The 144,179-nt window shown below is 43.0% G+C and overlaps 2 protein-coding genes across 2 annotated transcripts in view; both read right to left on the minus strand.

Annotated features, from left to right (window-relative positions):
- Nars1 (asparaginyl-tRNA synthetase 1) overlaps positions 1-7,097 on the minus strand; it is an 18,118-nt gene extending 11,021 nt beyond the window's left edge. The window contains exons 1-6 of the mRNA XM_042675091.1: positions 6,978-7,097; positions 5,991-6,073; positions 1,706-1,771; positions 1,529-1,621; positions 1,349-1,438; positions 171-249 (exon numbers count right to left, since the gene is read on the minus strand). Coding sequence (XP_042531025.1) covers positions 171-249; positions 1,349-1,438; positions 1,529-1,621; positions 1,706-1,771; positions 5,991-6,073; positions 6,978-7,020 — 454 coding nt within the window. The 5' untranslated portion in view covers positions 7,021-7,097. The remainder of the gene's footprint in view (positions 1-170; positions 250-1,348; positions 1,439-1,528; positions 1,622-1,705; positions 1,772-5,990; positions 6,074-6,977) is intronic.
- A 7,420-nt stretch (positions 7,098-14,517) lies between these two features.
- Atp8b1 (ATPase phospholipid transporting 8B1) lies at positions 14,518-119,910 on the minus strand. The gene is made up of 28 exons (XM_042675255.1): positions 119,720-119,910; positions 72,617-72,819; positions 60,170-60,267; positions 58,751-58,864; positions 55,808-55,906; positions 55,634-55,695; positions 54,956-55,028; positions 54,776-54,846; positions 52,308-52,390; positions 52,039-52,197; positions 51,666-51,754; positions 48,516-48,706; positions 43,790-43,998; positions 42,375-42,418; positions 41,084-41,240; positions 38,028-38,216; positions 34,939-35,051; positions 32,202-32,366; positions 31,276-31,387; positions 28,995-29,070; positions 28,651-28,783; positions 27,743-28,031; positions 23,027-23,250; positions 20,576-20,659; positions 18,874-19,119; positions 18,425-18,563; positions 16,160-16,290; positions 14,518-15,481 (listed from the first exon to the last, which is right to left on the minus strand). Exons 2-28 carry the CDS (start codon positions 72,795-72,797, stop codon positions 15,260-15,262), a joined length of 3,753 nt encoding a protein of 1,250 aa, XP_042531189.1. The 5' UTR covers positions 72,798-72,819; positions 119,720-119,910; the 3' UTR covers positions 14,518-15,259.
- Positions 119,911-144,179: the final 24,269 nt, after the last annotated feature.

The raw sequence follows: 144,179 nt of genomic DNA on the forward strand, positions 1-144,179 counted from the left end.
GTAATTTTTAGGCTTTCAAAAGTCCTATTAGATAAGATTAAGTTTAGGACATAAATCACATCATAAAAAAGCATCTCCCAAACCAAGTCCAAGTAAGTGTTTTTAGGTTCATTTTTATCTATGACCAAGGTTATTTAAAATAAAGGGAGAAAGAAAAGTATACTCTTTACCTTGTCTTCGCAGCCTGTGAACCCAGCCAAACACCTTGACTCTCTGCCCTCTATAGGCTTCTAGTGCATTAATTTTCACCTGTCAAATCAAAGTAAGTAATACGTATAACCGCACCACTTTATCACATACCAGTATTTTCACTAATATTAGATGGACAATAGTGAAGTGTTCGGAAAAAAACACAAAATAGTGCAAAACTGGAGGCAGTCACTCTACTGCAGGTCAGCCAGAAATAATCAGCATAGTGGCTAAAAAGAAAATTCAAATTTTCGTTTTCACTTAGTGCACAAACTGGCAGCAAGACACACTCTGAAAATTTTCATATAGTCCTATACAAAATCATTTAATTAATTTGTCCCAAATGAAGCATCTGCTCCCCAAAGTAGCAAGAATCTTGCTCACAGAGCCTCTTTGAAGTTTGAAAGAAGGAGATACATAAAAATGAGTAGAAGGGAATGGTAACTATATATAGTCCAGAAAACAAACCCCATCACTAAGGAAGTGGGAAAAATATGACATTCATCAGCAAAAACTAGGGAACTCAAACCACATTATACAGTGGAGCAAAGTTTAGGTTCAAAGAAAAGAGGAAGGAAGGGAGAAAAGAATAGAGGAAAAGAGAGAAGGAGGGAAGGAAAGAGAAGAGAGGGAACCCAATTTTGCAGAATTTTACGATTTAAAAAATTAGAAAATCACCAAATGCTGGTGTGGCTGATGCCTCTAATCCTGGCAACGTAGGAGGCTGAAATCTAAGGATCAAGATCCAAAGCCAGCCAGTCAGGGCAAAAATCTAACTAGAAACATGGCTCAAGTGATAGAGCACCAGCTGTGAATGAAAAAGTCATGATAAGCCTTGAATTCAAAGCCTGGTACTAACACCAAAACAAACAAACAAACAAACAAACAACCTAAAGTGAAAATCATGGCATTTTCACCTTCATATTTTATGGCAGAGAAACTGATACTAGAGATTTTCACACAATGACACACAGCCTTCATCCTGTCAGTCATCATCTGCAGAAGAACCAGCCTCATAATTCTAAAACATTGTTTCTTTCTATCCCTTCCAAAAAGAAAAAGAAAAAAAGTAACAAACAATGCAGCATGAACCTCAAGCTCTAAAATAATAACTAGATGTACCTAAGGACCGGACACTGGGAAGTACAAACACACTTACACATTTTGGCTCTGGAAGACTCGGATCATTCTCTATGGTAATCTTCTTTGCTTCTTCCAGGTTCTTTTCTCTCCGTAAATTATCTTCAGCCTAATTTTAATAATAAAACAATTGGTAAGACTGGTTTCTAGAGTTGTAACTTTAAAACTGTACACAGCAACAGATTCATTCTTTCTTCACCTCTTTCTTGTCCCGGGATTCATTCTTCATTTGCTCTCTATGCCACATTTTTTTAATATTCTTCATCTGTGATTTAGAAATAACATCCCACCTCTAGAGAAAAAAATAAACAAGATACATAATTTTATGTAGTGATGAAAATTCCCCATACCTAATTCTGGAGTCTTTGGTACTTACCTCATTTTCTTTCTGTGAATCAACATAGATGGTAGGAAATGGTTCTTTTCCCACTGTCATCAAAGCCTTGGACAGGAAGGAAAAAAAAAAAAAATCAAAACTTTTTTTTTTAACATTATACAATACTTAAAAATCAAATAACACCCCAATTATAAGACAATTTTAATAATCAAGTACATGACCAAGAGCCTAGAAATAAAAGCATCAAGACCCCATAAGACAAAAGTGGATGTTGAAAGGGTCACTGGGACACAGGGTAGCTGATTGAGCGTCCTCAGAAGCAGTGTGCTCCAAACAGGTCCTATAACAATGCAGACGGGGCTGCAGTGTGCCATTTCCACACACAAGCAGAACAGAAGAGGTGGTTTTAAGTGTCTACAGGGATATAGGCGAACAACAGAGACAGCCAGCATCAAAAGCCAACCAGATGTCATCTAAAAAGTGTCTTGTATGAAATCAGGGAAATAAGCTAAGACAGTTTTGAAATTCTTTCAATAAAATATATTAGCCAAGTATACAAAAGACTAAGCCCCATTTCATTAAAAAAAAAAAAAATAATGAGCCCATGCTGAAACACATTAGGCATTGCTGAATACTATATACCACAGAATAGTTTATGGGTTTTGAATGCATGCTTAAATGGTTGAATATAAAACAGCATTACCTTACTGCTTCAAAGATTTTTTAAAAAAACTTCTCAATGTTATTAAGTCAAAAAAGAAAATGTAGCCAAGGGCCAGTGGCTCAGGCCTGTAATCCTAGCCTCTCACTCAGCAGGTTGAGATTTGACGCTAATGGCTCAAAGCTAGCCTGGGGCAGGAAAGTCCTGAGACTCTCATCTCCAATTAACCACCAAAAAGCCGGAAATGGAGCTGTTGGCTTAAGTGGTAGAGCACTCACTAGTTTTAAGGGTGAAAAAAAGAGAAAGGAAATGTAATGGATAATTCCTTCATTTGTATAGTATCTGAAGTACATCACGTGCTACCTTGGCTTTTGTCTTGTTGGGCTCCCTACCAGCTGCACAGCTTCTACCTTTGGGGTGACAGATCTTCAACTGCCTGGCTTCATTCCTAAGTAAAAGGCTGAAGGCCATAAAGTTATGAGAATCGTTCAGGGGGTAAAAACAACCAGGCCCATGAACAGGCAAGTTTTATACCAGCTAGTAAAAGTCTTAATCTCTGAATAAGCCTTAATGACACTCAAATTCAGATTTAAGTTCCACAAAGCAGAACTTTGCTTTTCAGTACCCCTCAAGAATAAGGAGTAAAACAAGACGGGAAGGAGCAATTTGGGATTTGTTACCCCTAGATAACCTAGCTGAATTTCTACTCTACCACACTCTTGTTTATCACTCTAAGATGGTGGACAGTGACTACCAGACAACCTCTAACTTTGATAACCCCATCTGCATGCTAAATGACATTCCTACAGTCTACACCAAGACAGTGGACAACAGCCTAGTGATGACTGGAAAGATACAGAAAAGGGCCGGGCGCTGGTGGCTCATGCCTGTAATCCTAGCTACTCAGGAGGCTGAGATATGAGGATCGCGGTTCAAAGCCAGCCCGGGCAGGAGAGACCGTGAGACTCCTATCTCGAATAAACCATCAGAAAACTGGAAGTGGCGCTGTAGCTCAAGTGGTAGAGCGCTCGCCTTGAGCTGAAGAGCTGAGGGACAGCGCCCAGGCCCAGAGTTCAAGCCCCACGACCGACAAAAAAAAAAAAAAAAAAAAAAAAAAAAAGATACAGAAAAGGAACTAAGAGTCAGCAACCAAATTCTGGGGCATCTCCACCCATTCCCCACTATCAGACTCCTCTCTCATTGTCTCTTCACACCAAAGGGTAGAGAAACTGATTTGTTGAGTTTATTTCCCATTTCTCTTCTTCATTAAAAATGAAAAAAAAAGAACTCTAGTGAATTGTTCCAATTATTTTCCTTCTTCATTCAGTTCTTGATGAAGTGTCCTTTGCTGTTCAAAAGAAAAGCTCAGGGACCATGCCCAGGACCCAAGGATGGGGGGGATGGGGTGGGAATAGCCAAGATTTTTGTTCTTTTGAACAGGCATGTACCACAACTCCAGAATGCTGCATGGCATTTCAGTCAAGGATGTACTGAACCTCCAGCCATGGTTCCCAAGAATTCTATCACTAAGTATCATCATGGCTGACTCATCTGACTACTCTTTATGTCAAATAATGTACAAATACACTTGGTCGTCATTCAGAATTCATTTACTATATGATATTGTTCATGTGGATCCTTGCTTTTGAATCATTGAAGTTTTTTTTTGTTTTTTTTGGGGGGAGGGTCCGGTCGTGGGGCCTGAACTCTGGGCCTGGGCGCTGTCCCTCAGCTCTTCAGCTCAAGGCTAGCGCTCTACCAGTTGAGCCACAGCACCACTTCTGGCTTTTTGCTTTTTGCTTATGTGGTGCTGGAGAATTGAACCCAGGGCCTCATGCATGCAAGGTAAGCGCTCTACCACTGAGCCACCTTCCCAGCCCCAAAATCATTGAAGTTGAAAGAACCAAACTATCAACCTTCAAATAAGATCATATCAACCTTTCAAACTACACATTTTTGCTAACAGTGACATACTTCAGAGGTTTCCCCAAAAGTCTTGTAAGTTGTAGAGCCATAGGAAGGCCCCTTACAACTCAGAAAGAAGAGACAGATTTCTCTCTCAAAGTTAAAAAGCAAGCAACATGTGTGACATAACAATGCTTAATCTCATGATTTGTCATATGGTACTGCTTTCAAATGTTGCAACACAACAAAAAAAGGAAAACTGGCTGGGCATGAATGCATAGAAAAAGAAGCATCATGGCTCTTCTTTCTCCCTCAGGCAACAGTTGTGGCTAATGGGTCCCAGAATTCCAGTTCAACTGGTATGTCCACTCCTACCACACCTAGACTGATGGTGCTCACGTTTGAGCAATAAGCTCTTGAAGAACCTCTGTATTTGGCTTTCCATGAAAGCCTGGTTCAAGCAATGTACTAGTCTCATTTGAGGATTCTAGGTCTGGAGTAATAACAGCTATCAACAACTGGTATTCTAGCTCCAAGACAGATGCTCACAAGTCTGCTCTAAGAAATAAGCACATTCTTAAGTGTGCTGATACAAATAAGTCTCAGAGCTCAGGATAACATCTATATAGTGGGGCAAGTTCACTAGAGATCTCTTAGAAATCACTTGTCCACAAACCAACACCGAGTGAGGAAAAGCAGTTTTTACTTTTACTAGTAAGGAAAAAAAAAAGAAAATCAAAAAGCCTAGCAACAGAACTCTTTGGAGAGAACAATTCTAATACTCAATGCCCTGACATCAACAAGAAAAGAAGACATTTGTTTTGAATGTTCAAAAAAGCTAGGTACCAGTGGCTCATTCCTGTAATCCTAGCTATGCAGGAGGCTAAAATCTGAGGATCACAGTTCAAAGCCAGCCCGGGCAGGAAAGTCCATGAGACTTATCTCCAGTAAACCACCAGAAAACTGGAAGGGGTGCTGTGGCTCAAGTGGTAGAGCACTAGCCTTAAGCTGAAGAGCTGAGGGACAGTCCTATCCAGGCCCAGAGTTCCAGCCCCATGACCAACAACAACAACAAAAAATTTAATTAAAAAAAAAAAGCTTACACATACAAATTACACAAGACAGTGTGATTGGCCAGATGACAAAAATACCAGTTCCCTATGCTTCTTAAGTAGTGAAATTCTGAGATTAAGCTGCAGAAGGTCTCAGAAGTGCAGAAGTCTAGTTGTCATATAAGCAGAGCTCTCTTAAATCTCTTATCAACTGCAAATCTCAGTACAAAATAGCAAAACTATGTGAAAGACAACAGAATTCTTAAATACTTTCCTAAAAATCAACTGAAGACTCGGTCATCTAACTCTTTTTTTTTTTTGTCAGTCGTGGGGCTTGAACTCTGGGCCTGGGCATTGTCCCTCAGCTCTTCAGCTCAAGGCAAGAGATCTACCACTTGAGCTACAGCGCCACTTCCGGTTTTCTGGTGGTTTATTGGAGATAGGCGTCTCAGGTCTCTCCTGCCCGGGCTGGCTTTGAACCGCGATCCTCAGATCTCAGCCTCCTGAGTAGCTAGGATTACAGGCGTGAGCCACCATCGCCCGGCTTTCGGTCATCTAAGTCTTAAGCAACAAATCTGTTAATGTTTCTTACTTTCCATTTTATGAAAATTCTCTTCAAAGCCAGGAAAAAAAAATTTCTGACAAGCTACACTGAATGCAAGTTCTTAATAAAAATAGCCATTTTTCTAAAGAGAAGATATACTACCTTTAGACCCGTTTTAAATGGCTTCTCCTTGGTTCCATCTCCGGTGGCATCACTGCCCTCTCGATCTGAGACATACAGTTCTGCTGTTTTTTTAAAAAAAGAAGTTATTAGTTAGCTCACCAGTAAGTGTGACCTTAAAATTCAAGCAAGCTTATCCTGTTCTGTATAAAGTACCACAATCCAAAAGAAGTTAACAATGTAACGATCTTCCAAATGCTCTATTCCGAGAATACCCATCTAAAAACAAGAGTTTACAAATTTAGCTTTTCCAAATGAACTTCCGGATTCCAATTTCAATTTGTAAGACTGCCTCTACCTACTTAGGGAGCCAACTTAGGAGGCCAGGACTCTGACCTCGGCCAAATCTAGGTTGAAGTCTTGGATGTTGGATGTGTGTGGGGGAGGGGCAGGAATTTATGAATGCTTTAGTGCTCACTTCTGGAACTGTAAGATGAGGAAAGCAGTATTTGTCTAGAAGGCCTGTGTATGGGTGAAATAAAACTGCACATACAGATCGGACATCCCAGTGCCAATGGCAGATGGCTAAGTTCAAAACAGTCCCCCCTTCGGTTTTGAAACCGCTGGGGTTACACTGCCGAAGTTGCATCAGCCGAGCCCTTACACCTTACCATCCACCCAGAACGTGCGAAAACGTGCGAAGGAGGACGGCTAGTTCCGCCCTGACGCCCGCGGGAGGCCGGGCACACGTGCAGCGCCCCCGGCTCAGCCGAGTCACCAGGTTTTCAAGGTGGGAGCAGGCCGGAGCGGCGGCGGCCGCCCGGGACACACGGGGTCCCCGCGGAGCTCGGCCCGGCCCCCCGAGTCCTGGGCCCCCAGCCTCCTCCCCGCCCACGGTCCCGTACACACATGGACATATGGGGGGGGGCGCCCCACGGTGCGCCAGGTGCGCAGGCAAGCTGGAATCCGGGTGGAGCCGGGGTTTTGCCCCAGGCAGGAACCTCGCGCCATAGACAGAGCCTCACTCACCCAGCACCATGCCCGCCGTGGCCCGCGTCACCTCCAAGGACATCTTCCCCCACACGCCGCAGCCGGTCCACCTCAAGCGCTAGGGCGTTGCGTCTCTTACCCCAGGGCCAGAGGTGGTTCCCGGAAACCTGACGAACTTCCGGGCTCCGTTAGTGACGGGAAATGGGCAAGCGTCGCCGGAGCCGCCATCTTGGTTGAGGGCAGAGACCATTTCCGGTGGGCAGACAGCCACGTGGGTGCACGCAGGGCTCCGAGGGCGCCGCCCCGCCTGCGTCTTCAGTTCTGGGACCTCCTTTCCCCGAAAGCTTCTCTCCTCTTGGTCATCACATCACAAACTTGCCTTTCTGAAACGGCCAATTCCATCTCATTGGGAAAGGAGCATATTCTCTTAAAAAAATTGTACTGAACACCTACACTTTTCCATGTCCTTGTTCCTTAAACCACACGATTACTTACACAGCTTCACTCTGCTTTACGTTTTGTAAGCAGTCTACAGATAGCGTATACGGGGCAGGTGCGTGAGTGAGGGGTAAACAACACGCTATTGTATGTAAGGGACCGAAGTAGAAAAAGTACCGCCCAGGTGAAGGCACTTTACGGCACCCAGTTACGGGGATGTGGGCTGGGGCCCCAACAGGTGGGGCCCTCCAAAAGGATAGTGGGAAGCCCACCAGGCATAATTTTAATTAATAATACAGAAGAGGGAGAAACGGAGTGTCCTGACTTTGGCCTGAGTAGGAAGGAATCGACCACTGACATGATCAGAAGTGGTTGTCATCCCACCTGACCTTTTGTATGTCGGATTAATGCCCATCTTGTGAGCAACCAGCTTGTATAAGACCCAGGATCTTCCTTCCCCGGGATCCGAACTTCTTTCTGGCACTAGCCCGACCGTAACCTCCTTTATCCTCTCTAAAAAGTGCTCTCGATCTTTGCTGGTCTGCGATGCCGCAACAGGATCTGAACACTCGCGGGTCTCGTTGGGAGGCGCAGCGAGGCCGACCTCGCTGTGGTCGGTGGCGTTTGGCTGCGGCCCTGGGTGCCACTGCCCGCACCGTAATGAGCGTGCCCCCGTCGCAGCACTTCAGAGAACTCAGCTTCCAGCTCAGTTTAATAACATTCTCCGGCGATTTAAATCATTGAGAGCGATCGTCCTCCAGAAGCTGAGGTTCCATCCCTCCCAGGATCATCCCTCGCCAGCTCGGATCAGCTTCCTTATCCAGTTTTGGCGTAGTTAGGAGCGCCCTCTTCCGGAGCCAACCTTCACACATCTGCGCCCTCAGGATTGCCGGGATCTCATTTGCTAAACCTAGTTGGGAGTATGCGAAGACTCGGTCCTTAGGCCATATGGCCCTCACCGTCCACCGTAGCCAGCCCCTGACCTTGGGAATCGAAACCTGCGCCGCCACGTTGAATCCGGGCTGCTTCCGCATGAGTCTCCGGTAATCCTGCCCACCGACTTCCGCTTCCGGAACTGCGCTTGAGCTCGTGTGGACGGAAGGAGGCAATGCTGCACTTCCGGCTGTGAGCCAGGAAGGTGGCGGTTGTGTTTCGCGGGTTGACGTGTGAGGGCTCCAGTATTGAAACCCTCTAAATGAACTTTGGAGCGAGAGAAGGCAAGGTCGCTGCGAGTGCCCCTCGGCCTCGGCCTCGGCCTGCAGCGGGGCGGGCGCTGTTCACTTCCTGCACGGAAATGTGATAGTTAACGTCTGTCACTGCACACACAAAGTGGGAATTCTCATTATGATGGAAGTGTCGGCTGGAGCCACTGCATGTTTAGCTTTCTTTTTTTTTCCTGGTGGAGTTAAATTTAAGCACAAGTTTGCTCGTTAACCTATACCCAGAGAACCTTTCATTTCGATCCTGATTATGCTTGTGACTTTTTTAAATCCTTCCTTAGATAATTTAAAAATAAAGCCATTTGAAAGCTCTATTGGATGCAGACTCTTGAAGGATAAGGAATAATTAAGGTTCCGAAGCCAGATACATCGGAAACAGAGAACTCTATTTCGTAATCAAGTCCCTTAAGCTCTGTCTGTTTCGGTCATACAATGATTAAAAACCCTTCGCTGGGAAAGTTACTGTGAGGATGAGAGCGATCAGGCACACAAAAATGCCTAGTCTTGTTGACGCCTAGCAAGTCTTCTAAATTATAATGCCGATGGTGTCGATGATCATTGGCTGTTCTTTTCGTGATCTTGCAGCAAACTACCTTCCCTCATCCCTCACTCACACAAATGCCCACCGCAGTCCCTCCCCCCCAGCATGAATGGGCTGACTCTCTGTACATCCTTCCACTGCCTTAGCTCTTAGTAAATGGTCTGTTTCTTGTTTAAAGCCATTACATGAGCGTTCTGAGGCCTCCCTTGAAATGTATAACCTTTCCTTCTAGTACAAATAGTATATTCCCTAATGTCTCTTCTGTCTTCTGGATTCCTCACACCTCTCTAGTCACGTCAGCCAGAGCAAATAACATGAATACAATCATGCTTGGAGTTGTTCTTACTTTCCTACTTACCCTTTGTTACCATATCTTTCTACTCACACTTGAAATTCCAATTATTTTATTCTTTTCCTTAGGTTGTCTTTGCTACTCTCTGTTCAAAGTCACCATCACTCCTGAATTTTATGATTCTGTTTGCTACCCTGACTATTCAACAGGAGAATCATACACAAGATACCTGTATTAATCTTTTTTTTTTTTTTTTTGGTGGGTCGTGAGCATCAGGAAATTTTAAAAAAGCAGGAGGTTCAAGTGAACTCTGGGCCTGGGCACTGTCCCTTAGCTCTTCAGCTCAAGGCTAGAGTTCTACCATTTGAGCTACAGGACCACTTCCAGCTTTTTCTGTTTATGTGGTGCTGAGGAATCGAACCCAGGGCCTACCCAGGGCCTCATGCATGCAAGGCAAGCACTCTACCACTAAGCCACCTTCCTAGCCCCTTGACTTCATTCAAGTGTTTTCATCCCAAACCAAAATGTCTTAAAAAATAGCCTAGTGTTGGACAAATTTTGTAAATTTTAAAGAGCCCTTGTGGGTTACTCAGAATATTTATAGTTATAAAATCTTGATGCAAAAAAAAACTTGAACCAAAGTTCTATTTGTAGAAATAGTTTTCTCTGTTACTGACCTTTTCAACAAAGTTTTTATGTTGGTCACACAAAATTTAAATAAGGAACTTGAAGATGGGGTGGGAATTCTCCAATGAGTGGTAACCAGAAACCTCTTACTGGATTTCCATAAACTGGGTTTATTTATTACACAGTTTGGCTCAGCAGAACTGTTTCATAATGAAACTGAAAGATGACTCCCAGTGGGCAAATTGACCTCTGTTCTACAGGTTGAGTTTTATCCCTTGGGAGAATTGATTGCTGACGAGAAATGTTAGACTAGAAAATCTCCTCCCCTGTTGACTCAATAAGCAGGATCCAGTATCTTAGGTCTTCCTGTGGAAACGAAACAAGTAGACATTCTAGAAGTAACGATAACTTTTGATACTATTGCTAATATTAAGAGCATCAGGAAATTTTTAGAAAGGAGGAGGTTCAAGGAACATTGGTATTCTTTCTAGCATAAACAGGTATTTTGAAGTTAGTATCCTACCCTAAATTTGGTGGGAATGCCTCTAGGTTTTCTAACCATCATGCTTTGTCTCTGTTAGAACGGCTAGTATAACTATTTACATTATAATTTTGGATTTTTGAGACAAAGTTCCTGATAATCTTAAAAGCATGAGAGTTGTTTCTCTTCCTGTGTGTCTTCTCAATCCGAATAAATGGCCTTGCAAAACACTGCTCAGGCAGGAAAGTTCCTCAGATGCTCACCTCCAATTAACCACTAGAAAACTGGAGTGGAGCTGTGGCTTGAAATTGTAAGAGTACTAGCCTTGAGCAAAAAGAGCTCAGGGACAGCACCCAGGTCCCGAGTTCAAGCCCCATGACCAACCAAAAAAAAAAACAAAACTGCTTTTTGTCTATAACTGTGAACAGGAAGTCACCATCTCATGGTTGAGCCATCAGAAGAGCAATTTAGATTGCTGTTCCAGTTCAAAATTTGTGGCTAAGGGCAAGTCTCAACTGGGAACAATTGGATTTGAGCAGGAATAATAGTAATGACCTTTATTTGAGGCTTTTTGCTTAAAATTATTTTATTTTGTATTTCTTAAATTTGGAAATAAATATATTTATATAGTTCAAAATCTTTTAATTTTGTAAGTATGAAAGAGAATTGCATTTAAAAAATATCACTCCCTAAAACCCCTTTTAATTCCTTTTGTATCTTCCTACGGATTCTCTTTTGTTTTTTTCTGCTGATGCTGGGGCTTGAACTTGGGGCTTGGGGACTGTCCCTGAGCCTTCTTGCTCATGGTTAACACTCCACGTGAGGCACAGCTCCACTTCCTCCATTTTTTGAAAGATAACTGAAGAGTCTCAGGGGCTTTCCTGACCTGGATGGCTTCAAACCAGGATCCTCAGATTCCCTTGAATAGCTAGGACTACAGGAGTGAACCACTGGTGCCTGGCATCTTTCTACAGATTCTTGATAAAACTATTAGTGTATTCCTTCCATGAGACCTTCATTTTTAATTGTCTTATTGTCAAGATGATGTACAAAGGGGTTACAGTTACATAAGTAAGGTAATAAGTACATTTCTTGTCAAACTTGTTACCCCTCCCTCATTTTTCTTTTACTTTCCCTCCCTACCCAACCATTATAACTTCTTTGAGCCAGGCTACCATATTCCTTTCTTTGAAACAACTACCTTTTTTTAAAAGGTACAAAAAATAAAATTAAAATTAAAAGGTACAAATAATATACCACAGAATATAAATATTTAACTGTGCAAATTGATATTTTAATGTATGTACTATCATATAGTGACCTTTTGAGCCTGGCCACTTTCAAATTCACCTCTATCACAGCATGTATTTCAAACAGTATTCCATTATCTGTATACCATCTTTTATTGATTTATCCACCTGTTTTTGAACATTTGGCCCATTTGTATTCTGGCCATGCGTATCCGTTGCCAAGCATTTGTTTGGACACCTGTTTCTAGTTCTTTGGGGTCTATACCTCAGAGTGGAATTGTTAGTTCAAAGGGTAATTTAACTTACTGAAGACCTGCCAGACTATTTTGTACAGTAGCTGTACCATTTTCCATCCTCATCAACAACATGAGGATCCTAATTTGTCTACATATCTTCTATAGTGGTTATCCTGATGTGTGAAGTAGAGCTCTGTGGTGTTGGCTGGTTCTTCCTTGATGACTAATGATGGACTTCTTTCCATGTACTTATTGACCACTCACGTATTTTTTAATTCCAGAAAATCATTTTTACATTGTTGATTTTTAATCATCCCTGAGATATACTTGATTGTTCTAAACCTTTTTTTTAAATGATACTGCAGCCAGAATGTTCTAGCAGATTCTGACAGTTTTAGAATGTGTTTTGCAATTCTCCTAAGTTTCATTCACATCACAGAAAGGCAGCATGTTCAAATAGATGTAGGTTCCATTAGGATACATTTTGCTATGGAACTGAAGTCACTTGTGAATCATTTCATACCCATCAGATGTCATTCCTGAGCAATTTCTGATCCAGGGCTTGACTAAGAACCTTTAGAAGGTGCTCTTTGGTTTAAAATATCACTCACACAATTTCAGTGGTGTAGCCTATGGCAGAGAATTGTCTTCAGTTTTTCAGGGGCCATTTCCTAGGTCTGCACAGAAATCCTCCCATAACATATCTGTTGCAGAGGCTAAGCACCTGCCCCATCTCCTCCCACCGAACCCCTCAGGCTGGTGCTTTCTCATCACTCCCTGCTAATCATGCCTCCCAGAGAAGTCCCACCTGTGGACAGACAACCTCCTTCTCCATGATAGAATCACTGATCCTTGAAGTTAAGGTGTCCCTTGTGGCCAGGTGCCAGTCACTTGTTCTGCCCTGAAGTCCTTACCTTTAACTTCCCATAGCCTCAAACCTCAGCTTCCACCTCCTCCTCCCTGTTCTTCTCCCCTTCCTCACTCCTCGTTGCCTATTTTCCTGACAACTGTTTATCATGTATTTCAACTTTATCTGCTCACTCCCCCCTTCCTCTTATTGTGACTCCAGAGAATTGAGGTGATTTGGAAAAGTTGTCAACTTGCTCTCATTGGACTAGCCTCTACAGTACCCTCTGCGTCTGATGCGAATAATCACATCTTTTTCAATCACATTGACCACTCTGTTCCTGATGTTATTTCTTACCAGTACTGGAGTTCTTTGAAAAATCCTTGGGACTAGATTGTTTTGTCATATACTCTACACTTAACGTTGGCAAAATGCCCGATTTACTATTTTAGGGATCGGAATATAGCTGAGTGGTAGAGGGCTTTCCTTGCACACTTGAATCCCTGTGTTCAATCCCTGGCACTGCAATATATAGAAATAAACAAAAATATGCAACATATAAAAATGTTAAAAGATTCTATTGCCAGAGATTTTACTAAAACATTTATTTTTTAAACAAAAATATACATTCAATCTTAGATTTACAGCATATAGAAATAATTTATCCAAAGCAATTTCATTTAAAATTGATAATATTGCACCCAACAGTTAAAGTCTTTGACACATATGCATTGCCAACCTTTCCCACAATTCAAAAAAAAGGGAAAAATCTGAAACTGATATAATTACACAAGAGACTTTTTTGTAAAAAAAAGAAACATACAATTCTCCTTATTTACAAGATGAAGTTGTAAACTTTCAGCAATTTACTTCCATCCAATAGCCATACATTCTTGTATCATATCTTCAAAATGCATTATAAAATTAGAATTGAATTTTCCTGTCCTGCATATATAAAGATGAAGTACACATCTTATGATTTCCTTACATATTCAAAGGGACTGATTTTGAACATTTGCAGCCTAAGGATGGAAATTACTCCCAGAACTGAAAAAATAAAAAATACAAAATGGAAGGGGGGAAGAAAGGCAGGCAAGAGAGAAGGAGAAAAAGGACCTGAGTTCAAGCCCAAGTAAAGTAACGCACGTGCACACACACACACACACACACACACACACACACAGGGAATCAGCTCAAAGGGAATCAGCTCAGTTTAAGCATTCTATAACTTTTAATTGACATACACATTTTTGGGATACCTTGTGTTTTTTTTCCTTTTTTTTTTTTTGCCAGTTGTGGGGCTTGAATTCAGGGGCTGGGCACAGTTCCTGAGCTTCTTTTGCTCAAGGCTAGCACTCTACCACTTGAGCCACAGTACCACCTCTGGCCTTTTCTGTTTATGTGGTAGTGAGGAACTGAACCCAGGATTTATGCATGCTATGCAAGCACTCTACCACTAAGCTACCTTCCCAGCCCCTCCTTTTCATTTATTTATTTTGTGCAGGGGTCCGGTCCTGGAGCCTGAACTCTGGGCCTAGGCCCTGTCCCTCAGCTCTTCAGCTCAAGGCTAGCGCTCTACCACTTGGGCCACAGCGACACCTCTGGCTTTTTTCTTTTTGCTTATGTGGTGCTGAGGAATCGAACCCAGGGCCTCAGGCATGCAAGGCAAGCACTCTACCACTGAGCCACCTTCCCAGCCCCTCCTTTTTATGCTGAGATTGAATTAAGGCCTGAACTCTACTATCCAGCTACATGGGCAGCCAGCCATGTAATAGCTTAATATGTGTAATAATTTGTAATCTCTATTTGTTCAAGCATTTGTCATGTCTTTGTAATGAAAGCATTCTAAATTCTTCTAGCATTTCCAAGATAGTATTTTACCATGAGTTTTGGTTACCCTACTGTGCCACAAATCACCAGAATTTATTTCTTCTGTTTAAATGTACCTTTTAGTGTCTATTAATATTCTCAGCCTTTAAAAAACGATTTTTTTGAAGCCCATAAATATCTGCTTTCAGGGTAAGGAGTCCAATCCCTTGTATTCCAGGAAGTTGCCAGAACATACCATGGTATGATAAGCTCAAACCAGCCTGTGCCACACACTTAACAAAATCTAGTGTGTTTTTTGAGTGTAAGAACCAGGCATCCAGTTTCGGGGTGGTGAGTGTTCAGGAAAGGTGGTGTTATCACTGTAAGCTGGGGCGGGGAGCTGAACCGCCCCAGGACAGGGAGATGTCAGGAATGTCACCAGACCTTGGAGGCCGTGGAGGCCGAGCAACCAAGCCGGCCTCCCCGGGCCCTGCGCCCGCGCGGCGGCCCAACCCGCGTACAGCCGGCGGCGGTCTGTTTCAAAAGAGAAGGAGCAGGAGCCGCGTCCGGGCCGGCGGCCTCAGCTGTCCCCCGTGCGCCGGTACTCGGCCGGGCCGTCGGCGATGCCGTCCAGCGGCGCGCGCTTCCGGCGCAGGCTGCGCCCGGACGAGATGAGGTCGGCGTAGCCGCGCTGGTGCGAGAAGGCGTAGGCCGAGCGCCGCGAGGACGCGCCCCGCCGGAACACGCGCTGCCGCTGCTTCCACTGCTCCTCCGCCTTCAACCGCTTGCGGTGCTTCTGGATCTGGGGGAAAGGAGGACGGAAGGGGAAGGCCTGAACACAGATGCCTAAAGAAATGGGGGGCACGCACACGCACCCCCGTGCGGGCGGGGACCAGAGGCTGGCGCGCGCGCCGTGGCACAAGCCAGGCTGGGCACAGGTTGGAGACCGCCGGTCTCCCCCCACCCCCACCCCGTGTCAGGGCTTTGGGGGCACCGAAGTCGCCCACCTGGCGCACACTTTCTTCTTGTCTTTATTCCTCCCCCCCCCCCCCACCACCTTTTTTTCCTGGTCGGATGTGAGGTTTGAACTCAGGGCCTGGGTGCTTTTTGGCCAAGGCTTTGACCACCGCTCCAGTTCCACCAGAAGCTCTATTTGTGACTTTTTGGAAGTTCATGGGAGATAGAAGAGTCTCACTACGTCCTAGCCAGGGCTGGCTTCAAACCACAGACCTTAGATCTCAGCTTCCTGAGTAGCTGGGATTACAGGTGTGAGTCACCAGCACTAGGCTAGGAGTTCAGTTTTAAACCCTGTTTGGTTTTTAGTTGTTGTTTTGGAAAGATGCCGTTAACCAGAAACAGCCAAAGCACTGTTAATCACACTTCCTGTAAGTCTATAGAGTCTGCATAGAAGGTGCTGTTGGGAAATGCTTTTATTTCTATGAGGGACTCTCAGGGTTAGGGCGGACCTATTTCTCTCTACCTTATCACTTTCTGATGGCCAGATGGTCATTGACAAGAAACGGATGGCAATCACGGGTAATAAGCACACTGCAACCGTTAAGATGATGGTCAGCCAAATATATGGCTGTCTCAGCGCATTGGAAGCCGTGCCTGGAAAGAAATGGGGATTGAATTACAGGGGTCCATTTATCCCAAGAGCAGAGTTCATGTTCTATCATCCATAAACGGGTTATCTGTCGAGAGTTTTACAACCATATTGGTCTCCCCAAAACATTCAAGGAATGAACATTTCAAATGTGAGTAAGCAAGGTCAAACAAGGAAGATCAGTTCTTTTCAACAAGCAAATGTACATAAAGAAACAAATCAGGGGGGAAATGTGCATTTGTTAACACTCTTTTGAGTCAAAAATGGAAATTAGAGATGGTGTAGCTCAGTAGCATGTGCCAGACCTTAGGTTCACCCCAACACAAACACACACACACACACACACACACACACACACACACACACACAGCAAAACTGAATACTGTTAGAACAGGTTTGACTAGCGTTTGGTAATTTGTCATATATTTCTTAGAGTTTAATTATTGGTCATGTGACTATTTGGTTTTCTATCAATTTGGTTATTGTTCTGCATACATTATTTCCAAAGATAAAGATATGGCTAACTTCTGAGTTTTAAGACTCCAAATCTTGATAGTTCATATGTTTAGCAAATTTAGCACTTCTATGTACTTGTTTTTTGTTTTTGTTTTTGTTTTTTTTGGTGCTCGTCCTGGGGCAGAAACTCAGGGTTTGGGTGCTGTCTCTGAGATTCTTTTGCTCAAGGTTAGTTTTCCACAGCTCCACTCTGGCTTTTTTGGTGATTATTGGAAATAAAGAGTCTCATGGACTTTCCTATTGGGGCTGGCTTTGAACCTCAATCCTTCGAAGTCAGCCTTCTAAATAGCTAGGATTACAAATGTTACTGGTGGAGACAGTAGCTGGAGCCATCAGCTCCCAGCCCCTTTTCCTTTTTCAGTAATTAGAAATGTAATGGTAGCATAGTGTTTGTCCAAGTCACCTTGCAAAAATTTGTTTGTTTTCTATAATTTGTAGGGCTTGAACTCAGGGCCTGGGCACTGTCCTTGAGCTCTTTGGCTCAAGGGTAGCACTCTACCACTTTATGCCACTGCTTAACTAGGTTTTTTTGTTTGTTTGTTTGTTTGTTTTCCTTTCTGCCAGTCCTGGGGCTTGAACAATGGGCCTGGGCACTGTCCCTGAGCTTCTTTTGCTCAAAGCTAGTATTTTACCACTTGAGCCACAGCACCACTTCTGGCTTTTTCTGTGCATGTGGTACTGAGGAATCAAACCTAAGGCTTCATGCATGCTAGGCAAGCACTCTACCACTAAGCCACACTCCCAGCCCCCTTCACTTCCCGTTTTTGAGTGGTTAATCGGACATAAGAGTCTCACAGACTTTCCTGCTTGAGCTGGCTTCAAACCGCAATCCTCAGATCTCAGCTACTCTTGAGTAGCTAGGATTACATGCATGAACCACTGATGCACAAACTTGTATTTTTTTTTAGTCTTAAGAGTATGTTATACAAGTGGAAAAACTTGATTAAACCATATGAAAAGTTTTATAATCCATTATGTATTTAGGATATGGTTTTGGAAAAATTTTGCCCATTATATATTTCAGATAGCATTTTGGAAATATTTAATTACATTATGGAACTACCAGAAATAGATATATAATCAATTTTCCAATAACCACAAACAGTAGATTTTATGGAAGGAAAAGGGGGAATGTTTCTCTTAGTCTTTTTATTTAATTGAATTTTTTAATGCTAGAACTGGGGTTGTATTAAAGGCCTCTTGATCTCTCTTGGCTTTTTTACTCAAAGCTTTTTGCTGATTAATTGGAGAGAAGAAGCTCATGGGCTTTTTTTCCTTGGCTGGAATGAGATCCTCAGATCTCATTCTTCTATCTAGGATTACAGGCATGAGTCACCAGCATCTGGCTTTTCTTGGCCTTATAATTTTTCAGCTATCCAATTTCACAGCTGCACAATTGTACTTTGATGTTATCTTAACTTGTTACCATCCTACCAACTCACCACCACCAGTTTCCAGTGAGAACATGAATTTTATGTAGCAATAATTTACCATATATATTTATTTACTATACACATCATTTATTTCATTCATTTTTAAAAATTTAGCCAGAACTTAAAGTTAACATCTAAGCTAGTGACATTTATCTATACCCTTATCTTTTGGAATTTCCACAATACCAACCTGTAAATTGAAATGAAGATGGAAAGAGAACATGTATTCCAGCACTATGAAAATCAAACATGATGCCAAAATAAAGTGCAATGCTTCCAAAAATGGAAAAAGCATTCACAAAAGTCCAGTAAGAAGTATCCAAGCCAATCTGTTGGGAAACCAGAGAAAAAACAGAGCACTCATTTTGGGGAGTTAGCAAGAAAGGAAGGATCTAGGAATTCAGAAAATGGAATCTGGCAATGTAGTCATGATTTGGTCTGAGTACAAAACAATCAGAAACCAAACCATCCTTGATTCAGGCAAGAAAAAGGAAGTATACATGGGGGCGGGGGAGGGTTGAAAATAGTATACTTATTTTTGTGAGGTGACAGAGGCTCAGTTGAAGAACAGCCCGTGTACTCAGCCTACATACATATAGGTACTGACATAACCAAATACAGTTGTGGAAGGCCACATACCTGGAAATTGACTGTTATTACAAGGGCCGAGGCAACAGTGACAGCAAAAGACTGGTAGTCTGAAGGTGCCTCTCCATCCTGTCCCACGGTTTGCAAATAAGCTCCAAGAGGTATGAAGAAGAGGACCAAAGACGTTAGGATCCCATGCAGCAAGCTGACAAAGAATCTCTTATAGTTGAATAGTAAGTCCTTTTGTCCCACCACGTACAACCGAGGAAAACGAAGGCTCAGTTTGTCACTCACATCCTTCAGGGGAAAATAAAGTTAGAGTGATACCTTATCCATGAGGTGAAAGACATCAGATACATTACCATGCAGTATCTCCTGTTAAGTTTCAGGAAGTAATCACGAAGCAAGATGACAAAAGATGTGACATTAGCTGTGCATGCACAGAGATCAGCCTCAGGGCTTTAGTCTACTGATACTTGATATTTCACTCAGAGAGCCTAGGCAAGATTTTATTACTTTGCTACTTATAAAAGAAAAAAAATGAATGTTTAAAATGTAGGAAAGGACAGGAGTCAGTGGTTCATGCCTGTAATTCTAGCTACTCAGAAGGCTGAGATCTGAGGACTGTGGTTCAAAGCCAGCCCTGGCAGGAAAGTCCATGAGACTCTTATCTCTAACAAACTACCAAAAAAGCTGGAAGTGGAGCTGTGGCTAGAGTGTGGTAGAGAGCTAGCATTACACAAAAGAACTCAGAGGCAGCACCCAGACCCTTGGACTGGTACATACACACACGCGCACACACACACACAGAGGAGACAATATATATTACTTCAAATTTAGGGAGAAAATGTTCACATATTCAATACATTAATAATAATAATGACAATGATAACTTTTTTGGGGAGGGAGATGCTGTACAGAGACTTGAACTCGTACCGCATGCTTTCACTTGGCTTTTTTTCTTGTCTTTTAGGTCTGAGATGGGACTCATTATCTGAATCTTGTGCTCATTGGCTAGCTCTATCAACTGGGTCATGCCTCCAACTCCTCACTTGGCTATTTTGTTCATAGGCTGGTACTCTGAAGATTCAGGCTTCTACCTCAAGCTTTTTGCTGATTACTTGGAGATAAGAGTCTTGTGGAATTTTCTACAAGGCTGGCTTTGTACCAAAATTCTCAGATCTCAACCTCCTGAGTAGGATTACAAACCTGAGCCAGTGGTGTCTAGTGACCAGTTAATTCTTATTATTGATTAAAACACTTTCTATAAGAATACCTTTTAGAGACAAAGTGTATATTGACTTGCCAATTAAACACATCAGCATTGGAAAGTGCTAAAATTTACATGCAATCTGCACAAGTTTTATGTGTGTGTGTGTGTGTCTGTCTGTCATGGGGCTTGAACTCTGGGCCTGGGCGTTGTCCCTGCACTCTTCAGCTCAAGGTGAGCGCTCTACCGCTTGAGCCACAGTGCCACTTCTGGTTTTCTAGTGGTTTATTGGTGATAAGAGTCTCACAGACTTTCCTGCCCAGGCTGGCTTTGAACCACGATCCTCAGATCTCAGCCTCCTGAGTAGCTAGGATTACAGGCGTGAGCCACTGGTGCCCAGCTTTCAGTTGGGACTCTTGTCTGAAAGCAACAGATGGATTCTTGCCAATGTAAAGGCAAAAGAAGGATGTGCTGAGGACTCTTTGGTGGACCACTCTCTGATGGCATTGGGTCCACCCAGAACCCCCAGCACAAAGCTCTTACCTGGTCGAGCAGCCCCATGAGGAGCACAGGCAGGCTGGAGTACAGCACGTTGTACAGTGTGATGAACCAGTCCTCATAGGCAGTCTGTGGAGACGGGGTGGGGGGGATTGACAAAGGCTTTGTTATGTACCAACACTCACAGGAACGTCCTCAGTCAAAGAGGACTCTTGAATAATTAGCCCTCATCTACCACTGAACAGGACAGGAGGTTGTTTCTGTGTAGTAGACAGAGCCACAGGCCTTCCACAGAAACACCACCTCCTCCCTCCCCTGCCATAAATGTGGGGGCAATAATGCTCCAAAATTTTTCAATAAAAGACTTTATTCTGGCTACATGCTGGTAGCTCATATCTATAATCCTAGTTTTCCAGGAAGCTGAGATCTGAGGATCGAGGTTCAACGCCAACCTGGGCAGGAAAATCTGTGAGACTCTTATCTCCAATTAACCACCAAAAAGCTGGAAGTGAGCTGTGGCTCAAGTGGTAGAATGCTAGCCTTGAGCACAAAAGCTCAGGGACAACACCCAGGCCTTGAGTTCAAGCCTCAGGACACACACACACACACACACACACACACACACACTTACACACACACACACACACACACACACTTACACACACACAGACTGTTCTGATCAGTAGTGCTAGAAGAGAAGTCAAAATTCACCATTTAGCTATCCTTTTTATTAATGAATTCAAATACTTGAAACTGAACCAGGATACTTTAAACTTTTTTGGTATTTAAATAAAAACAGTAAAACTATTTCAGAAGCACAAGAACTGTCAAGTTTTGTGTTTATTTTGCACAGCCAGCGTTTTCATGAAAATGTCTTATAAAAATGTCTGGCTGAACATAAACAAGATGTTTCTGGAAGGGATGAAGAACACTGTGTACACTTCATTCCTTGGCGTGGGATGGGAGGGGAATTAGCCTACAGGGGACTGAGTTATATGAGGTTCCACCCAGAGTGGGCAACCCAGCCCCACTCCAAGGCTGCCCTGGCCTTTGACCTGAGATTCCTTCAACCCCACAGCACATTAGTAGCAAAGAAGGTTTGAGAACCACAGGCACTGATGTTAGTTTATTATTATTATTTTTCCCAGTCTTGGGGCCTGAATTCTGGGCCTGGGCACTGTCCTTCAGCAGTTTAGCTGAAGGCTAGTGCTCTACCACTTGACACACAGTGCCACTTCCAGTTTTTTCTGCTTATGTGGTGCTGAGAAATTGAACCCAGGGCCTCATGCCTGCAAGAGAAGCACTTTACCACTGAGCCACCTTCCTGTTAGTTTATTTTTTACTAATGATATTTTTCTACTGAATCATTTTGGGTATATTCAGTATGTACCACCCCATTTCAACAACAACAAGAAAAACAATGAAACAACAAATGTGTTAATGATAATAGATTTGCCATCATCCATATTTCTTAAAAAAATTTTTTTGGCAGTACTTGGATTTGAATTGGGACCTTACTGCTTGCTATGCATACTACCACTTGATCCACACACACACACAGCTCTGTTTTGCTTTTTTTTTTTTTAAGGCCTTTTCTGTTTGTCCAGGGCCAGTCTCACTAATACTCACTAGCTATGCCTCCTACATATACAACCATGTTAGGCTTGTTGGTTAATATGGTGTCTTGCTAACTCTTGTACCCAAGCTGGACTCTAACCACCATTCTCCAGCTCCAACTTCCAAGTAGTTAGGATTACAGGTATGCACTACCATGCCTAGCCTCCATATATATATATTTTTGTTGTTGGTCGTTGGGCTTGATCTTTGGGCACTGTCCCTGAGCTCTTCAGTTCAAAGTGAACACTCTACCACTTGAGCCACAGCACCACTTCCAATTTTCTAGTGGTTAATGGCAGATAAGAGTCTCAGGGACTTTCCTACCCCGGCTGTCTTTGAACTGCGATCCTCAGATCTCAGCCTCCTGAGTAGCTAGGATTATAGGTGTGAGCCACTAGCGTCTGGCTCATTAGTCTTAATCAAATACAATTTTATTCTTTTACAGTTGAATAATTTGCCATTTGACTGTTTAGCAAAATAACATGGAAAAATAACCTAAAAATGAAAAAAATATATAAACAACTTCTAAAGTAAGCAAAATATTTTTAAAGTATCAGAAACATTCTAGAAATCTAAGCTATAGCCTTAATTATGTCCTTAACTATCAGGACTGATGGCTGACACTGAAATAAGGACACTGGGTACAACACTATTATTGCTCAAGGCACAACTCCACTTTCAGCTTTTTGCTAGTTAATTGCACACACTTTTGTGTCCTATCTGGGTTGGAACCTCAATCCTCAGATCTCAGCCTGCTGGATAACTAGGATTACAACAGTGAGCTATAAGCACCTGACTAATTTGGTCTTCAGAACAAGTGTTTTCTTAATGTAAGAACTCTACTCAATACAAAATGCTTTCATGATCCTGTTTTATTACCTGTGCTGAGTAGCCATTGAAGAAGGAGTACCAGAAATGAACCAAAGTAAATGCAAAGTTTTTGTAAAAGAAGTATCGTAGGAACTTGCACATCCTTATGTAAGACCACCGGCCATGCACCAGCAGCAACCTCTGCAGAAATCGGAACTGGGCAAAGGAATAGTCGCTGGACATGACAGCCTGCATCCCTTCTTGTCCACTTATCCCAACACCAATGTGCGCAGCTGCGGAGCAGAGAAGGAAGATACTGTGAATCATAAGCTGCTTTGAGGCAAAACATTAGATGCTAAAAATGTCTCCATAGCAAAAACCAAACACCATATGTGTGTATACATATATATATATATATATATATATATATATATATATGTACACATACATATTCATGGAACAATATATATAAAAGCTTTTGTTCACCTTCCTCACCCCCTACTCCTGGATCCAACTCCAAGTCATGTTATAGTTCGCTATACAATGCACATGGTAGAGCTTTCACAAATATATGTGAATACCTCTCAGGTGAGTGGTGAATTCCATTTAGATTATCTGCCCATCTCCCAAACCATTCCTTCTACCCACAGGGTGCACCTCCATGTGGCCTATTGGCCATAGCTCACTCAGCCATTTGAAATCTATGGTAGATACCGGAAAATGACTCTCTACTATAATTCCATACTTGTTCTAACTGGAGAGGTGGAAAAGGAAATATAAATCCTACATTTCCCAGACTGTTTTGCAGCTGGGTTCTCGTGGAGAATTAGGTTCACTGTTTATCACCATTGCGACTTGGAGGCAGAAGCGAATCAGAACCCTGCACCCCTGCACTTTGTGTATTTGTGCAGCAGAATTCATTATCCAGTTGCCCACGTACTGATAGAAAATTACAAAGATGTATTACTGAGAAGGTCTTTAGATGGACCTCAAAGGTAGAAGTTCCTCTAGAGACTCAGTCTAGAACCTGCATCTTCTGGCCATCCAGAGCTTTTGAAAGCACCAAAGGCCCCATGCTAAAGAATCTACAGAGGACTGTCTACTGTTCTAATTCTAACTTACAGAACTACCGCCCCTACATCCCCCCCCCCCCCCGCCTGCCTACTCAGCCAATCAGCATCTCTTTTGGGATTCAACCAATAATTACCTCTCTTAGGATTCCGGAATTGGCATTCAAGAGTGCTTATATCTAGAATTTTACCATGTAAATTCATGATGTAAGGTATAAGGTGTGAAGTATATTTCTGGAAGTTTCTGATAGAGAAATAAAGTAGAGAAAGAGAAGGGGCAGGCAAGCAGGCAGACAGAGAGACAGATACTGGGTTTCCAGTGCAACTCTAGGTCTTGAGTCTAGCATCTCCCGGAGGCCTGGCTTATTAGGCAGAATGAAGCACGTTCTTATCTTTATAAGTAAATTCATTCTACCACAACCCCTGCCCATGATAGGTCTGGTTGTCTTCCAATAGTTATAATTGAAAGAAGTTAACCAAGAACTTCTTTAACTTTCAGAGGTTTATTCACCCTCTGATGTGGTGGTGAGACATATGTATGTATATTTTTGGGGGTGGCAGAGTTAGGGGAGGGTTCCCGAATGTGCAAGAAGTTACCACTTTATTCCTCCTTCCACTAGTCACTAAATAACATTAAGTTAGAGAATAAGGAATGTTTCCCATGTCTTAAAAGTCACAAACATAAAGAGCAATAGTGAGATCATTTAGAGAAAATGTGTTGGAGAACACAATCTATTACTCAGACTCCGAGAAGTAACTGCCAACTCTAGTTTCCAACTAGAAAGAAACTTCAAACATCCTGTCCCAGTTGGGAACACAAGGTCTGTAAATTTCAAAGTATAATTGTAGCAGTGTGGCCAAACCTATTTTTTTAATTATACTTTGCAGTTCTAAAAAAGAAGAAGACATTGCATCTCATAGGCTATTTTATCATCTTTTTCAAAATATATAAATAGTCCTTATGACCAGCTTTGGTTACCAAATTTCCTTCCTACTAAACCATGTGTCCTTCTTTCCTTTCCTGAACAAGCCACAAAAGGAAATGAGAACTTCTCTGGGCTGTCAAGGCTGAGAAAAAGGAACCCCTGCTCCAGGCTCTGGTATCCAGGCCTTCATCCTTTGCATGGAGAGGGCCAAGTACAACAGTTGAAATGAGTATTGACATTGCCTACAAGGTAAGTGGAGGCAACGGAAGAGCTGCACTATAATGCAGTACTGTGTTATTCCCCAAACTCTCAGCACAGGCCCTTAAACTGCCTTGAATTTTTTCATGCAGACTGATGGCTCACTGGTAGACACATCTTCATAGTTTCCTCAGCAACTGGTTATTTTCACAAGGCTTTATGTCTTTTTTTTTTGGTGGGTGGGGGTATGTGGTAGGGCCTGGTCACTGTCCTTGAGCTGTCTTTGCTAGTGTTCTACCACTCTGAGCCACAGCTCTACTTCCAGTTTTCTGGTGGTACATTGGAGGTAAGAGTCTCATGGACTTTCCTATCCAGATTGGCTTTGAACAGCTATCCTTAGATCTCAGAACCCAGACTGCTTTACATCTTTATTCATCTCTCTCAGGGCTCTTGCAGATTGTGAGGGTCTTAGACCAAGAAGTGAGAACACCCCATAAGCTGGTAGGGCAGCTCTGAGAGCCTGTAAATCCTTGCTAGGGGCAAAAACATATTTCTACTGGATGGTTCTGCTAAACATAAAACACATTAGCCAATGGTCATAGCTTTAAAAAATTTTTTTAGCCCTGGGGCTTGAACTCAGGGCCTGGGCACTCTCCCTGAGCTTCTTTTGCTCAAGGCTAGCACTCTACCACTTGAGCCACAGTGCCACTTCTGGCTTTTTCTGTTTATGTGGTACTGAGGAATCAATCCCAGGGCTTCATGCATGCTATACAAGCACTCTACTACTATGCCACATTCCCAGCCCATGCTTCTGTGTGTGTGTGTGTGTGTGTGTGTGTGTGTGTGTGTGTGTGTGTGTGTGTGTATGTGTGTGTTTTGCTGATAGCTAGTGCTCTATCACTTGGACCACAGGTCCATTTTGGTGATTAGCTAGAGATGAGTCAAAGACTTTCCTGCCTGAGCTGGCTTTGAACCATGATCCTAAGATCCCAGCCTTCTGAGTAGCTAGGATTACAGGCGTGAGCCATCAGCACCTGGTGTGGTCATTGCCTTTAACACCCAAATTCCACTGTACTTTTCCTGTGCGTTGTGCTTGGTATAGCTGGAAGATGTTTATAAAGTACAAAAAAGAAAGAAACACTACTTGGAGAACTCAGTCTCCCATATTCATCGCAAATAGATGTTCCAGAAGTTATATATTAAAAAAATCTGTCATGCAACAGAGCTTAATAAAGAATGGAAAACAACTTAAGAAAAATGAGCTTCTATATGGATTATATGTTATCTCGGCTCTGTTGTCTCTGACAAATGATAAGTCAGAGGAACAAAATTTGGAGTCTCAATCACATAAATACATAAGTCAAACCTCTTCCCTTCTTAATGCCTAGAAGTCTGCATTATAGTGAATAAAAATGATGTTTGAGTTACACATCTTTTTAAGCACAGGTATAGTTATCTTAAGGGTACTCAAGGAGAATAAACTAGAGCTGAAGAGGACAGAGACTGATGTAATTCAGAGCAAGGAATGTCATCTGTGGAGTAGGACAAGCACATGCAAACACAGCAGTGGGGAGGAATTATACCAGCAGATATATGGCAACAGATGTATGCATTGATAAAAAAGCAGGAAGACATACGTCATATAGATGACTCTTGTCGAGAAGATAAAGTTGGAATATTCTTAGTATATACCAAGGAGGAGGAGGAGAAGGCTCTAAGGAAAGAAAGAGACAGACCCATCATGAGTCACAAAATAGGCAAGGTAAAAATCTAGTTTTATATAATGTATTCAATTTACCCAACACAAGATATGTGCATCATGTGTGTGTGTGTGTGTGTGTGTGTGTGTGTGTGTATAGTCATATATGGTCATGTAACTTTCTTTTGGTCAGTCATGGAGCTTGAACTCAGGGCCTGGGTGCTGTCCCTGAACTTTTTTGCTCAAGGTTAGTATGCTACCACTTGAGCCACAGCACTACTTCTGGTTTTCTGGTGATTAGTTGGAGATAATAATCTCACAGATTTTCCTGCCTGGGCTGGCTTCAAATCACGATTTTCAGATCTCAACCTCCTGAGTAGCTATGCTTACAGGCATGAGCCACCAATGCCCATCTCATCTGTGTGTGTGTGTGTGTGTGTTTGTGTGTGCTAATACTGGGGCTTGAACTCAGGGCCTCATACTCTTGGTTGGCCTGGTGCTCTACTAACTTGAGCCAGCCCTCTACTTCTGCTTTCTGCTGGTTAATTAGAAATAGAATCTCTCTAATTGGTCTTCCCAGGCTGGCTTTGAAACTTAACTTCAGATCTCTGCCCCTGAGCAGCTAGGATTGCAGGCATGAGCCACCTGCACCCAGCAGAACTCACCTTCTACTTGGCATTCCATGAATACAACTATTGGGCCTACCCCTCCCCTAACATGGATTGTGGGAGTCTTGAGGGTAGTCACAGCTGTAGGAATGGTGAACTATCTTCAATATTTATCTGCTTGATGAAAGCCTTAGCAGTGGAATCTGAAAATAACAAATTCCTAAACTCCTGTCATGTCTCCTCTTAGCAAGTTGAATCTAAGCAGCCACCTGGGTACAACTCACTTTTGATCATGTTGACATCATTAGCCCCATCTCCAATGGCCAGTGTGATGGCCTTCTTGTACCTCTTCACCAGATCCACCACCATGGCCTTCTGCTTGGGTGTAACACGGCAGCAGATGACGGCATTGCACTCACAGGCTAGGTCTACGAAGTTCTTCTGCCGCTGCTCTTTCCTGGCTTCAAGTCTCCTCTTACTTTGAGTTCGCATGCGCCGCTCCTCTTCTGTCCTGGGGAATTTCAGCTTCAGTATCTTACTTCTCTTGGTCTTTTTCTCTAGAAGAATTTCGTTCTGTGAAATCAGAGAGGAAAAACATTACAATCACTTTAGGGTTTTTTGGGTTTGTTTTTTTTGTTGTTTGTTTTTGCCAGTCCTGGGGCTTGAACTCAGGAACTGGGCACTGTCCCTGAGCTTCTTTTGCTCAAGGCTAGCACTCTACCAACTGAGTTACAGCGCCACTTCTGGATTTTTCTGTTTATGTGATACTGAGGAATCAAACCCAGGGCTTCATGTATGCTCGGCAAGCACTCTACTACTAAGCCACCTTCTCAGCCCTCATTTTAGTTTTTATACCAAGAATCCCACCATCCCCAAACCTTATGCAAAGTGTACTTTGTGAATTCTGTCATGGATTATATTATTTTGGTTATGAAACACTTATGGGAAAAATTAGAAAACACAAAAACCTGTGAAGAAGAAAATGAAAAGTTGCCCATTATTTGATTGACCTTTACCAGTGTTGGTTTTCCAGTTTCAGACAGCCTATGAAATTGAGATTCAAATTTGGCAGATTATACTTGGATTTATTAGCTAAAGGATTTTTTAGGTTGACAGGTAATGAATATAAAACTGGTTCCAAATGAATTCATCTTATTTGAATCAGAGGTGTAGTCACATCAGTAGTACTTACCAACCACGAACCAGTGATTATTAAGGCACGGTTTTCACCAGTTGGAAAAAAAGGTTCATGCACAGGAGGTGCAAATTTTGCATAAACACCGCCTCTGTTTCTCTGGTTTTCCATCCTTGTGTGGAGAAGAGAACTAGGGGAAAACAAGTGAAAATGCTTAAAGTACAAGACTACAAAGGCTCTACAAAGGTGGTTCTCTCGTTTCACTTGCCCACCAGAAAAACCCTAGACACATATTCCACCTGCTGATTCTCCATATCTGATGCCTTCTGCATCTAGTCATGACTTTGTAGAAATGAGCTACTACCTAATACATCACTTCATGCTACTGGCCTGCCACTTACTTTATATCTTCCCCATAGCAGATAGTGGTGTCTTCTGTCAGAAGCTCACAGGCAAATCCTATATTTTCAGCAGTTTCTACAACAAAGGAAATTGAGGTCACATGTCATTTCTACTTTGGAACTGAATGTTTGTCATCAGCTTCAGTATCCAGTATCTGAAATACTTGGGACCAGAAGGGCTTGAGATTTTTGGATTACATTAGAATTTGGAGTATTTTTATAAATACAATGAGATTTTTTTGGCTTCGGGTTTTTATTTTGTGCCAGTTTGGGGCTTGAGCTGAGGGTGCTATCTCTTAGCTTTTTGAGGGGCAAGGCTGGTATTCTAACATTTGAGCCACAGCCCCACCTCCAGCTTATTTTGGTGGTTAACTGGAGATAAGAGTCTCACAGACTGCCTGGGCTGGCTTCAGACCATGATCCTTAGATCTCAGCCTCCTGAGTAGTTAGGATTACAGGCCAGAGTCACCAGTGCCCAGCAGTGCTCTCTCTCTCTCTCTCTCTCTCTCTCTCTCTCTGTGCATGTCTCTCCCTTTGTAATACAGGGATTTGAACTTAGGGTCTTGTAATTGCTAGGCAGGTGCTTTACATTGAGCCAGGTATCCAGCCCTCAATAAGATATCTTAGGGATACAATCCAAGTAGACATGGAATTCATTTAGTTTTTCATATACCCTTATACATATGGCCTGAAGGTAATTTTACACAGTATTTTTAGTGAATGTATATTTTGACTGCAATCTATCACAGAAGGTCAGGTGTGAAATTTTCCATCATGGCATCATGTAAGTATGTGTTCAGAAAGTTCCAGATTTTGAGCATTTGGGATTTTAGATTTAAAGGTGCTATATAGAAGCTATAATCATGACTTTTTCAATTCATGAACATTACCAGATTCAACTAAATATACCATTTTTCTGTAGCAATGGATAGAAATCATATAAAGACAAAGAAGTTTGTTTCTTTGTGGTAAAATAAATGAAGGTCATTTATTATTGATAAGTAGAATAATTAGAATAATCATGAATTGTGTTCCATCATCAAATATCTAAAATAGTTATTTGATGAATTATACCACCACATGTAAGCTGGGTGTGGTGATGTACACCTATAATTCCAGCACTCAGGAAGTTAAGGGCAGGAGGACTGTGCTTTCTAGATTAGGCTATCTAGTGAGATTCTGTCTCAAAAATAAAAATCTAAAACAAAAAAAATAGTTTAACACACCCAGATCATGTGGTTTTATCATTCTATTATGGGGCGGGGGAAAGGATAATCATTTCCATTCAAGTTTCCTCTGGGGCTCCTAGTGAAGACATTTTTCCATTACCACCCATTTGGTATTTATTAAAGGTTAGGGCTGTGCTTCTCTTCACTTGGCAGTGTGAAACTCATTGACAATGTCAACGCAAGAGACAGTGTCTTGTTTCCTGAAGCAAGCTGGCAGAAAAAAAGAGTCAATGCCAAACAATGACTTGTGAAGTTCTAATTTATTTTTATTTATTTATTTATTTTTGTCGGTCATGGGGCCTGAACTCTGGGCTTGGGCACTGTTCCTCAGCTCTTCAGCTCAAGGCTAACGCTCTACCACTTGAGCTGCAGTGCCACTCCCAGCTTTTTCTGCTTATGTGGTGCTGAGGAATCGAACCCAGGACCTCATGCTTGCAAGGAAGCGCTCTACCACTGAGCCACCTTCCCAGCTCCTCTAATTATTTTTTGAACTTGATTTTTGTCATGTTTGGGTTTAAACTCAGGTCTTTGTGCTTGCTAGGCAGGTGCTCTAATCCCACAAACCATACCCCCACCTTGAGCTCTAAATGCTAACCATTTCCTGGGACATAAAATTTTAAGTTTCAAGCCATAAAATGGACAAAGGAAACAAAAGATGTCATAGTTGAGGATTCTGTATTGTTCTAGTCTACGTCCAATAAAGGACAGGAGAGGGGAGGGGTATGGAAAAGACAGCAGGGGCATGGGGTGGAGGGGCTTTTCAGGATGGGAGTCCACATTTGGCTGGAGAGATAAGATTGATCAAAATCCACAAGACACAACAGGAGCTGAATGCTGAGGAAGACGCTCCCTACTTAAGGACTAGAGAGGGGGACACGCTGAGAGTGTCTGGATGAGAGAAAGGCTTTTAAGAAAGGAAAGCATCTCCACCCCCAGTAACACAGCTTGTGTTTATGCAGGATGAAAAGTCTGAGAAGGTCATCTTGGGCGAAGGAAACAGCAGCTCCAAATATTTGTATTTAATAGATCCGCTTGGCTACACAAAGAATTACCCTTTTTGTCTCCAGTGAGTACCCAGATCTTAATGTCAGCTTTTGCAAGTTTGGAAATGGTTTCTGGAACTCCATCCTGTAGTTTATCTTCGATAGCTGTAGCTCCCAAGAGCTGGGTTGAGCATTTGAAATAGAAAAAAAAAAAGAATTAGCCAATATATATATTTTTTCTTTTTCTTTCTTTTTTTCTTGTGCAGGTACTGGGGCTTGAACTCAGGGCCTCATACTGTTGCTTGGCTTTTTCTACTCAAGGCTAGCCCCCTATCACTTGAGCCACAGCTCTGCTTCCAGCTTTTTCCTGGTTCATTGGAAGTAAAGAGTCTCTTAGATTTGTCTGTTAAGCCTTTAAAACTTGATCCTCAAATCTCAGCCTCCTGAGTATCCAGGATTACTGATGTGAGCCACCAGAGTCCAGAAAAAAATTCATTTAGAAATTTTTTATATTTTTTAATTATTATTAATTTTTTGTCGGTCGTGGGCCTGGGTACTGGCCCTCAGCTCTTCAGCTCAAGGTGAGCTAGGATTACAGGCATGAGCCACAAGCGCCTGGCTATATTTTAAATTTTATATGTAACTATAAGCCTTCTGTACATCACCTTTATAATAACAATAAAAAATATAGTTACAAAAAAAGAAATGATGTATTTTTGTCTTAAGTTTTTACAAACATAAGCAGCTTCAATGATTCTCCCAATGAAACAAAATCAGAACTCCCAATCTTTTTTCTCTTTTACTGTTCAAAATAGTAGTTTCTATTCGTGCTGAATAAAAGGAATTCAAATGATATGGTTTCTTTTGTGCCAATTCTAAATGCTAAAGTTAGAATTGTCTTTTAAGCATGGGATAAAAAAATGTAATAAATGTAATAAAAATTTCAATTCAGCTTAGATTATCAAGGAAAAAAAGTTATTAAGGATAACACTCACAATTAAGTCTTTTTCGATTTCTTCATAGACTCTATCCAGAGCTTCATCCCGGTTGGTCACAGCCACACTGGCAGCCATAAATTTCTTATTCCACTCTGCAAATTCGTTTTCTTCAATTTCCTTGTAGCAAAGGCAGAGGGTCCGAAGGGTTTCACTTGCAAAGATCTGTTTTATTTCAAAGGCAATCCACCCATGCAAAGAGTAGTTACTTTTAAATAGTTGAAGATCAAGTTAGAAATCCTACTTTGAAGTAATACACAAAGAGAATTTCAGAAGGGACCAGGCCATTTGATTCTATGGAGTAATTAAACTTGGCTTAATAATAGACCTTATTTCTCTCTCTCTCTCTCTCTGCTTACCTCTTTCCCTCCCTTCCTCCCTCCCTCCCTCCCTCCCTCCCTCCCTCCCTTCCTTCCTTTCCTTTTTTTTTTGGTGCCAGTCCTGGAGCTTTAACTCAGGACCTGGGCATAGTTCCTGAGCTCTTTTACTCAAGGCTACCACTTGAGCCAGAGTTCCACTTCTAGCTTTGTTGGAGACTGTTTATAGAAGGTAAGAGTCTCATAGACTTTCCTACCCAGGTTGGCTTTGAACCATAATCCTTAGATCTGTCTTCAGAGTAGTTAGGGCTACAGACATGAGCCATGACGCCTGGCTAGACCTTATTTTTCTAAGCATCTCTAGTGTTGTAGGACTTTCTTCTTCGTTCCCACACTCATTGAAGAAAAAAGTCCACCTTTCTACTAAACCAAGTAACTAAAAGAAACCCATTTCCTTTTAATGACTAAGAAAACAGCTAGTACTAATGGTAAACACAGATTGCTTCTCTCTCAAGGAACTTTGCCTGGCTCTCAACCTCAACTCATTTTATGTTATTGTTGGTGGTATTGGGACTTGAAGTCAGGTACACCAGCTTGCTAGGCCATTCCTCTACCACCAAAGCCACAGCCCAAGACCTTTTGCTTTCAGTTTTTAATAATGTCTTATGATAACTTTAACAGGGCTGGTTGGAGATTTTGATCCTCCCAAGTAGCTGGGACTATTCCTGGAATTAATTGAGCAGTTGATCCTATCTATCTATCTATCTATCTATCTATCTATCTATCTATCTATCTATCTATCTATCTATCTATCCATCCATCCATCTATCTTGTGGGGCTTGAATCCTAGGCCTTGCACTCTCCATTGGTTTTTTCAACTCAGACTGATATTTTGCCATTTGTGCAATTCCTCTAGTTCCTAACTGGATTGTGTGTGTGTGTGTGTGTCTGTATGTATGTATGCTGCTAGTATTAGAACTTGAACTCAGGGACTAGGTGCTGTCCCTTCACTTTTTTTCCCCTCAAGGCAAGTGTTTTACCACTTGAGCCATAGCTACACTTCTGGCTTTTTTCTAGTTTGAGTTGGCTTCAAATCATGATCCTCAAATTTCAGCCTTCTGGGAAGCTAGAATTTACAGGCATGAGTCACTGATATCCAGCTCCAGTTGGTTCTTATAGGGAAGTAGGTTTTTTGTTTTGTTTTTTGCTTTTGTCAGTTGTGGTGCTTGAACTCTGGACCTGGGCACTGTCCCTTGGCTCTTCAGCTCAAGGTGACCACTCTAGCACCTGAGCCACGGCACCACTTCTGGTTTTCTGATGGTTAATTGGAAATAAGAGTATCACAGCTTTTCCTGCCTGGGCTTTGAACCGTGATCCTCAGATCTCAGTCTTTTGAATAGCTAGGATTATAGGCGTGAGCCACTGGGGCCTGGCTGTTTTTTCCTTATTATTATGGTATTTCAGTAGTTGTACAAGGGAGCTGCCATTTACCAAAACAGTTTATGAATATAATGCATCTTGATCAATGTCACTTCTTTCAATATTTTCACCCATCTCTTCCCTACTCATCCCTTCCCTCTCTCTTCTTAATTTTGAAGGATATACACTCGATTCCTCACTGCATTCTCCCCTTCATTTGCCCACCCTTTTCCTCTTGACCTTCCCCTTCCCCTTTTGACTTCCTGCTTCCTGGCGTTTTATTTTGCTGAACTCTGCTTTTCTAAGGCAAAGATGCTGTTTCTTCCAATGACTTATCACAGTAGGAACTGCTCTCTCTTTCACACAGGGAATTAATGATTCATATGATACATTAGTATTTTTCCTAAGGAATCTGAACTGATAACGAAGCAAATACAAGTCCCAATTGGCCTCTAGACCTCTGCCATTATCTCAAAGAGCCCAAACAGTATGGGGGCTGGTGGACATTTCCCAAAGTGCAAGTTCCAGAAGCATTCTAGCAGCTGCATCATTACTGAATTTCCTAAAATGGCTCTGAAGCAATTAAGTTTAAACTATGTTACAAACAAAGGCATCAGACTAATGACCCAGCAAAACAATGCTTTGTTAACCCCTGTTGTACTGCAATGCTTTCTTTCCTTCATTCTTCACTTAGTAGTTGGAGTTCTTGAAGGCCATAGAGCTATTGGAGGCCAGAGCCTAGTGCAGTTGTGATGTACTCAAGGTCATTGGAAAGGAGACAAGCACTATTTCCCTGCGTTGTTCCTGCAGTCCTGGATGCTGGGAAAGGGCTCCAAGGTCATCTCCTAGGATGTCAAGGGCAGGGGCAAAATGGGAACCCAACTGACCACATTCCTATTTAGGTGTTGTTTCTACCCAACAATACAAAAGCAAGGTGAACATCATGAGTTTAAGAGACAGTACCAGAGACTAAGCAGAGAGAGAGGAAGAGTAACACTTACATCCAGGGCATCCTGCGTCTCCTGCTTTGTTGGATTCATTTGATGTAACCGTTCATAAATTACAGTGTCAGCACCTTTACAATACAGCCTGATGCTGCCTTCCGGGGTTCTCACTGACAGCAAGGAAAAGAAAATAATGAAGTTTAATTTCCTTTTTCTTTTTGGCAGTAGTGGGGTTTGAACTCTATCTCCCATTTTCTTGGTAGGCTGGCACTCTACCATTTGAGCCACACTTCTAGCCAAGCTATTTGCTGCTAATTAGAAACGGAGCTAGCAAACCATAATCCTCTAAATCTCAGATTCAGAATGGATACAATTACAGATATGAGCCACTGGCAGCTGGCAAATTTGACTTCTTAATGGAAAACTACATCTTAAAAGTTGTGAAGTGATACCGGGCTTATCATTTACAGTCAATTTAAAATCATCCATGCATCTAAAAAAGTGTCATTCACAACAGAGATGGTGAAGACAGAGTTGCTGTCTACTCAGACTGCAGTAGAAAAAATAAACAGGAAAAGAATCCTTCAGTCAGTTCAGTTTTCGCATCCTTATTCTTTTTAATTAATTTTTTTATTTTGCAGTATTAGGGTTTGAACTTGTGCTTGCTAGGTAGGCACTCTACAACTTGAGCCATGCCCCCAGTCTTCCTTATTTATCATTTTAACAATTGTTTATAGACTCCATAGAACTTCATCCATACCCACCAATAATAATCTTTCCCATAACACTGCCCTTAATTCTCAGACATGAATCTGACTCCTAGACCACTTTTTTGCATGCTTTTGATCAGTCTAGTCATTTGGTTGTGGTATGTGCCTCAGGATTAACTAGATTTTAAATTTTCCAATGTGAAGAGCTTAAAACAACACAGGTGGTGTGATAATCAGTTCATGGTTAGGCCCTCCGAAAACACTGAGTATAACAAGCGCAAACAATTAAATCGATGCGTTTCTATTGGTTAGAAATGCAATATTGTAGTGGAGAAGGCTGATGGGACCACCTCTGTGAAGTGTGATCAAGCAAGTGATCACAGGGAACATCACCATTAACAAGACAAACTGACATCACAAGCCTTCAGATGGGGCACCGCGAAGGGAACGGATGACGTGTAACTGGAATCAAATTACGAGTGGTCAGTAGATGATAAATCCAAATTGAGGGATGTAAAATAACAAGCCTATGCTTTTCCAGATGCTTTATTTTTAAAGTTGAAGACTGGACACTGGTGGTTCATGCCTGCAACCCTAGCTACTCAGAAGGTGGAGATCAGGACGACTGTAATTCAAGGTTCTTCTGGGCAAAAGGTTTGTGAGAGTTCATCCCAATCAATAAAAAGCTGGGTGTGGTAGTGTGCACCTGTCACCCAGCGATGGTGTGAAGTGTAAATAGGATGACCACAATCCAGGCCAGCCTAGGAAAAGCAAGACCATCTCAAAAATAACCTGAATAATGGGGCCTGGTGACTCACACCTAGAATCTTAGCAACTCAAGAGGCTGAGATCTGAGGATCAAGGTTTGAAGCCAGCCTAGGCACAAAAGCCCATGGGATTCTCACCTCCAATCAATCAGCAAAAAGCTGGCAGGGGAGTGAGTAGTGGCTCAAATAGTATAGTAGCAACCTTGTTAAAAAAAAAAAAAAAGCTGGGACTGGGAAGGTGGCTCAGTGGTAGAACGCTTGCATTGCATGCATGAGGCCCTGGGTTTGATTCCTCAGCACCACATAAGCAAAAAGAAAAAAGCCAGAAGTGGCGCTGTGGCTCAAGTGGTAGAGCGCTAGCCTTGAGCTGAAGAGCTGAGGGACAGCGCCCAGGCCCCGAGTTCAGGCCCCATGACCGGACCCAAAAAAAAAGCTAACGGACAGCACCCAGGCCTTGAGTGCAATCCCCAATACTGAGAAAAACAATCAGAGCAAAAAGGACTGGAGGCATGGCTCAAGTGGCACAAAGCCATAAATTCAAACACTAGTGCCTCCAAAAAAAGTTGAACAATTGTTTTGATTCAGATTCTTGATTAACTATTAGACCCTAGATCAGAAAAACATATAGATGAAAGGAGGGAAGAAGAAAAAGAGGGGAAAACGAGGGGAACAGAAAGGAAGAGGGGACAAGACAACCAGAAAAATTGCCTAATAAATGTCAAAAACTGCATATTAGATGATAATACTGTATCACATTAATCTTACCCATTCTTTCCTTCCTTCCTTCCCTTCCTTCCTTCCTTCCTTCCCTTCCTTCCTTCCTTCCCTTCCTTCCTTCCTTCCTTCCTTCCTTCCCTTCCTTCCTTCCTTCCTTCCTTCCTTCCTTCCTTCTTTCTTTCTCTCTTGCCAGTACTAGAGCTTAAATTCATGACCTTTCGTCTCCTTGGTTGGTGTCCTACCACTTGAGCTAAACCTCCAGTTCTCATTTTTGCTGGTTAATTGGAGATAAGGATCTCTCAGATTTGTCCACCTGGACTTTTTCAAACCTGGGTCCTCAGATCTCAGCTTCCTGAGTCACTAGGATAACAGGCATGAGCCGCTAGCATCCAGCTAAAATTTCTGGTTGTGATAACTATTATCTAAAATGTATATGGGGTGGGAGTAAACACATGTATGTAGGTTCTTATTCTGATAAAATATCTACTGAAGCATTTAGGGAAGAGGAACATTGGGCTTGTAAATTTATCCTCCAATGGTTCAAAAGATACAAACCTGTATATAAAGGATATTGACAAAGAAAAAACGTGGCAATCATTAACAAAGAAGGGTTCTTTCTACCCTCTTTACAACTTTTCTGTGAGTGTGAAATCATTTCCAGTTACTTATGGAAAAGCATTTCAACACAGGACAGGATTATCCTCTCTATTTAATGGCCTGTTGTCAAGAGGTACGACTGACACCTAAGCACTGAATTCTCCACCCCACCCCCACCCCCCATCCCTTGGGTACCACTGTGAGCTTCCACAGCTACCTTGGGTTATTCTAGAGTAAGTAAATAGGCTTTGAGAATGGTTCATCCATTCATTTTTTTCTCTTGGTGCCGAGAAATTAAACGAAGGGCAAAGCAACATGGAATACAAGGATTCAGAGACTGGGTCTAAAGACCTACCAATGATAGACATCCGCTTCCTGTCACTGTTGAAATCTAAGATGGCCAAAACACTGTAGGTCCTTTCTGTGCCCAGCTCGCTGATGGTGATGGTGTTCTGCGTCCTGGCAAGGAAGGCAAAGCCAAAGTTCCTGGCGGCGTTGACTAGGGCTCCTTCGTCGGGAGAGGCCGCCTGGTAGTTGATCTGACCTGCCAAGAGAAGCAGGAGAGAAATCCCAGCACAGCTGTGAAGCGGGGCTGAGGCCATCCCTGAGATCTGAGCCAAGGCTCCTCTGCAGAGACCAGTGCACCGCCCAGAAAACAAAGATTTGGCCAAAATAAAAAAATGCCTTAAACTTGAGATGTTTATGTTGGATGGTAAACAGCAAATAGAAACTGAAAATTAAACAGCTGGCCAAGCCAGGTGCTGTGGAACACATTCATAATCCTAGCTTCAAGGATATGTTCACTGAGCTGTTTAATGATAGATACAGTAATACTTCAAGAATTTTTGTTGTTGTTGGTCTTGTTGGTCATGGGGCTTGAACTTAGAGTCTGGGTCCTGTACTTGAGCTTTTTTGCTCAAAGTTGTCACTCTACCACTTTGAGCCACAGATCGACTTCCAGTGTTTTGGTGGCTCATTGGAAATAAGAGTCTCATGGACTCTCCTGCCCAGGCTGGCTTTGAACCACAACCCTCAGATCTCAGCTAGGATCATAGTCATGAGCCAGCTTCAATAAAAATTAAAAAGAAATCCTTGGTCTACTCAAGACTTTCTATTTCCTGCTTAATTATTCTGCCTCAAAACAGAAGTCTTTCCATAGCCAGTGAATTTTTATATAAAAGGTCATTCAACGGTCATACTAGCATGAGCAGGAGGTAGGCCATGGGCTTATGACAATTTTTCCTATGGAAAACTACCTGTAAGGTCAGGACGCTCCAGGGTGAAAAGCTCTAGGTAGAATTAAACTTTCCATTTTTTTCATTAATAGTAAGATACTTCATTCTCAGTAAGTCAGTCTTGTTGACTTTTGCTTTTATCTTTATCACTGTATTACCCAGGTTGGTCTCATACTCCTAGATCCAACCTATCCTCCCTCGGCCTCCAGAGTGAGCCAGTGTTAATTACACATGACACTGCAAGCTATTTGTTCATCCAGAAAGTCATGCACCAGAAATTATAAACTTACTTGCTAAATCTAGCCATTCTACAAACATACACACAGAAGGCAAACTGTTTACCCAGAGCTAAGCAAGCAGCAGTGAGAACAAAGTATCTCTATACAACTTTAGCTGGCTCAGTCTGTGATCTTTCATATAATATTGACACTAAACATATTTCCAACAACAAAAAAGGAACAAATAACAAAAGCTGGTGAGGTGTTCATACGTGAGACAGTTCTATGGGAGCCATCACAGGAAAAGGAAAATCCTCCCATTGTGCTTTGGTAATATAACCACAAACTTGCAGGCTCAGAGGAAAAGGGAAGAACTTTCTAGATTTGTTCCAACTTCATCTTAGGTTATCAGGAAGAAATTTGGACTAATAATCCTCTGCAGGAAACTGTATGCATTGTACTTTTACCTTTCTTTAGAGACTAATCTGTGGATTATGAAAGCAAAGCAAACAAAAATGATGCTTAGCCAGGCACCTAGCTTCCTGTGTAGCTCAAGTTACAAGCACGAGCCACCGGCACCTAGTCCTACATGTACAATCTTTTATGCGTATTCCTTCTCTTGAGATTTCATATCTGGTGTGTGTGTGTGTGTGTGTGTGTGTGTGTGTGTGTGTGTGTCTGGGGTGTGTGTGCGTGTGTGCATGCACGCCTGTCCTGGGGGTTGAACTTAGGGCCTGGACACTGTCCTTGAGCTTTTATACTCAGGGCTAGTATTCTACCTCCACTTCTGGCTTTTTGGTGGCTAATGGGAGGTAAGAGTCTCATGGACTTTCCTGCCTGGGCTGGCTTTGAACTGTGATCCTCAGATCTCTGTTTAATATGAAATATCAAGGGGGCTTATCAAGAGGGATTTGGATATGATGCAGTGACTGAAGTAAAATTTAGAAAATAGATCAATGATGTGAAAATGGGCTGTGCTTCATTAGAGGTACATTGAAAGAATTACCTCCCATCATTCTTTACACTATGCATACATACATATATAATTTGTTGTGTCAGTGATAAAAATGAATCATTTTTATTGTTATTGGACAAGCTTGCTGTACCAAGCTGGCACACATTGGAGTTAAGAATTCTATAAAGTCATAATCTTACTTGTGGAACTGAAAATGCTTTGTACATCTACAGAAAAATAAAGACATTTAAAAAAAAATTCTGTAAAGGAATGTGAACTCTAGCTATGCCTATTCATATAAAAACTCCCATTAATTATCATCCTTGGAAGGAAAAAGGCATCTTAAGAAGGCCCAGGCTTTTTTTTTTTTTTGGCTGATAATATCTGAATCTAGAAATAAAAGCAAATCTCTAAAATCATTATGTAGTAAGGGTTGTTCAAGATTAAAGTCCACATGTGATAAAGATAAGGCTTGATTTTATATTCCCAATAAACATTAACAATGTGGCAGAGAGATTTTGATTCTTCTATCATAATTCAAGAGCCAATGATATGTTTTAAAGATAAAATTTCATTTCTAACATGAAAAACACATGCACAGTTATAACTGAATCACCTGTAAACTTACAGAAACAAGAAGTTTGTTTTAGGCTGGGAATGTAGCTCAGTGGCAGAGCACTGGCTGATTATAACCAAGGCTTTGATTTCAATTGGAAGGAAGGAAGGGAAGAAGGGAGGAAGGAAGGGAAGGAGGAAGGGAAGGAGGGAAGAGGGGAAGGAAGATGGTGAAGGAGGGAGAGAGAGGAGAAGGAAAGAAGGGACTAATTTCATGATTTATTTTAAATAGGGTCTATAGTAGATCCTCATAATTATTCATTGCTTTAACAAATATGAGACAGACTTTTCATAAGAACAACTTGATATGCATTTGAATCATTAAGTGTGAGCCACCTGCAAACTAAAAACTGGCCTCCAGTATGTGAGAGGCCAGAGAAATACTCACCATCAGCTCTGTCCACCATGACAGTGTGGCAGACTGCAAGCAAGAAGAAGAACTGCCGGACTTCTGGCTCTTTCCCTGACTGAATTTGCTCAATAAGATAATGGTCGTGAAATGCTAGCTTCCCATCAGCAAATGTATTCCAGCTAAAATCAACTTGCTGGAAGAAATGGAAAAGGGAAAGACAATACATTAAAAAAAATAATTTTAGATTAAAACAAATAAATTCTTCTTTGAAGCCAAGGTTGTTTTTTGTTTTGTTTTTGTGCTAGACCTGGGGTTTGAACTCAGAGCTCAAGATTAGTGTCCTGCTCCCTTGAGCCACAGCTCCATTTCCAGATTTTTTTTCTTTTACTTTATTGGTGATAAGAGTCTCAGACTTTCCGGCCTAGGCTGGCTCCAAACTGTGATCCTCAAATCTCAGCCTCCTAAGCAGCTAAGATTAAAGGCGTGAGCCACTGGCACTTGGCTAAAGCCAAGTTTTTGAATTATGTAAAATTCACCTAGAGTCTTGAGCACATTGTAGCATATTCGGAAGTTGATACCAATCTTAAGATTAAAAGAACCATATTGGAGGTCGAGTCGTGTCCTGCTAACAGATCCAGGGAAGCTCTAACCGGTACCTATGGATTTGATCTTATTTGGAAACAGAGGCTTTGTAGATGCAATCAAGTTCATATGCAGTCATATTGGAATAAAATGGATGGATGGAAAGATCCACACATAGACACCTGAGTAAAACATTTGAAGACAGAGGCAGAGATTTTGGCTTTGTTTCTACAAGCCTGGGGCTCCCCAAAACTGCTACAAATGGTTAGATCTCAGAAGAGATCCTCCCCTAAGAGCTTTTAGTAACAATACAACTTTTTTTCCCTTTTTTTTTGGTGCCAATCCTGAGACATGAACTTAGGGACTAAGTGCTGTCCATGTGCAATTTTGATCAAAGCTAGTACTATACCACTTGAGCCACAGAGCCACTTTGGTTTTCTGATAGTTAATTGGAGATAAAAGAGTCTCACATACTTTCCTTGGAGGTAAGAGTTTCAAAGACTTTCTTGCCCAGGCTGGCTTCGAACTATGATCCTCAGATCTCAGCCTCCTGAGTAGCTAGGATTGCAGGCATGAGCCACTCATGCCCCATAGAAGACAGCACTTAACACACTGATTTCAAGCTTTGGCCTCCACAACTGTAAGAATAAATTCTTGTTGCTTTAGGCCACACAGTTTGGAGGAAATTTATCCATACAGCTTTAGAAAACACATCTCCAATCACTCCTTAATCTGCAGGACTCACCTCTATCTTGCTATGATTATGTTGAGAAACATCTCGATGATCTCCTGAGAAACAAACAGGACAAAACAAGTTGAGTATCCATGGCATTCACAGACTCTGCCTGCTCAGTTTGTGTCCATGGCGAAAGTGTTGATTTAGATGTCATGAACTATTTTTAGATATGGTTTTCACATTTTCCAATAGGTGGAAAAAAGTGAAAAATTGCTAATACTTGATAGAGGCCATATAGGGCCTGCAAGGACAAAATACCTATGATCTAGCTTTTCACAGAACAAGTTTGCCACCCCAGTCTAGGTGTTTTGTTTTTTGTTTTTGTCAGTCGTGGGGCTTGAACTCTGGGCCTGGGCCCTGTCCCTGAGCTCTTCAGCTCAAGGCTAGCACTCTATTTGAGCCACAGCACCACTTCCAGCTTTCTGGTGGTTAATTGGAGATAGCTACTACTCTACTTTGTCTTTAGGAATCATTCTACTTTGACTACTCTAAATGTAATCACATGACACTGACCTTTTTGTGAGTGAGTGAGTGAGTGCGTGCGTGGGAGAGAGAGAGACAGAGAGACAGAGAGAGAGAGAGAGTGGCTTATATCACTCAGCACAATGCCCTGAGGATTTGTCCATATCAAAGCACAGATACAATTTTCTTCTTTCATAAGGCCAAATAGTTCCTACTGTCTGTGTATAGCACATTTTACTTATCTGTTCATGCATGGATTGGCACTTTGGTTCTTTCTTCCTTTTGGCTATTGTAAGTAATGCTATGGTGAACCTGGGTGCACAAATCTCTCTGGGTCTTGGTTCCCAACTCCTTTCAGTATGATATATACTTAGAGGTGGAATTGCTGATCATATGGCAATTGAGTTTTGTGTAAGTACTAGGGCTTGAACGCAGAACCTGGGCACATCCCTTAGCTTTTTCCACTCAAGGCTGGCCCTCTCCCACTTAAGCCACACCTCCACTTTTGGCATTCTACTAGATGATAGAAGACAACAGTCTCTTAGAATTCTCTTCCCAGGATGGCTTCTAAACTTGATTCTCAGATCTCAGCATCCTGAGTAGATGGGATTACAGATGTAACCATGGGACCCGGAGGGCAATTGCTTTTGGCTTTTTAAGGATCTGTTTCTGACTGTTGACCTCTGCCATACATGTTTTCTTAACAGTGCCCAGGATGCTCTTTGGCAGTGGGCTAGAGATGCCCATATCCACATGACTGCACAAAGCAAGGGCACCAGCAACTTCAGCAAGGCAGGCTGTGTTCCAGGCAGTACACAAGGAATGAAGCTTCCACTATGATTCAATAGTCAACCATCCCTGCTATTTCAGACCCAAACTACATCTGAATCTTGCCATCGAGGGCGTAGTTCTGACCTTGACCTCTGATTTTTCTCCTTTCCTCTCGATACCCTCCTACTCACCGTAGATTTGTCCATTGATGCAGCATTTTTTGAAGGTCATGATATTTTGTGTGAGTGTCCCCGTCTTATCCGAGAAGATGTAATGGATTTGCCCGAGCTGCTCATTCAGCGTGGTGGTCCTGGCCTTTGCAGGTGTGTCCTTCTCAGAGTAGTACATCTGCAGATCCCAGTTAATGAAGTGACTCTGTCCTAGACGAATCACCTCCACGCTGGTAAGAGAGATTTCTTTCATGGCATATGAGTGGCAAGTAGTCCTTTTTACCCTTACTTTTCTTTTAAGAACTATTGGGGTTTGAACTCAGGACCTCCCACATGTTAAGCAGATATTCTACCCCTTGAGCCACACCCCCAATCATGATTTGCTTATTGTGATTATTCATTTTGACTGTCAGTTTGATCCAATGAAGAGATGCATAGGCAATTATTGTTAAAGCACACCTCTAGATCTGTGATGGCATTGTTTGTTTGTTTTTTTGTTGGTCATGGGTCTTGAAGTCAGGAAGTGGGTACTAACCCTGAGCTCTTTTGCTCAAGGCTAGGACTCTACTACTTTGAGCCAGAGCTCTACTCCCAGTTTTCCATGGTCATCTGAAATAAGTATCTCATGAACTTTTCTTCCCAGGCTGGCTTTGAACTGCTAGCCTCAGATCTCAGGCTCCTGAATAGTTACGATTACAGGTGTAAGCCACCAGTCTGTGATGGCATTTTTGTGTGTGTGTGTCGGTTGTGGGGCTTGAACACTGGGCCTGAAGGCTGTCCCCTCAGCTCTTCAGCTCAAGGCTATGGCTCTACCACTTGAGCCACAGCACTACTTCCGTTTTTCTGGTGGTTTATTGGAGATAAGAGTCTCATAGACTTTCCTGCCCAGGCTGGCTTTGAACCGTGATCCTCAGATCTCAGCCTCCTGAGTAGCTAGGATTACTGGTGTGAGCCACTACCACCCCAGCTGGTGATGGCATTTTTGAGAGATTAGATCCAGAGGGTTCTGATCTAATCAATGGACTAATCTCTTGATAGATTTATAGTAGGATAGCATTGGTGGTGAAAGGTAGGAAACAGGACTAGTTGGAAAACAAAGGTCACAGGGACCTGTTTTTGAGCACTACATCTTGCCCTGGCCCCTTCCTATATCCTCCCTCTCTCATTCCTGTCCCTTCCTTGAAACACTCTCTACTTCCTGTCCACCATGAGATAGTGGTCTCTTCCTCCCCTACATACCCTGCCACAAGGTTGTTCTGCTTCACCACAACACAGAAGCACAGAGCCAAGTGCCAACAGGCCAAACTGTCTGAAACTGTGAGCCAAAGAGGATCTTTGCTTTTTGAAGCTGTATATTTCAAATAAGTAACCCACTTATCTACTGCTTTGGTCTGAACATTCTTAGTGTTCCTCCAAACTCCATATGTTGAGACATAATCTCCAATTCAACTGCAGTGAGGAAGTGGTTCGTTCCTAGAGCAAGGCTTTGGTGAATGAGACTGATGTCTATAAAAGGGGACAAGGGGAGCTTGTTTTCCCCTTGTACCATGTGATGGCATCGCAGAAAAGATGCCATCACAGAAGCTGAGGGGGTCCTCACCAGATACCCAATAGGCTATCCCTGGCTCCTGGACTTCCTTCAGAAGTATAACAATAAATTTCTGTTGTTCATATGTTAGTCAGCCTAAGGTGTTTTGTTCTAGTAGCCTGAATAAATGAAGACATCCTCAAGGAGATAAGCCATGCTATGCGCCATGTGTATAGCCTCTGGGTTCTCTTGATCCAAAGTACCACTCCCCAGCTTCAAGGTCAAGCTGACCTCAGGTCACTTGTGTTCTGTCACAGCATCTTCTGAGTGTGATTTCCCCCATCCTTCTAAGCATGTCAGTCCAAGGCCATGGAACTCTGGAACACAGAGTCTGGGGAACAGTGACATAATGACACTGCAGACAGCACCCCAGAGGCAACATCCTTATTCTTTCTTCCTTCCTCGTCACATCCAGACAACTGAGATGGGCTAGTTCACCTTTGCCACTAGCTGTAGGGTCATGAGAGTGAGTGGCCAGTGAGTGACAGACCTGTGTGTTCTCAAACAGGATAAAGTCTTTCATGCACAGAACTCCTATATTGTGTTCCCATACTGTGAAAAAGTGTATTTATTTTCTATTTTCTTACAAGTTATACATGTTCAAAAGAAGACAATCTAAAAGGGTCATTTCACTTTTGAAACCAAGGAATTATGTAGGCTTTGGGGGGTGAGGTATGATAGCAAGATTGAGGCAGGATCTTTTTATATAGTCCAAACTGTCCTCATATTTATAATCCTCTTGCCTCAGCCTCCAAGTGCCTGGCTAACAAGAATGTGCTAAATCACGCAGCTATGATCTCAGGTATAAAGAAGCTATTTACATACCCAGCAATTGGAAAAAGGTCTTTATTTCACTGAAGGGAGCTTAACACTCCATTGGTCCTACTGGGTACCCATCACCATTTTAGGTATGGAAGATACAACAACAAATGAAGCACCTGGAATTCTTGCCCTTAAATAGGTTACATTCTGGCCATGGTAGGCAAATAAAACACCCAGGAAACCTATACTTTTATTAGGTTCTGAGTGTTCTCTGCAGAAAATCAAAGCAGGGGAAGCAGAGAGGGAGGCCAACAGGGAAGAGAAGTAATGGGCTAAATAGGGTGATCCAGGAGGGCCCAGGATAACAAGGTGACATCTCCACTAAGGTCTGAAGGAAATAAAAAAACGAGCAGCATGGAGCTATCTAGAGAAGACTGTTATAGGCAGAGATAGGAGACGGTATAAAGGTCTGGTGGTAGGAGGAGCATAAAAGGGCCTGGAGTGGCAGGATCCCAGGGAGATGGGCTGAGGAAAAGGGGGGAAGAGTCACCAACAGAGTGTAGAGCCCTAGACTCCTCCAGGCCTCCGTGGTGATTCTGTGGCCACAACGATTTTATTCTGGATGAGACAGAAAGCTGCTTTGGAGAGGAAGACAAATTAGGAGATTCTGTTTGGAAAAACTTGATCTGACATCTGCTTTGGAAAGACCTTTATTTCTCAAAGAAATAAAGGAATCGCATTCGTCTAGTAATATCACTTTTTAAATCCTCAAATGACATAAAGGATTTTATTTTATTTTTTGGGGGTCCAGTCATGGGGCCTGAACTCTGGGCCTGGGCGCTGTCTCTCAGCTCTTCAGCTTAAGGCTAGCACTCTACCACTTGAGCCACAGCGCCACTTCCAGCTTTTTTCTTTTTGCTTATGTGATGCTGGGGAATTGAACCCAGGGCCTCAGGCATGCAAAGCAAGCGCTCTACCACTGAGCCACCTTCCCAGCCCATATACTATGTATTTTATAACACACATTGAAAGCTTGGCACAGAATCTGTGCAGTACATATGTGCGCTCCCTTCACAGGGGTGTCAGTTTTTATTCAAGTGGCTAGAGGACACATGGCGGGCCCCAGGGCCTTCCTTCGCAGGAGGAAAGCAAAAGTAATTACATGTAATAAAATTAAAAACAAAACAAATGCCCATGTAATAAAATTAACATAAAACACATGCTGCTAATTACAGGTCTGCATGTGAGATCCCAGGTACCACAGGGCTATGATTTATTGAAACCAAGAACTCACTCTGGCTGCTGGGCATATTCCAAGGCACAGTTCCCCCCTCTCCCCGCCCTATACCCCCAAAAGCTCTGAAATCCAATTGGACAGTAGCAGTGAACTTTGATATAAAAGACAGAAAAAGGAGAAAATGAAGAAATATCATCAAACAAAGCTATTGATACTTGTTAGTACTTTTTTCTCCTTCCTTCCTTCCTTCCTTCCTTCTTTCCTTCCTTCCTTCCTTTTCTTCCTCCCTCCCTCCCTCCCACCATCCCTCTCTCTTTCTTTTTCTTTCTTTCCTTCCTTCCTATCTTTCTTCCTTCCTTTCTTCCTTTTTTTTTTTTTTTTTTGGTGCCAGTCCTGAGGCTTGAACTCAGGGCCTGAGAACTGTCCCTGAGCTTTTGCTCAAGGTGAACACTCTACCATTTGAGCCATAGCTCCACTTCTTGTTTCTTTGGTAGTTAAATGGAGATAGGAGTCTCAGAGACTTTTCTCCCCAGGCTGTCTTCAAACTATGATCCTCAGATCTCAGCCTCTTAAGTAGCTAGGATTATAGGCATGAGCCACTAGTGCCCAGCCTATGTCAACTTTGTTGTGACTACTTTGTTGTGCTACTGAGAAGAGAAACAACATTTTGAGAGGTTGAAGCAAAGCAAGGACCTTCTTTCTCACCAAAGGGTAGTGGCAGGAAGGTGGGTACTTTGATTGCAAGCTTGGGTGTGACAGACAGTAATAAGGAAGGCTTTGATAAGGACAGGAGGATGGGGATCATCAAAAAGGGATGTAAGTTTTTCCATGACATGTAAAATTTTCCCCTTCTCCCAGGCTCTTTTTGAAGGTTGGGCTTTGGAATCCACTAAGAAAAAAATCACACCAACTGAATAACTATTGCCTTTGACCTTGACATATCAGTGACTTTATCTTCAAAGAGGATAAGATAGGCAGTGCCTAGCACCAAGAGATTCTCAGACGCTCATTTCCTTTCTCTATCTTACCCTCAGTTCTGAAGCACAAGTTACTTTCTTGTTTCCTTTTGACCTTTGGAACAATGATCACTCACATGAAGTTGTGGAAAGAGACTACAGTCTCGCCCGAAGACCAGACACCCAGGGGAGGACAGTCATTACCTGACATAGAGAGAGATGGGCACCATGGTGTTCAGCACAATAATGTAGCCCCAGAAATTCAGGAATCCCCGGTAGGAGGGCGTGGCATTTTCTCCATCATAGAGGTACCAAGAATAATTGCCAACTTGTGCTTCCCAGTAAGCATGGCCGATGGCAAGGCCAGCAGAGAGCAGGATGAGGACAACAAAAATCTAGAAGGCAGAAAACATTGAAACGGGTGAATTTCCACCCCATGCATTTCATAGATGCTCATGAACTTTATGCAGTACTTCCATGTTTGTGATTTAGTAGACTATAAAAACTATATATATATGCATATATATATATATATATATATATATATATATATATATATATATATATATATAACAGGAATATGTGTGCCAGGGATGAGTGGCTCATTCCTCAACCTCCTACCTCCTACCTAGGAGGTTGAGATATGAAGATCCTGGTTTGAAGTCAGCCTGGACAGAAATATCCCCTCCCTGAGACTCTTATTGCCAATTAACCAGCAAAAAGCTAGAAGTGAAGGTATGGATCAAGTGGTAGAGTGCTAGCCCTGAGTGAAAAAAGCTAAGGGAATGTCTAAGGCTCTAATTTCATGCCTCATTACTGGCACAATAAAACAAAGCAAAACAGTACTACAAGAATGCTTTAGGAGTCTATTTGTTATGATTGATTGGCTTATAGTACATGTATAAAGCAAAGTTTTACTCCCCAAATTATCTTTCCAAAGAGAAGGTGCTGTCATATCCCCTTCAATTACTTTTGGTTTGAACAATACCAGAAGATATTCTACCCTGCCTGAAACAGTTTCAGACAATGCTGAATTGGGATTCTTACAGAAAATATTGCATGGAAATATTTTACGTCTTTGTTTTGATTTTTGAGACAGGGTCTTGTTACATAGCTCAAGCTGGCTTCAAACTCTCCATCTTTCTACCTTAGGCTCCAGAAGCCTGAGATTACAGGCTTGGATTTAAAAAAATTTTTTTTAGAGCACAGAAATGTCATCCATATTTGCATAATTATTCCTGAAGCTACAATGTCATAAGGATGAGATGGCACAGTAAACAAGATTACTTAAGAAGCAAGACCAAGCTGGGCGCTGGTGGCTCACGCCTGTAATCTTAGCTATTCAGGAGGCTGAGATCTGAGGATCATGGTTCAAAGCCAGCCCGGGCAGGAAAATCTGTGAGACTCTTATTTCCAATAAACCGCCAGGAAACCAGAAGTGGCACTGTGCCTCAAGTGGTAGAGCACTCACCTTGAGCTGAAGAGCTGAGGGACAGTGCTCAGGCCCAGAGCTCAAGCCCCAGGGTGGAAAGAAAGAAAGAAAGAAAGAAAGAAAGAAAGAAAGAAAGAAAGAAAGAAAGAAAGAAAGAAAGAAAGAAAGAAAGAAAGAAAGAAAGAAAGAAAGAAAGGAGGGAAGGAGGGAGGGAGGGAGGTAAGGAACGAAGGAAGGAAGGAAAGAAGGAAAGAAGGAAGGAGCAAGACCAAAAGAACTATGTTGTGAAATAGATGAGCATATATTTATGGGGCACATTCAAAAGTCAACTGTCCTACTGTTTTTGAGTATTTGGAGTAGGAATGAAATTTCTGGGACCTATTACATTTCTGGACACTGATTCTGAAAGTTCTATGTCTCAAAGCAAGTTGGCACGGAGAAGATGAGCCCTTTATAAGTGTTCTACACAAGACCATGACCTTGACCATGACCTTGACCATGGCCAGGAACATGACCATGCCAACTAAAGATGAAGGTGCCAAGTTCCAGCAAAATTTTCATGAAATCTGAGAGCAGGGGAAAAAGGAGCTGTTTCTTAAATGATTATATTACTCGAAGAGTTCTAAGTCCCTACGAATTTACATAATCAAACTGAACTAAATATTTGCAACCTAAGGATGTTGGAGAACTGCTTAATATTTGGGAGTCACCTGTGTGCAGAAAAGACCTAACATGGAAGACCTGAGACTCCTCTCCTCAGAAGGTCTGCTTGTCAGGTTGGCCTTTGGCTGGCAATTGGATGCTTCAGTTTGGGGAGAACTTCCTGGGTTTTTATTTCTTATCTGATATGAATGGCCCACTGAACTTAAATGTGTAAACAACATTATGTATGCTAACCACCTGCATTCCTTTAGGAAGTCTTAGAATGTTGGTGTCTGCTGGGCAGGTGGCACCAACATAACCAGTGCTAGGTAAGAGACTCTAATGAGCTTTTCTGGAAGATACACACATGGTCACAAGTCACTGCTGGGAGTGGGGTGAGGGAATTGGCATGTAGATGACTCCTTTGGGAAAGAACTCTTAGAGGCCTCTGTCTGATTTCTTCTGGACTTTGCCCTGTGCCTGGTATTTTTCTGATCTTGCTTTGTGTCCTTTTGCTGTAATAAGTCATCGCTATGAGCACAGCTATGTGCCAAATTCTGTGAGTCCTTCTTATCTAGCATCAAACTTAGACATGGTCTTGAGGCCCTTCTATATACCTTCTTTTTAGCCTTGTCTTGTGTTTGGAATATATGAAGTTATATTGTATGCTACATACCAAACAAGAAGAAGAAGCAGGAGAAGGAAATGTAGTTGAAGTTTGCATTTATGAAAAATACAATTACAGGAAACGAATCTACCTTATCCTTTGTTTGGGATCCTCAACCTGTTAAATAATATGCCCTGATTTTTTTTTCCAGTGCTGGAGCCTGAACTCAAGGCCTGGGCATGCTCCTTTAGCATTTTTGCTCAAGGCTGGTACTCTACCACTGGAGCCATGCTTCCTCTTTGGCTTTTCACTGACTAATTGGAGATAGGAGTCTCACAGGCTTTTCTGCCAGGCTGGCTGCAAACTGTAATCCTCAGATCTCAGCCTCCTGAGTACAGATGTGAGCCACTGGTACCTGGCTTTCTCTAATTTTTAACCAGTTGTGCTCTAGACACCAAAGTACTTGGGAAAGATAGTCCACATGTGTAATTTTTTTCTCACAGGGGTCTGTCCTACTAGAAGAATAGCATTTCTGAGCTCCTAGGCCTGGAGCACCCAAATATTGTTCTCCTTATCTAAAGATGTCAGATTTCTTTGCGCTAGGAAACCATAAGAAAATTAGAGCAGATGGCAGCAGTCTAACCCCTCATCTACTAAAATGGAACATAAATACCGTGTACACCATGTAGTTCATCAAGTAATCGATTTTGGTTCTTTTAAATCTGGTTTTTCCACTATTCTTCATTATCTTAGTGTCAGCACCTAAAAACAGAAAATCCAAAGTGATTCAACTGTTCAGTTCTTCCATGGTAGCACAAAACTTGCCACAGGCCAAACAGAATTGATGGGTATATGGTTATGTATCAATACAACTTTACATACAAAGAAAATCATGGTGATCAATAGTTGGGGAAATCAATTAGTAAGTATATGAATAAAATTACTCTTGGCTTTGATGGATAAAGGACCAAAAAAAAATCCCACAATTTTTTCTTTTAAATAAGTGCTCACAGAAGGTCAATTTCCCCAGAAAGTCTCAAAAATACCTGCAAAAATGACCAAGCCATGGCAAATGTCAGTGTTCCTAATCACACAGCCTCGCAGCAGAATTTTATCAGCATCCAAGGGAAAACTTCTGTTTCTCCAAAACAATGTTCCCGTAAACTTATCCAGCCGGTTGTTGGGTTCTTCACATTCAATAAAGCCTTTTAGGAAACACAGGATTTAAGAATTTAGATTTTTTTTCTGCTTTTAACCAACAACTAAAGTAATCAAGTAAGTAAAATGTAAAAAGTCAGACATATGTTGGACAAACCATCAAATGTCGCCAAGTTATCTTCTCTTTGGAGGTACTGGTCTGTGATTTCCAGTGCCATTTTGAACTTCAAATTGGTTTCTCTAAAGGGAGGGGTGGGTGGAAGAGAATTAAATGAGCACATGTTAGCGCTACAAGAACATGAAGGAAATGAAGAAAGTCACATTGGGCAAACCTGAAAGTGAAAGCTAACATTAGTTTCTTCTATTACTATTACTGATATTTTTTCAACACTAGGATTTTCCCTCAGTGTCTCAACTTGCTAAGCAGTCTACTGCTGATTCTTGGATCTAACTTTGATTTTCTGTTTGTTTTGTTGTTGTTGTTTTGGTTGTTGTTGTTGCTTCTAGCTTCCTCCCCTAGCAGGTGTCTAGAATACAATCTACCTATTTTAGGCTTCCCTTGCAGCTAGAATATAGGCATGGGCTCCCGTGCCCAGCTTCTCCTTATTGAGATGGCGTCTCATGGATATTTTTGGTCTGGAACCTTGATCCTTCTAATTTCAGTCTCCAAGTAGCCAGGATTCCAGGTAGGAGTCACAGGTGCCCACACCCCCTATTTTTAAATCCTGTTCACATGAAACTTTTTATATTTTTTTTTTTGGTATAACTTGGGTTTGAACTCTGGGTCATGTGTTTGCCTACCACTCCCGCCATGCCTCCTAGCCCCCTTGTATTTTTCAGATCTGTCATTTTTTTCCTGGGCACTGTCCCACTCCTTCCTCCCCAGTAACTGGGAGTACAGACATGCAGTACCATGCCCGGCTTTTTGTTTTTTACTGTGTGCATTCATTGTATGAAGGGAGTTTTATTCTGGTATATTTTAGATGTGCATCTACTGTGTTTTGCCCTGAATAACCTTCTAATCCTTTCTCTTTCTCCAGCTTTTTTTGTGTTGCTGTTTTTTGGAGATAGAGTCATGATAGCTCTTTTATCTGGATCTTCCTTGAACCATACTCCTCCCATCTCTGCCTCCTGAGCAGCTAAAATTACAGGCACACACTATTACATCTGGCTGGCTCTCATCACAGAATCTTAGCGTGGAAGAGGTTTTGTTTTGTTTTTTCTCTAGAGTAAAATTCCAGACCCGGGAACTGCTGGCTTCCAAATCATTTGCTCTTGTGACAGTCAGAAAAGTGGCATAGTCTTTCCCCTCATTAAACCAGCCTGTGTTCCAAACCACTGTTTAGAAAGAAAGAAAAAAGTAGCGTCTAATATTTCACCACTCTAAGATGACTCTATGCAACAAACGGAGCTTCTTCAGAGGGTAACGGGTCACATGTTGATGACAGACAGTTTGATTCAGGAGAGGGGGCTGCACCAATCCCAGTGAAAGGGAAGGAGTTGTGAGTGTGTACAGCAGGTGGAGACATGCCGTTGTCAGGGGAGGGGGCAAGGCCACCTTTGGGCATGCGCTCTGGGGTCAAGGCCGCCTTGGTACAGTAGGCAGGTGCCCCTAGGACTCCATTAGAATTTTTTATCTATTAGGAAGCTGACTGATCATGATCAACTCCACTGTTTTGTTTTGTTTTGTTTTTTCTGCCAGGGTACATTAGGATTTCACCTTCATTAATCTAACCTTTGTAGACTCTCTCACTGGTAAGGTTAACAGCTCTTTGATGTCCAGATTGAGTTGTCACTTGACTATAGAGAAGGAGAGGCCAGCTGCTCAGTCATGCAACTTCAGCCCTTCATGAAGTAGTGGATGAATCCCTGGGGAACCAGGGGCACAAGGTCCCAACTGTCATTCCATGGGTGACCTTGGGCAGACTGCTTCAACTTCTTGGGTCTCAGTTTCCTCACAGTAATGCACAAGTAGTAATAGTGTTCATCTCACAGGGCTGTTAAATGGGCTAAAACTGTCACCCTGGTAACCACTCATTAATCCTATTGAAAACTGGTCAAAAATAGAACTATTCTCTTTTAAGTTGTAGAAGAATAGCCAAAACCAACAAAGGAAGAATTCATAATTGTCTAGTGCCAAAGACTTAAAAAAAAAAACCCTACTCTTTTCTCTGAAATAGTAATATGGACAGTCATGCTTACTGTCCTGGTCACTGCTCAGCAATGCTTTATTTGTGTGTGTGCCAGTCTTAGAACTTGAACTCACCACTTCAAGCTCTCATTTAACCTTTTGACTGACAGCTGGTGCTGTTCCACTTGAGCCATACTACCATCTCTGGTTTTCTGGTCAATTGAACATAAGAGTCACATGGATTTGTCTGCTGGGGCTGGCCTCAGATCTCAGCCCTCAGATCTCAGCTCTCTGAGTAGCTAGGATTATAGGAGTGAGCCACCAGTACAGCCATGTGGAGATAGAGGCCACTCCATATGGGGTGTTGGTGGACTTCTAGCAAGGGCAGAGGCAAGGCCAGACCTCAGGCTTTCCTACCTGGCACGCGCAAATCCTGAGGCAATGAATATGCCCCCAAGGACAGCTTTGAAAAAGGTCATCTTCAGTGTACTCACCCATCTAGTTCGGCTGTCTCCACATAGCACAGGCTGTTAGGTTCAGAGCTGGATAGCAGCAAGATGTCAGCCTGTTCAAAGCAAAAGACACAGGCGACACAGTAACCTTACCAGGGTGGAGGGAGTGAGGCTTGGGGTTGTAGGAAACAGGAATGAGGGGAGCAGGACTAGTTCACTTACTGGGATAAAATCGTTTTTTTTCAGACGGATGATATCACCGACTTGAATGTCTTTCCATTTGGTAACTTTGAACCTAAGGGTTAAAAATAATGATAGGTTTTTTTTTAAAGTTTCAAGCAAGGGAATTATTATCAATGAACAATAATGAGCAATTATTAGTATCCATGTCTGGAGATTGAGATCAGAGATTCTGGAAAATGCACAAATCTTGGGGACAAGTTTGCTAGAAGTTGTCCTTTAAATGCTGGACCCATATTCCATGGTCATGAGGATGTAATAATTCTAAGAGGCAATGGTGATGTGAAGACTTCAGTGTCAGGAAATATTCCTGGGGGCCAGTATTGAGAAAGAGAAATCACTCTGCTGAGGAACTGAGAAAGATAACAGGATATCCAGCAAAGCCTTAAAGGAAACTGCCAGATGAGCTGATAGCACAAGGTCCAGAGGTGCTGGTAACACAAAGTCCAGTTGGCAATGGCATATCGTCCAGTTGGTATATAGCCTGGAGATCATGAAGGTGATCCAGTGTCTTGCATAAGTTAAGAGACTCTTAGGAATTACAAAGTGAATACACTCGCAGACTTCGACCACCTAATGGAGAACACTCATTATGTTCTCTAAGCCCATCCATTCAAGACATCCTTGTAGCTCCATAACACATGGAAGGACACAACGTACCTGCCATCCTTAATGACTTCACATAACCTGTTGTTGATTTCCTTGTCCATTTTGTGTCGAGTCTTTGAAAGGAAGACGAGAAAACTCATTTTAACCAACTCAATACATAGTGCATTAATACCAGATTATAATAAGCTCAGAGCAGTGATAGACAATTGTATGAGACATTCTTACCACATCATCCACCAGGTCTTTGATGGCAGTGATGCCCAGCACCAGAAGTAGGGGAAAAAGTGTGGTGTACCATGCCAGGGTGGAGATTTGAGGAATTGCCTAAAGAAAGGAAAAGGTCTTACAGATGTACCCATGAAGGTGTATCTAAGATTGCTAATGCTAAGCTTTCCAATACCAATTTCTTCCACCATACAACTGCAGAGCATATAGGAAATGGCATGTAAGTATCTAGTCAGCCTCTTCCTGGCTCCATTCTCTTCCTGGTTCCACTCTATACCTCTTGGAACACAGCCAGGAGTTAGTCATCTTACTGTGACCAACTGGACACCAAGGAAGTTTTGTCACATGCTACCTAAAAGAGAACTGCTCTGAATGTTTTGTGAAAATCATAATTAACGGAAAGGGATGTAGGAGGACGTGATCCTTAACTTTAAGGCATGGCAGATTGTCTGCACACAGTAGGTTGCTCAGCCAGTGTTTCCTGGGGGCGGGGGTGGAGGTGAGGGAAGGGTTGTCCCATGTTGTAGGCAAAGATGGCAGCACTTGAAGAAGGTCATGGACTAGACAAGGAAAGAGCTGGCCTGGAGGATGCTTTCTCTCCATCAAGGCAGATTTCCAACCTGGCTCCTGTAGCTTATTGAGGCCTGTAATCTGATAAGAGCTGTAACCTGATAAGATCTGAATATCAAGGTTTAAAGGCAGCTTGAGAGGTATAGTCTTAGATTATCTTGTCTCCAGTTTATCAGTGAAAAGCCTGACATGGAGCTGTGGCTCAGGTGACTAGAGTGTGAGCCTTGAACAACAACAACAAAAAAAACAAGTGAGAGCAAGCACGCTTCCCAGTTTGAATGAACAGCAATTAAGAGGACTGGGAGGTAAATTTAACAAAGATCTCTTGTAATCATCTTGTAAATCATCGGGCCACATCACTTAGGGTTATATGAAGTTAAGCTCCTGGATGCAGCCCTGTTAGTTTTGAGACTTTCAGCAAGTTACTTTACCTTACTGTAGGCCTCTTCTCTGCAAAATGAGGTTATGCTGGCACTTAACTCTGGGAGATACAGGGATTAAGTGTGCATTATACAAGAAAATGCAAGGAAAGAGCTTAAGTCAATTACTTCATCTTGATGTGCATACTGCCCCATAAGAGAAGGTAATTGGAGAACACAGAAGGTAGATCATTTCCCAAACTTTGTGGTCTCTCCTCGTTTCTTACAGAAGGAAGCCAAGTGTCCCCCAGAAGCACCTTATAACTCCCAGTGTGCAACTTTGCACACAGCTGTTGGAACATCTGTCACCAGACAGCAGTACCACATTTTATTTATTTATTTGTATTTTTTATTTATTTGTCGGTCATGGGGCTTTAACTCTGGGCCTGGACCCTGTCCTTCAGCTCTTCAGCTCAAGGTTAGCACTCTACCACTTGAGCCACAGCATCACTTCCAGTTTTCTGAGTGGTTTATTGGAGATAAGAGTCTCACAGACTTTTCCTTCCCCAGGCTGGCTTTGAACCTCAATCCTCAGATCTCGGCCTCCTGAGTAGCTAGGATTACAGGCATGAACCACCATCACTGGCCAATACTACATTTTAAAACTAAGTCTGAAGGCCTTGTGTTCCAAATCTGCTGAGCATCCACTTCCCTCTAGCATCCCTTCTTCTCTTTTCTCTCCTCTCACTCCATGCATTCTCCATCCCCCTCTCCTGTGAGACACACAAGCTACCATTTTATCACCTTACTCAGCAGGACTGCTTTTCAAATCCAACCTTTGATGTAAAGAATCTGATAAAGTAGATGTTATGTAATTCATATGTCAGATGCCAAAGATCTGCTCTGAGCACTAACTGAAGTGCATAGAGTCTCTTTGATTATAGCAACTATCCTAACACACTTGAAAAGTGCATACAGTCACTTTGATTATAGCAACTATTCTAACACAGATGAAAAGTCTTGCTTTCCAGCTAAGTGAATTCTTTACCACAATAACAAGAAAAATCAGCAAAGAGGAGGTCTATTCTAATGCAAAGCTATATAACAGAAAATAACATGAGATCTATGACCAAAATATTAATGTCAGTAATATTCTTGGGGAAATTATATTTATTTAATAAAAATAAAGATAGATTTGCTTTGAGGATTCAAATAATTTTATCAAGCGAAGATTTTAGTTTTATTCACTTCAGGGATATCGTTTGGAACATATAATTATGGAATCAAGTTTTGAAAAACAGAATTAATGTAGTATTGTTTTCCCTTTTCTTGTTCAAATACTGACTGAGCTGATTCTGTAGATAAGTTACTGATCTCCTCTGCAGAAATTCTTGATTTTAAACTAATTAAGAATAATTTCTAGCTGGGCACCGGTGGCTCTCGCCTGTAATCCTAACTACTCAGGAGGCTGAGATCTGAGGATCGAGGTTCAAAGCCAGCCTGGGCAGGAAAGTCTGTGAGACTCTTATCTCCAATAAACCACTAGAAAACTGAAAGTGGCACTGTGGCTCAAGTGGTAGAGCACTCACCTTGAGCTGAAGAGCGCAGGGACAGTGCCCAGGCTAGAGTTCAAGCCCTACGACCAACAAAAAAAATTTAAAAAATTAAACAAAATAATAATTTCTTTTTTCTTTCTTTTTTTTTTTTTTTAAGAAACCACTTTCAAGCTGGGTGTCAGTAGCTCATGCTTATAATCTCAGCTAAGATATGAAGCCAGCCTGGGAAGGAAAGTCCATGAAACTGTTACCAACAATTAACTACCAAAAAATTTAGAAGTAGAGCTATGGCTCAACTGGCAAAGAAGCTCAGGGACAAGACCCAGGTCCTGAGTTCAAGCCCTAGGACTGGCACACAAACAACAAAAAAAACATTTCCAAGACTGTCCACATCATGTGACCACAACTTCAATGATATTGACATATCATAACTCCCAGAAGATTTCAGATATCATTACCTGTAAGGTAAGTAGAACCAGGAAATAGAAATTGGCTGCTCTCTTAAACTGCTCAAGTAAATTCATGGGTAGAAAGGTAAATGTGTTGTATTTGTATGTTTTAATTGCATTACTCTGTTGGAAAAAATAAGAAAAGCATTGTAAGTGATGCCAAACATCAAGTTTATATACTTGCAAAAATCACCATATTCTACAATTAACCCAGGGTTGTAATCCATCAGTCAGAAAAAGGATACTGAGATTTCTTTTATGCGCTTTTTTTTTTTTTTTTTTTGCCAGTCTTGGAGCTGGAACTTAGGGCCTGGGCAATGTCCCTGAGCTTCTTTTGCTCAAGGCCACAACACCACTTCTGGCTTTTCTGTGTATGTGGTACTGAGGAATTGAACCCAGAGCTTCACACATGCTAAGCAAGCACTCTACCACTAAGCCACCTTCCCAGCCTCTTTCTTTATGCTTTTAATTGCAGTCAGGCTTGAATGACTTCCTATATCAGAGAGAGAAACAAGACACCAAGAGTGGACAGTGACCTCCTGGAAATTGCTGTCAGATGTCTCGGTCAACTGCCTGGGATAAAGGCAGATGTCTGCACAGCCGAGCAGGAAAAGGACACTTTTATAAAGAAGGTTGAGGCTCCTGTATAATCCAGTGTAGAACACACTCTTGGGTTCCCCCATAATGGGATTTATTTGGACCTAGGATCTTCATACTAGATGAGTGGAGTCCTGAGCTCCTAACTGAGGAAGGAACTGCGCATAGTCAGTCACACAGGGGTTGGCCACTTGAAGGCAGAGGTAGGGATTGAAGTGATTTGTTTACAAGCTAAGCAAAGCTGGGAATTGTGGGTAACCACCAGAAGTTAGACAAGAACTCATTCTGACAATTTCCAGAAGAACCCAACCCTGCTAATACCTGGACTTTGAGCCCCTTAACTAGGAAATGATAAATTTATTGTGTTCTAAGTCACCCAATTGCAGTATTTCATTATAGCTAAAATAGATACAACCTTTGAGTCCACATTTAACAGCTATTCTTTGTCGTATTTCAAAGGAAATAAGCAATTTTAGGTATATAGATGTTAAATTCATTTTATATTAAATGCATTTCCAACTTGTTGCTTTCAAACAGAGAGCTTCTGTGACAACTTTGATCATCTTTCCTAAAATACTTTCAAGAGAGCTCTGTACACCCACAGGGAACTGTTTTAATCTGCATAAATCTGGTTTGTTTTGTCTCGTGTCAATCCTACCCACCTTCAGGGTAGTTAAGTTTCAAGAAAGATGATGTTGTATAGAAGCCATAGGGATTAGCAATACCCCAGGCTACAGGTTACTTGGAAGTAGTTGGTGCATGAAGCTGACATGCATGACAGGGTCAGGAGAATGCTGAGCTTTTATAAAAACAATTCAGGAATCGACTTACCGCATATTTACTCTCCTTGATACAGAAGAACTTTGTGTTCATAAAATGGGGTTGTTCATGGAACTTCCGGTCATTTGCTTTGACTTGCCATGTGCAGTCTTTAAAAGGGAACAAGACAGGGTCACTGCAAGACGAATCTAATTGAAGTCATGAGTAAATCCTAATCCAGCATGACCCATGTCTGTATCAAAAGGGACAGTGTGGTGATGATAATATGAAGTTAGTTTGGGAGATAGCCATCGGCAAGCCACAGACAGAGGCCTGGGTGGATCCTGTTCTCACAGAGGGAACCAAGCCTACGGACTGACACCTTGATCTTGAACTTCAGGCCTCCAGAACTATGAGAAAATCAATTTCTGTTGTTTAAACCACTGTTAGCAGCCCTATCAAAATAAGAGTCCTGTGTGACTTGATCAACTGTTCCACTGAAATTCTAAAACAAACAAACAAACAAACATTTCACCTCTAAACATAGCCCCTATGAAAATACCAGAGATCCACAAGGTGATAGCCAAATTATTTTTTTGTCAATCTCATCGATATGGTTGGTAATATTTCCACTGTATGAAATGTTCAGCACTTTGAAGTCCTGTCTTAGGTCAGCTGTGCCTGCCTTTTCCTGGTGACCAATGCCGGTTGTCTTTCCAAGTTCAGTTCATGAACTTTCTCCAAGTTCAGCTTCACACACATTAGGCTACCCAGTGGCTCAGTCCTTTGTACTGCAATGTCTAAAGCTCAGGGAACTTAGAAGACCAACATCGAACTTAGAAAGTTCAACATTTTTTTTCAAACTTTCCCCACCACACTGTTCTTGCTAATCTGCTTCTTCCTGAATGGTCTCCCCAACAGTCTTTTGAAGAGATCCTCACCCAGGTTTTTTGTTGTTGTTTGGTGTGTGTGTGTGTGTGTGTGTGTATGTGTGTGTGTGTGTGTGTGTGTGTGTGTGTGTGTATGAGAGAGAAAGAGAGAGAGAGAGAATAGTAGGCCTTGAACTCAGGAGCTTATGTTCTCACTTGGCTTTTCCATTCAAGGCTGATGCACTCTACCACTTGAGCCACACCTCTAGTTCCTGCTTTTTGTTGGTTAATTGTACATAAGAGTTTCACGGCCTTTTCTGCCAGGCTAGCTTTGAATCTGGATCCTCAGATCTCAGCCTCCTGAGTAGTTAGGATTACAGGTGTGAGCCACCAGCATATGGCTTCCTCTCTGTTTTAATGGTTCTTAACTCTGCTGAGGTCTCTCATATGTACCTCCCTGTTCACAAAGCACATCGCCCTTCCTTCCACTCAGTAGCCAACTCCTCACTTTGCCTGTCATCTTGTGTAGAAGTTCTTCATACCAACTCCACTCCGGAGCCTGGTGCCACTGATTCTCCCTGCCTTTGCCACACACATGCAGGTCTGCAGGTATCCAGACGGGGATGGCTTAGGTTCTTCTGAATCCCTCTGAAATCCTCCATAGTTATCGTAACTATGCTTTCCCCATAGCCCAAAATAGCTTCCATGTGCCTGACAAAGGCACAGCTACACAGGGCGGGGCCCAGTGGCAAGCTTCACAGGTAACTGTTATTTCCTTGTGGTTATAGCCAAAGATCTATACAGGCTTCAAGAGAAGAGCCTAGCTTTTTACTAATGACTATCTCCCCTGGTGGCCAGGCTAGGTCCAGCACATCCTTTAAAGCTCATGTTGGGGGCTGGGAAGGTGGCTCAGTGGTAGAGTGCTTGCCTTGCATGCATGAGGCCCTGGGTTCGATTCCTCAGCACCACATAAGCAAAAAGCCAGAAGTGGTGCTGTGGCTCAAATGGTAGAACGCTAGCCTTGAGCTGAAGAGCTGAGGGACAGCGCCCAGGCCCAGAGTTCAGGCCCCACAACCAGACCCCCCCGCCAAAAAAAAAGCTCATGTTGGTTGGGCAATAGCTTATCTGGTGGTGGATGCAAAGTCCATGGTCTCTGGATGCATGTGGGCACATCAGTCACGTCAGCTCTTCTGCCAAGCTGGACTAAGCTGCTCCAACCAGTGGCAGCCGCATGGATTGTAGCACTATTTCCCCTGGATACTTTCCCTATGGATGTGATGAACAGCCCAGTACAATACTCACACACAGCTGCCTGGACAGCTCTGCTTGTGCCTACGGGTCTTCCAACTCCCCATTTCCAGTCACCTTGACCCAACCCCTACAACAGAGCAGTTTTGATCCTTTTCAGATCTCTGGATCTATCCTTTACTAATCCACTGACAATGTGCACAGCTTTACCTTTCCTCTGTTGGCTGCCCCGGCACCATGAGACTGAGCCTGAGTGTGGGCATGAGGCCCACTCACGTCCTGAGGATGGACAGAAATGCACGCATCCTCTCTCACACTTTCTCTCCATCCTAGCCAGGTGAGTCACAGAGACAGTAATGGTCACTATTGTCCACATCGTGGCTCTGGACGCCAGGTCTTCCTCCCTCCTGAGACAGCTTCCTGGAGGAGACTGGAGAGCAACAAGCGCATCCTGACATCCCCTACACATCCTCCATCTATAGGATTTACACCCCAAATCTACTAACAAGAGAAAGCAGCATTCATGAATTCAGATTTGATCGCTTCCTGTCTCAATGGGTGATCTATCTGTGGAGCCCAGCAGCGAATGGGAATTTAGGATCTTCCACCAGGCCATATCCACTGGGAAACAGAAGCTCCCTCCTCTGTTTTGTCTGCCTACCTCCTCTTGTTCGCTCAACAGCTAACATGTTAGTGTTTACTATGTTCCAGGCAGCATGACAAGAAATTAACCTTAACACCTCAACTATACAAATAAGGAAACTGAGGCACAGGCAGGGTGAGCAAGCTGACTAGCTCCAACTGCACAGTCCAGACCTTCTCACCATGGTAAGAACCATACTGCCTGCAAGCACGGACTTAGGATGACCACTAATAGGGACAAGACCAACCCCTCTCCACTGCTGTACCACCATGCAGCTGTGCCTGGATTCCTGACAGGAAGGCACAGCCATGTGGCTAGTTGAGCCTGAAGGCTCAACACAAAGTTAGCATCTGTTTGTAGTGAAAGCTAAGAAAACACCATTAGGTATTAGGTTAAAGATACATGTAGATCAATTTCCCCAAGTGACATGCAGGTGGATGTATTATGTCACTGTTTTTTGTTGTTGTTCTTCTTTTCTTTTTCTTTTTAGCCAGTCCTGGAGCTTGAACTCAGAGCCTGACCACTGTCCTTGAGCTTCTTTTGCTCAAGGCTGGCAACTCTACCACTTGAGCCACAGTGTCACTTCCAGCTTTTTCTGTTTATATGGTAATGAGGAATTGAACCCAGGTCTCATGCAAGCTAGGCAAGTACTCTACCCGGCCCTTTTGTTTTGCTTTTCTGTGTGCCAGTACTGGGGCTTGAACTCAGGGTCTGGGCATTATCCTTTAGCTTTTTTGTTCAAGGCTGGCACTATCTACTCTATCTACTTCTGGATTTTTGGTGGTTAATTGGAGATAAGAGTTTCATGGATCTTTCTGCCTGGCTTGGCCTTGAACCTCAATCCCTAGATCTCAGCTTCCTGAGTAGCTAGGACTACAGGCATAAGCCATCCATGCCCAGCTATTTGTATGTGTGTGGTTTTATTTTTAAGACAGTGTCTGGCTATGTAGCCCAGATTGGTCTCAAAGTCATAATCTTCCCATCTCAGCCCCAAAGGTTAGATTATAGCAATATGTCATCATAACTGGCTGCATGCACTTCTAGTGGTTTATCTGAATTCACAGATGACTTATGACACCTCCCAGTCACTAGTCCTTTAGAAGATACTGAGAAAACTCTCCCAAATTTCAGGAAGGCCAAGAAGAAAAATACCCAAGATTCCTGGAGAAGAAAGAAAAGGCCAATGATAAGGGTTAAAAGATCAGTCTTAGAAATACTAAGGGTAGGGGGTGGAGTGGAGCATGGTGGTATGGGCCTGTAATTCTAGCACAAAGGAGGTAGAAATGGAAGATTTTGAGTTTGAAGCCAGCCAGAGCTACATAGTTAGACAGTATTTAAAGAAAGAAAGAAAGAAAGAAAGAAAGAAAGAAAACCAGAAATATCCAGAATGAAAGACCATGTCATCCTGTTAATAACAAGCTTTCCCACCCTTCCTTTAGTCCCTGCCTGTGGCTCATTAAATTTCTTCATAAGAAAACCCCTGGATCCAGTACCACACCCTTATCCCAGACATCTTCATGAGGAAGCTTCACACAGAGGTGGTTGCTGACCTCAAGTAGGAGCCAATAAGGACCTAACCAGAAATGACCTCGGTTTCTTAATTTTACATATTTGATAACACCTCTGGGGGAAGCTTGAAAAAATACCTTATCTGTGAAAACCACAAAAACATTTCTACTTAATTTCAGAATCCTGATTGTAGTCAAGTAGTCAATAGCCCTATTTCCAGGTGGGGCTCCTGAGTTTGCCCCACTGAGACAAGTCAGAGGTCACGTCTTCTGATTCTTGCATGAGATTTGAGTTAATTATCTGAATAGCACACCCCACAGAGACCATTAAACATGTGGAAATGTTTTCTGTGGTCAAAAACACTGGCAAAATATATCTGATTCCTCTCTCAGACATGACGGTACGCTAAAAGATCTCAGAAGTCCTGGTGTAAAAAAAGAAATATTTAATCTGGCTTTTTCAAAATATAATCACAGGCATATTTATTAAAAAAAATCACAGAACATTTATTACTAAGAACATTATTATTATTATTAAAGCATGCTCCATTAATGTGCATGTTTGGGGGAAGGATAACAAAAGAGCACTTGAAGATATTCAACTTTTTGATCTAATATGTAGTGAGGGTTAACTTATCTTACAGAACTTTCTGGGACACTTGGATCACAAGGTTAATGAATAGAAAAAGAAAGCAGCCTATTCTCTCTCTCTCTTTTTTTTTTTTTGTTAAGTTGTGGGGTTTGAACTCTGGGCCTGAGCGCTGTCCCTGAGCTCTTTAGCTCAAGGCTAGTGCTCTACCACTTGAGCCACAGTGCCACTTCTGGTTTTCTGGTGGTTAACTGGAGGTAAGATTGTCATAGACTTTCCTGCCTGGGCTGGCTTTGAACTGCGATCCTCAGATCTCAGCCTCCTGAGTAGCTAGGATTACAGGCGTGAGCCACTGGCACCCAGTAGCTTATCCCATTTGGAATGGAAATATTAACAAAGAAAATAGATATAAATTCTCAACACAAAACAACCTTTACAAAGCTGGAAAGATAACTAACCAAGGTTGAGCCAATACAATCATGAAGAAACATGGGCAGAGATGCAATTACCATCAGCCACATGTGAATCCAGGGGATCTTGTAGTCTGGCAAAAGCTTGTGTTGTCAAATCACCTAAACACTGCTCCACAATGCGCAGACTGCCCCCAGTTACCAATTCCTCTGCTTACTGCCGTCCGGTAAAAGAAGGCATCTTAGTTGTGCCACCATCCTCTCTTTGCTGGCTTTGAGTTCCCAGCAAGCAAAAACCTGTATCAGTACAAATCCCAGTAAACCAAGGAACTGAAAGATCAAAAGCTTCACCTACTAGCAAAAAACAAACAAACAAACAAACAACCCAGGAGAGAAATTGGTACAGAACTAGAGTAGCATTCATTTAAAGTGAAATTCCAATCAATGGCTTTTCCAGAGGTTAAAAAAAGGAAAAAAAAAAAAGAACCACTCAAGTTCAAAGAGTAGTGCAATTCTTCATGGAGGTACCGATTTCTATCTCACAATAACTAAATAACTGCCAAGAATAACGACTCTGATGGCATGCTGGATTGAGAAGATAGCTTCTGTGGACAGCAATTCAGCTGTAACTCAAAATTTAAAACACACACACACACATGGACTATGTAATCCCTCTTCTAGACATTATTTCCACTTCCACTCTACCCAGACAAGAGAGAAGTGGTGTAGTCCAGGGCTATTCAAATGCAGTCGAGCTTATCAGAAAGATTAGAAACAAACAAAATGCCTACCAGGGGCACCTGGTTAAACATTCACACAAGAAAACCCTGAGCAGTCAGGAGGGAGAAAATGAAATGCTCCATATGGACAATCAGGAAATTCTCCAGAGTACTTGGTCAAGTGACAAAGGCAGAAAGGTGGCACACAGAGTCAAAGACACAGTGTGAACCCCTATGCATATACGCCTGTGATCATGTGCACATGCACGCATCGTAGGTACATAGGGCTGGGGTTTCAAGTATCAGCTCATTGCAATTGTATGCTCTATAGCTCTAGAAGGACCTATCAGAAACTGGGAAGAATACCTTCTTTCTGGAAGAGAAAAAAATGGCTGGCTAGGGGATAAAAGAGACCTGTAGCCATTTGTTTGTTTGTTTGTTTAGTATAATACTGGGACTTGAGCTCAGCGACTGGGTGCTATCCCTTAGCTTTTTTTGTTCAAGGCTAGCGCTGGTGTTAGGACTTCAGGACTACATTTTTCATTTCAGGTTGTGTCATAAATGGCATTAGTGGAAAAACCACCTTCATACAAGAGGACGCAGCTTTATCACCTCCCTTCTCATTACTAACAGCACTCAATTCAGCATCCCTCTACCTCCCCTTTTACGTGTTACAAGCCACCAGTCACACTGACAACCTGCAGGTTGAAGTTGCAGAAACAGAAAATAAGGACCCAGAGTGACATTTCCTCATGTGGTAGGCGCCAACATTAGAAAATGCATCTAATTTAATAGAATACAGTTTATAATAATTTAATCGATACAGTTCATGGATTTCCTAGATCTCCATTTTTCAGTGGATCAATTTTATCTATGTTTTGGTTCCAAATACAAAATTAATTTATAGATGGTTTTAGATTCTTTATGGTGATGTCACAGTGTCACCAAGTGTCTGAGCACGCTGGTATCACTGAGGCCACATCCTGTTGGACACTCAGCCAGGAGAGAATGTCCTTTCTCTGTCCTGATATGCTTGTGGTGATAGCTTAAAATCCTCCCTTTTAAGTACCTCATCTTAAAAATGTCTGCCATTTTGATTCTGAACAGAATTCTGAACAAAGTTATCAACTGGAAGAAACTTTTAGAGTCTGGAAATTATTGAGATCTAATAGGAGTAACTACAGGTCTTTGGAAGCAGACACTGGTGGAGTACTGTGCTGTCTTTGAGTGTCAGATGAGGGTCTGCTGGGAGAGGCTATGCAAAAGCTCAGATACTTCAGAGGAAGGAGCAGGAGGAAAATGATGGCTATAAAAGGTTCAGAGGAGTTGGCATCTAGGTTAGCTTTCATCTTGAAGAAAGATCAGTAGGTTGCTGGTAGAAACCAACAGAATAGGAGGATGTGACAATTGATAACAGAGTTCTAGAGCCTTGGCAATGGGAACTGGAGATAGCATTTATGCAGAAAGCAAGACAGGATGCTGTGGATGTGTGAGCCAGCCAGAACTGGAAGATAAGAGAATTCACAGACAAAGCAACTTTGCAAGATAGGAAACACCATACTCATTCTGTTCCTAGGCTTAGAAGAGTGAGCCAAGGCTGGGTACCAGTGGCTCCCACCCGTAATCCTACCTAGTCAGCAGACTGGGTTCCGGAGGATTGTGATTTAAAGCCAACCTAGGCAGAAAAGTCCAAAAGTTTCCATCTCCACATAGTCATCAAGAAGCTGCCTGAAGTTGGTCATTTATGTCTCATGGCTGTAGTCCTAGCTACACAGGAAGCTGAGATCTGAATAACTCAGCTGGAAGCCAGTCTGGGCAGGAAAGTATGTGAAATTCATCTCCAACTAACCACCAAATAGCTGGAAGTGGAGCTGTGGTTCAAATAGTAGAACACTAGCCTTGATCAAAAAAGATAAGGGACAGCACTCAAGCCTTGGGTTCAAACCTTAGAATGGACACAAAAATTATAAGGAGAAAAAAGAGGAAGAAGAGGAGAAAGAGGAAGAACCAATTTGCATGATCCCCGAACATCTCTCTAGAAACTTCTGGGGGATTTGATCTCTGAGTCAGTTCCTGATTGGTGTAGAATTACCTGAAGAGTGGGTGTGGAGACACTAGGATTGTGGGATGGTAATCCTACAGCTGATGAATTTTAAGCACAAAAGCCAGATACTTTCTTTGCATGCTAATGGCAACCTTAAACTCCAGAAGGGACTAAGACCTCCAGGTGTCTATTCTCGGGGGCTACCGAATCTTCTGGCAGAATTCATGTTCTCATGTATTCATCAGGACACCAGCAAGTTTGTCCAGTAGCAAGGAGACATTCCCAACATTTTTGGGCTCCCCCCCACACCCCCGGTCTTAGGGCTTGAACTCCCCAAGCCTCTTTGTATTACTTGATTCACAGCACCACAATTGGCTTTTTCTGAGTAGTTTATTGGAAATAGGAGTTTCATGGAATTTCCTGTACAGGCTGGCTTTGAACCGCAATCCTCAGATCTCAGCCTCCTGAGTAACTGGGATTACAGGGGTGAGCCACTGGCACCCAGCTCCAACAGTTTCTTTCAACCTTGGCTCAAGATAAAACAAAGGTAAAGTTACTTCACTGAAATAGGGGCCTTATCTCTTCCTCCACAGCACATTCTAACAGCATGTTTGTACTTGTTCTTGATTCTCAGAGCATACAATAAAGGTCCTTCAAAGGAAAAGCAGGTTCAATGAGTCTCTCAAAAAACTTGCTTAACACAAGTTTAACACACAAGCTCAGTTGTCTGGGGTAGTTTCTTTCTTTAAAACAAGAAAGGCAACTTTCTGTGTGACAATGATGTCCTGAAAGAAATGACTGGTTCATGCACGTTTAGGTGCTCCTCTGCTGTATTAGGGCTGGGCTCTGGAATTGTTCACACTGATGGTACCTTGAAGGTTGACTAATGCCTTGGTGTCCTGAAGGAGTGAATTGTTTGAAGGAAATTATGTATGCGGCACAATGACAAGAAAGATGGATGCAGTGGCTCACACCTGCAATCCCAGATACTCCTGAGGTGATTTGGAAGATCGGAGGTTCAAGGCCAACCTGGGTAAAAAGTTAGCAAGCAGGAACACATGGCAACTGATAAACTGGGCATGGTGGTATACATCTGCACTCCCAGCTATGATAAAGAACAAATAGGTGGATCATAGTCCAGGACACAAAAGTAAGAACCTATTCAAAAACTAACTAAAACATAAAAGGCTGGGGGTACGGCTCAAGAGATAGAATACTTGTTTATCTAGCCTGATTTCAAACCCAAGTATTGCTAAACCAAAAAAAGAAGGAAAGAAGGAAAGAAGGAAACAAAGGAAGGAAGGAAGGAAGGAAGGAAGGAAGGAAGGAAGGAAGGAAGGAAGGAAGGAAGGAAGGAAGAGACATGATTTTTAAAAGGAAAGGTCAGAGTGACACTAACTTGAAAAATACTAAGAGGACAGTATAAGATAAGGAGAGGAGGACAGAGAGGAGGGGAGAAGAAGGTGAGGAGTAAGGGGCGCTAGCTGGCTGTGGAAATGTAGGATAGAAGAGAAATGGGAGAAAAGAGGTCTAGCAATTACTAAAGGTCCTTTGTGCAGACAAGAGGGTCCGAATAACCATATCAAGTCAGGCAAAGACACTAGGCTTGGGGGGAGTGGGGAGAGCTATGATCAAGACCAAGCTCTCTCAATGCCCAAATGACTGGGGTAAAAAAAAAATCGACAAAGCAGATGATTGGCAAATGGATGGAGAAAGGCAGACTTGGAAAACAACAAACAAAAACAACAACCAGAGGCAACTATGTCCACTCAGTACGTGCTCCTCTGTGGTTTCTGCAGGTGCCCAACCCCAGGCCCTTCACCGTCCTCAGCCATTCATCTGATTGCCTGGCATGAGGCACTCTTGGCAAAGCTCACCCTTCACCCCACAGAGCCAGTTTTCCTGCCAACTCACCAGCTATCTCAGATTGTAAAGATTCTGAGGCTGTGACAGAAGTGACACTCAGGAGGGAATGAGGAAGAAGCATGTTTTATTCACTCTGGGCAATCAACCAGAACTCTCTTGCTAATTTGTTGAGCTACTTTAGGTCGGTCCCTGTTCCATGGACATCCAATCTGGATGTGTTGGGACAGAGGCCACCTTCTTTGATTGGTCGGTGATACCTTCCTAATTTCACTCAGTGATCATGACTCCGGTGTGCTCTGTGTTGGGACACAAAGCTCGTGTGGCTGAGTCGCAATATTATAAGGTAATACCCAGAAGTCACACTTATGGCTAATATGCCTGAATGTTTGACTCAGAAAGGGAGGACAATCAGCATAAGTGGTGGTCTCCTCAGAGACTATGCTACGGCTTCCTAGTTTTCCTACAGATCTAATAAAAAATGGCTTAATGAGAAGTAGCAACATGAGAGGCAGAGAATGTCAAGAAGAAAAGAAGGATTATAGAAAATTTCCAAGAGTACACATGCCTAAAATACAAGCTACTTGGGAGGCAGATATTGGGAGGACTGTGGTTCAAGGCTATCCTGTACAGAAAGCTAAAAAGACTCTATCTTATCAACAAATAAGCCAGCTATGGTGGCATGCACCTACCATCCCCGTTACACTGGAGACTTAGATAGGAGGACTGCAATGTGAGGCTAGTCCCTGGCAAAAACAGACCTTACCTGAAAAATAACTGAGATGTGGCTCACGTGGTAGAGAGCCTGCCTAGCGAAGTCTAAGGCTCTGAGTCCTCAACTACAGCACAATCAAAAAAGAAGAAGCAGCAGAAGAGGGGGAGGAGGGGGGATAGGAGGAGGAGGGGGAGGAGAATGAGAAGAAGGGGGAGGGAAAACAAAGAGCCATTGGGGTAACATGGCAGAGGAGAGATTCAGGAGAAACCAGAGGTTATTCTGACCCAGCACAGGCTACTGAGCTGGTGGCAGTCAATGGAAAAGGGCAGATTTCCAGATAGAGCTGGAATCTGAGCCGTCATGGGATAAAGAATTTAACCTGCAATCTGGAACAAATCTGGGGTCCAAGCAGAAGCACTCAGCTTCGTCAGAAGAGCCACAAGAGAAGGCCACATTTGCCTGCCAGGATGGGGGAAGCAAAGGAACAGAAAAGACGCTATGGTGGAATTAAGCCATGCTCTGCTGTCCTAAGTGACCTATTCTCCAAGGCCACTTCCACACCACTTCAGAGTTGAGCAGTTGCACTAAGGATGGCAAGGCCCATAGAGCCTAAAATGTCCCTTCACATGAAAGTCCCCTCGCCTTGATCCTGGATGGATTTGGGCAGAAGGCAAACAGAGATCCATTAAAAAAAAAAAAATTCCTGCTAGAGAACCAGAGCCATTTCTCTTCACAAATGACTAAACAAAAGGTATGGGGACCACAAGGGCCTCTAAAAAGCCACATCGCATTTTGAAAAAAAATACGTTAAGCTGGGTGGCTCACGCCTGTAATCCTAGCTACTCAAGAGGCTGAGACCTGAGCATCTAGGTTCAAAACCAGCCCCAGCAGGAAAGGCTGTGAGCCTCTTATTAAAATTGACTACCATAAAGCCAGACATTAAGGCATAAGTCAAGTGCTAGGGTACTAGCCTTGGGAAAAAGCTAAGGGACAGTGCCCAGGCCCCGAGTTCAAGCCCCAGCATAAAAAAAAAGAAAAAAGAAAAGGTACAGTCCAATGCTTTTGAGAGGTCTTTGAGAAGCTCTTACTAAGTGGTACCCTGGCTCCAGGAGGCAAAGAAATGAGATAAATTTTGAAACCTGGCACTGACCAGTTGATCTGCACATTTATTTGAGGCTAAGGTGGAGATTGTGGGCATTTGGGCATACACATTGAAATCTAACATACACGATAATGTCTTCATGATGAGTCCACATTAGTTATAAACGTGTGTGTGTGCGCACACAGGTGGTTATTTATATATCATACCAATAATTTAACAATAATTTGCACCCAAATTCTGATTAATGTGTATGCTCTTTCAATTCCTGGGTGCACTAACGAGCAAATTTTTTCATATGCAACGGTTTTAAAAAATATATATACAAATATCCCAGCACTGGTGGCTCATGCCTACAAGCCTAGCCTCTTAGGAGGCCGAGATCTGAGGATCACAATTTGAAGCCAGCCTGGCCAGGAAAGTCTATGAGACTCTTGCCTTCAATTAACCAGTAAAAAGCTGGAAGTGAAAGTGTGGCTCAAGAGGTAGAGAGCCATCCTTGAGCAAAAAACCTAAGCAAGAGCTCAAGTCCCTGAGTTCAAGTCCCCTCACCCCCACTCACAATATACACATACATGCACATACACCAAGATCTTTTATTTCTTCATACAACTTGTCAGATACCATCCACTAGCCCTGCCAAACTGAGGATGCTGGGTTCTTGTCCAAGCCTATCTGAGAAGGACATGAGAGAAGGAAGGGTACTTGCGGACCATGCAACATGGACCAGTTATCCATGGCACTAGTTTATATCACCACAGTGTGAGCATCTGTAAATGTGGTACGTGATCTCCAGCCCTCCTCACGGTTACCTTTTCTGAACGTCTCCCTGTTTTCCTCTGCTTCTCTGTTGACTCGATTCTGCTCTGGTTCAATGGCAGGCCCCTGGTCCTCAAGTTCATCTTCGGTTTCATCATCACTATAAGGAACCACTTCATCATTTGGCTGAGAATCCTCATCGAATGTTGTTTCCGAGTCTCTCTCTGTGCTCATTCTGCTGGCAACTGGCAACTACCTAGTTGTAAATGAAGAGAGATCTTAGTGAATTATGATTCTTGTCCAGTTGGAGGCTATAGCTTGTCTGCATTCTGTTACAACACCTCTTTTCAGAATATCATTTTATATACATGTAAATATTTCTGAAGAACCCCAAAGCTCAACATGTAAGCAAAAACATTTAAAGCATTTGTAACTGGTTAGATGCTTAGGTAAGAATTACAAAAACAACCCTCAAAATGTACACTTGCAACCCTTTTTAACTCTGTGTGTTGGGGGGTGTACTGGAGCTTGAATTCAGGACCTCACACTGTCACTTGGCTTTTTCATTCAAGGCTGGTGTTCTGGTATTCTATCACTTGAGCTACACTTCAACTTCTAGCTTTTTTCTAGTTAATTGGAGATGTATTTTAGATTTGTGATCGTCAGCTCTCAGCCTCCTGAAAAGCTAGGATTACAGGTGTGAGCCACCAGCACTTGCCTAGCAAAAAAGCTCACCAACAAAAAATAGAAATAGACTAAAAATATTGAAGAATGGCTCATATAGAGAAAGTACTGTTTGGTAAAAGGACTTTATGGTCTGGTGTGGTCACATATTTATTTGCATTATGGGTTCATGGACTTCAATTTCTACTGTGGATTACTGGCAGAGTTGGAAAACTTCTGCATTAAGAGATATGGTTCTTAGGCCTGGCACTAATGGCTCATACCTATAACCCTTGCTACCTAGAAGGCTGAAATCTGAGGATTTTGAGTTAAAGCCAGCATGGGCAGAGAAACCCATGAGACTCATCTCCAATGAGCCAGAAAGAAGTTGGAAATGGAGGTGTAGCTCAAGTAGTAGAATGACAGCTTTGAGCAAAAATGCCAAGTGATAGCATAAGACCCTGAGTTCAAGCCTCAGTACCAACACACACACACACATACATACATACATGTACACACACACGTACACATACATGCAGAGAGAGAGAGAGAGAGAGAGAGAGAGAGAGAGAGATCTGGTTCCTGCTAATGACAATAGGCTGAAAGCTTATTCTGTAACACAATTTAAAGACACCCCTAGATGGTCAAGAATTACTAATGACTTTCAGGGCACACTCCCTCACCTTCCTATCTTCCTATCGGTACCTACTCTTTCCTATGTAGAGTTGGTTTGTGTGTCTACTACTGGATAAAGTGGTTCTACACAAGGACACCTGACATATTTGTATTGGGAAAATGTTTGCACAAATACCTCAGGTTGCCTGAGGACAGCCTTATTACTCTATTTACACAACCATCACCCAGCCATGTACTCAGTATGATAACTGATAATGGCTCACATTATTTAGTGCTAACTGTACACCAGGTCCTGCACTAAAGGCTTTGTAGATATTGGCCCTTTGAAGCTTTCTTCCATTACTGTGAAGAACTGTCAGTTGGTAGGTCAGTTGGTCTGTCAGTCTGTCCATCTGTCTGTCTCTCTCTCTTTTCAACATTAAAGTCTCCTTCCACTAGTAGCATTGAATGGTCATCTGTATGAGTGGCCTACTGACCACTGACATTTCGGTTTCCTTCCTGGCACTTACCACAACTTATAAAAATATACACTTGATTTATTGCCTGTCACTTGCCTGTCCCTCTAGACCACAAGCTCTAGGAGAACAGCCCATCCTAAGAAGACTCAACACCTCACAGTTGGCACCCAGAGACCTGAACACAGAACCAGTCAGCCTTCAATACTGTCTTGGAGGTCATCAGAAGATGTTTACTACCAAATTCTTTGCCATGTTCCTACTGCTCATCCCTACTACACAACAGCAGATGCCAGTAATTCCAGATGAAGGATAAAAGCTTGAGGGCAGTAAGGAGGGAAAAGAGGAACAGTCAAGTTCACAGCTCCTATAAGATGTAACTTCTTTTTTTTTTTTAAGTCTAACTCATTCAGGTCACCAAAAACATACTGCTCAAGGTTTTACCCTGTTTACATAACTAGGTTAGGCTTCTGGAAAGGTATCAAAGGTGAAGACCTATCTTCCTTGTTTATCCTAATAACCCAGCACCAGCTCCATGGTGGGTCACAGAGGTGTCCATTTTGTCCTTGTCCTTAAGAAACTAATCATCTAGACACAAGTTGGTAAATTACAACCCTGGGCTAAGTTTGGTCCATTGTCTTTTTACTAAAGTTTTATTGGAATGAAACCTTATTCATTCATTTACACATTGTCTGAAGCTACTTTTGCACTCATGGCAGATCAGAATATGATATTCACTATAAGCTCATAGGCCTCAAAGCCTGAAGTACTTACTATCTATACTGTCTCTATAGAAAAAGTCTGTTGATTCCGGGACTAAAATGAAAGATAGGAAGATAGAAAAAGCAAACAAAGTGATCACTAACATGTTCACAGTCAGTTAAAGTCTGCAACCAACTGGGTAAAGCCTATATGCCTTGGAAATGTAAAATGAACTAGGGGTGGAGGGGAGGAGAAGTTTCTAAATAATAGACTGTTCTGATTTGGGAATATTACCCCTTTAATTGTTTCAAAGCTGCATCACAAAGAAAACACATAACTTCAAATGCCAGCAGGCTTATTTGTGGAAGGCTGCTGTCAGTACACCAGTAACTCCTCATGTCCAGTTCAATATACTATGGTATTACTAGTTCATACGTTTAAAAGTATACATAGAAAGTAAAAGTGTAGACTGGCTGGGCATCATTGGCTCACACCTGTAATCTTAGGTACTCTAGGATCACAGAATAGGAAAGTCCACAAGATTCTTATCTCCAGTAAACTACTCAAAAAAAAAAAAAAGCCAGAAGTGGAGTTGTGGCTTAAGTGGTAGAGTGCTAGCTTCAAGCAAAAGAAACTCAGGGACAGCGCCTAACCCCTGAATTCAAGCCCCAGGACCAGCACGTATATGTGCACACATTCAGACACACACACACAGATCAAGATGAGTCAAGATGATGACCAGATATATAATAGGCCATGAGGAAACAGAGCTGGGTTTAGGAGATGACAAACTTTCTGGCCACACTCCTGGCACAATGGTCCTGCTTCAAGTACTGCTGCTGTCCTGGCTCTTGTTAGAGCCACCCACACACTGAGAATGGGGACAGTTCTTTGGGCAGGACTTAGGAGAAAGAATATGAGACCAGAATCAGAGTTGGCTCTACTATTCTCTAGCTTATAACTTCAGCAAATCATTGAACATTTGAAAGTTTACATTTTCCATCAGGAGGTGAAAAATGTGAGAAAAACAAATAGATTTCCCATATCACAAGGGTTAATTTAGATAACTAATGGTTATAAAAAAAATTCCTAGATATGTCTAGGATGTCTAGATAGTCCATCTTAAATTCCATTCCCTGTTTCTGTTTGTTCTTGAAGAATAAAGACTTACAAGATGAAGATTCACAGATAAAACCCATCAGGAGAAAGGGGACTCCGGGTCTTCTCCTCTGGCCTTTACTTGCCCCTCCCCCAGAAAAGTGCCTTCACAGAGGTAGTGGTCATACCTGCCAGCTTACTAGCAGCCAGCCACTGGTTTGGAGGTGGTTTGTCCCCTCAAGAGTCCTTGAGTTGGAGAATGGGACCATTAGGAGGTGAGGCTTAGGTCAGTGGGGGTGGAGGGGGTTGTACATGGAAGATACTGAGGTACTTCTCATGGGACTGAGGTTAATTATCTTGAGAGGATTGTTAGAAAAACCTGAATCTGGGCCTCCTACTCCTAGCTTCTTTCTGGCTTCTGATTTAAGATATAATTTCAGGCTCCTGCTGCTATTCCTATATTGCAATCCAGAATAAGGAGATGGCCCCATGGGGGATAGCCCCTGCCAGAGCCCCTGCCTTCATTGAAGCCTTTTGAGGAATCTTGAAACAGAGGATCTGGCTCAGCTGGACTCAGACATGTGTTCCACAAACTGAGAGACTGCAGATGTGCACTAGTGTGAGCTGCTATGCTTTGGGTGCTCTATAGCATTAGGTAACTAACACACACAATCCTCATAGTAATAATTCTATAATAAGACACATCCAATGTGGCCACTGTTATTTCCAAACTATTCCAAAGAGCCCTCATCTTAAAGTCAGCTGAACTCCTCTCTTTTTCTCCTGGTTAGTGTAGACACATGCCACATTCTGGAATCTGTTCAATGTTCTTGAAAAGAAAAATTTGCCAAGCCTAATGACTATTGTAATTAGATGACAAATCTCATGAAGCAATAGGGATAAAATATATATAGGATCAAGATTAAATTTAAACTTTATACTGTTATAGAAACAACATAATCACAGCTCCCCAGAAACATGGGATTATACTTTTAATTTTCTTTCCAAATCCAAGCCAAAAAACCGAGAAACCTGGGACAACAAATATGAGATAAAACTGTCCCACTGCAGGGACAATTCAGGCAGGACCTGTAACTCAGGATAGAAAAGGCTTCTTTGGGTCACAGCTTCAGCCTCTGCTCCTTAGAAACTGGCCTCAAAACAATTATTATCAAGGAAGACTGATTACTATTTCATACCACTCAGCTCACATAAGTACTACGTGAAAAGATGGTGGCCAAAACCTTGACACTTCAACCCTTCAGAGAAGAGTAGTTGTGTTCATCTCCTGGATGAAGCTTAAAGGATTTCTTGGCCCAACTCTTTCATGACCTCCTGAATATATGATGCTTCTTTTTTTTTCTTATTTGATTTATTTTTTATTTTTATTTTTATTTTAAGTAGTTGTACAAAGAAGTTCCCATTCTACAAAACAGTATATGAGTACAAAGTGTCTGACAACATTGTCACCCATCTCTCTTAACCTGATGCTCTTAACCTGGTAATACAGTGCAACCGCCTAAAGTTCTCAAAAGATCACACAGTTTCATACAGGACTCTGAAGTGTGTGTCTTAGCATTACCATTGTCATTTTACCACTGAGTCCATTGAAACCAGGATTTACCCAGAGTTCCTTGCTAAGGAACCCTGACCACCTGGTCAGATTCTGGTCTTCTCTCCACATATCTGAACTCTATGTGGTTCAGTGAACACATGGTGGATTCAGACTTCAGTTCAAGTTCTGCCCACTCCCTGATTCCAAATATCAACTGCCTTCTTCATTCTACACACCAACTATGTCAGTCAGCTTTCCATTACTGTGACAAGGTACCTGTGATAATCAGCCTCAGAAGAAGAAAGGTTTCCTTTGCTCATAGTCTGGAGGCTTCAAGGTTGGTTGTCTTGTTTATCCAAGACCATACATTATGATTGGGAGCACATGGCAGAGGAAGCATGTTTACCTCATGGTGGCCAGGAAGTAAAAGAGAGACAGGAAGAGATCAGGTTCCCATATCCACTTCAGGGCATGCCAGCAGTGGGAACGAACTTCGTTCTATCAGGCTCTATCTCCTAAAGATTCCACCACTTCCCAATAGAGATAGATAGAGAAGAATCCAGCTCCAAACTACAGCACCTACTTCAACCATAAGAAAAATCTAAGCAAAGGAAAACTTGAGTCAAATAAATCAAACTTCACAGTCTAAAGGCAGATCTATCCTATACCAGTGAGTTATAAAAGCTAAGATGCTTCTAAATGTATATTGCATAAATTGGTCACGATTCCCGAGATGTTTTTTTTCAAAAAATATGTTTTTCAGTTCTGAGGACCTTAGTACTTGCTAATCGGGTTCTCTGCTACTTGAGCCACATCCCCAGCCTTTAAAAAATTATTTTTCAAATAGGGCCTTGGGATTTTGCCCAGGGCTAGTACTGAACCATAATCTCCCTATCTGTACCTCTATGTGTAATTTATGAATTATAGGTACATACCAGTATACTTTGGCTTCTTGGCTAAAATGAGATTTTGCTAACTTTTTGCTTGGGCTGGCTTCAAACCATGATCCTCCTGACCTCCACCTCGCATGTCAGGATTACAGACCACCACATCCAGCTGGATGACATGAGAGCCACAGAGGTAAGGAGAGACTCAGGGAGAGGGGAATTTCCAAGCATGAGAATACAGCTAGAATACAGACTTGATGGCAGAAAGAGATAATGGACGGACTAAGTGCTAGCCCATGGGTACAAGAGCAGAGAGTGAAGACGGCCGGCTAGAATAATCTCCCCTCACCACACACAACGTGTTCTTGACACCCTTCATTTCAGATACTGGGGAAAACACTGAAGGTATTTGTCTACCAGGGAGGAGAATGTGGTGAGCACAGTGCTCATCTGGGGGAGGGCAGTAAGTGGGAAGGTGGCCGCAGGGCAGGCAGGGCATTCAGAAGTTACAGAGCAGCTCCTGGCCACAGTTTATCTTCTGTAAAACCTTGTGGCTCCATCTTTCCTCTTTACCTCCCATAGCCACAACCAGCAATAACACTCAGGGTAGAAAGCCAGCCCCAGACAGAGGCTGTAAGGGTGGAACTAGGGTGAGGGCAGCTAGAAGAATGTGTTTAACATCAGGACAGGGTGGGGCTGTCATTCCTTTGTCTGGAAAACGAAGGGAAAAAAGTACATGAGAAGACTAGAACTGGTTCCCAGAAAATAATAATACCAAAACTCCCCAAATGTTTATTTTGGAGACTCAGCCAGAATCCACTAATAATAATCCACTTTGATAATAAATGATGAATGTTACCAAGAGAAAATCATTGTAATTTTTCCATTCAAGCTTCCTCCTTACTGATTAGGTATAATGGTTCCATATTTACTCCAATACTATTGCCACTGTACTAGGTCTTAAAATTATACTCATGCTTAAATAATGTAAAGTATCAAAGAAGCTTTGTTACTGACAGATAATAGGGAAGCAAAACCACTAGGGTGAAATAAGGCAATGGAGCTGACTCGAAAGAGTCATCAAGCTATTTCTGTAAAGATTACACTATAGAAAGATGTAAGAATTGGCACCGATTTCCAGAACTAAATATCAGCTTTAAAAATTTCCATCTTCAAAGAATTTATATTCTTTGTCCAGATCCAATAGGAACAGCTTCTTTCAATAAATGAGTAGCACAGACAGATATGGTAAATAAATAAGAATAAGAGACACACATAGAAAAGATTACTCTTGCTGGGTGTTGGTGACTCACACCTATAATCCTTGCTATGCAGGAAGATGATTTCTGAGGATCTTGGTTCAAAGCCAGTCCAGGCAGACAAATCCAAGAGACTCATTTCAAATAACCAGTTAAAAGCCAAAAGCTGAGGTGTGGCTCAAGTAGCAGAGTACAGGCCCTGAGCAAAAAAGCTAATCAAGATTGCAAGGCACCAGGCTGCTGGTGGCTCACACCTATAATCCTAGCTACTCAGGAGGCTGAGATCTGAGGATCCTGGTTGAAAGCCAGCCTGGGCAATAAAGTCTGTGAGACTCTTATCTTCAATAAAGCACTCAGAGAATTGGAAGTGGCTGTAGCTCAAGTGGTAGAGTGCTAGCCTTGAGCTGAAGAGCTGACAGTGCTCAGGCCCAGAGTTCAAGCCCCATAACCAACAACAACAACAAAAAAGAGCACAAGGCCCTGAGTTCAAGCCCCAGTACCAGCAGAAAAAAAGAAAAGAAAAAGAAAAAAAAGATTAACAGTTTTACACATGCTTATGGCTTGAGCATAGCCATTAAAATCATGACAGCAAGCTGGGCGCTGGTGGCTCACGCCTGTAATCCTAGCTACTCAGGAGGCTGAGATCTGAGGATCGTGGTTCAAAGCCAGCCCGGGCAGGAAAGACCATGAGACTCCTATCTCCAATAAACCACCAGAAAACCGGAAGTGGCGCTGTAGCTCAAGTGGTAGAGCACTTGCCTTGAGCTGAAGAGCTGAGGGACAGCGCCCAGGCCCAGAGTTCAAGCCCCATGACAGACAAAAAATAAAATAAAATAAAATAATAAAATCATGACAGCAGCCAGGCACTGGTGGCTCACACCTATAATCTTAGCTACTTGGGAGGCTGAGATTTGAGAATCACAGTGTGAAGCCAGCCCAGGCAGGAAAGTCCCTGAGCTTCATATCTCCAATAAACTACTCAAAAAATGAAAGTAGAGCTGTGGCTTAAGTAGTAGAGCACTACACTTGAGTAAAAGCATATCAGGGACAGATAAGGTTCAGTGTCCAGGCTCTGAGTTTGAGTTTAAGGCCCAGGACCACAACTACCACCACACACATGCACACACACACACACACACACACACACACACACACACACACACACACACACATACTTTTTTGGGGGGGGTAGGGGAGAGGGTCAGTTGCGGGGCTTGAACTCTAGGCCTGGGGGTTATCCCTCAGTTCTTCAGCTCATGGAGAACACTCTACCACTTGAGCCACAGCAGCACTTCCAGTTTTCTGAGTGGTTTACTGGAGATAAAAGAGTCTCATAGACTTTCCTGCCCAGGCTGGCTTTGAACCGTGATCCTCAGATCTCAGCCTCCTGAGTAGCCAGGATGACAGGCATGAGACACCAATGCCTGGCTATAAACACAATTTATTTATTTAATTTTTTTTTGGGTCCGGTCGTGAGGCCTGAACTCTGGGCCTGGGTGCTGTCCCTCAGCTCTTCAGCTCAAGGCTAGCGCTCTACCACTTGAGCCACAGCACCACTTCCGGCTTTTTTCTTTTTGCTTATGTGGTGCTGAGGAATCGAACCCAGGGCCTCAAGCATGCAAGGCAAGCGCTCTACCACTGAGCCACCTTCCCAGCCCCCCCCCCCACATTTTTAAAAGAGCATTTGTACTGAGAGAATTAGAATTAATTAATTCTTTGTTTTGCTTTTCAAAATAATAAGCAGTTGATAATTCCTCTTCAGTCCTTATCTTCTGTGAGTGAAGAACCTTCTATTTCTGCCAAAGGCCATTTAATGATCTATACAGGTAGAAAGGCACAGGCAGCTAAGGAAAAACATCATGTGTTCATCCAGACATGTACTAAATGAACTTGAACGCTTAGTTGACCTTGAGCCTATACACTCCCAACTCCTGGGAGGCAGTTGCTTATACATGAGGCTCATTTCAGGAAATCCTTACAGCACATCTAAAAGGAAGGGATTATTCTTGTCTTGTTAGCTTGGAGAAATTAGGTATCTTTGACCAGGTCTATTTGTCTTCAAATCCCATTTGAGCTGTTATAATGCAATTCAACATGGGAAAAAGAAAATTGTAGGGCTGGGAAGGTGGCTCAGTGGTAGAGCGCTTGCCTTGCATGCATGAGGCCCTGGGTTTGATTCCTCAGCACCACGTAAGAAAAAAAAAAAGCCAGAAGTGGCGCTGTGGCTCAAGTGGTAGAGAGCTAGCCTTGAGCTGAAGAGCTGAGGGACAGCGCCCAGGCCCAGAGTTCAGGCCCCACGACCGGACCAAAAAGAAAAAGAAAAAGAAAATTGTAGCAGAGTATCAGGATGATGCCTGCCTAAGCTTTCTCCGTATCATTCCTTTACAAATAACTAAAACAAAGCCAGTGTCATAAAAATGGTTGGCTTCATCCAGAGGTGATCTCAGAGTAGAGAGCAGGGATGGCACACATGACAGGATAGGAGAGATACAAATTGTGCGTGTTGTCCTTTCTTGCTTTTCTGGTGCATTCATGTACAATTCTGAGGATCATATTTCATGAAGCCTATACCATCTTTTCCTCCCAGAGCCTTTGCTGATTGATAGTCTATATCAATGAAGCTGCCGACCTGCACTACAAATCCATTGGTCTCTGTCCACTGATCTCAGATGCCAATGACATGAAAAAGTAACTGTCTGTAGTAATCCCACCCAGGCCCCCTTTAATGATCCAGATTCAACTGAAAAACAAATATAAACACACTTCAGGGTGACTGGTACATCAGACATGAGCTGGGCACTGAGCTGCTACCTTTCTTAGACCTACCCAGGGAACCCAGAATGTCTCTAGCAGTTCGACAAAACCCCACTTCTCTGTCCATCCAAAAGTTAACACCTTCACAAGGTCCAGATCCCAGAAGTCTAAGGGACAAGGGGCCACAGCAGTGACTAATATGACTATCTCCCCTGCTGACGTTAAACCTGTTTCGATTACAAACTTTTTGGAGACAGCAAGATTCACAGCGTCAAGTTTTGAACCAGATCAGACTGCAAAACTCACGGGTAATATTTTTCTATATGCCCCGCGGAAATAATGGCATTTGAGTTGGAAGAAGTGCCTGTTGAGGCTTTCAGATTTTGAGCAATTAACAGGAGTGTGTTACCTAGTTTCACCTAAGTGTCTGACACACTGAAGGATTTTTGGTAATGGGAATTCAAGGCCTCTGTAGCTCCCAATGGTTCTGCGGTGAGCCCTTTCAGAGGGCTGAGTACAACTCCTATGAATGGAGCTCTGTAGTAAGCATTAGACATGTTTTATCTTATTTTATTTGGCCATGGTCAAATTATTATTCTCCTTTACAGATGAGGATACTGACATCATGAGTGGTTAAGTTCTTTGCCCAAGGATATATACGTGGTAACTGGAATAAAATTCCTTGTCCAAAGTTCATGCTCTTAATCACTTGTTGCCTTAATTATACCTAATAACATCACTGTGAGGTAGGCTGGAGAAAATATAATTAGCCAAGTTTACAGCTGGGAAGACATATAGTTAAAACCCATAGTGGAGTTAAAATCAGTGCCCAGAAATCCTGACACTTTCTCATTTCTCCACTCAAGGGGTTACCTCTGTAGAAAGGAAGGAAAGAGAGGATATATACGGATGTGATCTGGGCACCAGTGGCTCACACTTGTAATCCTCAAGAGGCTGAGCTTTAAGGATCACAGTTCCATGTCAAGCACAACAAAGCCAGAAGTGGAGCTGTGGCTCCAGTGTGAGAAAGCACTAGCCTTGAGGCAAAAAGCTAAGGGACAGTGCCTACACCCTGAGTTCAAGCCCCAATACGGGCACATATGCAAACATGTATACACATGTGTGTATGCATGTGTGCACACATACATACATGCGCACATACAAGGAAGGAAGGAAGAAAGGGAAGAAGGAAGAGGAAGGAAGGAAAAAAGGAAAGGAAAGGAGGCAGTTAGGTCATATGAAGTAATCGGTGGAACCCAATACAATGACTGACTGGCAGGGGTGGGGAATGTCCAACCTAGGGGCTAAATAAGGTCCTTGAAATCATTTTGTTCATGACAAGACAGACACATATGTTTCTCGTCAGCTGCCCTTGGCCATCAGCCTCACTGATGATTTTGTATGACCCACAAATGATGCTATAAATATCCAAATGGCCATTGGCAGAAAAAAGGTTCTCCACCCATGCGTGGGATTTAAACACAAAGACAGAGCTGAAGGAGGAGGGGGTGGGGGGCGAGAGGTAAAGACTGGAACCAGACTACCCCAACGAGCTCCAGAAATGGTATGGCCCTGCTGACATACTGATTCAGGACTTTCAGCCTTGAGAGCCAAGATGCAATGCATTTATATTGTTGTAGACATTCATTGTAAACATGCTCATACTGCATGTACATTTAAGCTTTGAGAGGCTTTTATATTTTCCAAATTTCTACAAATAGACAATGTTGCACTCAAGTACTACAAATGTGCTATTCTGTGTCTATAAACTCAAAATTTATTTGCCTCCCATGACTGTGTATACCAAAGGAAAACGGAAAAGCTTTGTTATTGTTTTTGTTTGTGTTTTTGTGGGGTTTTGTTTTGTTTTTTCAGCTTAGCAGGTTATATGAGTTATTGGAAGTAAATAACCTAGGGGAGAAAAGAGTGGTATTTAATAAAATAAGAACAGGCTGTCTGCTCAAAGGCTTCTCAAACCCGAAAGCCTAATTCAGGCCTTATGCAAACATGGATTCTGATTTGCATTTTAAAAGAAAACATTTATCCCTAAAATCATCCAACCTTTATTGAAACAGCTTTGAAATATTTGAGGCCTTTGAAAAGGTGCTGATGAAATAAGTTTTCAACTCCATCTTCCACACCTCACAGCCATAGGAAAAATGCCGAGTCATTCCAGAACTTTCTTCCATTGTGATACTTTCTTCTGTGGCTATTTGCTTTCCCTTTAAGATCTCTGTATGCTCTTCAGGGAGCAGTTGGATGTGGTTGCTAACACTTGGGTTTGAGTGAGCTGTATCTACCCCACCCTCCAGACAAAGGCATGTGTAATACAGAGAGAATATATGTTCTTTAAACCTTGAGGTGAAGTAAAATATAGAACAGCCAACCAAATACTTATTTTCTTTACTGTATTTTCTATTTTTTTTCTTTTTTACTGTTATTATAGAGGTGATTACGGAGAGGTTAGAGTTACATAAGTCAGGTAAAGAGTACATTTCTTGTTGGACAATGTCACCTCTTCCCTCACTCTCTCCCAGTTTTTCCCTCCCATCCCACCCACAAGTTGTATAGTTCCATTTTCCATATAGTATCTAGTGAATACTATTTTCTGTGTTCACAGACTTCAACCCCCAGCCCTTGCCAAATGAAAATTACTTTCTTGAATGCAAATGGATTCAAATGACAAAGGAAAAGTACACTTTAACCCTATTGTTATCATCTGATTTATAACTTATCTTACAGTTACTAATGCTTATGCAAACTCTTGTAATATTTAACATGTGACTAATCTAAAAAAATTCCCCCCAAATAATCTGAGTTAGGCAAATAACTCTGAGTTGTCCAGAAACACAGGCCAGTACGTAGGAAACAGGCTGTCATTGTCCCTGTAGGCCTTGGGAGGAAGTGGGCTCTGGCTGAATTGTCTAGAGAACTCTCCCCTTCCAGTCAAGTCAACTACTGTCTACCCAGCCTCTATCTTCCTGAGCAAATCCTCAGTTTCCCACCACCAAATCAATGCCAGGATTGAACTTGTAATTTCAACATTCTAAACCCCTCGATTTCCCAGAGCTGCTTTTTATAAAGAGAGGAAGGAAATGGAATTAGTATAAGAATGGACAATAATCAAATGAGTTGAATAAGTCTTCAAACCAGTACACCCATGCAAGGAACAAACCCAAAGTGGCTGTATACTATGCAACTTGAGAAACAAATAAAAACCTTCAAATGTCCGTGGCTCACACCTCTAATCTAGCTACTAGGGAGGCTGAGATCTGAAAGTTAAGGTTCAAAGTCAGGCTAAGCAGAAAAGTCTGAGACTCTTAATGTCCAATTAAACACACACACACACACACACACACACACACACACACACACACACACACACACACACACACACACACACACACACAGAGTACTCCAAATAGATTGTGACCTAAACTCATATATTGTTATGTTTGAAAATATTTCAGAGTTGTGACACATGGTCTCTTGGCACATTCAACAATGAAAAGCCAATCCACACTCAAGAGCCAAAGCTGATATTTGGCCACTTTCAAGATTTCCTCCACTAGGCTTGTCTAGTGAAACCGTCCTTATGCTCAACCTGGGCTGTTGCCCCACCCCATGGTCAGAGTCCACGCCTGCCGTTTCCTCCAGCATCTTAGAGCTCCATCCCTGGTGAATGTACAGCTTCCTTCCACCAAATCTAATCCCACACCCAGTAAACAACGTGGCAATGGTGCCTATGTAGATCACTCTGGGCATGTTGATATACATCACATAAGCATTTAGATGTTCCCAATGCTTGGGACACCTGGAAAAGTAGTAATTTAGGTAATCAATAAGAAAGGCTATCAGTGCAAAAGGAATTTAGATTCAGCTGTCTAGATCAAGCATATTTATAACTCAACACTCTTGGTAAATGGCTGCCACAGGTTGAGGGCATTAGCGAGCTTTTTCAACTTGTTATTACAGGCTATTGTTCACTCATTTCTGTCCTGTTCCATGATGGAATTTTCTAGTTTCACTCTCTAGAAAAAGGTGACCAGCCACCCTCTGGCCATACACAGAGTGCTTCACTAAGACACCATGGCACCTTCATTGCTTTCCTAGATCCTCAGCGCCACATAAAATGACGTTGTTATTTGACCTCAAACATGGTGGTTGTTTTGCCTCCTATAGAGAGTAAATTCCAAAGCCTGATGACCACGCCCTCTTATTTTTCAAGTGGGTTAAAATTGAGAAATGGTGAAGACAGACAGATGCATGAGGTAAAATCCCAACTCTACTATTTAACTGTTTACAGGACTTCAGACAAAAATGTCCTTACTAAGCCTCTATTCCTTTACTTAAAAGATGGTCAAAATGCCTTTTATACTCATCCCCAAGGAGCTTAATCTTGATCACATATAAAGCTCTGAGCAGAGCTCACAGTATCTGGGTCTCAGATACCCGGTGAGTGAGGAATTTGGTAATAATACATTGCATTACCAGTGTAAAAAGACATATAGACATCATAAAAATGCATAGTATTTTCTCCTCCTTGTTGTCTCTATAAAAGTCTACTCTGAATTATTGCAAAAATAGCATACTTGGGAACGAAAGTTTTCAAGTGAAAACAGAATCAGCAACTACAAACAATAAACAGTAACCGTTCTATTGTACTTCAGTTTGTAAAAGGTCTTTGCATACCATTAAAAAAAAAACCTCACTCTATACAATACTATTGAGATGTGGGCACTTTTCGCTCCTCTTCAGTATCTTTACTACCCAGAACACAGTCTGACGTTGTAACCCAGCTCTGAGTTCATAGAGTCAAGGGAATCTAAACCACCAGGTTTTAAGATTTGAATTCAAGCCCTGCATTCTTCCCCCTCTCTCATGGCACCTTGCCTCCACGTTAGGTTTCAGAGGGAAAAACAAACCCTCAATAAAAACAAGCGGGGTGTGGTATCCCTCACCTGTGATTCTGGCAGTAGGAGGAGGAGGAAGGAGGGTGGTGAGTTTGAGGCCAGCCTGGGCTCCACAGCAAGACCCTATCTCAAAAAACAAATCATAAACGTTGATTTCATTTTTAAACATTAACTTTAACTTATTGTAATTTAAAATAAAACCACCTAACAAAAATACCCCAAAAAAATTATCTCATATCATCCAGAAGAGACGCAGCTAATAAGGTAACCGCTTAAATCAGATTTTTCAACTTCCCTCAGTGGGCTTTAGCAAGGAACTTTCCGCAGTTGCATCATGGTATGCATGAAGGAAACAAGCAAAATTTCAAAACCAAATTAAACAGAAAGCTGCATTGGCTGAGTTTGCTTAGGGGGAGGGAGGAAGTAGATGAAAGAAACTACCTAAGCCTGGGTCATGAAGGTGTGGGGCCGGGGAGGGAGTCACTGCACTGGTGTTCTGTGTAGGTTTGAAATCCTCCTCACTTCAGGCGATTTAACAACTAGCTTCCCACAGGTGAACACTAGATCACCATGGACAACACCTGCATTCAACAGAGATACAAGTTCCAAAGGGACCCTGGGCTTTGTGCAGGTCAGAGACCCATCTGGGGACTGAGGTATTATGTAAACCATTTCATTGATTTATAAGGACATGAAGGAGAAGGAGGAAGAGGAGGAGGAAAGGAAGACGAAGCGGCAGAAACATCACTAAACATTTAATATAGTGCAAATGTTACCAAAAAAAGGTAATCCTTTATAATGGCAGTCCTGTGTGCTCTATTTTGGCGGGGAGGAATGTTCCAGGGTTTGAACTCAGGGCTTCATGCTCTCATTTGGCTTTTTCATTTGTGGGAAGCATTCTACCACTGGAACCACACCTCCCATCTAGCCTTCGTGTTGGTTAATAGGGGATAGGATCTCATGGACTTTTCTGCCCAGGCTGGCTTCAAAGCATGATCCTCAGATCTCAGCCTCCTGAAAGGCTAGGATTATAGGCATGAGGCACCAGCTCCCTGCTGATTCCTTGTTTTTAAGATTTATTTCAGTTCAAATACTATTCCCACCCTTTATCACATTTAAATTTCCCCCAAATGGGAGTAAATTATTACCACCAACCCCATTTAAAGACAAGCAAACTGAGGCCAAGAGAGTTGGTGGACCTCGTAAAGCTGAAATGGGACCGACATCCAATTACCAACATCGTTTTACCAAGCCATGCCACAGTTCCCCCCTCCCCCAGGCCCATTCTAGCTCCACAGGAAAATTAAGTAACAGTGCTATGCCTCAGTTTACCACCTGTACAAAGGAGTAAAATAATAATGCCTGCTTTTTATGGCTGTTTATTTGTTTGTGTAGCAGGATCTTGCCAGGTAACCCTCACTGTCCCCGAACTCACAATCCTGACTCTGCCTCCGGGGTGCTGGGGTTACAAGGTGGGTGACACCGCACCCCCTTTTCTGTGGTTGCCAGAAGGAGCGAATGGCTCAACCTGCTCAAAGCTCATGGACTAGGGCTTGATTCAAAGGAAGGCCCAATAAATACGGAACCACATCACCAAAAGTGACACTTTAGAACAGCTAAGATGTTACTACGGCCCATGCTGAAGCTCAAATTTACCTTCATTTGTTGAATCATTGATAGGAAGGGGAATGCCTAGCTAGTAACCTCCGTGCTGAGGTCGCAGGAAAATGTCACCCTAGTAGTAAGAGGGACATTAAATATTTTACTCCAGCAGCTGCTCAGGGCAAAGCCACCTGCGGCGTATCTATTACAACTTTCTGCTCATCTCCTGAAACACGTGGTAAAGCTCAGACTCTCCAACTAAAAATAAAATGCAAACAAAGTCATCTCCCCATCAGAATCTTTGCATAATGAATACAGGTGGAGTTTTATTGTATTTTCCTCAGAGAGAAAGTGTTCTGTTTTTTCAGAAAGAGAACGTGTCTCTCCATCTGACACCTCTGCTACAATATATGGTATGTCTCCTGCCAACAAGAGACACTCTATACCGGGCAGGCAAAAATAGGCTCGGGTTGTTTATCAACGAATGTGTCGTAAATTGGAGAACCCAGAGCTGAACGTATTACACATTCACGTGTGACACTTCCATTGGAACTGCTTTATGAAACTCTTTTTATGCCAGCACCCTATTTAAGTAGCTTCTCTACATTATATAACCAACCACATTGACATCTGGAGAAGAAAAGATTGAGACGAAAACTTCTAGTTTTGTTTTGTTTTCCCAAGAAACATGGAAGAAAATTCTTGCTGAAATGTTCTCTGGCTTGGTAATTTCACGTCCACTGTTTCATCAAGTTAGTTCATGATTTTTTTGTATGTTTAACAATTGATTTTTTTTTTCATTATCTGTGGTTCCCTGGCCTCTCTCCCTACCTGGTCAGCTGCTGAGTCTTTCCTGTTTACACAGGCTAGCTCCCAAAGTGAGGTTTTAACTATCTGCTTACAAAGTGGGCAGAAGTGCCCAATATTCTAATTCTGCAAAACAGAGAATCCTACGTTCTCTCCCGTCCTCTACAGACTCACGGCATTCCTGCTCTAATCATAGCCAACCCCCAACTCTAACAGAAATACCTGGTACTGTCGGGGATGGGCAGCAACGGAGACTTCCCAAGTGCACGGACACGAACTCCAAGCTCCACCAGTAAGACCTTGTGCAATCTCCCAACACGGTGGCCAGAAAGAAACAATGCTGCCTGTAGCTGCCCATTGGTGAAGCTCACTGGAGGATTTTAATTTGTCTCATTTTAATATATCTGTTGATTTTGAGGGGGAAAATATATCTGATTCTCTTAAGTTGGGAAACCTGGAAACACTTGGCTGAGGCAACCATTGGAGGGAGTTGGTGAGGTTCTCTTCCTGCTTTTCCATTACCTATCTTACTCAATACGAATCATGGCTTCCCCCAAACAACCTCCATTTGTTCAATGCTAAAACAACAGCTAAAACCGTCTCCAAATTGCTTTGCTAATAACAGCACACAACATAGTCTAGGATTTCTTTGTAATTATCCCTTGGCACCTGAACTTTTCTAAGACCAAAGATGTAAACTAAAATGCTATTCTCATGATTCCTTGTATTCTGTCTTCTTCCCTCTCTTCACTGTTGATGATAATGGAATTCATTTGAGATAGAATTTGGCTCATTCATTCCCTTTACATTTAGGGTCCGTCTTCCTATCTTCATTGATTTAAAGTATGATTATGGCCATCATTATTTTTGTGCATACTGGGTTTTGAACTCAGGGCCCAAGACTCTTGGTTGGCTTTTTCACTCAAGGCTAGTGCTCCACCACTTGAGCTATACCTTAATTGTTAATAGGAAATTAATTGTTAACTGGAAATAATAGTTTCACAGACTGTGATCCTCAGATCTCAGCCTCATGAGTAACCTAGATTAGAGACATGGGCCACCAGTGCTGGCTTAATTTTTTTTTTTTTTTTGTCAGTTGTGGGTCTTGAACTCTGGGCTTGGGTGCTGTCCCTATGCTCTTCAGCTCAAGGCAAGTGCTCTACCACTGGAGCCACAGTGCCACTTCCAGTTTTCTAGTGGTTCATTGGAAATAAGAGTCTCATGGACTTTCCTGCCCAGGCTGGCTTTGAATCCTGATGCTCAGATCTCAGCCTGCTGAGTAGTTAGGATTACAGGCAGGAGCCACCGGCACCCACTTTGGCTTAATTTTTTCAATGTGAAATAGTAACATAGTCCCGAAAGCTAAAACTATATAAAGAGATACACATAGACTAGTGACCCTCACACAGTCCTTCTGGCTCCCCTCACTCATTGCATAATTGACTTTTATTGTTCTCCTTTTATTCTTCCTATGTTTCTTATATAAAGATAAACAGATGGTTTTTTTCTTAGAATACAAAAATAAATGGTACTTGCTCTTCTATGCTTTGCTTTCTTTTCATTTAGTTTCTCCTGAAGATAACTAGATGTCACTTTTCAGGAAATCTGTTTATAAACAGAAATATATATATCTATATATATAGATATATATATATATATATATGCTATTTACTGAAAATACTTTCTAAAGAGATCCATAGATCCCATCATGCTCTCCTTCCTTCCCTTCTCTGTTCTCCATAATAGAAGTCCTTTGAGGACCCAACAGGACTGGTATATCACTACCACTAACATCCAGGTAAGATAGTTACAGCTTTCCAGGACCTCCCCTAGGCACAATTCAACCTAACATGATGGATGCTTTATGGTATAATGGTTGCAACAAGGTAAATATTCACCCATAGAGAGTAAATAGATCACTCATAGCCCACTCGGTAAACTTTTTCTGACAGATATCTGGCAAATCATATCATAAAAGGAATCAGGAAACAAAGGCACCTGGATGAATCAGAAGCATCTATGGCTACCACTACTGGGAAGCCCACCACTCCCAGGCCGGCCCTTTTCATGCCAATATTGCTCAATTTCATTTGCTCTGACTGGCACTGCTCCAAAACTCCCTTGCTACTGAGAAGAACTGCTAGGAGCTGCCCTTACTTTGTCACCAGGACATAGGTTCAACAGCTAGCATTCTAAACCCTGTAACACCAACAACAAGGGTATTGGTACTTGGCTTTTTAAAATTGCTCAATCTTTCCAATATGCAAAAGTCAATCTAAAACTAATAGCTAAATGGATTCTCTCCATTCTTTCTCTTATTTAAATCTTCAGCACAAACCAAGCAATTAAGGAATCTCTTAGTTTTCATGTGTATTTTTTTTTTCAAATTCCCACATACTCTGTTTTTTGAGAATCAAGCACAACTGGCATACTATTTGATTTTCTTTCTTTTAAAACAGCAACTTATCATACACTAGACCTTTGGTATATAGGTTTTTGTTGAGAATTAAGAAGGATTTGAGACCTTTGTCTTTCTCTGAGTTAACATTTCTCTTTTACGCATCCAGTTGTCAAAAAAGAAAAAGAAAGAAAGAAAGAAAAAGAAGTATTGGTGAAACTGGAAAAGCTGGAACCCTTGTACATACTGGTAGGAATACAATGTGGTACAGCTGTTGTGGAAAACAGCATGTGAATTCCCTCCCCCCCAAATTAAACATGGTATTATCCTGTGATTCAGCAATCTCACCAAAAGAACCAAAAAGCGGGGATCCAAGCAGATATTTGTGTATACATATTCATAGTAGCACTTTTCACAATAATCAAACAGAAAAAAACAACTCAAATTTCTACCTGATGACTGATGAAGCAAAATGTGGGATACACATACAAAGAAATACTCTTCAGCTGTAAAAAGGAAGTTATTTTTTTGTTGTTGTTGTTGTTTTTTTTTGTCAGTCATGGGGCTTGAACTCAGGGCCTGGGCACTGTCCCTGAGCTTTTTCCCTCAGGGCCACTGCTCTAACCATTTTGAGCCATAGAGCCACTTCTGGTTTTCTAGTGGTTAATTGGAAATAAGAGTCTGAGCTGGCTTTGAACCATGCTCCTCAGATCTCAGCCTCCTGAGTATCTAGGATTACAGGTGTGAGCCACTGGCACCTAGCTAAAAAGGAAGCTTTTATACACACTACAACATAAAATCATGAAGTCACTATATTAAGTAAAACACGTCAATTGCAAAAGCACAAACATTGCAGGATTTCACTTACATAATTTTCCTAGAGCAGTCAAATTCATAGAAAGAAAGTAGCCAGGGACCAGTGGCTCGTACATACAATCCTGTAATCCTAGGTACTCATGAGACTCAAATCTAGAGGATTACAATTCAAGTCTGGCCTAGGCGGAAAAGTCTATGAGACTGCAGCCAAAATAACCAACAAAAAGCAGGGATGGCAGCATGGCTCAGAAGGTACAGTATCAACTATAAGTGAGCAAGTCAAGGCAGAGTAACACACACACACACACTCACAGGCTTGGGGGAGAGGGGCAGGAGCCACTGCACATAGTAAGTAGTATTTGAATATGAGAGAGACTTTCTGGAGATGAACGGTGGTAAAGGTTGTACAACAGTTTGAATGCCCTTAATACTTAATATTATTTAAAAGTGGTTCAAATGAACCATTGTATGTTATGTTTATGTTATTCTGATCCCACTAACTTTTTAAAGCATTCGGTTATTCTTTGTCACCTCTGGAAATAGGACAAGGGATTAAACCTGACTTCAGCTAAAAATACAAAACAAACCACACACACACACACACACACACACATACACACACACCGTCCAGACCAGACAAGTTGCCCAGACTATAATTGAGGCTTCCTGGCTAGATGTGCTTTCTTGCACATCCACAACAGGAATCATGAACCACAAACAGGAAGTCAGGGTCTCTGCCTTCTTAGGATCTAGGGTTCTCAATGCATTTTACATGTATTTTGCATGTGTGACAAGCCCTGGAGGGCTTACTAAATACAAGAGGCTAGCCTCCACCTTCAGCATTTCTCATTCAGGAGTTCTGGCCTGGATCCTTGAAACCTGTAGATCTGTCATCTCCAGGGGAATGGCCCTGCTGCTGATGTGGGGACCCCCCCCCCCTCCGTCCCCTAGGATGAGCTACGGTGGAGTGGGAGGGACTTGAATGTAAATTCACTATCTCAAGGGCAGGTAGAAAAGCTGTGCTAGGATCCCCTTAGGGGTGACACTGCTCAGGACACCCATGCATCCTAGAAGACTTCAAGAATGCAGCTGTACCCCTGGGGAGGCTCTGCAGTGACTGCCCTCTAAGCAGACCCCAGGAAGATGTCCAAGGATGAGCCAGGTAAAGGAGAAGACTAGGAATTCCAGGCAGGGGACCTGGCATTTGCCAAGGGTTGGAGATGAGACCACACTCCTTCTCGGAATCATGAGAAGTGTGAGGGTGATGGGTGGCTGGGAAGGCAGGTGAGGCAGGGCGTGAAGAGTGCTAAGGATCCTCAGCCAGGCTTTCGGCCCTGAAGGAGCGGAGGACTGAGCTTCCCGGTCATCTCCCTGGGAGGTCTCTGGTCACTCACACTCACTCTCAGCCTGAGGGGCTGTGCGTGTGTCTGTGTGATTCTACAGGCATCTCCTGGGGGTTGCGTTAAGTCCATCAGAAAGTCTTATCTGCCCAAGTGATGTGTTGTTTAGGTGAAGGTCAGCCCAGGACCAAGTTGTCCTGTCCAGTAGCTCCTTATCACAAAGGCTGTTTAAATGCAACTCACCAAGATTCAGTGAAAAGCCAGTTCTTCAGGTGTTCTTGCCATCTTTCCAGTACTTGACAGCCATGTGTGGCTAATGGCTAGACACAGAACTATTAGAGGGTGCTGGCCCCAGGAAATCCTAGAGGGTAGGACAGCTCTCCAGATATCTTGATTCTTTATGTTTGTTTTTGGCAGTCCTTGGACTTGAGTTCAGGATATAGGCACTGTTTCTGTTTTGCTCAAGGCTAGCTCTCTGCCACTTGAGCCATAGCTAAACTTCTGGCTTTTTGTTGATTAATAGGAGATAAGAGTCTCATAGACTTTCCTGGCTGGGCTGGCTTTAAACTGCTATCCTCAGATCTCAGCCTCATGAGTTAGGAGTTAAGATGCCCAGCTCAGGCATCTTGATTTTAGTATATTAAGCCAGTAAGAAATTTGCTTAAGCCTCCATTCATGAAAACACACAGCTCAAAACTGGTAAGAGAAAACAGTGCAGATTGTAATGTTAGACAAGCAGCAATTCTTCCTAATGTACATTCAAGTCACAAATAGCCCAGATACCATTTGTGTAAGGAGAGATAAGGAATATTTTTTTCAAGTCTAAGAATCCTAGAATCACAATCTCCAAAGCCACTGCTAAATCCTAAAAATAGCTGGCCTCAGGCATTGAGGAAGGAAAAATATACCCCAGATTAAAATTCTAAAAGGCCACTTTTTTTAACTGCAAAAAAAAAAAGCTAAGCTTTTAAAGCATTCTCTATTGTAATTTTACCTACCACCTAAGTCAGTATGCTGAATTCAAAATATCACATTAGCTAATCCTTATTTGGAGCTCTCAGTATAAAAGGCAAGTGGTGGTGGCATGCCAAATCTGGTAACAGCTCAGTGCCAAGGACAGAGTGGAAAGTAATACAAGGAGGAAATGAGTTATGCTGTAGAATGAAACACACACCCAAGACTCAAGTTTAACCCCTGAGCAGACCAGATACTGGTGACAAAGTCCACGAAGCAAAAGTGGCAGGGAATTAAGAAATCACAAATGTTCTTTTCCCCCAGCTGACCATGAAGGAACCCAGGAGCCTGAAAAGAAAGAGCCTGGAAGAACATGACAGGTTTCTAGTGAATGATGGGTCTTCCCAGGTTGCCTAGACCTGCCCTAGGTGGTTTTGGGAAGCATTCACACATAGGCCAGACACGGCCTCCTCTCAAATCCTCTGACCCAGGCAGGTGGAGGAGGGCTAGACTATTTCAACAAAGAAGAGCCCTGTGCCTTCATTGCTACAAGCCATGGACCCGCAGACAAAGCCAGCCACACCATCCCAGGCCCTTAATAAGTCCTGACCCCCTTCTGCCCTGCATATCCTTGACCCTCAAGGCCCTGTCTCTCCCTTGGTCTACCTGCCAGGAGATCAAGATGCAATCAGCAACTTTCTCAGTGCCGCCAAGCTGCTAGCTGCAGTGAATCCCAAGTTCACAGCCATTGACCTCAAAGTGAAACCAAGCCAACATGTCCAATCATTGAGGAGAGATAAAGAGGATAAACAGCAGTAATGTAGCCTCGCCTCTTTACCAGGAAGATGGACTTGTGATTCTTCTGAGGAAGTCTGGACTTATTGCTGGTGACAAGTGTTGAGAGAATTAAAGATACTTATCTTTGTTCCTAGGAATCTTATAAAATCCAATAGACAAGCTACCTACTTTACATACTATGGCTTACATGTGCATAGGATTTTTTGTTTTTGTTTCTTTGTTTGGGTGCAAGTTCTGGAACTTGAATTCAAGGCTTTGAGCACTTGCTTTACTTTTTCACTCAAGGCTGGTGCTCTACTGCTGAGCTACAGGTCCACTTCTTAGTCTCCTGAGTAGCTAGGATTATAGGCATGAGCCACCAGTGCCCAGAATTCCAGGGTTTTATTAAGCATGATATTCCAGGGTTTTACTGAGCATGAGATTTTCTGTCTCTCTGTTTCTGTCTCTGTCTATCTGTCTGTCTGTCTGTCTCTCTTCATCTCTCTCTGTTTCTTTCTCTGCCTCCTTCTCTCTCTCAGTGCTGGGTGTAGTGCATGTCCTAGTACCATCCCAATTCCCTGACATACTAACCTGTCAACTTTCTGGTCCATCAATTCTTTTTTCTTTTACAATTCCTCAATGATCTGAGGTTACCAAGTTTTCCTTACTCAAACTTCCAAAAATCAGGCTAAGGAGTTATTTTAGGTAAGAGCACAGTCCAAGGCCCATCTCAGAGTTTCCTTTCTAATGAACTATCTGTGGGCTGCGTGGGCCACTTAGTTCACCCTCAGTGGCAGGGTGCAAGGGTGGAGTCTCCCGTCCAACTCTGCTGGAATTCCTGACCTTGGAAACCAATCAGCTGGCCAGAATGTACTCACTTTTCAAAGATATGAGTCGTAACAAACAAGATAAGTGACTTCTCCAATAATGTCAAGGGGCAATGCTTAGCAGTGGGATTGAACAACCAGAAAATACATTACAAAGGGAACACAGTCAGAGGCAGAAGAACTACGAAGAAACACCTAGGAGAAAACAGCAGTCTCTACCTCTGAGGGATAAAAGAATAGACTTAAGAGTCTCAGCTCCCCCCACAAAGTCATGATTAAAAACAGTCATCAGAGTCTGGGGTGGTGGCACACACCTGTAATCCCAGCTTGTGGGAGGCTGAGGCAGGATCATCAACTTGAGACTACCTTGTCTAAAAAAAAAAAAAAAAAAAAAACCAACAAAAAGGAAAACAAACAAACAAAACCAAGGCAGACAAATCCATAATGTTTAATCTTCTGGAGAAATATATTATATTGGTTTAACTCAACCTACAACAGCACTGAAAAGTGTCCCTAAACCGATGCTGGAAACTAAACCAAAGCCAAACAAAAAGTAATCCAAGAAAAAACCTTCCCAGACTTTCTGACAAGCCTGTGATTTTTGCTTTCTAAGAGTTAAACTTAGCCTGAAGGAAAGCACCTCCTAGAATGCAAAATTCCACTGCTTACCTCCAAAATCAGTGCAACAAGCAAAGTGTTTGTAATATGTCAAGATAACAGATATATCCTACAGAAATTATATAAAAGTATATAAAGTAGAAATAAGTATATCAAGGATATACATTAAGTATACAAGGTGTGCAAAGTGTATAAAGTAGCCAAGTTCAGTGTCTCATGCTTGTAATCCCAGATACCCAGGAAACTATCTGGAAGATGGAAGCTTGAGGCCAGAAAGTTCCCAAGACCCCATCTCAACCAATAATAACCTGGGCACACAAATGTGTGCCTGTCATCCCAGCGGCACAGGAAGGGTAAATAGAAATGTCACAGTCCATGCAGCCCTTGGCAAAAAAAAAAAAGAGACCCCATCTGGAAAATAACAAAAATGAAAAGGGCCAGAGGGGTGGCTCCCCAGCAAGCACAATATCCTGAGATCACACGCCAGTATTGTGAAAAAAAATGTATAAAATATCTAAAGATAATATGACTATATGAAAGATCTAAATTGCATCTAGCATATAAAGTACTTGGCTGTATAAGCTTATATGTAAGATACCTGGAGATGAGTAGAGACAGAGAAAGATAAAACATAGGCTCAGCCTCATGCACCTGCAACCATGCATAAGCCAAGGCAGATACACACCTGACCAGAACCCACCATATCAATTAGATCTGATGGTCAGGGAAAGCTTAAGGCTAGGGATGGCTTTGGTATTGGGCCCAAAGGTCCAGTGAAGCCCAATCAGATTGGAGGGTGGGAGGTGCCAGGAGAAAGGCTCTCTAGAGACGAAGCCCTGGAAGCAAAGTCTGTGAGCAGCCTGAGGATGCACAGGATTGGTTTGGAATTACCCAAGTGCAGCCAGAGATTGGCATGGGGATGGAGGTGTAGAGTAGAGAGGATGGTTGGGATAGTAGGCTAGAGAACAGACCAATAGACCAACTCCAACAGGGAAAGAAGAGAGATTCTTTCAAATAGTAATGCACATTAGTTACTCAGTCAAAACCCTGCCTGGGCTCCCAGTCTCTCAGAATGGGCCCCAACTCAACCTGATCTCACTCCTTGTTTATTCCCCACCCCCTCTCTGCTCTGGCCACATGGCCCTGTCCTGGTAGTCTCTGGCATGGGGCCCTTTTGGGGTCCAACAATGACAGCGACCATAAGGGGCGGATCCCCTCACCATCCCACCTTAGCTCAGTGTGTGTGTGCATGTGTGCGCATGTGTCTGTCTGACTGTGCATATGTGTCTATGTGTGTCTGTGCTTGTGAATGGTTGTGCATGCACATGTGTGCACATGTCTGTCTCTGTGTCTGTATGTGTCTGGGTATGTGTGTGTATCCGTGTGTTTCTGTGTGTGTGTGTGTGTGTGTGTGTGTGTATACACACGTGCGTGCTGTTACTGGGACTGGCTTCATAGCTTCCCACTCTTTCTCAGCTTTATCATTCACAGCTGGCACTCTACCACTTGAGCCATATCTTTACTTCTAGCTTTTTGCTAGCTAATTGGACCAAGAGTCTCCTGGGTTTGTCTGCCCAGGCTGGCTAACAACCGTGATTCTTACATTTCGGCCTCCTGAGTAGCCAGGATTATAGGTGTGAGCCATTGGCTCCCAGCAAATGTCATCTTTTAGAGGCCTGTTCATTTACTACTGAATTTATACCATGAAGCCCCTACATTCCTAATCTCTGTATTCCAGTGTTTCCTGGGCCAATGCCTACCTTCTAGCACATAAAATATTCCTGAAGGAAGACACCTTTGCTTCTGATATTCACATAGGCCTCCAGCACAAGGGCAAAGCCAACACACAAGATGCAAATGATGCATAGTTCTTGGCTGGATGGGCGCCTGATTCATGAGGCCCTCCCTCGTCACCTGTACAAAATAGTCAACACTCACCTTGTCTACTCCTCCATAGTAATCTATCATTTTTTCAGGGCATCTATCATTAATGTAATACATTTTTGCTATTTTTTTTTTAAATTCTGGGCAGTGCTGGGAATGGAATCTGTGTGCTGGGAAAGTATTCCATCCCTGAGCCACCCCACCCAGCCCTGACAGACCTCGATAGCACATGAAAGCATTTTATTCTGTCTCTCCACGTGAGAATATAAGCTCTAGGGCTGAGATCTTGTCTCTTTTTCCTTTGCTGTATTCAGAATACCTAGGAGCACCTGGCACATGGTGGGTACCCAAATATTTGGAGGAGGAGGGGAAGAAAAAGGAAAGGAGAGATAAAGGAAAGGAGAGGAAAATGGAGAGAGAATGAAAGGAGGGAAGGAGGGAAGAATTGAAAGGACAGAAGAATTCTCACGAAGGCCAAAGATGAATGACCTAACATAAACATTAAACAGCTCTTCCTAGAGCTAGAGGAGTGAAATAATTAAACAATCACTTAAAATCTACCTACTCCTGTGTTGCTTTATTCGAAATAAGGGGATAATCTAGCAATAATATAAGAGCAAGTGCACTGGCTTCAGTCAAAGGCAGCACGTGTCAAAAATCAGCCATGTCACTACAGCTGAGATGCTTTCTTCTGGTTTTCTGAACAATAAATAAAAAGGCTCAGCCAATCTCACTATCAGACATGACACACCTGGTGAGCATATGTTTAGATTCAGTTCAAATGGGTGCTAGTGACTCATACCTCTAATCCTAGCTACTCAGGAGGCTGAGATCTGAGGATTGCTTACCAGCCCAGGCAGAAAACTCAGGAGACTCATCTCCTATTAACCACAAAAAAGCTGGAAATAAAAAGGTGGCTCAAGAGTGCTAGCCTTAAGCAAAATACCTCAGGGTCAGCACCTTGGCCCTAGGTTCAAGCCTCAGTGCTGGCATGAAGAAGGAGGAGAAAGAAGAGAGAAGAGGTAGAAGAAGGAGAAGAAGGAGGAGGAGGAGGGGAGGAGGAGGAGGAGAAGAAGAGGAAAAAGGAGGAGGAGGAGGAGGAGGAGGAGAGGAGGAGGAGGAAAAGGAGGAGGGGGAGGGGGAGGGGGAGGGGGAGGGGGAGGAGGAAAGACTATGATGACCATAGCAATGACATTCACTCCCTTGATAGCACATACTACCCAGAGGAAGCAAAACTGTGATCTGCGTTCAGTCAGTGGCTGCCCAGTTATGTCCCCCACCCCACTTGATGTGTTTGATATGCCACCTATAATTCTACAAAGTATGACTGTAATGATACCACCTCAATTTCTTAGTCACTTTCTTCTAAGGGATTTATTGCTCTTCACATACTGTGCATTAGGCTCCACCATGCGTGAGAGTTAATTATCTGCCTTAATCACCTCAATTTGCAGAAAGAAAATGGAGTCACAAACAGATGAAGATATGTGTCAAGGGTTCAGGGCCAGCCAAAAGGGCTAACTCTTGTTCTAGCAAACAGGAGTCCGCCCCTCCCTCCCCTCCCCCCACCAGTGACACAGCCACAGGAACAATAGGGAAAAGTAGAACAGCAGCAAACCTTTTACTTTCCTAGGCATTTCTTTTCTCAGGAGTCACAGAGTCTCCTTAGATTCTTAGAGGATCAGGAACAAGGTACAGAACACAAGGCCAGGCCAGGCACAAGTAGCTCACGCCTATAATCCTAGCTACTCAGGAGGCTGAGATGTGAGGATTGAGGTTCAAAGCCAGCCTGGGCAGGAAAGTCCAAGAGACTCTTAGCTCTAATTCATCACCAAAACATAAATAATAGCCAGAAGTAGAGCTGTGGCTCAAGTGGTAGAGTGCTAGCCATGAGCAAAAAAGCTCAGAGATGGTGCCCAGGCCTTGAGTTCAAGCCCCAAGACATTCTCTCATTCTCTCATTCTCTCTCTCTCTCTCACACACACACACACACACCTCTCTCTCTCTCACACACACACACACACCTCTCTCTCTCTCTCTCTCTCTCTCTCACACACACACACACACACCCACACACACACGGAGAATAGGGTGCTGGTGGTGGCTCATGCATGTAATCTGCAGGAGGCTGACATCTGATATCACAGTTCAAAGCCAGCCCAGACAAGTATCTCCAAAAGACTCGTATCTCCAATCAGCCAGCCAAAGGCTGAAAGTAGAGTGGTGAGCGGCTCAAGGAGTGGAGCGACAGCCTCGAACAAAACAACGAGAGGTGAGCATGAGGCCTGAGTTCCAGCCCTAGTACAGCACAGAAAGACAAGAAAAAAGAAAGAAAAGAAAGGAAGGAGGGAGAAAGGAAGGAAAGGAGGAAGGCAGGCAGGTAGGCAGTTAGTTTCAGGCAGAAGTGTGTGCTCCATGGCAGAGCATCTGCCTGGCATATGCAAGGCACACAAAAACCACCGCCAACAAGAGCAACAGAAACATCTTTGCACAGTAGGAAGGGCTCTCAAGTAGTTGGTTTTGGTCACTCGGTTTGACCCCAAAGACAACAATACACTTCAGGGTAGAACTTGCTTAAAAGCAATGCACCTGGATGTTTCTGTCCAAAGACTTGTATAACCAGATGGCTCCTCTGGGGGGCATCCCAGCCCCCTCATTATACAACGTCCTGTTTCTTGAAGGTTTTCCAGCTACAATTCAAGTTCTTATCTATTAAGTAGAGAGCAAAACCCAGTGGCAGACTTATCTAAGGTTTCAATCTGTTCTGTATCTACCAGACTCCTGATAACAGGAACTGATGACCAAATCGCACTTTCATTTGTTTTGTGGGGAGGAGCTGACATTTTTAACTGCACCGACTGGCTCAAGCAGGTTAACATTTCTGGCACTAGTGGCTCAGGCCTGTAATCCTAGCTCCTTAGGAGGCTGAGATTTGAGGATCACAGTTGGACGCCAGGCAGGCAGAAAAGGCCAAGAGATTCATACTCAAGTATACAACTCCAGAAGTGGAGTTGTGGTTCAAGTGGCAGAGCACTAGCTTTGAACAAGAAAGCCAAGCATGAACTAGAGGCCCTGTGATCAAGTAGTACTATCACAAAAATTAGGTTAACCAATGAACTAGGAATAGATCATTGGGACCTTTGGGAAGGGTAGTTGAGAAGAGGTAAGAAAGCGAGCCTTTCCTCTTATACACTCCACCCACCCTCCTTTTGTCTGGTCCTGGGGCTTGAACCGAGGGCCTAGGCACTATCTCTGAGCCTCTTTTTGCTCAAGACTAGCTCTGGACCACTTGAGCCACTTGAGCGCTTCTTCTGGCTTTTTCTGTGATTAATTGGAGATAAGAGTCTCACAGACTTTCCTGCCCAGACTGGTATCAAATTGTAATCCTCAGATCTCAGCCTCCTGAGTAGCTAGGATTACATGTGTAAGCCACCAGCACCAGGCCTTCTACACTTTTATACCTTCAGAAGACTGTAGCACTTTACATATATTGCTTATTTCAAAAAGTAAACTAAGCCAAGCCTGGTGGTACATGACTATGATCTCAGAGTTCCAGGCCAGCTTAGGCTACACAGTAAGAACTATCTCAAAAAAAAAATTGAACTAGAGAATAACAATATATAGGGCATAAACGGAAGCATGTAGACTATTTTTGTTGGAGGACTTCATCAGGAAGTAACAAGGATAATTCTTTCATCCTACTTACCAATGACATTTGACACCCAAAGAGTTCATATTAGAAACAGTATCTTACATTTCCATCCTTGTATTAGTTATTTATTGCTGCCTAACACACATCCCAAGATTCAGCAGTTCAGAACGTAAGTATTTTCTGGGTATGGCTCAGAATCTCTCACGAGGCTCCAATAAAGGTGTTGGCCAGGCTACAGTCATCTGAAAGTTCGCTCAGGGAGGATCCAATTCCAAGTCTCTCCAGGGGTGGTGTGCAGGATTCAGTTCCTCTGGGTTGGCAAGCGGCCACGCCAGTTCTTTGCCACGTGGGTCTCTCCGTATGGCAGAGCACAGATGGCAGCTGGCTTTTCTCAGTCAGGGAGCCAGAGAATTTGAGCAGGGGTGGGGGGCAAGGCTCCTCCGTACCCTAGCCATGGAAGAACCCTATCATGGCTCTGACCATAGTCTTTTCTTTAGAAGAGGTCCCTAGGTCTGACCATTACCTCCTGGGAAAAGATTTCCCAGAAAGAAAAGACTTGGGCAGACACTCTTAGCAGGCCCCAAATTTGGTCAAAAAACAGCCTGAGAAAGCTTTTATGGAACAAGCGTAGGAAGTCTGGGGGGGGGGGGGGGGGAGGAAGGAGAGAGAGAGGGAGACAGGGAATACAGAAAAATGTCAGATGTTTATGCAGGATCCAAATTTGGTCAAAAGTAGAGAACAAGTTTATAAAGCATAAGAAATTTAGCAGCAAAATGAAAACCAGAGAGAGATTACTTCACTCAAAGCAGTTTCCAGAGTTGCAAAGAATTACAGTCATTGGCAGACAGAGCTAGAACGCTGACACAGGGGCAAAAAAGAAAAAATTGAAATGAACTTAAATTCTGAATTTGGCATTGGCTAATAAGCCTTACTGTTTACTTCTTTTGTGTTTTAGCAATGCTGACCATCGAGTTGTCTATCTTACGTTCTGTGGTGATCAATGATTAATACTTAACTTGTGTAATAAAAGGAAAAAGAAATATTCATTATGTCAAACATCATTCTTTCTGCTACTTATTATAGGTATAAACACTAGCATTCAGAAGCTGGCCTGAAGGAACTGACTAAAACCCATGTTTCCGATTCTCATATTGTTATGAAATCTCAAATCTCAATGAACATAAAACTATCTTAGAAGATACCAATAGAGAATTTTTTAAAATTTTAAGTTGAGAAAGAAGTAAAACATCAATTAATAAAAAAATCTTTCAGTGACTTCAAAAAGTCCTTAGAAATATTAAGACATATTCAATTGGGGGGAAGGTGTCAAGAAATCCTTTTTGTGCTGGTCCCAAGGTTTGAACTCTAGGGCTGTCCCTTGACTTTTTCATGCAAGGCTGGTGCTCTACCACTTGAGCCACAGCTGTATTTCTGCCTTTTAAATGGGCTGACTTTGAACCTCAGTCCTCAGATAGGTTTACGGGCATGAGCCACCAATGCCTGGCTTCAATTTGTGATTAAAAAAATATTTTTTAAGTGAATATGCACACATGTACAGTTGCGTTTAATGTAGCTGAAGGCTTTTCGCTCAGTTTGAACAAAGAGGCTCCCTGGCTGGCTCCCATCTTCTTCTACACAACAGCTGTGAGGAATATCCTGTTGTATGTTTACATATATTCACACTGCTTCGGGAATTTAACAATTAAAACTGTAGTGGGCCGTCTTCCAATGCAGGCTGGGCAGGTGGGAGAGCCCAGAAGCAAAAGAAGTTTTCTGGGAAGATGGAGGAAAAGGAGTCATAATTACTTGGCAGTGCCTGGGATAGTGTACTTTTGCCAGCTCTATTCTAAGACTGGCGAGGAATTCATTTAACTCCAAGAAATATACTTGCCTGGATCTAACTTTCTACATCCCTCAAAATCTCTAAAGTTTTTGTATTTTCTTGGCAGTAGTAGGGTTTGAACTCAGGGTTTGTGCTTATTAGAGCCAGGGCACCATTAGCCCCTAGCTTTAGCCAATTAAGTTTTAGCCAATTAAGTTTTAGCCTGATGGAAATAAGAGCCTACACATTAAGTGAAGTGATTCCTAAGATAGGGACACAAGTGGCTTTTTTCTTTCTTGCTATTGTTTTTAATGTATTTAAAATGTAGCATGTGATTTTTTGTTTCTCTTGTATGTTCTTCCCCCACAGTATAACCCCTGTTGTCGCTGTATTTGATTCTGGTGCTCTGCATCTTGTATATACACTTTTCTAATTTGGGAAGGGGAAGGGAAATAACAAAATGCTGAAATAAGGATACAGGTTGACCCATCGTAACAATGAGATGTATATTACAGACACTATGTTGAAAACAAACTTTACAACTTGCGGGGGAGGGAAGAGTTGGGGAGATAGGGAAGGAAGGGATGGTAGGGGGAAACCAAGGAGGAGGTAACAATGCTTGATAGGAAATGTACTCAGTACTTAACTCATGTAACTGTAACCCCTCTTTACAGGATTTTTACAATTAAAAAATAATAATAATAAAGAGCCTACACAATATGAACATTTTATTCTGCGCATGAATTCAATCTAATAAAAGAGGTGATTTCACATTTCTTTTTCTCCTTCACTTTCCAGCACATCCAGCCTTCCTCCTCACCTCAATTAAAAAAATGACTTCTAAGTGATGAGTCCAGGGTCACTATCCTAGTCCCTGATTTGGCATCACTTTACAGACACATTTAACCTTGTCTCAGCAATGTGTGTCTGATGGGGAAAAGGGGCGGGGAAGCCGGGGAGGCATGGAGCTTGGTCAATCCTGGCTGATTAAACAGGGCATCCACCAGACGTTTAGAAGTTATAACAATGGGTTTGCAGACTATTCACCACCACTGTTGTTTAAGACATGAGAAATCTCCAGGAACACCAAAGAGGAGCCCTGAAATACTGATTCATATGCTTTAAAAAAAAATCACTTGGAAAGGGCTAAAGGTGTGGCTCAAGTGCTAGAATGGAAAGCCCTGAGTTCAAATCTTGGTATCACTGATTAGATAAATGATTGATTGACTGATTGATTAATTGATTGACTTAGAGACCCTCAAAAAAAGAAGAGCTGTGGAACACAAGAATTTCTGCTTTTTTTTTCAATGCCTCTATGATTGATCTCAATGCCCAGCAGTCCAGAAGGGGTTCCTGGTCTAGGGTGAGTAATAATGTGAATTTTAGTTCTTGCTAATACTTAGGTTATTTTTTTCATAACTTTATTCTTGAAAGCTGATTCACCAGGAAGAAAAAGTGGGTCAAAGTTCAAGTTCAAGTTTCTGGCTTAAGCCGCAGCCAGAATCTCAAATCAACTTCCAAACTGGATGGAGAGTTTAGCTCTTGTGGGCTAGGTTTGAACAATATATGGGAGAATGAACCCAAGCCCTGAGTCATTGGATCCCAGCATTGCAAAGGGATTGCTGTCCATTGTTAAGATCAGATTTCTCAGCCTCAACACTGACAGCTTACGCAGGATATTTCTTTTGTTGTTGGGCTGTCCAGTGTCTTGTAGGATGTTTAGCAGCCTCTCTAGTCTCCACTTCTAGTTGGTGATAATGTCCCCTGAGTTGTAATAATCTAAAATGTTCCCAGGACAACAAAACCTACGCTAACTGATTAGGTTAGGGATAATTTCCCAACGTTTCTAATAAACAGCACTTGTCTCTACTCTGAAAAACATTCCTTTCAGTTTCCTCCTATTCTGGTTTTGACAAGTACCTAAAACTGACTGAATAAAACCAAGCCAAGTGTTGAGTTTGGTTTTGCTTCTTCTTATTAGGAAACAACTGGAGTGATATGAACCCCCAAATGCTCTTAAGTTCTTGAAAAGTGTATCCCTTGTCTTTTGATAATAACAAACTCAAAATTGAACAATGGGAGTTGGGTGTTGGTGGCTCATGCCTATAATCCTAGCTACTTAGGAGGCTGGATCTGATGATCAAGGATGGAAGCCAGCCCAGGCAGAAAAAACTGTGTGACTCTTATCTCCTGTAACCATCAAAAGCCAGAAGTGAAGCTGTGGCTCAAGTGGTAGAGCACTGTCTCTGAGCAAAAAAGGTCAGGGACAGGTTCAGGCTCTGAGTTCAAGCCCCAAGACTGCCTCTCCATCCCACACCCCCAACACACACAAAAGAACAATGAGAAAATATAGAGGCTGGTTATTTTTATTCACATGCAAATATTTCACAGATCAGAGCCACAGAATAGCCTGAGGGGCTCTAAGTGCCAGAGTTCTCTAACCCAGACCCAGACCATTGTGATGTCACAAGAGTCCATTTGTTCCAAGTAGATCCTGTTATTTTTTTTAAGTCTCTGGTATGTTGTAGCACTTGCAAAGCACAGCAATAGTTACCAAACACTGAATGCCAAATCTACTTTCTGTTTGTTAATACTAAGTATCTACATTTTGCTTATGACTTTGACTAAGTTACAAGTCTAAGAGCTTGGTAATTCTCTGACAGCTTACCCAAGGAATGAGCACCATAAAGTTCACCTAATTAGGCCACAGTAGATTCCTTTTAACAGAGGGTCATTACAAAAACACAGCCAATAATTGTTAGTTCAGTGTTGTTCAATGCTCGCTCGCTCTCTTGTAAAACATGTGTTTCATAATGGTAGTTAGCACCAGTGTGGAAACAGGCCTGCTTCTGACTTCACTGTTTAATGTGTGTCTGAAAAACAGCACTAGAGATGAGGCCTGGACCGGGCTGGCTGCAGCATGAATGAGCCTTGCAGGGCTGGGCTCTCCTAGGTGAAGTGGAAGCCTGGTAGAAACTCTGACAAATAGATCAGAAGGTACAGCAGCGTTCAAAGACGACACATCCCAGGCCTGTTTCACCTGCTCAAGATGACATCATTATGGAATCCTAATAATACCTCTTTTTTTTCTTTTCTTTTCTTTTCTTTCCTTCCTTCCTTCCTTCCTTCCTTCCTTCCTTCCTTCCTTCCTTCCTTCCTTCCTTCCTCTTTCTTTCTTTCTTTTTCTTTCCTCCCTCCCTCCCTCCCTCTCTCTCTCCCCCCTCTCCCCACCCTTCTCCCTTTCCCTTTTCTTTTCTTTCTTGGTACCAGTATTGCAGCTTAAACTCAGAGCCTGGGCACTGCCCCTTAGCTTTTTCCCCATACTACTTGAACCATAGCTCCTGTTCTGGCTTTAAAAAAAATTGTTGTTGATGATGGTAAATTGGAGATAAGAGTTTTACCAACTTCCCTGCCTGGGCTGGCTTCAAACCATGATCCTTAGACTCAGCCTCCTGAGTAGCTAGGATTACAGGTATGAGCCACCAGCACCTGCCTTGACCCACAGTTTTTAATATCCAATCTCTTCGTATCCCAACAGCCCTATGAGTTCCATGTGGAGGAAGACAGTGCTAATTTTCCTCATCACTCTAGTTAGCACCAGTACCTGCCACAGGAGCCTGGAATGTGTTGAGTATTTAAGAATTACTTATTGGGCTGGGAAGGTGGCTCAGTGGTAGAGTGCTTGTCTTGCATACATGGGGCCCTGGGTTCAATTCCTTGGCACCACATAAGCAGAAAAAGCCGGAAGTGGCACTGTGACTTAAGCGGTAGAGCGCTAGCCTTGAGCTAAAGAGCTAAGGAATAGTACCCAGGCCTAGAATTTATTCACTAGATAAAAGGAAATCATTATGTCACCAGATGAGATTTACAGTACTAGTGAGATTTACTCACAAACTGGACTTTTGGATCTAGTTGTGATGGTGAACAAGTTAATGCACACATACATGTTTTAGCCCTTTAAGCACATGGTAGGTCAGTCTATGTGTGACATTTCCATCTCTTGTCTTTATGTGTGTGGGTGGGGGAGGTGGTACTGGGTATTGAACTCAGGGTCTTGAGCTCTGGCTTGGACTTTTATTTTTTGGTTGATCATAAGGCTTGAACTCAGGGTTTGGGTGCTTTCCCTGAGCTTTTCTGCTCAAGACTAGTGCTCTACCACTTTGAGTCACAGCTCCACTTCCAGTTTTTTGGTAGTTAATTGGGGATAAGAGCCTCAAAGACTTTCCCGTCAAGGTTGGCTTTAAACCACAATCCTCACCTCTCAGCCTCCTGAGTAGCTAAGATTACAGGCATGAGCTACCAGAGCCTGGCTTGGCTTAGATTTTTTTTGCCCAGGTTTGTCACTCTACTACTTGAGCCACACCTCCACTTTGAGCTTTTTGCTTGTTAATTGGAGATGAGGAGTCTTTCGCATTTGTATTCCAGGGCTGGTTTTGAACTGCAAACTTCATTCCCTAGCTTCCTTAGTTGCTAGGATTACAAGCATGAGTCACTGGTACTCAGTCAAAAAGGTATCATGCACAAAAATACATTATATACAGAAAGTAATGCATGCATTTGGCGATATAAAGAAATGAAGCAGTGATACATATTACCTAGTGAACAAGCCTTGAAGACAACATGCTGAGTGAAAGAAGTCAGATACACAAAAGCCACATTCTGTATGTCTCCATCTACATGAAGTGTCGGCCACAGGCAAGCCCATGGAGAGAGTAGGTCAGGCCTTGCCAGGGACAGTGAGGAGAAGACAACAGTATAGGATTTTTTGCAGGGCAATGGAAAGGTTCCAAAATGGATTGTGGTTGCACAACTCTGAAACTATGCTTTAAAAAACTACATTGAATTGCACACTTTTTAAAAGGATTGATTACATGGCATATACCTGATACCTTAAAGTTGTTTCTAAAAGTACATGCAAGCTAAGCGCTGGTAGCTCATGCCTGTAATTCTAGCTACTCAGGAGGCTGAGATTTGAGGATCTCAGTTCAAAGCCAGCCCAGTCAGGAAAGGCCATGAGTCTCTTATTTCCTATAAACCACCAGAAAACCAGAAGTGGCGCTGTAGCTCAAGTGGTAGAGTGCTTGCCTTGGGCTGAAGAGCTGAGGGATAGCGCCCAGGCCCAGAGTTCAAGCCCCACAATCAATAATAATAATAATAATAATAACAATAAATACATGCAAGCTAGGCACTGATGGCTCAGGCCTGTAATCCTACCTAGTAAGGAAGCTGAGATCTAAGGCTTGAGGTTTGAAGGCAGCCTGGGTAAGAAAGTCTATGAAACTCTTATCTCCAATTAACCAACAAAAAGCCAGAAGGGGAGCTGTGGCTTAAGCGGTAGAGCACCAGCCTTCAGTGAAAAATATTAAGGGACAGTGCCCAGGCCTTAAGTTCAAGCCCCAGCACCAGCATGAAAGAAAGGAAGAAGGAAAGAAAAAAAGAAAGAAAGAAAGAAAACCAGGAAGAAAGGAAGGAAGGGACATGTGTATAAAGCTGGGAAAAGCCGTATCTAAGGAATGGGAAAAGTCTTTACGTTCAGGTAAAGGATAGCAAGGGATGGAGAGTAGAGGGCTGGAAGAGTTGCTGAGGGGCAGCCTACTTCTTCCTCCTGCAATGCTGGCCTGCTTGCTTGATGCCCTGTGGACTCTGCAAACCATCCCCCTTTGCTAGCAACCTCTGCCCTACCAAACTAGGAAGGCACACTAATGATAAACACAGTTCAAGTTCTCCCAGCAAAACCTTATATGTAGATTTCTGGGGAGCCTCCTTATGATCTATTACCAGTCATCTGAACTCAGCCCAGGAAATATACAGCATTCAGAAACGCAGATTTCCTTCTGTAACTCAGGCTCTGCCAAGATCATTATCTTTGGCTTCCCCTCTCTCTCTCGCTCACACACACACAAAGCATATCCAATTTGTCTGGAAATCCTGTTGTAATCTATCACATTAAAAGTTACATTTATGTCTATCTAGTTATCTTTATTCTACCTTTATTTGCCTAATCACATTCTCAATCCTTACTTCTCTTTCCTACCTGCCTTCCTTCCTCTCTCCCTTATTCTCTCTGTGTCTCTCTTGTTTTCTTTCTGTTTCTGTCTCTGTATCTAATTCTTTCTGACTCTCGGTCTCTGTTTCTTGTCTGTCTGTCTGTCTCTTTTGATATCTCAACCCCATAGCTATCACCCTGGTGGCCTGCCTAGCCTTTTAACCTGGGATCCTTTCCCTTCCCCGAGTACACAAACAACTAGAATGATCCAAGTCAAATCACAATTTTTCAGTGAGCAGCATCTGCTCTGACCCCTCCCCCATCATCCAATAAAGTCAAAGCCAAAGTCCTTCCACAGCTGGGAAGGCTCTGGAAGTTTCACTGCTCTAACCCTGTCATCTCTCCCTCCTTTGTTTTCTTTCTTTCTGTCTTTCTTTGCTTCTTTCTTTCTCTCTTTCTCCCTTTTTTTTTCTTCCTTTCTTTCTTTCGACAGGATCTCACTATATAACCTAGGCTAGTCTTGAACTCATGATCCACCTGCCTATACCTCCCCAGTCTGGGATAAAAGACATAGGAGCCTGGCTCAGCTTCTCTTTCTCCCTTCCTTTCTTCCTCACTTACTGGAGGCATTGGGCCCCTTGCTCATAAGACCAGCCAGGCCCTCCACCTTAGGACCTCAGCTGAGTGGCCTGGCTTTTCTTCCTGGGACGCTCTCCCCAGATCTCCCTTGGCCACTAGCAAAAGTGGAGCCAGGCTCTGCTGACAGTCACTTGCCCTGTGGTTCTTTTATTATTATTATTTATTGTTATTATAAAGGTGATGTACAGAGGGGCTACAGGTACACAAGTCAGGTAAAGAGTACCTTTCTTTTTGGACAACCCCTTCTTTCACTCTTTCCCAGTTTTTCCCTCCCCTCCCCACCCACAAGCTATATAGTGCATTTTCTACATAGTGTCCAGTGAATACCACTGCTGCATTTGTTCACCCTTTGTCTCTCTATTTCTGTGCCTCCCCTTACACTCCCAAAGACAATGAACATCCAGAACGAAAAGGAAAGAAAACAAAAACAGCAAAAAAAAAAAAAGAAAGGAGGGGGGAATCTCATTTTCATTTCCTGGAATTCATTTCAATAAATATGATTTTGTATGAGCAGATGCACACAGGCATTGCGCCTTTCCGTTCCTCTCCTAAGAGTGTCCTTCTTTGGTCTCACTGTGTGTGAATACTTAAGGATCTTATATAATTTATTATTATTTTATATCTAGCTTCCCCAGATGAGAGAAAATATGCATCATTTGTCTCTCTGAGCTTGGGTCCTTTTTAAAAAATGAATTTTTATTATCTGTAAGGAGTTGTCCCAAGGGGTTAACAATCAATCAGTTTATAATTACAATGCGTCTTGGTGGCTATTTCCCTTTTCACCATTCTCCCAGGTCTGCACTCACCTTGCAGAGCCCACTACACAATTCCCTACTTACTATATTCACTTAGCATCCCCTATCTGGCCCCTCTCCCAAATGTGAGCTCAGTAGAACAGTCTTGGGCTCTGCTTGCTGGCTGGACCTGGCACCCAGGATATGATCTTAACAGATCTGTCAGATGTCTGGCAGCCAGCAGTATGCATGTGGCCCCAGTTTCTCCTATAGCTCATGGATGATTTAGAAGGAAGAGCCTACCTAGGAAGATGTTACAGTATAGGAGGTCACCCTGGGAGGACCTAGGGGACAGAAAGTTCCACAGGAGAACTTCAGAGCTATTTGGGCCAAAGGAAATGAGTCTAATCCTAACTTTAGGAGCACACTAAATGTGCTTTAACCAATCTTGATCTGAATGATGGCAAAGATCCAGGACATGTTAATGCTATTCTCTTTACTACACATACAGCCTGAGGCTCTTACATTGACCTTTTAGAACCGTGACATTTCTCTTTGTAAAGGGTAAAGCATAAAACTGGAAAAAAAAAATAGAAACAATCTTTATCAGGTTGAGCTAAACAAAGTATCAAATCTCCTAGACATTTGCCATGTGACAAAATCTGTTCTGTGGTTGTGATCAGCATGAACCAGGAAATGGAAGGATTCTCTGGGATGGTGCTCTTTGGGTTTGAAGGGTTTGTTGTTGCTGTTATTGTATTGTTTTTGCTTTGAAAGAAAACTTTGCTTTTCCATGTGCAAATTCATATTTGGCTAATTTTCAGGGCCACTGTGTGAGTATAAACTCCTATGTGACATTATTGTGCCCTAGAAAATAGAGTCTTCACCATGACAGACTGACATGGAAAGGTTCCACAGTCTCCTTCTGGAAGGTTGCTGGCCCATAGATGCACATCCTTTCAGAGATCCGTGAGTTGATGACTCTGACATTTGGCCTTAGAAACTCCTTTTGAGAGCTGTGGGTTCTAGTCTAAAGTAGAAAATTAGCTGGTGTGTAAGTATTCCATTTAGAAAGATTTTCAAAAATTCAGTTCTAGAAAGAAGCTAAAGGATTTTGTTCTCTACCTTGGAATGTCATCTCTAGCAGGACCACATCTGTAGACACTGCCAGGTCATGGGCTATGTATCCTGACCAATTCCACCCACCCTGGCACACAGTGCAGTGTTCACGATACCACAACTGAATGAGGATGACAAATGACTGCCAGCTTAGAAAGAGTAGCTTCTGGTAAAGGGAGAAGCAGGCAGCCACCCTGTGCATCTCTTATGCAACCATTACCTCCACATGTGGGTTTTGGAGGAAAGCCAGGTATTAACTACATTCCCCACTTCCCTGTTTGATTTATGAAAGATAATTTTTGACTGGGTGGCGCATACCTGCAATCCTAGCTACTCAGGAGGTAGAGATACGATGATGATCACAGTTTGAAGCCAGCTCAGGAAGAAAAAAATCCTTGCTGGGAGATTCTTAACCAGCAAAAAGCCAGAAGCAGAGATGGTAAAGATAAGGCTCAAGTGGTAAAGCACCAGCCTTGAGTGGAGAGAGTTAAGCAAGAGTGAGAGGCCCTGAGTTCAAGCCCCAGTACCAACACACACACACACACACACACACACACACACACACACACACACACACACACACATATTTAAGATCTCCAAATCCATAGGAACAAGCACTTAAACACATTTGTCCATAGACATAATATTCATGATAGCCAAAGATAGATGCAACCCAAACATATAATATTGTGCTTACACATGACATTTAGTGAATGAAGATTATGTCCAATGTGTAAAGAAGTCTGATGGCCTCAAAATCACCAATGAAGATTTTCTAGCTCAACTGGATTTAAGTAAAGATTAAAAAACTGTTTTCAAGCACAGCCTGCCCCAAAACAAACAAACCTTAACTCTGGTAGAATAAAAGCCATTCAGAAAGAAAAGGAAACCACACACAACCAAAGCTATAAAACAACAGTCCAGTAAAAACCTAAAGCTTCCATCCAAAGGTCAGGTTCCACACACACTCCATGTAGAATCACAGACGTTCAACCTGCTGATGAGGAACAGGTGGCCTTAGTCACTGAGAGGCAGTCAGGAACAAGGATAACCCGGTTCCCAGGACTCAGTCCTTTCCCCAGACTGACGCAGAAGTATCCAGGCTCATCTCTGTCCCTTTAAATACAAATGCACTAGACATGGACACCGGTGAGAAGTACGGCCCTCAGAACTGGAAGTGGCTCCAGCTGCCCTCTAGGAAAGAATGCTACCATCCCCTCTCTCAGAGAAGAATAATGTCCAGGAGAGAGGATACCTACTTCCTTATCAAAGAATTAAAACTTCAACTCAGGCTCTGTGTGCAGACATCCATGATGCTGGGCAGTAATCCCCTGGTACAGTTGAAAAATATACCAAGCTTCCCTGTCATTAGCAATATTTACCAAGGCTCCATGATCAGAAAACTTATGCAGAGAACATAGATCCTGTTGAGAAGCTTCACGATTCAGGCACTAGAACTTTTTTTTTTTTTTTCGGTCTGTCATGGGGCTTGAATTCAGGGCCTGGGGACTATCCCTAAGCATTTTGCTTAAGGCTAGCATTTTACCACTTGAGCACAGTGCCACTTCTGGTGGTTAATTGGAAATAAAAGTCTCACGGACTATCTTACTTGTGCTGGCTCTGAACCATGAGCCTCCTGAATAGCTAGGATTATAGGCGTGAGCCACCAACACCCAGCACAGATACTACTACATTTTAAAGCTGGAATATGAAGGAGAAGGGAGAGAACAGACAGGAAGTGAGTGATAGAAGGGGTACAACTTTGTGTCCCAAGGACCTCCCCTGGACAGGTCAAGGCAGCTCCAGCGAAGGGAATGGCTAGGTGCCTCCCTTGTGGTTATGATGGAAGCTCATTCTCTGCAAGGCAGGATGGTGGAGCAGGATGGATTCGGAGTCTTATCACATAACCCTTATCCAGAAGAGCTCTTTCTTTCCCCGTACAAACGAACACCAGGGTTTGGTAAAGAAATGCTAACTTGAAGGAAGAGTCAAACTTGAAGAAAGGCCAAAGTAAAAGGCCATGGGCCCGTTGAAGAGTGTAGCCTGATCACTAGCGACAACGCAGTGATAATATAATGATTACCAATTATGGAGCTACAGACTCCCTCCTCTTCTGTCTCATTTGCAATTTATTACATCACAGGCAAGGAAAATGAGGCAGTCGAGAGATTAAGTAACTCGTCCTAGGTTATACAGCAAGGAAGCAGCCTGGATCAGAACCTGGGTTAGAGGATGAGGAGACTTTTCCACTGTGCTCACGCAGCTCCCTGGGACCGGTAATCAAACATATTTCCATCATGAGTGGTTTGGGCAATAATGCAATTAAAAGTGCAATGCATTTAGAAGTATCAGGAAGAAAAGTAATCTGTTCATAAAACAATCAGATGATAAAAAGTTATGTCTTTGCAAAGACTAAAAATTTTTAAGGACTAAGAAATAAGCCGGGTGCCAGTGGCTCACACCTGTAATCCTAGCCACTTAGGAGGCTGAGATCTGAGGATCATGGTTCAAAGCCAGACTGGGCAGGAAAACCAAAAAACTCTTATCTCCAATAAAACACCAGAAAACCGGAAGTGGTGCTGTGGCTCAAGTGGTAGAGGGCTAGTCCTGAGCTGAGGGACAGCGCTCAGGCCCAGAATTCAAGCCCCATGACTGACAAAAGAGAGAGAAAGAGAGAGAGAGAATTAAAAGACTAACATGTGTATATGTTACACTGTTACACGTGTGTGCATATATATATATATATATATATATATGACTCATTCTCAATGAAACTAGGTCTTCAGTGACAAGAGCCTTGAATGGTATTAGATTGGGTGACTGGGTATTACTTTTAGTTGGGTACTGGAATAGAGATTCAGGATGAAAAACATCTCTTCCGTAAACTATCTTCTTTCTGTGATAGTCAAAACTCTTCCAGGAATAATTATTTTTTACTATAAGTAAAAAAAAGACTTACTGGCAAAAATACAATTAATCTAATGGAACGATGCCAAAACCAGGTCTAAAAACCCACAAGACAACTAAGGACACCAAAAGAAGAACTTCCCAGGACACTAATCTAGAAGTAAATATGAAAATGAATTCTAAAAGCAAGTGCTTAAGAATCTTTAAAGGCACCTTTTCTGTGAAGATGCAGACTTGTTCTGATTCCAAAAGTGTACAGGCTTCTTTAATGTCTAAAACTGCCAAGCACTAGTAGCTCACGCCTGTAATCCTAGCTACTTAGGAAGTTGAGATCTGAGGATCATAGTTCAAACCAGCCTGGGCAGTAAAATCTGTGAGACTCTCATCTCTAATTAACCAGCAAAAAGCTGGAAGTGGAGCTGTGTCTTAAGTGGTAGAGCTCCAGCCTTATGTGAAAAAGCTAATAGACAGTGCCCAGGCCCTGCATTCAAACTCCAGTACTGGTACGTACATGCATACATACATACATAAAGTCTAAAACTAAAAAGCAAAGGCAAACAGTATGTTAAGATCTCTCTAGAGGTACAAAGATAACTAGCATTCAGTGAATACTGCTTACAAAAACTAACAAACTAGTAAGCTGATGAAATATTTAAGATATCCCAATGTGCATGCGTTCAGTCCTTCAGTCCACAGTAAAGAATAACAATAAAACAATAATAGTGCAGGAAAGTCAGTAGACTCTTATCTCCAATAAACTACTCAGAAAAAAGCTGAACTGAGCTGTGGTTCAAGTGGTAGAGTGCTAACCTTGAACACAAAGAAGCTCAGGGACAGCGCCTAGGCTCTGAGTTCAAGCTCCAGAACTGGAAAAAAATAGTAATAATAACACATATCGAATACCTAACCAATATACTACTATCTTTTAAAGGCCATGTCTAGGGACTAGAGAAAATTAGTCAGTGGCAGAGTGGCAGAGTGTTTGCCTTGCTTAAGTGGTAGCACTGCACAAAATAAAAATGAAAGTAGTATCCATCTAATAATGAAAATAAGAACGCAACATTCAGATACTCACTATGTAGAAAAGACATTCACATATTCTGTCATGTAATTCTTTCAACAACCCAAAAGAGATGGATAGTATATTTTATTCCTCCTCTAAAGATAAGTAAACCATTTAGAAGACTTAAGAATCCTTCCAAAGTTATACAATGAGGAAAAGAACGGCAATCTGTGGGAATCTGAAGCCATGCATCCTCTTCCTAGTCTTTAAAAGGAAGAGAAGGACACGGGAAGGGAGAATGGATGGAAGGAAAAAAGGAAGAGTTTCCAGGGCAGCTGTGACCTTGCACTCCTTAGTGCTAAAGCCCCCTAGGCCTGGAAGTCAGGCTGAGCATGGAGCCAGCCCCCAACTTGCCTCTCATGGAAGACTTGTTTTTAACTAAGCCACTTGCCTTGCAAAATCATTGTTTTAAAGCCTCTACTTAGAAAACAAATCCTCATGACAACACACTCTCTCTCAAGGAAGGGACAAGTGAACACATCCTTAAAATTCAGAAGGAAAGCTTGAAAATGGCCAACCCAGGTGGAATGTATGTCCACTAGTATCAAGTAAGCCCCAAGGTCATTTGCTCCTTAGTAATCTAGACAAAGAACCACTAAAAAGGATCAAAGCAGAGCCCTCCAGAAAAGTGGTGAGAGAGCCAAGTGGTTGAGGGTTCTCACAAGGAACCTCCAAGACATAAAGAAAATCATTAGAAAGCTTCAGAGGTTTAATTGCAGGCAGGCGTGACTTCTCCACACCCCCCCCCCCCGAAATTAATCAGCTAATAGCCATTCATCATCTTTTGCACAGCATATACATTGATCACAGGGCTTAATAAAGTCTTCAGCAACAGACCCAGAAATAAGGAATGGCATTTCGGGGCCTAACCCCAAAGCACTCCTTCAGAGGATGAAAACGAGAGCGCTTCTCCTTCAAGGTTTGTGCGGGTCCCTCTTTGACAGGCGCTTGACAGATACAACCTCGGTATCTGAAAACAGTAACCTTCCTCCGCGCCCTACTGTGTGGTCCCGTGGTCTCCAGGCTTGTCATCAGTATTGCCAGGTTTCACTTGATTTTTATTTTCTCCAGCGATGCAGAGCAACATGCTGAAGGCCCGGCCACCAGGAAGATGAGAAGAAGGAAATCTTTTCTCACTCCAAAAAGGTCCAGCAGCTTCCGGGAGCAGAACTCCGAGGTGTCCCGAGCTCCCCAAGAAAAGGATCGAAGACCGCCTGGGCCAGTGTGTGCAGGCCCAGGATGTCTCCTGGGGTTGAGGGGTGCCGCTGGCGAACCGGACAGGTCCCCGCGGCTTTTACAGATCACGGTCCTCTCCGAAGCTTTGCGCCCCCTTCCTTTCCCCCCCACCCCCAGGATTGAGATCTACAGAGCCGGCGGTGGTACGCGCACTCCCCCCTCAGACTGGTTATAACGACACCCCGGGCTTTCCTTTCCCTCCCAGCACCAGAAGCGGGGTGTTCTCGCCAGACCCCGCAATGTCTCCGGTGCCCCCCCCCCCTACGGCAGAGAGGTGACAGCGGCGGACCGGGGAGGGAGGAGAGCATCTCGCGTCGGTGTTGGTGGACGCGACCCGGCAGCCGCCAGGCAAGGGTGTCTTTTGGGCACCACCCCGTCTTCGCGTGCGGGAGCGGTGCGGGGCGGGCGACCTCGAACCCCGCAGCGGGAGCGGCGGGGCTCTCGGATCGGCCTCACCTGCTCCCCCGCCGGCGCGAACCGAGGCAGGCGCGCTGGGCTCGGAGACCGCGAGCGGACGCACCTGAGCATCAGCCCCCGGAGGGGGCGGGGGGGGGGGGAGCTCCGCTGAGACTCGGCCACTGGGAAACTTCCAGAGGGGCGGCGGTTTCCGTGGGGGCCGCCAGCGGCACTCCGCGAGGGGCCAGACGCCCAGCCCAGTTTAACCCCCCCGGGGCTCAACCCCAGACGGCGGTCGCAAGCCAGCGTGGGGGGGGGGGGGGACAAAAACCCTACAACCGCTCCGGCGAGTTCCCGCCTCCCGACAGGTGAGGATCCCACCGACCGCTCCACGGAGTTGCCAGCCCGGCCAGACGCGCCTCCTGGACCCGGAGGTGCCGAAGCTCCCGGTGTCTCCGGACCCCCCCCCCCCCCGCCTCCACCCAGATCCCATCCCTGGCACGGCGGGGAAGCCCCAAGGCGCGCACAGCGGTTGCCACCGCATCCCGGATCCCTGGAGTCTCATGGCCCGAGGACGATCGGGTGAGCCGAGGAGCCCCGGGAGGCTGGCACCGTGCGGGAGGGTCGGGAGGAGCCCCGGCGCCGTGCCCTTCTTACCTGGCGCTCGCTGGGCCCCGGCTGGGACATCCGCCGGGTGCGCGCCGCTCACCTGGCCGCCTCGCGCCCGGCCCCAGCCCTGCGGCCGCGCTAGCGCTGCATGGCGCACCGGGCTGGCGGGGCCCCGGGGAGCGTGTCCAGTTGGCGGCGACTCCTCCGGCTCTCGCCACTTGCCAATGGCTCCCCGCCTTCGCCCGTGAGCCCTTCCTTAGCGGCCGCCCTTTCCCCCCCCCTCTCCGCTCGGTCCGACCGGCCAAACTGGTTTCTCGGCTCCAGGGAGGAGCCTTTCCAGTCTCCCTCCCGCAGCCGCGATTGCGGTGAGGCTGGAGCTGGAGTTGGGGGCGGGCCCCACGAGCCGTCTTTCTTGGTCCCTCCCCCGGGGCGCAGGGGGGCTAGCTGGCCGGCCGCGCCCCCCCCCCCCGCCGTCCCCGTGCGCCCCGGCGATGCCCGAGCGCGCCGCCCCGCGCGGCCCGGCCTGGGACCCCCGCGGCTTCGCCGTTCCCCGCACTCTCCGGGCCGCAGTTCGCAGCCCACCCCGCCAGTCCCGCGTCACTTTCCCGCCCTCTGCCGGCTTGGCCGCAGCCTGGGGTCGGCGAGCGCGCCAGCCCGGAAAGCTGGCACGGTCGTGTTCACGCGCGGGACCTGAACTCGCTCTGTAAGAAGAGCCGTGCTCTCTGGGTGCCAAGTCACGTTTCGGGACCCGTCGCTGGATGCGCGTCGCGGTCCGCCGAGCCGAGGCTGGGGCTCGGGGACCCAGGTTGTTCACGTTTAGGCGTTTGGGGTGGAAAGGAGTGGAACCACGTATGCCCGCGGGCAGCGATCGATGCTGGCCGGAGTCCGGGCTGGGAGGCGCTCCTCCCGGCCAGTGTATCCACGCACCCCTGGCGGCGGGGCTCGGTTGGGTAGGCTCTGGCTGCGCACCTACTATGGACATGGCGCTGGGGGTCAGAATGGAGCGAAGTCAACGGTGGAAGAGTTTGCCTAGACATTGGACGTGAAGCTCGGTGATTAGAGCGCTTGTCTAGCACCCTCGTGAAGCTCCGGGATGGAAGTGGGGATGATTAGATTGTGTGTGTGTGTGTGTGTGTGTGTGTAAGAGAGACACAGTTCAGACTCGTGTGTGTGTGTGTGTGTGTGTGTAAGAGAGACACAGTTCAGACTCCCAATTGGAGGCATTAGAGAAGTTCGGGGGGGGGGGGAGGGAGGGAGGGCGGTGGCAAACACTGGCCGTTCTAGGGAGAGAGCTATTATTCTAAGGGAGGCTACTGATCTGACTTGCCTATAGAAGGTTCGAGTGATATTTAAAAGGGCTTCCTTTCCATCCACGGCTCTTGATCTTTGACTAGGTGGTGCTAATCAGTCATTTGCCCTCTCCTGTTCTCAGTTTCCTCATCTGTAACTTGAAGTTGGACTAAGTGATCTTATGGATTCCTTCCAGTACTTATTTCTGAGCCTAACAGCACAGCAAAGAGACAGAGGCAAGAGAAGAGAGGGGCTGTTTTGGGAGAGTGAGGGGTGGTCTCAGGCAGTGAGCTAGCTAGGTCCCTGGGCCTCCCACACTCAAGGCTAACGAGCTTGGGTTGGTTTTCGTAGAATCAGTAGACTACTGGAAGTTCATGATCAAGCTGTGACAGGAGCAAGGCTGTGTTCTAGAGAAACTAATGAGACTAGATTAGGAGAGACTGAAGCTTCTTCCGCAGCACGAAGGAGCTTGCCCGGGCTGCCACCAGCAAGAAACATTTCTGGAGCTAAAAATGGTCAGGACATAGAGGGGCCTGAACCTGCGCTTGATGGGCAGAGTGCGCAGCAGGGAAGAAGGGCACGTTCTCAAGGCTGAGTAAAAGGCTGAGTAGGAAAGAGGCTATTTCAGAGGAAGTGATAGCAAACCCAGGAAATAAGACGGCATGCTGTATTGAAGTAAGGCTCTCCTTACAGCAGCACGACAGAGGGCGAAATCTGTCCAACCAAATGTCACACAGAGGAGACTGTACTAGGACACATCCAGTCCTTATCTGTACCCAGAGCTGGGGAAGTCCATCCTGAGGGCTGCCTTTACCACAGCTGTGCGGACCCTGGGAGGGGGTGGAGGGAGAAAGCTTCCAAGCCACACTTCTCCTCTCTTACAGATTGCACTAGAAGGGAGATGTGGACATAGGGGCACAATAGGTATTGCTTCACTCATTCATCCAAGAATTTGCTGTTTAGTATTGATTGACTACAAGGTGTCAACACTGAACTGTTGTTTAGAGCATCAGTGAACCAATCAGATGAATGCTATCTGGTGTCAGAAGTGGCCACAGGCTGGGCGCTGGTGGCTCACGTCTGTAATCCTAGCTACTCAGGATAAGACCTGAGGATCTTGGTTCAAAGCAAAGCTGGGCAGGAAAGTCTGAAACTCTTATCTCCAACAAACCACCAGAAAACAGGAAGTGGCGCTGTGGCTCAAGTGGTAGAGCACTCTCCTTGAGCTGAAGAGGTCAGGGACAGAGCCCAGATCCAGAGTTCAAGCCCCATGACAGACCAAAAAAAAAAAAAAACAAGTAGTGGCCACAGGCCTAATTGGGAGGTACTGTGAAAGAGTCCTTCTGAGGTACTGTGAAAGCTCTGTACCCTAACAGCAGTGGTGGGTCTGAGGACACACAGATATAAGAGTTTATCAACTTGTACACTTAAGATTTGTATATTAAAAAATAAAGTACCATGGTTGGGAATTGCACTGAATGGTAAAGCACTTGCCTAACAGGTACAAGACCCTGGAACCAATAATAAATAACAATAATTATCTCAGTATGGTGGTACACACCTATAATTCCAGGACTGGGAAGGCTGAGACCAGAGGATCACAGGTTCAAGGCCAGTCAGGGCTAGCCTTTGAGACACTGCCTCAAAACAAAAGCAACAATAATAATATTCAGGCAGGATTAAGAGATCAGAAGATGAGTCACAATTTTAAACAATACAAAGTAGGCTTCATGAAGAATGAAGAATGGGAATTGGAAAAGATTTGCAAGAAGGCAGACTTTCATCCTAGATCGCACGCCTTTATGAAAATGTGTCTTTCCTGGAAGGGAAAACAAAAGAGGAGGCTACAATGCTTGATAAGAAATGTACTCATTATCTTGCCCATGTAATTGTAACCCCTCTGTACAGTATTTTCACAATAAAAAAAAAAAGAAAAAAAGAAAATGTATCTTTCCTGGAACCTACCTTGTCCCTATCTTCTCTGAATGGATGAGGCCTAATTTCTAGCTCATGAGGCACATTTTCTAGCTCAATTATCATTGAAAGTTTCTTAGGAATCCAAGAAGGGTTAAGCCTTACATAAGTCACTGAGAAATGGCTTCTTTGTCCTAGCAGAGCCCTGGTCCTATCCGCCCTAATAATGCCTTTCTAGAGTTCTCAGGTGGCCATTGAATGAGCACTGGCATTCGTTAGAATTCTCTCTCAATAACCAATCTTCCCCTTTCAAGCTGCAGGGGGTGGGGGTGGGGAATAATAAAACTGCAGAATGTCATTTCTGAAAGAGGGTAGCTGTGTATGCCAGTTTTTGTCCTGCCACTGTGTCTTTTGTTGGCTTTATTTTGTAGTGATACTACTGTGCAGCATGGATGATATTGCACATCGTATACAATATTGAGATTGGTTGAGATTGAGCTTTCACAAACATTTGTGTACAGTATTGCACATTGTATTGTATGCATGATATTGTATTTGTTTACTGGATGTGGAGAGATTGCTCCAAGACCTAGTTCAATTGTACTGAAATTTTCTTTCCTAGAATCTTTTCACTACAAGGTGAAAGAACCAAAGGATAAGAGATAAAGGGAGGTGATAGTGTCTGTATTTCATTCTCTGCCTAGGTCCAGTGGACATTTAAGCTAATGCATTTAATGAGAATGGAAAGATCTTTGGGCCACACTTGTAATTCTAAATTGGCAGTCAAAAGGAACTCCTTTGGAAGGTAAATTTTTCACAGAGATTGTCTAGACCAGCTCCAGAATTTTTTTTTTTTTTTGGTTGATTGTGGGGTTTGAACTCAAGATCTGGCACTGTCCCTGAGCTTGTAAACTCAAGTGTAAACTCAAAGCTCTACCATTTTGAGCCACAGCTTCATTTCCAGCTTTTTGGTGGTTAAATTGGAGATAAGAGTCTCATGGATTTTCCTGCCTGGGCTGGCTTTGAACTGTGATCCTTAGATCTTAGCCTCTTGAGTAGCTAGGATTACAGATGTGAGCCACCAGTGCATAGATGAGCTCCAGAATTTTATTTTGTTGGGAAGGGTGGAGATCGAGCAGAGGGACTTGTGCATGCTCAACATATGCTCTACTATACTTTCAGCCCAGAGGGTTTTAAACATGATAAGAAGATACCTTTTATAGGAACCTGTCATTGCAATGACATTAGAAGCTTCAAATATCTGCCTGTTTAAATGGTGCTTTTAATGATATAAATGATATAATCTCTTGTCACTGGCACATGTAACTTACTATTTCCTCCTGAGTTACACAAATTTCTGCCTCCTCTACTACAGTATGACAAACACCTTTACCTCCTCCTCTGCTTCTTTTTCTTCTTCTAACTCATATAAAATAAAAAAATTGTATTGCAGCTGGGCGTTGGGACCCAGATCTGCAATCCTAATTACTCAGGAGGTGGAGATTGGGAGGATTGTGGTTCAATGTCAGAAGGGGAAAAAAATGTGAAATCCCTATCTCAACCAATCTCAACTAGATCACTCAGGTCTCCTGCTCATGAGGTAGCAGGTGCTCTACCGTTTGAGCCTTGCCTCCCAACTTCCCAGTGCTTTTTTCTTTAGTTTTTTTTTTAATAGGGTCTCACATTTATGCCCAGGCTGGCCTGGACCTGGATCCTCCCATTTATGTTTCTTGCATAGTTGGACAGACAAGTATTCTGAGAATAAGTCTTTGTATGGAGGTGCTGATCAGTTCTTGTAGAATAAATGAATGTCCGTATGGTTATTGTTCCCAATCATTGTGTAGTCTTTTCTTCTGCTTCCAATGTTCTTAGTCATCTGTTATTACGAGGCAGTTCTACAATACCAGGCTGGCTTCTGGAAATACCTCATTAATCACAACCCACCACTATTTTAAAGGCTTCTGAAGCGTATTTCTCTCTAGTTCCTGATATTTTGCAGGAATATTTTGATGATTTGCCTGTCTTTACTGCCTTCTGGAAAAAAAATGTGCCTGCAGATTTTTTGTTTATTTAGAAATTAGACTCAGGTAAGATTTGTTGTCACTGGAGCAATAAAAACAATAGCATTCAGAATCTTCCAGAAACTGCTGAGAGTGTCAACACTGCCTTTCTGGTTTCCCTAGATTTCCACTCAGCAAATTAAATGCAAAACTGAACAAGAAGAAACAAAACAAAGTATTTTTCACTTATCAAACTAGGAGGTTTCTTTGTTGTTATTCTAAAGATATCAATAGAGGCTAGGTACTGGTGGCTCTACCTGTAATCCTAGCTACTCAGTGGCTGAGAGCTAGCCAGCCCACGCAGAAAAGTATACTAGACTCTGTCTTCAAAATAACCAGCAAAGAGCTAGGCTAGAGGCATGATCGTGCATCAGCCAAGCAAGTATGAGGCTCTGAGTTTAAACTCCAGCACTACCAAGAAATTAAAATAATAAAGACAACAAAGGAAAAAGAAAACAACCTGAATTCAGACTCAGCTTCTCCTATTGTACTCCCCACACACATCACTTCTGACACCAGGTATGTGAGGGTACCCCTCAGTACCATCAATTCTGCAAAATATAGCATCTAGGTGTCTCATGATTCAATTCTATTTAGTTCTGATACTATCTGAGGCAGTGTCAGTCCCACAGATTGGCTACTCAGACCCCAAGGCCTCTGTCCATACACCCTTACGTCATTCTACCTGTGCTTCCTATTGAGCAGCTAAAAAAATCAGGGCTCCCACAACCCCTCTTTTACGAGCTAATGATTTACTACCAGGACTCACAAAATTCAGGGAAAAGATATATTTACTCATTTATGATGAAAGATATTTACTCATTCTTTACAATGGACATAAATAAAGAAGCCAGGCATGGTGCTCACACCTGTAGTTCCAAGCAGAGATTGGTAGAATCTTAGTTTGAAGCCAGCCTGGACATTAGCAAGCCCTCATAAAATGGGCAGTGGCATGTGCCTATAATCCCAGCTATGCAGGAGACATGGGTAGGAGGGTCATAGTCCAAGGCCAGCCCCCAGCCAAAATGTGAAAGTCTACTTGAAAAATAACTAAAGTAAAAAGGGCTAAAAATGTAACTCAAGTTATAGAATACCTGCCTACCAAGCACGAGGCCTTGAGTTCAAAACCTAGTACTACTGCCAGGGAAGAAGACAGAGAGAGAGAGGGAGACAGAGAGAGACTGATGGAAAAGGACTTAACCTAAAGCACTCGCCTTCTCCCCTGACAGCCATATCTTAGAACTGTCCTTGCTGCAAACCCCACTGAGTCAACTCTCCTCCCCACTCCCCCATCAGCAAACACACCCAGTGGCTTTGGAAGAGAGCCTGGGACCAAGGCCACATCTGCCACTGCCACCCCTGGCAGACACAAATGCTGTTGAAACCTTGAAACTCCCCAGTCAGAATAAGATTGCTCTCGCACCTGACCTCCAGCTCACCCACTTCCATCTGCCCTGCCTGACTTCACTTTCTCTGCCTAATATTTAAAGATCTCTGGTTGTAAGGGGGCTGTGCCATCTCTCCTTCAGCCAGGCTGAAGGAGACTTGGTCACCCTGCCCAGACTTCCATCCTGAATCAAGACCGTAGGCCTATTGAGTATACTTTCTGCATTTTCTTTAGTTTGATTCCCTCATGACTCAAGTTTCCTGATAGAGAGAAGATAGAGGGTTTCCCATGTCTCCAGGAACACCTCTTTCTGAGGGCCTCCTTGTGTTGATCTACTTAGAAGTTCTCTGAATTCTGTCCCTTTGGGTTTTCATGGAGAACTTCATTGCATAAAGACTACATTATATATATACACACACATATATATACATATAATACATATATATGCTTGTATTATATATATTTACATGTATGTATATATCTCATATCACACATACTGTCAGTGTTAAAGAGAAAGCAAGTACTTATATAATATTAGTAGGTTTGCAAATTATATAACTTTGGAAGAAAAGTCCAGAAGTTTGTAGAAAGTTCAAGCACATGTACCTCATATACATGATCAAAGCACGGACAACTGTGTAGAAAGGTAATTGTACAAAAGGGTTATGATCTAATGCCAATAGACAGAGTAGGGAAACCCAGCCAGGCCTGTCTGTTGAGATTCTTTATGGCCTCTCTGTGCAACATTCCTTTCTCCAGGTATGGGGCAGGACCCTTTCTGAAACGGGGGTGTTCTGTAAGTGAACATAGGTCAGACAATTTCTGTGGGCCAGCTCTAAGACAGAAAGGTGAGGGAGAAACTGGAGTTTCAATAGTTTACCTTGGGAGAAGAGAAATGATCGTTTTTATGATCTGCCTTAGAGAAGGACTTCCGATCCAGGAACCATGAAAGACTATGTATGCCTATGTACATGTATGTACTTATATGCATGCATATATGTGTCTCATATCACACACATTGTCAGTGTTAATGAGGAAGCAAGCACTCATATACTGTTAGTAGGCTTGCAAATTATGTGACTGCTTTGGAAGAAAAGTCCAGAGCATATGCACCTCATGTTTCAAGAATTCATTATCTAGAAATTTATCCTAGAGATCACCTGTATATTTGTACAAAGGTGAACATGCACATATATTCATTACAGTGTTCTCTTCGCTAATACATATTATGGGTAGCCTCAAGGTCTATTAATAGAAGTTATATCCATCTAATAGGTTATAATAATAATGTTATTAACCATATAATAAGTTACACCCATATAATATCTTTATAAAATACCAATCCAGAATTTAATGAAGACTAGGAAGATCTGGTACTGCTGATGTTTGGGCCATCTCCAAGATATATATTCTATAAGATAATGTCAAGGATAGAAGAGAATGTGTGTACAAATAAATATATGAGCTTAATGTTTATAGTCTATGTTTGTATAGCATATAAATAAAATATATGTCTGTCTAAGACGCATTGCATATGTAATGTTTTATCTATTTCACATATAATATTTTGTATATATTTTACATGTTTTATATTGTATATAGTCTTTTGTTATATATTTTACACATAATTTTTATATTATATATGATGTTTTTTAAAGTGCAACCTGTTCTTAGCATCTTCTGTTTCTGTTAAGAGGAAAGAGAGGATTTGAGGATGATAATCCACATGTACATTACACATGTTCAAGAATATCTTTATTTTGTTTTCATAACTTTTTTTTAAGTCAGTTGTAGGACTTGAACTCAGGCTGGGGAGCTGTCCCTGAGCTCTTCTGTTCAAGACTAGAGCTATACCACTTTGAGCCACAGCACCACTTCCAGTTTTCTAGTGGTTCATAGGAGATAAGCGTCTCATAGACTTTTCCTGCCCGGACTGGCTTTGAACCATGATTCTCAGATCTCACCCTCCTGAGTAGCTAGGATTACAGGCCTGTTTTCATAATTTGATGTTATAGGATTTTGGACCAGAAAATTAAAACCATAGTTTTATTATATTTTGATTCTGGTGTTACTATCAGATGCTTGATGGCATATGATTCCCCATGCTTATATGTGACCATCTTCTCACTTTTTGGAAGCTTTCCCTCTGGTTCTAAAATTGTGCTGTGATGTTCCTTGCAGTTGGCAAGTGTTAAATTTCAACATGAGCTTTAGCAGGGACAGATCACAGCTAAATCACAGGACAGCAAATATAAAACCCAAGAACAACCCATAAAGTCAATGAGAGAACTAAACAATACCACTAGTGCTTGGTTCATAGATCAACTCATTGCTCTGATCTTCTTTTCCTGAGGTTGAAAGCATTCTCAAGATATCTCATATTCATCTACTTAAAACTAGCCAGGGTTGGGAATGTGGTTCAGTAGTAGAGTGCCTGCCTAGCATGCATGAAGCCCTGGGTTTGATTCCTCAGTACCACATACACAGAAAAAGCTGGAAGTGGTGCTGTGGCTCAAGTGGTAGAGTGCTAGCCCTGAGCCCAGAGAGGCTCAGGGACAGTGCCCAGGCTCCAAGTTCAAGCCCTACAACCAGCAAAAAAAAAAAACAAAAACTAGCTGTGTCTCTTTTGTCCATCCATGAATAGAAGTACAATCTTATATCTAGCATACACACACACACACACACACACACACACACACATGCATGCACACACACATGCACACACAACTGCTGGAGTATGACTCAGTGATAGAGCACTTGCTAGCATGCATTAAGCTCTGAGCTTGATCCTGAGTATTGCACACACACACACACACACACACACACACACACACACACATGACCTTTTAAGCTATGCTTCACTGGAAAGTTACTATGATGATGATGATGATGATTATTATTTTGCCAGTCCTGGGGCTTGAGCTCAGGGCCTAGGCACTGTCCCTGAGCTTCTTTTGCTCAAGGCTAGCACTCTACCAATTGAGTCACAGTGCCACTTCTGGCTTTTTCTGTTTATATGTACTGAGGAATCGAACTCAGGGCTTCATGCATGCTAGGCAAGCACTCTACCACTAAGCCACATACCCAGCCCAGGAAAGTTATTTTTATTTTTACTTTTATTGTGAAAATACTGTACAGGGGGGTTACAATTACATGGGCAAGATAATGAGTACATTTCTTATCAAGCATTGTAGCCTCCTCCTTTGTTTCCCCTTCCCATCCCTTCCCATCCTCCTCTCGCCCCCTCCCACCAAATCCACCTCCCCTTTCCCCCCCTCACCAAAGTTATAAAGTTTGTTTTCCAACATAACGACTTGTACATCTCATTGTTGCAATGAGTCCACCTGTGTCCCTATTTAAATGATTTTTTTCCCTTCCCCTCCACAAATTATACCAACATCAAATACAGTGAAAGCAGGGGTTATACCATGGGCGAGGGACATACAAAGCAACAAAGAAATAATCTTATAAATATGTTAGAAACAATCGTATGAAAGAAAAAAATATTTGAATATATATGTTAGGGTTCATTTCCCTAACATCAACTTATCTGACCTTTTCTGCTTGACTCAGACATATACTAGTTATTGCAAATAAGGGAAACCACGGGACCTATGTTTCTTTGGGCCTGGCTTACTTCACTTAATATACTTTTTTCCAAGTCTAGGGAAGTTATTTTTAATCCATTCATATTCAGATCTCAACATCTACGACATCTGCATGTAGAACAACTGATCCAGCATTGCTCCAGTTTCCTCTCGTGAGTCAAAGCTTGCTTCGTGTCCCTGAGTCCCTGCATTAAAGTCCTGGACAAGCATATTTCCCATGACTCACCTGAAAGAAATGAATTTCTCACAAATGCAGGCAATTAGATGCTGGTAGATCATTGTGTGTGCTATGTGGCCTTGTCCTAGGCAGGCTGTGTGACAGTGACATGCAGATGGTTATTTTCGGTCATTTTTATATCCAACCTTTTTTCCCCCATTACTTCAAAAACTATAACCTAGAAAAACAGGAGACTCTGACAACAGGTGTTGGGAAAATTGACAGGCTTAAAGCACCAGGGGTCCCTAGTGGAAGGATTTTCATGAACTTACTGACACTGTGCTGGATTGCATGTTCTTAATTTTGTAATGTGTACATAAAGAACGTTATTCTCTCTCCTTTGCATAACTTTCAGGCCCCAAGAAGCTGGCTTCACATCTGGGCAGGACACAGAGCCTCAGCCTCTCCTGTTCTCCCCTCTAGTTGTCTCCCAGGATTCCTAGACTTCTGATAAAGACGGAAAGCAGTTTATAAATGAACACAAGTTTCTGGAGGAGGACTTGGGAGACCATGTTGGAGGCCTGTGCCAGTTCTCAGCTGCTTGCTTGCCTGGGTCAGATCATCTGGCCTTTCACAGACTCTGTTTTCTGATCTATAAAATGGGCCTGTCTATGCAGCGTGCTGCTTACCAAAGCCTCTCTCCAAAGTAACCTTTGATCCTGTATCTACTGAGGAGATAGACTCCTACATTGTTTTTGTTTCTTTGGTGCGTGTCCTGGAGCTTAAACTCAAGGCCTCATGTTCTTGCTCATACTCTTTGCTCTCAGCTGGTGCTCTACCACTTGAACAACACCTCTAGTTTTGCTTTCTGCTGGTTAATTGGAGATAAGAAAGAATCTCTTAGATTTTTCAACCTGTGCTGCTTTATTAAATGACACTGAATAGCAGATAATGGGTATGTGGAATATCCAGAGCTTGAAGGAAACCAGAATAGATTAATATATATTACTATATATTATATTATATGTAACTTACATATAACTTACTTTGGTTATATATATTTTTCATAGATAAAACTATATGTATACATTATATATCCCTGTACATACAGATTTCATAACACAACATACCTATGTGTACATATTTTATACCTACACACGCATGTTTACTTAAGGAGGTATTTATATGAATCTGGACTCCCCGAAAGTCAATGTATAGTGTCACCCTGTTTTTCTCTACCCTGGACCCCTTATCCATACTCTTGCTTTCCACAGAGTAAGTCAAAGACATTACAATAATGAATTGAAGTTCTTTTGAGAGAGGCAGACAAAGACCACATTCACCAAAGTTTGATTACAGTATATTGTTATCATGATTCTATTTTTATTATTGATTACTGTTGTTAATCTCCTACAGTGCTTAGGTAAATAATTAAACATCAGTGGTACAGTAGGTAGAAGAATAAAGCGGTGTCCATGAGGCTTGGTGCTATCTGAGACCCGAGGAATCCACTGGCAAGTCCTGCAACGCATCCCTCAGGAACTTCCCCACTGAAAAGAAAGAGACAGACCTTAGTGTCAGCCTTGGTGGGTTGTTCTTCCTCCCACGCTGGGGGGAAGTGTAGGGGTGGCCAGTCAGGAAGTGTCATCTCCATGTTCAACCTGCAGTTGTTTGGGAAGGAAGCAGAGACCCAAAGCTTGAGCAACTCGAAAGTGACAAGAGCCCCAGGGCAGCATGAAGTCATCCCGCACGGGCAGGCTGGCTCCGGCTCTCAGGGCTTCTGCAGCCCTGCAACCACAGGGCCCCACAGCACCTCCCTCAGGACACCCTCCCAGTCTGCTGCTGAGGCCAGAAAACCTGTGCAATCCCCTGTGGCCCAGCTGGGACACAGCTGAATGAGTGACAGCTCAGAGCAGAACACAGGCAGTCACAGATCAGGGAGAGACAGCTGAGAAGACAGAGGAGGAGCACCTGACTCATTCCTGGAAGTCCCCAAGGGCTTCTTGGAGAAGGTGGCATCTAAATACAGACCTGGAGGATGAGTAGGAGTTTCTGTCCCGCCCTCAGTCCCTGTTCAGGTGCGGCTGTCATGTGACAGCCACAGAGCGAAGGAGATAGCAGTGAGCTGGCCAGAAAAAGAAATTTCCTTTTAGCTTCCTGTCTTGGAAATCTGTGGTCAGAGCCATCCCACGGGCTGTCGGAGGGGTTGGAGGTCAGGGGTCAAGAGGCAGGGATAATGCATTCCCTCCCTGAGGATGTGGGGCAGGAGGGAGGTCATGTCCAGTGGATAGTCTAGCAATGAGCAGCAGTGTTTCCAAATGTGGAACCTCTTCACACGATCTTAAATATGTACATACATATCCGCATGGAAGGTTTTTTTCTTTAGTTATTTTTCAGGTATACTCTTCTTGGTGTGGGGGTGGCTGGGCTAGCCTGTGATCCTTCTACTTATACCTCTTGCTGACATCAGACAAGGATATCCAATACCCAGCTTTCAGTGGCTGAAGAACATTTTTGCTATGGTTCTTCCCAACCTTGGCTTCCTAAGTAACTATAACTATAAGCATGAGCCACACTGCTTGGTCTTTAGTTTGTTGGCATTAGGGACCAGGCTAGCCTCAGACCATAATCCTCCTACCTCTGCTTCCCAAACAGCTGAGGTTACAGACATGAACCACATCCCCAAGTCCTGTATGGAAACTTGAGATATAATTTACCTACCACACAGCTATGTGTTTGAAATGATTCGGTGGCCTTCAGTGTACACATAGAGTTGTACAACCATCTCCATGAATGAATTTTGAACCTTTTCATCACCTCAAAAGAAAACCCCAGGCCCTTTAGCTGTTACTCTCAGTTTCCTCAGTTCCTGCCAACCACTAACCTACTTTATCTCAACAACGTTCCTGCTCAGATCATTTCATCTAAGGGGGATCACTTGACACCTGTCTTTCCCTCAGCATGCATTCAAGGGCCTATCCATGAATGCCTTCTTTGCTCCTTTGTGTGGCTGAATGGTGCACACGTGTCATTCACCATGTCCTTCAAGATAGGTAGTGTGTGGCCAGCCTCAGCCCTATATGAAACATAGCATGGGTTTGTGCATTTGTTCCAAATGTGTGAACATCATGTGACACCTGGGATTTTGTAGCCTCAAACGTATTGTTGATCCATGTCTCCATCTCCATCACCGCCATCCCAGTCTACCACCCAGCCTCATGGGCCAGGGAGCTTCCCAAACACGGGATATTGGTCCCAGAATGAAGACAAAACTCCACTGTCTAACAGCACCCCTCCTAGGCCAGTGCCTTCTCCACCAAGTGTCTCAGCTTCCCTTTGGCTCTAGCAATGGTTGTCATTTCTACAGCCCCTTCTCCAAATCATCTTCTTGGGACAATCATCCAAACTGATATCCAGTTAAGGCCTGCTTATCATGCAGATCATCGCGCAACAAATTTGTCCCTTCCAAGAGAAGGGACAATCCTTCGTGGACCACGTCATATGGTGTAATCCTCAGCCACTTCCTTCTCTGTAGTGCTTGACCTAGGCTGACGGGACATTTGTAAGCACTTATTTTAAACCTTCCAGCCTATGGGATCTTGCTAGGAGAACCATTGCTAGGAGAACCATTGTCTAGTTCTGCTCACCTCTGGATCTCTTCACAATGCCCAATACTGCTGTAGATAGTCAAATTCATAATGTTCCCTGCAATCAGACACTTTACAAACACTTGTCCATGTCAACCCTAGACTAAGCCTATGGATGAAGGTATTATTAGCTCCATCTTCCCAAGGAGATAAATGAAGCTGGATGGAGTATAGGTAAGTAATTGGCCCAAAGCTGCTGACAGCAAAGGGAGGATTTCATGTCAGTGTACAAGCAGCTCATGCCTGGCATCCTAACTACTCTGATATTTAATGGGGATCTTAAGGCTGATTCCGGAAGGCAAGAGCACATGTCCCTCTCATTGAAAAGTCACTATGTCACCCTCGTCTATAGATGCAGAATAAATGCAGAACAGGAGCAACAGGGTGGAAGTTTTATGCATTTAAAGCATAGGGAAGGATTGCAAGGATACTTGAATATACTGGTACTGCACCTTGGAGGAGGGTGAGGGTATTTGAGACTCACTCCAATGCACCTCCCTACTATTTGTCAGGGTGGTTTCCACATGGAGACAGAGTATTTCCTTTGGAATTTTCTTACATTGTTTTATTGAGGCGTTACATTTATTTATAATTTTAGTACAGCAGAGAACTTATGGCTCACTTCCTGTAGGGGAATTTCTCCTTTCTTTTTAAGGCAGTCATACTCTCTATCAGGAAAAACTGGTTCCCAGGGCTGTCCCATGGGGTCAGCTACTTTTATACCCATGTCACTGAGGCGTTTCCATATAAAGTGTCTCTGTCACTTTGAGGTCACCTGAGTGTGCTCATCAATGACATCATCCCCCTGGATCTGGTCAGCAACTTGGAGCTTCGTCACAGGTGTATGCCTGCTATCTGCTAATATACTTACGTCACTAATGATCTTGTTGCAAACCAGGAATTTCCCAGTGAATTCAATAGGAAAAGCTTGACTGATTGGAACTCCTGGCAGTAGGGCAGGCTTCATATTTACCAATACAAACTCTTAAGGGACCAACTCCATAGATTGTTAGCTGTGAAAGACCCTGGATGTGTTCTTCTGTATTCAAAACAGATTATTGGGCTGGGAATGTGGCTCAGTGGCAGAGTGCTTGCCTTGCATGCATGAGGCCCTGGGTTCGATTCCTCAGCACCACTTAAGCAAAAAAAAAGCTGGAAGTGTCGCTGTGGCTCAAGTGGTAGAGCACCAGCCTTGAGCTGAAGAGCTGGAGGACAGCACCCAGGCCCAGAGTTCAGGCCCTACGACCGGACTCAAAACAGATTATTCCTGTCTATTTTCTTCATATATTGTACATATATGATATGTACAATAGATAATATGGAACCTTTAAAAGAAAAAAAGCTGCTAGGTACCAGTGGCTCATGCCTATAATCCTAGCTACTCAGGAGGCTGAGATCTGAGGATCATGCTCAAAGCCAGCCTGGGCAGGAAAGCTCATAAGTCTCTTATCACTAAATAACTACACCCCCTTTCCACACCCGCCCCCAAAAGTCAGAAATAGAGCTATGGCTCAAGTGCTAGAGTGTTAGTCTTTTGTCTTTCTTTTCTTTTTTTTCTTTTTCTTTCTTTCTTTCTTTTTTTTTTTTTTTTTGCTGGTCCTGGGGCTTGAACTCTGGGCCTGGGTGCTGTCCCTAAGCTCCTTTTGCTCAAGAACATGAGCACCAGCACCCAGCTAAAGCATTAACCTTGAACACAAAGTTCAGGGACAAGGCCCTGGCCCTTAGTTCAAGTCCCAGGACTGAACAAACAAAGGTGTCAGTGGCTCATGCCTATAATCCTGGCTACTCAGAGGCTGAGATCTGAGGACTGACGTTCTAACCCAGCGCAGGCAGGAAAATGCACAATTCTCTTATTTCTAAGTAACCAACAAAAGGCTAGAAGTGGATGTGTGGCTCAAATGGTAGAGAGCCAGCCTTAACCAAAAAAATAAAGGGACTGCACTCAGGCCCTGAGTTCAAGCCCCAACACACACACACACACACACACACACACACACACACACACACACACACACACACACACACACACACACACACACACACACACACACACACACACACACACACACCCCGACATATGGATATACTTGATAATGTGTTGAGCATAAAGAGGCAGACTCTGCTTTTGGATATCAGGAGACCAGTATGGTTGTCACTCAGAGAAGGGCAGGGGCTTGGATGGGCCAGATACTGCTGGTTCTAAATCTGAGAACCATTGATTTTACTTGGACCGTGGGACTTAAACATGTTCTGACCCAACAAAGCAAGTCACTTGCTTGTGATACAGACTTCCCAGGATTTCCCAGTATGTACCTGTGCACCTAGAAAAGCTGCCAACAGGTCAGGAAGGTCTAGGGACAATAGAAGGAAGAGAGTGCCACCAACCTCCCTCTCTCAGAGTCCTCTAATTTCTCTCTTTAATTTGCGAACTCTCCAGGTCAGAGGGTCTCTTCCTGTCACACCTGTATTTGCTAGCGTCTTCCTGGTGTACCCTGTCATCTTTCACTTCTCACTAGTCTAGCCACCTGATGAATAGAGAAAATTTTTTCTAAACTACTCAGTCTTCATTGTGAGCCCAGAATCACTATTCTGAACTTTGAACCAACTCTTCCTTGCAGTACGGTGTGGGTACAGACGAAATTCCAACTAGTGGACTTGAGCAAAGGAAATGGGTTCAACTTTCAGCCATGCCCTTTACCCTTTTATTTATTTATTTTTTTCTGTCCACCCTGGGGCTTGAACTCAGGGCCTGAGCAATGTTTTTAAGCTCTTTTGCTCAAGGCGAGTGCTCTACCACTTTGAACCATAGTGCCACTTCCATTTTTCTGGTGGTTAATTGGAGATGAGTCTCATGGACTTTCCTGCCCAGGCTGGCTTTGAACTGTGATTCTCAGATCTCAGCCTCCTGAGTGGCTAGGATTACAGACGTGAACCACCAGCTTCTGGCCCCTTTAATTCTTTCTGCAAGATGGATGCAGATGAACTGACAGGAGCAGCCACACTAGATCAAGAGAAAATGAGAGCCACGTGTTGAAGACACATACAACTAAAGAAGAACTAGAAGACCTAAAACTATCCCTGGCATGGCTGATAGCCATACTACCTTAGATTTTTTTTATTAGAGACATAAACATCCATTTCACTTAAACCAATGGTTGATGTAATTTGATGTAGTATCCTAGCTAATGTAGCCATCAAAAGAAAAAAAAAACTGTGAAAGGAAGGAAGAAGGGGAGAGGGAAGGACATAAGGCAAATTTTACTAATTTCATAATTTGGCTCAAACACAACATTGACTTTGCAGAAGAATACAGTAAATAACTATTGTGCATACTGAGAAATAAGCAAATTCCTCAAGTGATGAATGCTTTTAGTTTCATTTTCACTCTTGTGCCTGGATGGACCAAGACTCAGAAGCGCGTGCTAACAAGCATCTCCTGTCAGTGACATCCGCTGATGTGATGGACTTTGGCAATCTTATCTTTCAGTCTCTTCTCCAGGGACTCACAGCCAGTATATCTCATGGGCTCAAAGGCCAGTCACTGAGGTTTCATCGGAGACTGGATCCCACGTCTGGATCTCACGATCTTACAAAGCAGATAACTCAGAGACTCTTCCCAGTGAGTAATTCCTTATGTGCCATATCAGAATTGAGTTGCGGTGGAATGTCCTTTGCGGGACTTTAACAGGTTGGAGTTTGTGTTCCACGTGGCACAGGGACCAAAAACTGGAGGCTGAGCAATCAGACATCCTGGTTTCTGACAGGAAGATGCAATGGCCCTTGCTCGAGACCATCTATTCATGGGGTACTGTCTGGGCTTCCCATTCTTGGGAGAGGGGGGCTAATGGCTGTTGATTTCCCCCACTCTCTAACTTAGCTCTCCTAAGTAGACTTTAAGAAGCTGGAGGCCTTTCTCAGGGAATGGCAAGAAAGATCTACAAGTGATAATCTGGCCTGGCAACCCCTCTGGTAGCTACAGAATTGATTGTTTTCTTATCTATCAACCTCCTTCTCTTTCTGAAGTATAATCCTTAGCTTAATCAGTTTGGGAAGCAATTGCAAAAATAACCATAGTGATCATAGGATCAGAAGAAAGTGTTATTTCTCAAATTCCTGGGATTTTTTTTTTTTTTTTTTTTGGGTCCGGTCGTGGGGCCTGAACTCTGGGCCTGGGCACTGTCCCTCAGCTCTTCAGCTCAAGGCTAGTGCTCTACCACTTGAGCCACAGCGCCACTTCCGGCTTTTTTCTTTTTGCTTATGTGGTGCTGAGGAATCGAACCCAGGGCCTCAGGCATGCAAGGCAAGCGCTCTACCACTGAGCCAACTTCCCAGCCCATTCCTGGGATTTTTTGGGCATGAAATGTTTTATTCAGAACATTTATAGGTAAGTAAGATACCAGTGACTCATACCAGTAATCCTAGCTATTCGGAAGGCTGAGATCTGAAGACCAGCCTTCATTTCTTTCTTTCCAAATTTGCCTTATGCTTAGTTTGACTTTCCCTCTCCTAGGCATTGGTTTATGTTATATTTTAGTGCATATTCAAATGGCTATGGCTTGAATCACATTGAAACTTAATCCCCAACGCAACAGCCTAAGAAGTGGGTGTATTAGTGATTAGGTGGTGAGAACTCAGCCTTCAAGGATGTATTAGTGACCTTCTTAGTGGGTTCTCAAGTGCCTTGCTTCCTTGAGATGTCTGTAGGAGCCTCTGGCTGTAGGAGGAAGTTGGGCTTCTGTTCTCTCCAGGTGGCTCTGGGTGGCCTGAGTGGCTCTCCTTTTGCTAGGTTAAGGGATGAAGAAGAAACTCATTTGTGCTCTTCTCCATGGCAGAAGAGCTACTTGTGGGCATGAGGTAAAAAAAGAAAGCAGTCATTTTTTCCTTCCACGTAGAAGGAAAACAGTGACAGAATAAAAGTGATCACAGTAATGCCCATGTAATAGCCCAGACACCTCTTTTCCTCCTTTCATACACACTCTAGCAGTCGATCTCCTTGTCTAGGTAAATAGGAGGCCACATGAGGCAGTTGGTTGTTTAGTGTGACCCCTCCAAAGCATGTCTAGATACCACTCTTGCCTCTGAGCTCAGACCAATCTTCTGGGTCTTGTTCAACTCCAAGTTCCAGAAAGCCACCATTAATCAATCTGAATTGCCAAAACAATTCACTTAATGTACTTTAGATCTCCTTTGTCATAGACACATGGCACTGTAATAGCAACAATTTCAGATATGGTACATTGTATTTTATATACATGGAAAGGAGAGTATGAGAAAGCCCCCCTTCTTTTACATTAATGATGGATATCATAATGGGTGGGGGTGGAACTGTGTGTGAGTGCTGGAAGGTGCTGGAAGATACTATGGAAGGAAGGAAAGCGTGACAATCAACAGTGTGAGTCTAGGGTCAAAGACGCTTGGATTACTGTCTCCTCACCACTGAATGTTGTTTAGCCTTCCAAAGGAAGAAATTTATGACATACAGATTGCATGCAAAGACATTATGGTAGTGAAATAAGCCAGACAAAACAAGACAAGACTGTGTGATTCCACTTCCGTGGGGCCTCTAGAGCAGCCAATTGCAGAAACAAGAATAGGGAAGCACACAGGGGTTATTAAGAGAGGGCAGAGCTGGAAGAAGGAAGTTGATTTTCAATGAGTATAGAGTTTCAGATCTTAAAAGTAAAACCTTAGGCCCTACAAACTGACTCTTCCATTCGTGTCCCATCTTTGCCACTTCCTAGCTACGTGACTTTGGGCAGATTTTATCAGCTTTTCATGCTTTAGATCTCCCAACGGTAAAATGATGCTGTCTTATAAGATCGTGGCGAAGGGTCATCTTACGCATGTGTGTGACTTAGAAAGAACTTGGCACATAGTCCATAATACTATGTAAGTAGCTAATTTATTGTCTCATGGAGTTGCAAAGATTCAATGAGTTAGTGTAGACAGGTATTGGGGGTTTGAAATATAACATTTCGGTAACTAGAGTTTAAGAAATCTACTCGTTTGGAAAATGTAGACGAGAAAATTGGTTGAAAATAAAGTTCGAATAAGTAATCACATCCCTAAAAGTGGAGGAAACTGAATGAGGATCCCCTGAGGATTTTGATAGTGACACTGACATATCTTTTCGTAGTCCCTTTCAACGGTTAGGGTTTGGATTCAAAATGTCCCCAAAGGCCATATGTTAAAGGCTCGGTTGCCAGATGATGGACTTGTGGGAGGTGATTGGATCCTGAAGGCTCTGGTTCATCGATGGATTATGCAACTGATGAGTTCATAATCTGATGGCATAATTGGGAGGTGGTGGGAACCATAGGAGGTAGGGTCTAGTATATCTTGTCCTGCTCCTGGTCTCTCTGCTTGCTGGTCTCCATGGGGTGAACAGCTCTGCTTGATTGTATACTCTTCTTGGTGATGCTCTGCCTCCATGTAAACCTATAGTGATGGAGCCAAGTGACCATGAGCCTACATAAACTTTTCCTCTCTTAAGTTCTTTTCCTCAGTTGTTTTGTTACAATAACAGGAGCTAACTCAAAAATAACATAACTCTGAAGTCTGAAGTGTTACCTTTAAAAGACATGGGGATTAGGACTCTACCATACCGCTGATTTAATTTTCAATCACATATACTTTTCAAGGTGGGAATTTTTTTTAACCAATAGTTAGTTGGATATTTGTCACCTCATTTGCAAGGTACACAAAATTGTTAATACAGGAAAACAGTTCCAGACAGCCAGTAAGAAACATATGAGAAGCCTATGTATCTGTCCTATTCTGTACCAAATGACTGGGCTAGATATTCCCCAATCCTGCTACTTCTAGAAAGAAACTTTCTGTTTATCCTAGAATAGTACCTATGGGCTGACATGGTCTGGGCTATTAACATTCATGACTTAGAAAAGTTGCTTATCATTTCCTTTTGTGGTTGCAATTTTATCTATTTTAGAAGATTATAAGGAGAGTCTTTGGCCGGTTCACTTTCATTGTCTACTTTGGAAGCAATCCAACACTGTTATCTTGCTTCTTGCAAGAGATCAAATTCAAACATAAAAACTTTTTCTACTAATTAATCTGGAGCAGATTCTCTTGTATGTACAATTTTGGACTGTTTCAAGCGTGTGTGTGTGTGTGTGTGTGTGTGTGTGTGTGTGTGTGTGTGTGTGATTTCATGCATACTAGTATGCATCCTACTACTGGATTGCATCTACAGGCTTCAGCTTACTTTTCCTTTTGTCAGTCATAGGGCTTAGACTCAGGGCACTGCCCTGAGCTCTCATGCTTAAGGATAGTGCTCTACCACTTTGAGCCACAGCAACACTTCTGATTTTCTGGTGGTTATTTGAAGATGGGCTGGGAAGGTGGCTCAGTGGTAGAGCGCTTGCCTTGCATACCTGAGGCCCTGGATTCAATTCCTCAGCACCACATAAGCAAAAAGAAAAAGTCTGGAAGTGGTGCTGTGGCTCAAGTGGTAGAGCACTAGCCTTGAGCCAAAGAGCTGAGGGACAGCGCCCAGGCCCAGAGTTCAGGCCCCAGGACCCGACCTTAAAAAAAAAAAAAGAGTATCACTGACTTTCCAGCCTAGACTGGCTTTGAACTATGCTCCTCAGCTTTTAGCCTCCTGAGTAACTAGGTGTACGGGCTTGAGCTCAAAGCACCCAGCTTTTAGTGTGTGTGTGTGTGTGTGTGTGTATGTATATACGTGTGTGCCAGTCCTGTGGCTTGAACTCAGGGATTGGATGCTGTCCCTAAGCTTCTTTGGCTCAAAGCTAGCACACTACAACTTGAGCAGGAGCTCTGTTTCCTGCTTTTGGAAGGGAAGCAGTTTATTGGAGATAAGACTCTCGTGGGCTTTCATGCTGGGCTGGCTTCAAACCATAATCCTTGGATCTCAGCCTTCTGAGTAGTGAGCCACCAGTGCCCAGCTCAACTCACTCTTAAATCCCCAAGCAAATGGTCAATTATCTGCCTGCTTGAACTAGTACCTATATACCAGCTACTTTATCTGTTTCCCAGGTAGCAGTGTTTCATTATCAAGGTTGAGGGTGTTTGTGCAGCTGGAGAGGGGTGGACTTTGTACATAGACCTAAAAGATTTGAACTTTGTTGTGCAATACGAACTAAAAATTTTTGGAAAAAGCAGAAGGAAATCTGTTGGGACCAAGGATTAGGTAAAAAAAATTTTAGGCTTACACCAAAAACAAAATTCTTCAAAGGAAAATTCATACATTTTCATCAAAATTAGAAAGTTTTGCTTTGCGCCGGGCACTGGTGGCTCACGCCTATAATCCTAGCTACTCAGGAGGCTGAGATCTGAGGATCTCGGTTCAAAGCCAGCCCGGGCAGGAGAGACCGTGAGACTCCTATCTCCAATAAACCACCAGAAAACCGGAAGTGGCGCTGTAGCTCAAGTGGTAGAGCGCTCGCCTTGAGCTGAAGAGCTGAAGGACAGCGCCCAGGCCCAGAGTTCAAGCCCCATGGCCGACCTAAAAAAAAAAAAGAAAGAAAATTTTGCTTTGCAAAGGTTAGGATATAACTGAAAACTAGGGAGAATCTGGAGAAAATATCAAAGTTGCATGTGGTGGCCCATGCCTGTAATCCTAGCTACTTGAGAAGTAGAGATTGAAAGGATTATAGTTTGGGGGTAGCCTGGGCAAATATTTGTAAGACTCCATCTTAATAAAAGCTGGGCAGAATGGCACGTGCCTGTCATCCTAGTTACTTGGGGAGCCTAAATGGGATGATAAATCATGACACAGGCCAGCTCTGAAAAATAAAATCAAGAAACAATAATAAAATAACAAAAGAGAAAAAGACTGAGGGCCACAGCTCCAAGGGATTACTTTGAGCTAATCAGCTCAAATTTTGAGAAATTTGCAAGGCATAAAATTTCTAGGAATGGAACCAAGTAACCACCTTGTAAGAGCAACTTTGCTGTGTGAAGGAAACCTCTGTTCCTAAGAAAGAAGAAGAGCAAGATGATTATAGATCATGAGACTGTTATCCAGCAGAAGCACTGACATTAACCTACATGACATGCCATACATGGTTTATGGGGATTTTCCTGGGTATCTGCCCTAGACTTTCCTTATTTTGGTGGACAGGGTATGTAAGCCTGAATTGAAAGCCATCTCTGAGATTCCCTCATCTTCCTGGTTGTCTAAGGTATGTGTCTTAGGTGTACATGTGAATGAATTTGTTCGGTTTTCTCTTGTTAATCTGTCTTTTATTACTGGGTATATCTTTTATTACTATGGCTTTCCTTCCTCTTCTATAAACACAATGTAAAATGGTACCGATTCTCTGGACCCCTGTGATTGTCCTCTGGCATTCATCCTCAAAAAATAAAAACTTACAAGCCAGGTGCTGGTAGTATGTATCTGTAATCCTAGCTACTCAGGAGGCTGAGATCTGAGAATCACAGTTTGATGACAACTCCAGCAGAAGAATCCATGAGGTTCTCATTTCCAATTAACAAGCAAAATGCTGAAAGTGGAGCTATGGCTCAAGTGATGGACCACCAGCCTTGAATGAAAAAGCTAAATGACAGCACCCAGACCCTTAGCTCAAGCTCCAATACCAACACACAAACACACACACACACACACACACACACACACACACACACACACACACAAATAAATAGGAAGTGGCGCTGTGCCTCAGTGGTAGAGCGCTAACCTTGAGCTGAAGAGCTGAGGGACAGCGCCCAGGCTCAGAGTTTAAGCTCCGCAACCAAAAAAAGAAGAAGAAGAAAACCAAACATTTGAAATAAATAAATAAATATACATATACAAAGCCAGTACACAAGTATTTATAACTGCTTTATGCATAAGAACCACCAGTTGGAAACAATTCTTCACTGCATAAGCAGTTAAGCAAACAGAGTGTTGTCATGGAACACTACTCAGCAATAAAGTAGAAAGAACCTCGATGTACAACACTGGTGTATTGATACCCAGAATGCACAAAGAACATTGATGCAATCAACTGGTTGGACTGGATAGATCTCAAGGGAGTCTAAATGGAAAAATCCAATCCCAAGAGTTACTGTCTGTATGATTCCATTGTGTATGTGTGTGTGTGTGTGTGTGTGTGTGTGTGTGTGTGTGTGTGTGTGTGTGAGAGAGAGAGAGAGAGAGAGAGACAGAGAGAAAGGGAGAGGGAGACAGAGAGAGAGAGAGAGAGAGAGAGAGAGAGTTCTTTGTTTTGAACTCAAGGCCTGGGTACTGTCCTTGAGCTTTTTTGCTCAAGGTTAGTGATGTACCACTTGAACCACAGCTCTACTTCCAGCTTTTTGCTGGTTAATTGGAGATAAGAATCTTAGATTTTCCTGCCCAGGCTAGCTTCAAACCACAATCCTCCTATCTCTCCTGAATAGCAAGGATTACAGGCATGAGCCGCAGGTGCCCAACTTAAAAAAAAAATCCGTTTAAGTAACATTCC

This window comes from Dipodomys spectabilis, unplaced genomic scaffold (assembly GCF_019054845.1).
Source record: "Dipodomys spectabilis isolate Male_0828 unplaced genomic scaffold, ASM1905484v1 ptg000024l, whole genome shotgun sequence".
In the NCBI taxonomy this organism is placed as follows: Eukaryota; Metazoa; Chordata; class Mammalia; order Rodentia; family Heteromyidae; genus Dipodomys; species Dipodomys spectabilis.

Bases quoted from the DNA above. Each gene is read 5' to 3' on its own strand.
- Atp8b1 (XM_042675255.1), bottom strand. From the start codon at position 72,797: ATGAGCACAGAGAGAGACTCGGAAACAACATTCGATGAGGATTCTCAG. The intron at 51,755-52,038 runs GTATTTTTGAGA...TTCTGTTTTTAG, and splicing joins TGGCTTGGTCATTTTTGCAG to GTGCTGACACTAAGATAATG. The intron at 20,660-23,026 runs GTAATAAAACAG...CCGTCTCCACAG, and splicing joins TCAATGGCTACTCAGCACAG to ACTGCCTATGAGGACTGGTT.